Here is a 123,784-nt window from a genome sequence, read left to right on the forward strand (position 1 = left end):
GGATTTTTCCGTGCGCCATCTATATTTCAGGAGTGAAGTGTAATGATTGAATTACATTTTTACTGTTTGTAGGTCTTGTTGCTCTCTGTGGCGAGACTTTTTAAAGGGGAGATCGGCTTGCATTCACTCCTCGAAGGTGGGAACCACAGAAAATCACCTCCGGCCGGCCACCACTGTGGCGACGGTGGGGTTGGAACCCAAGACCTCGCGATGCGAGTCCGTCACTATGACCACTCAACCGCCTCAGCGGCAGGTCCTGGGTTCGATTCCCGGTGGAGAGAAATGACACGAAACGCCCGAATGACGTGGTGGTAAGATGCCGGTCTGCTACCGTGAAGGTTGCTGTCACGGTCCCAGGTTCTAACCCGAGGGAGGATATAGATAAGATATTTTCCCTAATGGCTTGAGGCGACCATAGATAGACAGCGCCTTCGTTTCTAACCCATCTCATTAAAGGCAGCAAATTTTAATATCGCGATATGGCCATTGTGATTATTTTATCTATCCTATCTGTTGTCTTCTTTGATTGTATTGAAAGAAAATTACTTTTTTCCTGTTTCCAAGATTTTTAAACGTGGTTTTACAAACTTATGAACTATCTTGAAATACAAAAATCACTTTCTACTTGAGCTAAACGTCACTGCTTCCTTAAAGCCTTAATACACTTTCCGAAAAAAATCCCCCGAATATATTTTGTTTCAGAGTTACATTATGTGTTCTGCATAATCTTACTATAAATTCATATTAAATAATAATCAATAACTTCCATATTTGATTAAACTATATTTGTGAAAACACTTTCGATTCTTCCAAAAACAAAATTTAGAAAATAAAACTAACTGCAAACAAAAAAAAATTCAGTTACAGTTGTCGATGAGTATCTTCCTTCTGTTTTACATATGTCAAGGTCAATGCAATGCATGCAAATGATTTGGCACTACAAACATTACTGCATTTATCAAAAGACTTGTGAGCGCTACTGTAGTCACCTAAATCTGATAAATTCGCAAAATTCATCAAACTTACAAAATGGTCGGTGGTTATGCAAAAATCTCTCACCGGATTTAACACATTTGCCGTAACATGTACGAGGTACATGTATATTACTATTATAAAGCAGAGTTGAAAGAATAATAATACGTAATTAGAATTCATACCGGGTCTTCGAGCTGGAGACCTGTCAGCCTCTCTATTGAGGACCATGAATTGTACTTCCACATAAAAATTAATATGTACATTTTTACTTCCATTTTGAACAAACTGTGACTTGAAGACTGTGTGGGAAACCACTTTAACTGTGTTATAATGCTGTATTCTACATAATCTGTGTAAAGCTTCAAAAGTATTTTATTACTCCGTACAATATTAATATAATTCCCTCTCATTTACGCGTAATAAGACTGCTTATTTGGAAATAAGCATTCTTATCTAGAAAAAAACCAAACTTTATATTAGTGAATTAGTGACAGTTACATACATATAGATCGATATTTTGGTAATAATTTAATTTCTACAGCTATTTACAATTATATATTAAAACCTACACTATGTTTCCAAAAGTCTGTCCTTTTTGAAGTTAAGACATTTTTTTTTCCAATTTCTAGAAAAATACTGGGCAAATCGTTCTGAAATTTCAGTCACGTTAACCCTGTGCTTGTACTCACAATTTTAAGTGAAAATTTAGTCACGAGTGCATTTATAGGTAACCGTAAGAAAAAAGAGTGTTTTGATCAACCCTTGCGTGATGAAAAACAGCAAATGAATTGTAACTTTCGCAAAATATTGCACCAACTTTGTGCAATACTTGTGTGCATTTTCGTTAGAATAGCATTTATATTCACGAAGATATAAATACCTTCTATAAAAACTCTAATTTTCACCGCATGTTTTTGCTTATAACATCCGGAGTTTTCAACCAATTTTTATGAAATTTACGGAGAAATTGGCACACTGCACGGCACCTTGTGTAGGAATTTAGAAAGTGTGACAATTTATTATTCAAGAGATGGGATTTTTTTAGTAAATTATTTTTAATCGCGCATGCGCAGAAAATATCAATTTTATTTTTTCATAATTTGGTTTCCAGGTACATAATGCAACTTACAAAAATTGCAGTTGAGTGTCGTAAAAATTCAGACAGATATACGCGATATTGTGAGCCGTAATTTAAGTTACTGGCTGAGAGTACCTGGATGATGAGTGATTTTTCACAAATAGGTATTTAGATTATTTTCTGTCATTTGATTATTTCATTCAGTTTCTTCATTTTGATATCACATACACATGCGTTATGTTCAAGCATTTCTCTTATATAGCATCAGATACATGTCGTCACTCATTCGAATAAAGCTGTGAGCTTATTTTTGAAATAATCAAATAATATAAAATGATCGAAACACCAATTTATGGAAAATCCCTTATATGGGCACTGTCACCCAGTAACTTAAATTACAGCTCACAATATCGCGTATATGTTTCTGCATTTTTCGACATTCAACTGGAATTTTTATATAAGTTGCACTGTTTGGCAATCAAATTATGAAAAAGTAAAATATATATTTTCGGCTCATGCGCAATTAAAAACTGTTTACTAAAAATACTCTTACCTCATTGAATAAAGAATTATTAAACTTCAAATTTCTATAGATTGGTATCTCATGTATAGTGCCAGATTTTCTGTGAATTTCATAAAAAATTGATTGAAAACTCAGCATGTTATAAGCAAAAAAACATGCGATGAAAATTGGAGTTTTTATAGAAAACATCTTGGTGAATATAAATGCTATTCTCACGAAAATGCACACAGGTATTGCAAAAAGTTAGTGCAAAATTTTGTGAGAGTTGCAAATCATTTACAGCTTTTTATAACACAAGGGTTGATTGAAAACCTTTTTTTTCTTATTAATTTTTCTGTCCGTTCCCTAAATACACTCGTAACTAATCTTCATTGAAAATTGTGAGTACAAGCATAGGGTTCACGTGACCGAAATTGCAGAACGATTTGCCCAGTATTTTTCTAGAAATTCGAGAAAAAATGTATAAAATCTAAAAAAGACTAACTTTTGGAAACATAGTGTAGATTTTAATGCATAATTATAAATAGCTGTAGGAATTAAATTACTGCCAATTTTATGAAAAATATCGATCTATATGTAACTCTCACTAATATAAAGCTTGGCTTTTTTTATTCCAGTTAAGAATGTTTATTTCGAAATGAGCAGTCTTATTGCGTGTAAATTGAAAGGAAATTATATAAATATTGACCATAAATAGCTGACCATGGAGTAATAAAATACTTTTGAAAATTAGTTTTTAAGCTTCAGACTTTTGGAAACATATTGTATTTATAAAGCACACATATGCACTTGAAATAATTGTGAGGCTCTTAGATCCAACCTATTACTTAAATATTTCGATAAAAGCTCTCATTATACAAAACGCGATACTCCCTCATTTACCTCATTTATTTGAGTAAGATATTCGTATTTTATTTAGATAGATTTTTAAATACACTTTTCTCCTTACTGGCAACACATATGTGGTTGCCATGGATATGAAGACAACGTATAAAAGTTGAATGATATTCCCCCTCAAAACAGCATCATATGAATGGCGCTCTGAATCTCTAACGTGAGTTCAAAATTTGGTCTGAAACTCGGTATATTCATTACAAAAGAAGAAGAAACAACTCGTATACCGTAAATATGCTCTTTATGTTTTACATTTGTATAAAGGCTTTAAAATTCCTTTTCTAGAGATTATCTTGTACATCAATGCGGTTTATTTCTTGCCATTATTGATATTTCGTGTTGTGTCAGAATTATGTTATTATGGCCCCGATTTTTTTCAAATTGTATTTCAACACATTCGTACGAGTGTCCGCTGAATAACTCGAATCACGATTGAGTGAAATCAAGCTAATTCTGTGTTAGATGATTTTATGTGTGCTATAAGAAAAATTATTGGATATATTTACCTAGGAATGTGTGAAACAATGCTCCTTCCTCGATTTTATAATATTTATATTAGCTTTCTGTAGCCAATAATATCACCGGAAACAAGGATTTCACTCGAAGATTACATTAAGATCCTTGAATAGTGACCGCTAATTGGCGTGAGTAGGATTGACCTTTGGAGGGAGCAAACTGGGTTTGGGGAGGGGTACAATGAATTTCTTCCGGAGAAATCTCGGTTACCAACCTTCAAAAAGCATTTTAAATAACAGAAATTGTTTAAGTAAATGCATTTTCTTTCGATGTTTTAAAATTTAAAAATATTTTTAATTTTTGATCATTTCGGTGCCCCTTCCTGCCTACACCTCTGCCTATAGGCAAGGTCAAAGGTGTTCCTGTTGATTAGAAAACTAGATTATGTTTTAATATACAGTCGAATCCCGTTTTAACGAATACCGTTATAGCGAAAATCTCGTTTTAACGAACACTTTTCAAATATTCCAGATAAGTTTTTATGGGAACAATGCAAAAACCTAGAATTCTTTTACAACAAAATTTCGTTATAACGAAGTGATTTCTCGGTCTATTGGAGTTCGTTATAACGGGATTCGACTGTAATATTAATTATTATGCAGGGTGATGCAGAAAAGATGGGGAAAACTTTAGAGGTGGTAGTACACAAAAACAAACAAAAAATACATATATAAAATAAAAATAAATAATAATATTCTTTTTTTATTTTATTTATTTATTTATTTTTTTGTTTGTTTTTGTGTGTACTTCCACCTCTTAAAGTTTTCCCCCATATTTTCTTTCTGAATCACTTTGTACAATTATTCAACTCGACGTTTTGCAAAATGATCCATTCCGGAAACGGAATAATCCGTGAATTTATGTGTTCCTCTTCCCTCGGCGCAGAATAACCCAACTTGTATGGCTTGTAAAAATCCGTTTTCTATGCGTTGTGATTCGGTGCTAGGAAGTAAATTTAGAGTGAAGTTACTCAAAAAAAAAAGGGTTGATCATCGTTTCAGAACCATAGACGTATATGAGAGCGACATTGACGTAAAACGCTATCTTTTCTGTGTTCAGAACCAAGACATGTTGCCAAACCATTGTCATTAGCGGTGATTTCGCCCTATCTAAAGAACGATATTTCGAGAACGGGAATTCAGTGGCGTCTTTGGCGCCTGAGTCGAATATAAACCAGAAATCATTGAATCCATACTGAATTTCTTAAGATTTTTATTTCGGCAACATTTAGTCTTTTTTTGTTATTCGCAAAGCGATGCAATGTTTCACTGCTAAAGGACACACTTTATAGACGTTGAAACGGGCCCCAAATGCCCAGAAGTCTCGAACTCGTCAAGACAACCAAGATGGCAAATATTCTTATTTTAAAATACCCGGGCCGGGATGCTGATCTTGAAAAATCTGATAGAGACTTCCTGTCAATTTTACCATATCCTGATCTGTTAGAACAACTGAGATTACTAATACGATTACTAATTTCGACTAGTACTGTTCTCAGGGCCGCAACTAGGGGGAGCAGGCGGGTCTCGTGCCCGGGCGCTGGACCAGAGGGGGCGCAAATTTTATTCTCAAACCTCCCCTTCAACATTACAGGGGGGCGCCAAAATGCGCACTTGCCCCGGATGACCAAGCATCTAGTTGCGGCCCTGACGTTCTCATTCGGTAGACTTCAAAACTGAAATCACGGACCGAAATACACGCACTTGGCTCAATGTAGTGATATCAGAGTTTTGTAAGGTTTAGCATGAATTTCATTGCTTGTTTTATTGAATCACAAGAGATTATAGTATGTTAATTTTGTTTATTAATTCTTTTTTTTTTTTTTTTAATTCTTTAATTGAAGACGTGTCTGAAGAATGGCTTTGAACCTTCCTGTGGATGAACATTTGGCGGCAATCGCTAACCGACGCCGCATCGCCGAAGAACAGCGGAAATCGAGGATATTCAACCCAAGGGAAAGACTAATTGGCGTAAGTAGTGTCTGTGAAATGCTTCTTCTCGCCATTCCATAATCAAAATTCTGACCTGCTCAGAAAACGGCCGTAGTACAACCTGCAATAACTTCATTCATTCGTGTGGTTCTTGTGACGTTTTACTCGTTTTTTTTAGGTCGATGTCAATGCCCTGAGTTACCAGGTCCATCGTGCCAAGTTGGCGAAAGAGGAAGAGCAAGAGAATGAAAGGGCCTTAGGTAAGCATTATCCCCATTAACAGCTCTTAGAAAATAATTCCAAGCTCTTGAAGCCGACTTTGCCGATATCCCGAGGTTCGAACATGTACATCAAAGATGAAAAATATCGGCGTCCCGTTAGAGTGTTTGCTCGTAATTCAACGCTATTTCCAAGAAAATCAGTCGAATTATTTTTCTTAGTCTCAATGTATGATATCTTTTCTAGATGAGCAGTTGAGAAGAAACGATCGAGTGGCGCTATTGGCACAGAAGCAGCAGTCCGAGCAAAACGCCAAAAGGGACAAGGAAGTCGAGTACTTTTGGAAGACGGAGCAGCGTAAGGAACAGAGGAGAGAATTCGATCTGTCCGATCCAGACAAACTCAAGAAAGAAGTGCCCACCAGAGTCTCGGATGAAGATCCTCGTCTTGGTATTTCCAGCCTGCAGATGTAATTTCTTTTCTTTTTCGTTTTGATTAATTTGCTTTCCGTGTTTCCGTGAACTTCTTCAGTCAAATATCCGAACCAATTTCGTTTATTTAGTTTTTCCCCTTATTATTTTGCACCGTAAAGTCTTGAAGGAGAAGATCTCGAGCGCGAGGAACGAATCAAAGCTCAACAAATGCAGAACAAGGACTGGCTACAGAGACAGATGTTGGAAAAGCGGCTCGAAATGGACCGACAAAGCACTGAACTTCGAAATCTAGAGCTGAGGCTGCAACAACTCGACAGGAGTGGGTGGCTCATGGGTGAAAAAGAGTTCAACGCTCGGAGGATTACGGCCCAGAATATCAGCGAGTACAACATGCATCTCGTGAGTATCTTTCGAACATTCTGAATGCCAACGCACACACACCATGAACTCTTCTATCAAAGGTGAAATGGAAAATTTCCTATCAGCACTACATGTCTCTATCATATGCGAATATATTGATGTTCCGCAGGCGATCCAGAGAAGAGAGCAGGAGAAGCAGCAACGTTTAGCGGAAGACCTTCAGAAGATGCAGGACATTTACAATACTTACTTCAGTGACCTGCTGAGTGAGGACACATCCGTAGCCAGGAGTTCCTTCGGACCCCACAGGGTCGTTCCGGACAGATACAAAGGCATGAGCCAGCGAGAAATCGAAGTCATCTTCCAGAAGCAGAAGGAACAGATCCAAGAGCACAAGGTAAATGGGCAAAGATTAAGCAACAAATTTCTATTCCTTCTGTGCATTTCTATCAATACTCAGGGTCATCTGAAGAGCATCATTTGTCTTTCGGACAAGTGATGCGCAGAGGGAACCCATCAATCTGGCTTGAATCACTAGCCTGCCAGTTTACATGCTTACTCAAGAAAAATCACAGCACCAGATCTCATAATCACGAATCTCTCCTGTGCATCTGAGGTCCATGTTGTCGATTCACGAAAATGAATATTGAATTAACAATGTCTTTAAAAGTTCTTAGGGTGGAGCGCCTTCCCACATATGGGGAAATATACACCAATAAGATACAGCACTTATTACGGCGACCCTCCTGCTTATAGTAATGAGCAAGCCCGGTCATTGAGGTATATTTCAAAAATAATCAGCTGTGACGGAAAAAAACGCGTAAACGATAAAAAGTGCAAAAAATTAATTTCGACACTATATAAGGGGGGTTTGCTACCCTTTTATGCATTTTGGGAGTACAGAAAACTCATGCTTTTTACCACGGGGAATGAACTGCTCATTTCTAATAGTGCGTCTCGTGCTTTTTTTTTAAGATACAAACACCTCTTGTACATTTCTAGGAGTAGCCTACATAGTTTTAGGGTGTATACAAGCCCCCCCCCCCACCTCACACAAACATATGTCCACAGGGGGTGTTCACTTCAGCGTGAAAAATTTTGAAAAGCCCCATTATATATATATAGGCTAATATTTAGGAGCTTTTCATTTATTTTTTGAACCGAAATTAGCCGACACATTTGAAGTTAACGCCCTTGACAACTGCACATGTAGTTTAGAGCGCATAAAGCTAAAATTCCAATTTCATGTCGATAAAATTATTTTTTCAAAGCATGGGCCCAATTATCTTTACGTTTATAGATGTTTCTATTATGGAGAACGTTATTTTAACTCTATTTCAAACAATACGAATTCACTCGTTAATCTTTGAAAATGTCTCTCCGCGGAGAGCAGGCAGACCTTCAACACGGTATTTATGTAATACAAAAATTCAGGTACCGCCGTTTTCACTTCAAAATATGAAAGACAAATGGCATAACCATTAACATCTCTGCCAACGTAAATACGTCAGGGTTGCTCATACACTTGGAATACGCGTACCGGTATATACTAGTAGTTAGTTAAATTTCTCCAGGAATCAAGAAAACAGATATTTTCTGGATATTAAACTGAGGTGAACTCATAAAGAAAAGTCATCTGTTCTCCAGGACTCTAACCCAGGCCCTCTTGCAAACCAGGCAAGCATGCTAGCATCTACACCACTGGACATACGACCCCGCTTTCCTTATTTCACACACACTGCAGCATGAGACACTGAAGTAGAGGCATTAGTAGCCTCTCTAGACTTCATCGAATAGCCTCCAGGTAGGACGGAAGTTTGACGTCTTTTTCTAGCCCAAGATATCAAGGAAACACACTACCGTCCCACCTGGGGGCCATTTTCTGAAAGTTAAGAGAGGCTACTAATGCCTCTACTTTAGCGCTTCACGCCACAGGGCGTGAAATTAGGAAGATCGGGTCGTGTCTCCAGTGATGTTGTAGATGGTAGCATGCTTGCGCGGGCAACAAGGGGGCTTGGGTTAAAGGCGGAGACCAGATGGCTTTTCTTTCCAAATTCACCTCGGCATAATATCCAAAAATTACTGATATCTTGAGCTGAGAAAAAAGCCGTCTAACTCTCTGAAGAGGAATGTTTACTCATTTTGGCAGCCGTGTTAGTACAGAAGGATCAGTTGAGGGATGAATTCGATGCCCCCCACCCTATTCCAGCGCCCGGAGCACTGGAAACGCCTGTTCCCTCCTAGTTGCGGCTTTGGTTGTATGTACGATTAAGTCAGTAACTGTCCAACTTTTACCACTCGTGGCTCCCTGTTCTTAGGGAGCCATTCAAATATTACGTAAGCAGATTTTCAGCCATTTTTGACCCCCCCCCCCCCCCCGTCAGCAGCTTAGAATATTTCATATCTTCAAAAAGGGGTGGTTGATGGCGTAAGCAACCTTCAAACCCTCCTTGTCATCAAAAGTCAGCAAATCCGAAACCCCTCCCCCCCCCCCTCAATGCTGACGTAATACTTGAATGACCCCTAGTCATTTATTATCCGCGGCACCCCAGAATAGTTTCGAAAAGGATAATTTCATGGCATTGAATAGGCACATATCAATATGGACTCCTCACCTCGACGTTTCTGGCGAACGTTGGCGACGCACACTTTTAGAAACATTTTATTAATCACTTCACGTACAAGCGTTGGGCAAGAAATTTGGATTATCTCTGTTTGACGAATCGGCGATAAATCTAGTAACTTTGTGATAACCGTACGTTAGAAAAAGAAGGAAGGGGAAAATAAAAAATAATGAAATGAAATAGTATAGTAGAGATGAGATAGATAATAGAGTTTTTTTAGAGTCCTCTTTTCACCCTCACCCTAATTAAGTGATTTGTCTCGCTTTTATATGTGTAGTAGAAAGATACATTATATGTGAGGGGGGAAATCATTAATAACCAGTATAGAAAAGGAGGGAAAGGAAGAGCAACTTCCATAGAGGTAGAGTTACTGTAAAGCTTCGCGATAGTGAAGAAAGAGGAACGGAAACAAAGAGAACGTGTTTGAATTTATTCCACTGATGTTTGGACGCAATATTACGCCTGTGATCGTAAAGAGGTTAAGCAGTAATAGTTGTCTGTGCATCCTGCTGATGATGATTTTGTATACTTTCTTTGCCTTCATAATGACGTTTTCTCTCGTCACTTTCCAGTTGAAACAAGATTTGGAACAAGAAGAATCCAAGAGGTGGGACCAACTACAGCTCGAGCAAGCCCGCCTGGCCGCACTGAACGAGCGCGAGGAGAAGAGGAAGCAAACCCGCATCAACAGGGAGCGTCTCGTCCAGAACCACGACCTCGCGAGGGAACAGAAGACGCTCAAGGACTACCTCGAGAACGTGGTCTACACGAATCCGCCCACTGAGGATTACTTCACGCAGTTCAACACCACGACCAGGTGATTTTCTTCTAGGACTCAGATGACCGTCACCGCAACATCTTTTTTTACTCATAAAAAAAAGTAAGAAAATATTTTCACTATACTTTATGCACAAGAAGAAAAAAAATCATTTCGTTCTTTGCATCAAATTATGATCTCGATTTTCTTATTTTTGATTTCAACCACTTTTTTTTTTTAAAGAAATAAATTATGACTTTGCACTGTTTTATATAAACATAACACATTTGACCAATTTATTGAGAGATATTGCTTTCGGAATAGTGCGTGTACTACAAAAATGAATTCTAAGAAATTTTTCAGGATTTTTTTAGATAGTGACGATAGTTTTATTGAAATCACGAGGCTACACAAAAACACTAAAAAAAGTACAAAAAAAAAATATTACTGATAAAAATATATACACAAACGAACTCCATGAAAAAATTTCAAGTTTCAAGATTGAAAATACTGAGGTTACCAGGTTTTTAACTCGCAAAGTACGGACACCCATGACTGACTATATTTATTTGGAACGAAAGTGGGACATCTAGCCATACCTTTTGAATTTGACCTTAATGAATCCGTCAGATTACCTAGTCCAAGGGTCTTCAACGCATGGCCCGCTGGCCACGTCAGGGCATTTTTCTGTAGCCCGTCCACGAAAAGGCGCACATAAAATTAAGGAAATGCTGAAAATCGCACACACTTAATGGAAAAAATTGTAATTATTGAAAGGAAATATTTTGATATAGTTGATGAAAATCCCCAATTAACGAGAGAGAAATCTCTAGAAAATTGGTGGAAGAAATAATTTCATTATGAACTTAAGTAAGATAAAGTAGCATAAGTCGCATAATTAGCATATGTAATTTCATAACTATGAAAAGAGAAATAATTTCAGAATTGATGAAAATTCAGAATTTTTGTGAAAATAAAATTTTTGAAAGAAAACAGTTTTTGAATGATTGAGAGTGAATAATTTCAACAATTAGCGATAGATTATCAAGTTTTATATTTAGTAAAAAAAATTTCATAGTTCATAAAAAAAAATAATTCCAGAATTGAGGAAAGAAATAATTTTTACACTTTTACTTTTTGGAAGCATTTCAGAGTTGATGAAAAAAATAATTTCACAATATATATGAAAATTTATAATTAATAAACAAAATATTTCCAGATTTATTGGATCTGATTAATTCTAATTTAATAATTCATAATTGTCTGCGTTAAGACACAGACTGTAGATTACATCGTTCTTGTATAAATTTAGATACCATGTTACAATCCTATATACCGCAGTATAACTTGTTGGCCCGCGGGATTTTTCAATTCGATCCGTGAAGTCTGTAAAGTTGAAGACCCCTGGTCTAGTCTTTGCCAGAATCAAAATAAAATCTCACCAAGAACTTAGGACCAAAAATGTGCGACCTATGTCCAAATAGCTATAGAAAACGTGATCTTTTTGTTTTGCTTTCCTGCTATACAATGTTATGTGGATTGCGGCAGGAGTTAAAATTAAAATACGGACAAGACCTTTGAGACCCCGGACGACTGGTAACCATAAACATACATACACTAACATTGCTTTCAGTTCTAAAAATTATACACAAAAAATACAAACATAAACGTAATGCATTTTCACAACAAATATTCAGGACGGAAATTTAAGGGTTTTTATTATTATTATTATTAAAACAATATAAAAAAATATATCTAAAGCTATATCAGGGAAATCTTTGGAATGAAAAATGATCCTACTGGGATCACTGACAACTAAATAAAGCTCGTGCTTTTTCTGGGATACAATGTAGTGGACTGAAACTAAGGGAGTGCGCATTTCAATCCGAGCCATTTTTGCATACAAACATCGCACGCAATAATATCCTTTTTCTTTCGATGATTCATTAAAAATTATACAAAAATAAGTTTTTGCGTACGAATATTTCTCAACGTAGAAAAAAAAAATGGGATCCTATATTCACATATTTTTTTATTTTAGAGAAGCTAAAGAAATCTTAATTGATTTCTACATGGGAAGGTGGGGGCATTTGACCCTAGTGTTGATAATATTTGATTGATCACCGAATAATTTTTCTTTCATTCCACTCATCGGAGCTCCCCAATGCCTATTTTGCTCAAATCAAAGTCAAATTTTGGCTACTGGAATGTCTGAAGTGTAAATTTGGATTTTCTTGGGAAAAGAATATTTCAGAGTATGTAATTAAAGAATTTTGATCCTGATGGAAAGATTTTTCATTTTTTTATGGAGATTTAAAATAAGGAATGACTTGATCATAAGTGGATACAGGCTCCTCGTACGAGTGGGGGGGGGGGGTTGAATATACACTCACGCCCATGCCAATAATTCAGTTTATTACTAAACAGAAGGGTGTGAAAACCTTTTTCGCCGTCCCCCGTATCCGCCTATGGACTCGATATGAATACGAAAAGTCTCTAATTCTCAATACCGTAGTGTAAAAGAAAAGCCCCAAAGTGGGTAAGTGGAATGAAATCTGCAAATCGTGTTATAACGATGGGCGGCTCGAGAGGGAATTATCATCAACATATTGCTTGAGCTACTGTTATACGCGACTTCATTATAGCCTGGTGTCGATCACATCGGGCTCGACGGCGTCTTCAGCGTTAGTGTTGGTGGAACTGACATCGTCGATGTAAATCCAGCAACGATCTTCCAGATTCTGTATCCGATTGCCGTTGATGATCGGAGGTTTGTCTTGCCGAGCCTCCGATGCGAGGATCACTTCCGCAGCGTTCAGGTCTCCGAACTCGAGCGATTGGTGGTGGTATATCTCGTCTCGTAGATGAGTCTGTGGAACAAGAAATGAATTTGGTCAGTGATGTCAAGTTATGTCTAGAATCCACTGAACTGTTAGGAAATTATTGTACTTATTACCGTATCGGATATTGAATTGGACCCGGGGCGGTCATTACGCCGGTTATAAATGAGCAAAACGCAGACACTTGCGACGACTAGCGATAACAGCAGGCACAGTGCTATGATGACGACTCCATATCGGCTGAGGATTTTTAACGTGGCGTTTTTGTTTTCGGGATAGATGAGGTTGTGGGCTATGCCATCAATGAATTCGCTATCACTTATATTCATCTGGAAATGGAAGAAACACGAAGGAAAATAAATAGTGAATTAAATTTACAAATTAAAACGAATATAAAATGTGAATATATGCTAAGGTTTGGTTTTTTAATAATGGCAACGCCCCTGTAGAGACAGAAGAGAAAACCGAAGCTAGTCGAATTTGACATAATAATCTTTGTGACGGTTCCTTTTTTCCATTTTATATACCCCCCCCCCCCCCTGAACAGTATCAATAAAATGAAGGTCACGGACATTTTCTCAGAATAATATTCAGTGTATATGAAAAAAATGACTTCATTATTTTCTTGTCCAAGCTCATGTACTCTCGAAGGATCCCCACGGTTAATAATCCCTGACTCAACCCATGTTTGACTGACGTTGCATTTTCTCGCAATGCTTTCTTTAAAAAAATTTTCAATTAATTTTTTCACACACACATATTTTTGTATTTTAAAAGGTCTAATGAAAGTTTGCCATATAGTATTTTTAAAAATTTCTTTCCAAAGAAATTAATTTTTTTTGATTTTCCAAAAATGAAAAATTGCTCCTGATTTCCGATTTGGAAATTTTTTTTCCATGAGCAGAAATAATTTTTTTTCAAAAATAGAAAAAAAAATTTTTTTCTTAAATTTCTTTTCTCACGTGAGAAACGAGCTTTCCCAAAATCATAATTCCCAATTATTTCAATTAAATTAAGTTAATCAGTTTATAATAATTTAAAATTAATTGGAAATTTAAGTGTTTTTTCCCCAAAGAGAAAAACGTACCAAATTAAAATCCCATTTTTTGAAACTTCTCAAGCATGTTTTTTGAGTAACCAGTTATCATATATAAACAAATTGTGCAATTTGGTCATGAATTGGAAGAGCGGTCAAAAATGGATTAAGGGGAAGGAACACTTTTTTTTAGAGTGGAAATCGCTTTAGAACAGTTGCACATATTATCCGAGCAGTAAACCAGTCGCCTCGCATAATATAAACAGATTCGTGCCACCACATTATTTATTGGCTATTTATCTGATGCCGGTCTCTCACATTTGCAGAGCGCAGGCAGACCTTCAACACGATATTTACAAACATTAAAATTCAGGAACTTACTATTTTCTCTTCGAAATGTGGAAGACAGATGACAGTACCACTCGAACACTAAACACACATACACTCATAACACACGTTCTGGCATGAAGCAATTAATTAGAAATTCCCGAAATCAAAAATTGGAAGAGTGTTCACGAGGTGCGTGTGTACGGTTAACCCTCTAGCCGCGGGCAACGCTAATATATCGCGGATAAAATTCCTTGCTGTTTTGTACTGAAAAATCCCAAAACCGCCCGCGACTGGAGGGTTAAATAGTAGTAGAAGTGCCCCTCTGATGGCTTTTGTATTTCTTCACGACTGCATAGAAAACTCCAGTAAATAAACAGTTGCCAGTATTAAAATAGCCAATCCATTTTTTTAAATGCACTGTCTATTTACACGATTGTATGAATATATATTGAGTATTACTTACACTACGCGACAGCTTTTCCTCGTTGGACAAGAGTAGAGGCATCAGCAAGTCGGAGCAAATTGTGCCTATAATTACAAATTTCATTCTCAGTACTGCATAATTGAGAAAAATGCTAATTTAAAATGAACCGGATAGAGGACAAACTGTGAATGTCTTATACCTTTTTCACTTACCGTTAATATATTTGACGTAGAAAGCTATGATCATTTCTTTTGACTTGAGGAGTGGTGTTGGGCGAATGAACACAATTTTCGGGATCCTCCTGAATTTTCGGTCCGTGGTGGACGTCTGATTCTAAAATATTAGAAGAAATTCACGCATTCATGTTGAAGCAGGCGAACTGACTATGAGAAAAGCGTAAACTGATTAATAAACGGAGTATTATATTTTAATATTATACTCTTTATTATATAATATACCATCGTCGTCGTAATGTTGCTGAATCCGTTGACCACAGTCTGCACTAACCACATGTGGAAGAGCGCCGCATCAGAACTCAGCCATTTCTTACTCTAGGAATAGGAAACATCGTTAATTGGAACATTCTTCAACTCACTGCATATTAATTACACATGATACAGTAAGGGCTCGGTATGTAACGTCGATCATTTTGAGCCGCATCCCGCTTATAACAACAGTTTTTGAAAGTACCTTTCAGTATTTCAAATATGGGACTCGGTATTAAAGTCAACCCGCTTATGAAGTTATTTATATTTCGCCCCCAGTGTTGACGTTACACCGATCACAGTGATTCTTCCATTTATTGTATCACTGTCACGCCAGTTTTATATTGGACGTACAACATTAACATTGTTCATGTAGAGAAGTAGCTTCGTTTCATCGAAAAATTCATTTTAGAGAAATAATTTTCATTGTAGAGTGAATTTTATACAGAAATCTGGATGTTCTAGCACAAATTTCGTGTTTTCTACAAAATATTTATAATTTTTGAACGTTCACTATATGGATATTTTACTGCAGACTACTACTACTTAGCCATACACGCACCTCGTATATTTTTATATAAACATTTCTCTGGGACTCTGGGAATTACTAACGAATTGGTTACATGCAGGAACGTGTCGTGTGAGTATGTGTAGGTATATGCGTGGCCTTAACGTATACTTGTTCCGTTTCACACTGATGCTGCCATCTGTGTTCAATATTTTCAAGTGAAATTGAAAATTTTTTGAACTTTAATGTTATGTAAGTACAGCAAAACCTATCTTTCGCGGACACCGGCGGGACAAAAAAAATCGTCCGTAAAAGAGGGGTGACCGTTCAACAGGAGTTTGAAATGCATACTTTTATTATGCTTAGGTAAATTATTATTTGGCTGTAAAAGAGGGATGACCTCATCTGGGGAGGGGGGGGGGTGTCCGTTAAGAGCATAGGCGGAGACAGACTTGAAAGTCTGGGGAGGGGCACGCAAATGATTACTTAGGGGTGGGCATGATTACGATGTCAATTCATATATACGCATATATATACGACCAGCCTGCGCAGAGAGAGGCATTGGGGGGGGGCGTATCTCCGCTCATAGCAGGGCTCGGCACGGGTCACTTTTTTCACTAAAAGTCACTTTTTTAGAAACTGGTCACTTTTATTACGTATTTTTAGGCCCAGGTCACTTTTTCCACTTTTTTAGCAAAAAAACCTCGGTCTCGCGCGCTTTTCTGCTGTCAGTGTTTTTCTTTTCTTCAAGGAGGAACTTTACCTGTTCAATATCGCTAATTTTCTCCCTCCCTTCATTGAACTACAATCGAAGGCATCTTATCTTCCCGGGAGCATACCGTGTAACGTCAGTATAACTTGATTTCAAGGCGCTTGGAAAAAGAAAGCTCCTTGGTTAAGGGCCCTTTCACACGGAGCGGATGCGGATGCGGGTCCGGAAGAAGTTTTAACAATTGGAATATACTGCGCCTTTCAGACGAGCCGAAAAATCTCCGCACCTAGGAAATGTTCATGCGGATCCGGACGTCGTCCGCATGTGTCAAAACCTAAGTGCGGGCTCCGCATCCGCACATAGAAGTTTTGACAATAGGTTTATTCGGGGCTATTCACACGATGCGGATGCGGAGCGAATTCGTCCGCATCTTTGGCTACTTTTTGAAGGTGATTTTTCACGGAATTTTTTTAATTATTTGCCATAAATACCCTTAAAAACACCATATGATGGTCCCTGCTCATTAATATAATGTACCTACATACGTCTATCCCTTTGTTTCCTTCTGAGATGGAGATATAGAAACTTTAACTGCCTTTTGTCCATATTTCACAATTTTATACAATAAAACCTGCCAACAAGGGCCACTGACGGGACCAAAATTATAAGCCGTTCAGTTCATTACGAATATTTAATTGACTACATACTTTAATAACTTTAAAATTTAATTTAAAAATTTTAATTTTTTTCTTTTTAAATTTTTAAAATTATTTAAAAATATGAATATCTGAAATATTATTTTAAATATTTGTTATTTTTTTAAATTTTTAATCTGTTAATTTTTTTAAACTTTAAAAAAAATACTTTTATTAAACAACGTTATCCCCGTACGACGTTCACTCAGGGCCAGATTAAGTCGTTTGAAGACCCTAGCACTTGAATATTTTTGGTGGTTCCCCAGATACCTACAAGTATATTTTACTCAATATTCAGTCTATAAACTTAAAAAATGAAATTTTATATTTCAGAAATGACTAATCTAAGGATGGGATTTCACTATAAAAGGTTTATGAAAGTTATTTTATAAAACTTGAAAAAAGCAACTAATAAATTTATTGGTTGCATTTGCTCTAATGCAACCGATAAATTTATTAGTTGCTTTTTTTTAAATAATTGTTATAAAATTTTTATAGTGTAATCCGGCCGGGATTATACTATAAAGTTTTATAAAAGAACTTTTATGAAAGTTGAAAAATTCAACCAAAGGCGCATCGGTTGCATTCCAGAAAATGCAACCGGTGCACACACGCACACACATTTTGCATTCAAAAAATTCAACCAATAAGATAATATTGGTTGAATTTTTCACGTTTTATCAAAGAGCTTTTACAAAACTTTTATAGTGTAATCCCGGCCTAAGGCTGGTATTACACTATAAAACTTGAAAAATGTAATCAATAAACACATCTGTTACATTCGAGCGAACTTAACTGATCGGCCTATCGGTTGCATTTTTCAAGTTTTATAAACTAACTTTTATAAAACTTTTATACTGTAATCCCGGCCTAAGACAGAATTGTGATGTGAATATTTCTAAGCACAGACATTTTGAACGTCCCCACCCCTCCCCTTTTTTTCTACTTGCAAATTCTTTGATATCTCCTGAATTTTTTTTTTAGGAACATATTAGTTTCGGATGTTTTTGGATTGGATTTTTCGAACATTGGATGTTTTTGGAATTTTTCTTTCATATTTTTCCGGAAAGACGGATTTTTTTTTCAAAATGCTTTGAAAATATTTGAAGACATTTTCTCCCATCGACTACTTGTGAGGATCGGAATTAAGACATATTTATTCCCATATTCTATGTGGCTCTAGACTAAACCACCAAAGAATACCTCTAGGCTGCATATGGGCACTGAATCAGGGGTGAAGGAGAAAAACAGTTACAAAAATTGCGAAAAAATAGTTTTTATGCACGAATTTCAACCTAAAGATGCGGGCGAAACACCCGCATCTTCAGTGCTCGTGTGAAAGGGTATGCGGACCCGCTTCCGCATCCGCATCCGCTCCGTGTGAAAGGGGCCTAAAGAATCGTCATTTTATGGAAAAGCCGGTCGGAAAAAAAACTAGCATAAAAGGCGTACTTACAACAAAGAATTTTTTCCCCCCTATACTACCATTCTTTCTTATTTCCCCACGCGTGCTCACTCGTTCTTTCATTTTCATCTTATTTTAAAATCGATCCTGTATTTTATTTGTTTTAAAAAATTATAGTCCTAAGGGCCGAATTCCTTTCTTGGAGCATCGAGAAAGTTACATTTGTTGTTTGTTCTATCGTTACTTTTGTTAATTTTTTTAAATGTTATTTGAAATGACGATTAGAGAGCCCGTGCAGAAACTAACTTACGCGCAGCGGGAGAATACCAAAGCGCGTATTAAAGACGCGTATTATTAATACGTATTAAGCGTATTAATACGCTTTGGAGAATACTCTTGTAGCTGGCCAAGGTTAAAGAAGCTCGCATGTATTTTGAATTTACTTACAATAAAAAAAAAATCATCCGATTGAAAATCGCGATCTATCGACAAATAAAATTCGTACTATTTTTCTAACTGGATTTAAATCTCAGCAAGAAACCGTACCCCCAAATTTGATCGAAAGGAGAACTATTTATGAAAAGATCACAGAATCCTGCAATTCAACGTTTAGTTTAACACAAGGGTTTCCAAATCAGATGAAAATTTGTCATCAGGCTGATAAAAAACTCAGTTAACGTGCATGCGAGCCGTAACTATAGAGGCGGATTTATCGATGGGCACACCGAGCGCGCCTCTGGCCCCTACTTCACATTTTTTTCCTAATTTAAAGGGCTTAATATTAATTTTTTTTATGCCCGGGCCATAACTTAATTTAGAGCATCTTCACGATACTGATTGTTGACTTAATATTGTTGGATTGTTTTCCTTTTTTTTTCTCTCCATGCACGTGCGGGAACCGGTTGTTCCGACGCTGTATGCAAATCGGCGGTGGCGTACCCTCACGGGAGCACGGATATATAGACTGGTTTTTTCTCTATAGGTGAGATGTCTGTTTTTTCCGCATGGATGTATGTCGGGATTCGATTTGTTTCTCCCTTTTGATTGCCGGCCGTATTTTTGATGAACGAAAATGATCTTGTTTTTTGTTTTTGCAACTTTTATGGAAAAAGAGTTCAAAATGAACTTCTGATCATTGTTTTTCTTCAGCTCAGTCGGTACGCTCTGCCCCCCCCCCCCAACAAATATCGACATCTTGCGCGCCATTCTTGATGTGTAAAAAAATCTTATGTTTAGACCTCGGAAGTTATTAAAACGTTTGTCTCGAGTCTGTTATGACCGCAATAGGAGAGGGCGGGGGTCTGGTTCCACGGGTGTTGAACGAGGAAAGGTGCCGAGTTTACTCATTTTCTGTTAAAAAGAGTGGATACCGGCCCCGAGCGATAGTAAATTTTCGTTCGTACTTGCGACCCGGATTGCTACATACCGTGATCAGATCCAAAAGCGTGGGGGGGGGGGGGCAATGCCTTGGACGGCGTTTTTGATGGAATGGTATATTTAAGAAAAGGCAATAAAAATTCCTTTGCAAAATTATCGAATTTCACAGTCAAGGGGCAGTAAAATTACGTTTCCCCTCCATAAAAAACAATTGTATTACGGCCATGGTAAATCGGGTGTCCCGGATGGGGGCGAATTCACTATTTTTGTTCGTTGAAAGTTACGGGAGGAGTCAGCGCTAACGTGGCGACTTGTTTTCGCGCTAAAATAGGTAGCCCTGACAGCAGCATCCATAAACTCTGTATCAACCGCATTTATAAACCCCGTATGTTGTTGATTGGATTTTTCTGTTCATTTCATCCTAATTTTCCGTATTTCCCGATATATTTCTATCGATTTTCGCATATTAGGTTAATTCATGTTATAAATTATATATTTTTTTGTAATTTTTTATGTGCCCTTTGTCAGCCATCTTGAATTGACTACCGCAAAACGGCGATTCCTTGGCTTGAAAAAAAGTCGCCACGTTGGTGCTTACAAGGTTCATGGGAAATTTACCGGGGAAGGCCGCTGAGTCTTTTTTTCTGTTAAAAATTACGGGGGGGGGGGGGGGAGAGGCCAAAATTATACTGTTTCCAGGGGTAGGAACACCGCGCCAAAATTAACATCTTGCGCCATCCTGCTCCAATAGTGTTTTCGTATTTTTCTGCGCCAAATAGCTAATTTTGCTTCGTATGTCCAGAATTTCTTAAAGGACGCCAAAAATTTTTTGTTCCTGCTTACCGTGAAACGATTCTTTCTAAGAGCGTGTTTTATATATATTCCACTGTACGCCTTATTTAAACTATCGGCTTTTCCATCGTGAAACCCTGATAATATCCGTGATTGTGCAACTGAAGATAGTTTGCAATGGTCTTTCAGCTTCAAAGTGCGCCGCTGTGGTGGTCGAGTGGTCATAATGACGGACTCGCATCGCGGGGACCCGGGTTCGAGCCCCATCGTCACCACAGTGGTGGTCGGCTGAAGTTGGTTTTCTGTGGTTCCCAACTTCAAGGCGCAAATGCGAGCCGATCTCCCCGTTAAAAAGTCTCGCCACAGAGAGCGACAGTCCTACAAACAGTATAAATATTCAGTCATTACACTACACTCACTTCACTTCTGAGATATAGATGGCAGCACTAAAAAAAATCATACATAACACTAAATACGCACTCAGACTGTTAGGTACACATACTTACACTTCCGGCACAACTCACTAGGTAGTAAATTGCCCATGGCGATAGACCTGAGTTGTGCTCGGCTTCAAAAAAAAAAAAAAAGCGCTTTAAAGTGCAAATGCGAGTCAGTTGCCGTTTAAAAAAAAGTCGCCACTGGAAGCAGCAGAAATTACTGTAGTCGATCGTCAAATCCAGATGTTTCGTGAAAAAAATTTCCATTCCGGAAGTAAAAAGTGTGTTTTCGCCGAATTACGAATGTTAATTTAGAGACTTTGCCGAATAACGAGTGTCAGATCGCTAATCTCGCCAAATAATGCGTACTTAATCGCCAAACGTCGTGTTGATTCTTCCGAAATTCTCCCCATTTTGCAACAATTTCTTTCCGAGTATAAAAAACTTATAGGAAATTTTTTGCTCATTTGAAGTGCTGCTGTTCAAGACAGCAAATAGTGCCCTCAGTAAGCAAAAATCATCTTAAATAGACTGGTGTGAAAAAATTTATGACAGCCTCTCTTTCAAACAAGGTGTCAAAAGCCTGAAATACCAAAAACAAAAAACAAGCTGATGAAAAGATTTTTGTTAACAAAAGACACTGCAGTTATTCTATTTTGAAAAGGGGGTGAGGGTTAACGAAAATATTCTTGTTAATTTCCCTGCTCCAATTTATAAATATGTGCTCCAAATCCTATATTTTGCTGTTCCAAATCCTGAATTTGCTGCTCCAAAACTGCTCAGAATCCTGAATTTTGCTGCTTCAAAGCTGCTCCGAAATGGACTTTGTCACTTCCCACCCCTGTGTTTCTGGGTAAAGGAGTAAATGTGGTTTTTTTTTTTGCAGGGGTGTATGTTGTGTTTAAAAAAAGGAAAAATATATATTTTTACAAATTTCAAAACTGGTTTATTTTTTCCCTCAACCAAGGACAGTATTATTTTGGTGCCCCCGCCTGATACTTTAAGGTCTTAACGGTGTGGCACGATGACAATTGATATACATCATATATATGTATACATCAGTAGGCTCTGCCATTGACGCTGGGGGGAGGGTGGATTGCCCCTCCCTCAACATATAATAATTAAAATAATTTAGTTAATTTAATAATTTGAATACTTTATTCAATTTAATAATTTAAATATTTTATTCAATTTAATAATTTAAATATTTTATTCAATTTAATAATTTAAATATTTTATTCAATTTAATAATTTAAATATTTTATTCAATTTAATAATTTAAATATTTTATTCAATTTAATAATTTAAATAATTTATAATTCAGTAATTTAAGTAATTTTTTAATTTAATAATTTAAAATGTTAAAAATTTAATTTTATGGTTTTTAATCATTAAGTAAATTTCTTAAAATTTGTTGGAACATATTATACAAACCTAGGTATGTAAATCAAATTTGTACTAGTTAAAAAAAGTTTGAGTACATTTTGTATACTGCCATTCATAGCATAACATGAATGAAAAATCCACTGGAATGTAGATGGGACAAATTCTCTCATCAAATTTTGTGTTATTTCATTTTTCTCCCTTCTTTGAATGGGAAAAATTTTTCCCGCTTTGAAGTTTTTCCTGCTTAAATTGATTTTAAGATGGGTTGTGGAAAGCAACATGGGGGAAGGCATTGCTGCTGTTACTTAAAAAGGATGTAATGTAGTTATTCTCTCACACATAGTTGTTGATAAATTTGATAAGTTATTCAAAACTTTTCTGGTTAGCAGAATGCGTTTGAGTTTGATTTAATTATTTCTATCTATTATGTAAAAAAAGCAATTTCAATGAGTTCTATTGAAATGAAAAGGTAAAACTAAATTCAATTTCAATTCATTCAATTTGGTAATAAAAATTCATTGTCCATTTGGTCTCTCTCTCTAAAAATATTTCTGTTACTATTTGGTCACTTTTAAACATTTTGGTCACTATTTGGTCACTTTTTCAAACATTTTGGTCACTATTTTCACTAATTTTGAGGCCATGATCCGTGCTGACCCCTGTCATAGTTAAGAGGGGTTTTACTGTATCGTGTTAAAGGCATGTCTGCTCCTCAATTTTGTTTACCAAAATGAACTAAATATATTACAGTAGACTATATTCGTACTGTTCCAGGCTTGGTTTTTGACTTGAGGGGAAGGGGATACTACTAAACCAGACATGCACCTCGTCCATATTCCTCTGCGGAACTTCTACCGAACTGGTATATGTTGGAATGTGTTTATATTAACTAATGCCCCTATATATTACCTAATTCTTTAGTAACTTTTAAAGTGTAAAAATAAGAAAAAATTATAAGGTCAGAATTGAAGGCGCTTGCAGCAAGAGGGTTCCGTTGTTGGCGGTCTTGGTTCATTTTCTTGTTTTGAAAAACTTTCCATCGTACCGAAAGTAACTTTAGCAGTTGGTTCCTTTGTTTTTCAATAGATGAAACTACTATAAAGTAACAGCATCGTAGCACTGGGGCACTAAAAGGATAATTCCTCAGAGGTTTTTTTAATTTCCCAGAAGTGTCAAAAATGGAGTTTAAACCCGTTCTTACTGCAAGCCCTTCGATTCCCAGACCCGAAGACATTTTCATGGGGATATTCTAAAACTCAGGGTATGACTATTTTTATATGTCCTGTGCACATAGTATTTTTTTTTACTAATAATGCAAACCGTTGTTACGAGCAATGATTACGTACAAATCTTTTCTTCAGTCGGACCAGGACAGCTGTAACGACACCACAACGGGAATCATCTCTAATATCTTCCTCTCTTATCAGAACATAACTATGCTGAAAATTAAAAAAAAAATAAGTATAGAAAAAAAAATTCAAAACCGTATTGCATGAGGAAAAAAACGGATTCAACACAAACATGAAATTGTTTTGTATACACAATGTCACGTGCCGAAAACATGCCGCACTTTGGAATACGTGGGGAAACACAAAATTTCAGCATTATATGACGATGAGTTCGTATGAGAACAAAAATATGCAATGTGTTTTGGTAAGTAAAATTCATTTTTTCAGTAGGAGGGGGAATTAATTTACGTGTCAATTTAAATTCACAGGCACGAGAGAATCGTAAGAGATTTTTTTTTTCTGCAAAATTTCTGTTTTGACGCAAGCTTCATGTTTTTGCTTAAATTATGTGATGATGTTTCTGTTACAGTCATGTCCAGTGCGTGTGTATCACTTGCATAGAAATCTCCATAGGCACGTTGAAAAATATAAAAACAGCAGTCCGTGTTACGTCATTCGACAAGTCAATCATGATGAAAATTTATTCCTTTCCCTCTACGCTGGTGTTTTAATGTTGAACCCCCCCCCCCCCCGAATGAAAAAAAAAAGGAATACCAGACGCACATTCATAGAAGCATCTGGAGAGTGCTCAGACAGCTATACGAGCTTGATGACAAACCCGTAGTTGCCACAGAAGATACTGCGGTTGTTTTTGCTAGACATTCCAAGCCTGTAATGACGTACGTGCCTGAGTCACCCAGAGATGGTACCAGGTGCAACTTCAACATCAAATATAAACACAAAGCAGGAAACGGCGTGACCGGTGATTAAATGCATCAACATCGAATACTGTACTTTGTGTTGGTGTTGGGCAATAGTAAAAGAAAAAAAAACGAATAACTAGATCAGTGGTTGGCAACGTTTTCCGTAGTTGATATTAAGACCACCAATTTTACGGGTGTCACTTCTTTAACAAGAAAACTTTTATAAGTTGTGTACACTCATTTTTTATCATTACTGTCATCGAGGGTAGGGCATTTATTTTTAGAGGCGTATTTACAGGGGAGGCTAAGCGAGCTACAGCAACACCTATTACAGTCGACGCCGCTTATTCAAATCATGGATTATGTTATCATTCGGGTATTGTTTTGACTTTTCTAAAGAAAGGTCCATGGTGGAAAAATTCATTTATACTTATCGGGACTTAAAATGATAATGTTATCATTTTTTTCGTCAAAACTTTAGCTTTTGCGCATTTTGAAGCTAAGGTTTAACCAAACTTATTTTTTCCCTGTAAGTTATCGTTATTAAGCTGCAAGTTTGTGTAGGAGGCTAGGTGCCCTTTCCTCTCTCTCTTGTTGACAAACATTTACGTACTCCACAATCGGTCCGTTTATTCATTGTGATCTATGTACGTGTAGAGTTGCTTTTACAATGGTCTTCCTAAAAGGAAGGCAAATGTTATACAAATACAAATACAAATACAAATACAACGCCACAACAGGCAAAATGCCCAACGAGGTGGCTGATAAAAAGATGCCCATAAAAATATGGTTGTCATATGTTTCAAAAATACAGCAACCCAATTAAAAATGCAATTAACACAAATTACAAACACTATATACACATGAAAAAATATTATACAATGCCCATAAAGAATACTTATGGTTGTCTTATTCTAAGAATGGATAGCTTCTCGATTTACCCCAACATGTTTATCGTATTTCTTTTTAAACGTGTCAATTGTGTTACAATTTACTACCTCCGGGGGTAAGCTATTCCATTTATTAACAACCCTATTGGAGAAAAATTCCCTGCGACACCATAACCTTGCATTGTCCCTCACCAATCGATACTGGTGTCCCCTTGTAAAAGCAGTCGATTGGCGGTGTACTAAAAGTTCATGGTCCATCCTATCCATCCCATTGAAAATTTTGAACACTTCGATCATATCTCCTCGACACCTGCGTTCATCCAATGTAAACATATTCAAAAAATGAAGTCTTTCTTCATAACTCAAGCCCTGTGTGCCAATAAGGACACGCGTAGCTCTTCTCTGCACCCCTTCAACCAAGTCTATGTCCCTCTGTAGGTATGGTCTCCAAAACCTTACAGCATACTCCAGTCCAGGACGAACTAAGCCTCGAAAAAGAGGAAGAATGACTTTAGGAGAACGCGAAGAGACCTTTTTGAAAATGAGACCAAGCATTCTATTCGATTTTTTGACAACCGCTGAACAATGTTCAGAAAACTTAAGTCGCTCGTCAATGAGAATTCCCAAATCGGTGACTCTAGTTGCATCCGGGATAGTGACACCATTCAACTGTTATGAGGAAAAACTCCCTTTCCTTCAGTTCTTGATCAGTTTCTTTCAGTTAACTAGATTCAAATTTCTTTTTTCCAGAGGCTTTCTCAAGGAAGGCTACTATGAAGCGTATTGTATATTTAAAAAAAATTAAGTCATGATTATAACAGGAGATAGTTTCATTCTAACGTCTCTCGCAATGGCTGAATAAAAAAAAATGTATTATTTTTCAGCTGAAAGGAAAAAGAAATCCCGTTTCTTTTGGGAAAATGGAACGATTGAACATTTTACAACCAACTATTAAGGAAAGAAAAACAGTTGTCGCGTTTTCCCAATAGTCGTTTGTGCCATTTGACCAAACGTGATGTATGGTCATCGTACTTACAAACAGGACTTTTTCTGATTTAGTTATCATTTGGCTATTGTTATCAGAAACCCCGAGTCCTGATGTGATCACAATAAGCGGCTGGATTGTATATAACATTTTCTAGTAGGTGTTGGCTATAGCCCAGGGTCGTTCAAGTTCCATTCAAGAATTCATATTATGCTATATTCCCAGCAATACCTGCACATGATAGTTTCCCACACAAACACTCAAAAATTCCTGAAGAAAGAAATACAATTCAAAATCTTGAATCAGAAACGCTTCACATATTTTTTTTCCACAAATATTCTTGTCAAATATCTGCATATTTCACTGACTTTTGCAAAAAACGAATTTTACGTTTTCCCTAACTTTTCGGAAATCTTGAATTTTTTGTTTCCATGTCAGTGCTGCTCTCAAACCGTCCTTACGACTCGAAAAATGTTTAAGAACCTTGCTGTATGTCAGGCATCTTCAACCCATTGCTCGACAAATTGCATTCAAAGATTGAAATCATCCTGATTTCATGCATTCGCATGTCAAACTTGCAGTAAGAGTGTTCTTTTGATGATGGGTACAGGCAGCGCTCACGACTAGAAAAAGGTTCTTTCTTGAGGGGTTCAAAAAGGTTCAAACTTTGCTGTAGGTCTTTGTAATCAACATTACAAATTAGTCTATCTTATGCAGTAGAACCTACCTTAACGGTCACTCCCCGTTAGCGGACAGTAAAATTAGACGAACTAATTTTTTTCAAACTCTAATTTATTAATTTTTGTTCATAAATCAAGAATTTATCATATTCAACGGTGATTATGTATAAGCCCAAGTTCATATTGGTAAATATGAGTATCCGGTAATCAATTACTCGATTAACTGAACCAGGAACTATGGTCCAAGGCGGTGATTCCGAATGGTAATGTTAGTTTTGTTTGCACATGTTGGTACGTGTGGAGAAAGCCAACATAACTAACTGATAATGTTGTTATGAACGTTTATTTATTCTTCACACTTATTGCTTAACTTAATTTTTGTTGCAAAATATGTATACTGCACGTACCATGTACGGGTAGTTTGTATACGAGGTTGTTGTATCTACAACAACATATTGTATATCATACCTCTCCAATAGCGGACACTCCCCGTTAGCGGATAAAAGTTTTGCCCCCCCCCCATGAGTCCGTTATCGAGAGGTTCTACTGTACTAAACTTTTGACGAGCATGACTTAATTGATAATAACTAACGTAATTTACTGTTAGCGTTAGAAAAAATTCTATAAAATTTTAATTGAAGTCCGTTACATACTTTCGGAATAGGATCTAACGATGCACCTCCTCTGGTTTCACTCGGTAACTCGTCGAAGATCTCCGTGAATGGCTCCAACTGCTTGGTGGTATCAGGAAGGGTAGATTCTTGAGGCTGAATGGAAGTTGTGCTCTCCACTTCCTTTTCTTCACTAAAGATAGAAGTTCGCAGGTGACCAGATGTAGAAGTTGATTCTGTTGAATTCGGGACCTTTACTTCCTCCTTGACGGTTGACGTTGGCGTGATGACCCTCGATACGGGTAGTCTTGTAATATTCTCCAAGTGAATCTGAGTCGTAGAGGCTCTTACATCATATTTTAAAGACTCGCTTTGGGCTTCCATTGGCTCTGTGATGCCATCATTAGATTTTATTTCTTGGGCTGTCGTCCAGTGGTGTGAATGAGTATGAGATGGACTTGCAGTGACAGTCACTTCATCACTAGGTTCTGTTACGTGGAATGTTGTATCATGATATAAATCCGTAACTGTGGGCTTATCTTCTTGGGGAGTGAATATCTTGGATGATTCGGTCTTCCCTTCGATTGTGCTTTCCGAATATTGCGGAGTAGGGGAAGTGGATGCTTCGTTATCATGTTCTTCAGAGATTCCATTTGATGTACCACGGGTCGACTGAGTCCACCGTCTTTCTGGCATTCGAAGCGAGTCGTCATCACCTACGGATAATGTGCTCGTTTCTCGTCGGGTAACGTCTTCGTGGCGGGATTGGTGATGAAGATCGAAATCACTAGAGGAAGACTCCACCTCTACCGTTGTTGACGAAGCAAGAGGTGTTGTGGTTCCAGATTCATGCCTAAAAGGTTCCGTTGACATCACAGTTTCAATCACAGACGTCGAGACTTCGTTGATGAATAACGCGGTCGATTGCGAGAAGCTGTTATCGTACCTGAAATCCTCCACCTTTGAGATAAACTTGACGGTAGACGAAGGTGAATCCACATAAGGTTCCGTGGTAGCCTCTGGTGATTCGTAGAAGTATGTGTTCGAATTTGTTGTAGGAGGGTATAGAGTTTCGGGCGTGGTTTCAGAGCTGCTCGGTGCGTTCGTGGTATTTCGTTGATATTGTTTCGGGCCGTGAAAATATTGGACTGAGACCAAGGGTCCGTGGTCGTTTTCTGTAGAAGCGTGCGTCGGTTCGAACGTCAGGCCGTCCGAAACGGTCATATGAGTCGGAATCGCGTGCGCAGCGTTGTACGTCGGAGGCAGTCGTGAATATACGTCGCTTTCTGTCGTCAAAGAATCACGATATTCCGACTGTTGAGTCGGCTCGGTTGTGTGCCAGGAATGAAAGTGACTCGGAGGGGTCACGATATGCGAAGCCTCGACCTGGATAATTTTGTCTGAGATGACGGACTCGAATTCACTCTCGTTAGACCTCATTCGTTGTTCTCCTCCATCAACAGCAGGGACGAGGACAGAACGGTTCAAAGTAGTGTTACTGTTGAACTCAAATTTATCTTCTAAATCCATGACGATACCGATGTCAGTGGCGTTACTTACTACGCCTGTGTGTGGCGGCGGTGGTCCGGTGGCGTTTTCCCAGTCATCTGGGTTTGTAGTATTAAAAATGCTCAACTCCTTGGGACTCATGGTAACGTATTCTCTGAAGAATTGTGGTTCTGGTTGGACCAAGGCGACATGGGTCTGGTACGGGGATTTGATGTCGACGACAGTTTGTGATTCGACAGAATCGATCACGGTCATCGGTGATGCATCTTGTTCAGGCGAGCTTGGGGTGGTCGTTCCTTCTGTGTCATCGACATCAATGAAAAAACTCGATTTCGACGTTGTTGTCACATCGGTTTCGCCGTTCGGATGTCCTATTCCTTGAGACAGAGAGGCGGGCCACGGACTCGTTAGGAAGAAGTTCGGATAGGTGTGAGAACCGCGGTCCGACTGTAAGGGCGTCGTTGCAGTTGCCGATGACAGAGGTGCCGATGTGCCGCTGCCCCTCTCTTCGTCCTTCATATATTTTTTGTATTCGTCGACTTTCTCAAAGAGAATGTTAACAGTCGGCCCGGTGTAATCACTTGTTTGTTCCTCGTAATCCCACGCCGTCGTTGTCGAGATGCCGACGTCACCGACCGTATTCTTAGTTGCATGCGTACTGGTGCCCGTCTCGGTCACTCCAATAGGATCATCAAAGTTCAGATTGATTTCATGGAATCGAGGTCGGACAGTACTCGTTGGCGACTCGCTACTCTTCGCAGTTTGTGCAATGTCTCCAGTAGCGAAAAGGTTCCACGGATAGGCGCTATTGGTGCTCAGGGTCAGAGCGGAGCAAACTAAAATGAAAAGGGGGGGGGGCAGAAAGAAATATTATATCGAAGGATTCATATAGGTAAAAAATTGTATGCATAACTAATTATTTTGTACACATAGAAACGTGAGAAACTCGTGTCTGATGCCATATAAGAGTAATGCTCGAACATATCACATTGTATGATGTCAAAATAAAAAAATTGAAAAAATCAGATGACAGAAAATAATTGAAATATCAATTTGTGGAAAATCCCTTATCATTCAGCTACTTTTAGCAAGTAACTTAAATTACAGCTCACTGTATTGTCGACATCTTTCTGCATTTTCGCGACATTCATTTGAAATTTTTATATAAGTTGCACTAGGGAGCGGTAACCCAGGTCGATAAGCTACTCGCCTAAAGTACCAAAGGATGTTTAGAGGTGTCGCGAGTTCGATACCCAGCCCGTCCTTGTCAGAAACCTTCCTGACTCAGGGGCGGCTGACTCCAGAAACGGCGATACGACCACAGAAAAAGATTGCTACCGAAGGGAATCCCACAACGAGGGGTTAGAGCACCAAACTCTCGATGAGTATAGAAATAAGGAAAAAAAGGCTGCCTTTCGGATTAGCTCTCGTGTACAGAAAATAACCATGGTACGACAAAAATGATCAAATAAGTTGTTCTACATAAGAAATAAAATTGATATTTCCTGCGCATGCGTAATTAAAAATAATTTGCTTAAAATGCTCATATCGAATATATATACTAAATTGTTACATTTAACTTCTTCACAATGTGTCTCATATACGGTCTCAAATTTTCTGCGACTTTTTGTGAATATGCATGCTATTTTTACGAAAATGCACCCAAGTATTGCACAAAAGGAAGTAAAATATATTGTGAAAGTTATGAATAATTTGCATATTTCTTACGGGGTACAGGGTTGATCAAAAACAATTTTTTCCTTTTTTAATTTTTTGCTGGTCCCTTAGAAACATTCGTAACCAAATCTGCAACGGAAAGTGCGAGTTCAAGTGTTGTTTCGGGCAAGTAATGTTTACATGCCTGAAATTATACAGAACAGTGCGATGCCATAGCTAATTTTCTTAACACTGTCAGGTGGTCATAATAAAATGGCTACTCAGTACAGCTGTAGAACAGCTTAAAAGGGTCTGTCGATTAGAGATGGGACGAATATTCTGCTACTATTCAGCATTCAGCCCTTTTGCCGAATATCCGGTTTGCCCTAATGTTTTGATATTCATTCTGTAATTTATTGAAATGGGACTTGGTGTTTTATACCTATGTGTAGTGCATTGAAAATAGGCTTACAGCAAATAAATAGCGTTATCCCAATTGTGAAAAAAAAAATAGACATGGTGCTCTTTACCTCCAGTATACAGATTTTCTTATGATACATTTGTATTTCTTCTCAGGTTATTTTATACGTATATTTATTTATTTTGAATGGCAGGGTGGCGCTTACATCACAAAGAGGGGTGAAAAAAAAAACCAAATAAACACACAATTATTGCATTATTCTACAACTTTAGTTTGTTAATAGTGACATGCAGTTTTTAAAATCCCAGTTTAACTGCATTCATTGTAATTTCAATCTGTAATAATTCTGTCTGTCATGTAGGTTTCTTTAAAATATTTGACCGGGCAGGTTTTAGGCCAGGTATGCTGCATTCACTGCGCATGTGCGAGTATCAAATTTTTTTGTCAGAAATTTCGTGTTACCAGGTAGACCCATTTATATTCACTAAGAAGGAGGAAAGAATTATCTGTCCGAAATGTGTGTGATTCTTAATTCCCTTAAAAAATTTACAATTTTTTTGATTCATTATTTTATATATAATTCAATTGAAACCTTAAGAAATTTATTTTCTGGACGAAGTATAAGCGTGTTTATTTTTGTATTTGATTTTCAATTAAAAATTTACTTAGTTGAATAACTTTTTTAAATCAATAAGTTCTCGTGAAAATGCTTGTTAATTTGTTGAGATATATAAATTGAGGGCTTCATTGGCCACATTACCTTCACCTGTTGGGAATATGACCAAGAGGTAGACTCTTTAAAAAAAACCTTAAAAACTTCCGATGAGAAGATACCATTTTGATCATTATTTTTTTTCTTTTAACAACGTTTCAAAGTATTTTTTAACATTACATATCTGTTTTTCAGAATTTATCACACAGGCTGGCCTCAGCAAAAATCACTGAAGCTCAGCATGGGCATATTACTTTTACTTACCTTATTTACATCCACAGATTTTCAAGATACTATGGTAATATTTTTCGGTTATCGTTAAATTTTTTTCTACCACCTTATTTTGAGTCAAGTCATGTTTGGTTATACGTATGCGAGATAAGCTTAATATTTGATTTGTACGAGCAATTTACCCACAAACAACGCAAGAAACAAAATGCTATAATCTTTTTTTTTTTTTTAAATTTCCAGCGAAAAAACTTTTGTAGATTCTTAACATGGATTCACTAACCGATAAAATCAGTTATAAACCCAATTTCAAAAAAAAAAAAGTTTTAAACACAGGAGAACGAGGTGTTCACGCATATTCAATATATTTTTCGAAAATTATTATTTTTATTACTATTCTACAATCGAAGCGGCAGCTTATGCATTTCTCTTCCAACAGCCGCCACGCTTTTGGGCATAATATTAGGGGGGGGGGGTGACATCTACTGAAGTGTTTGTTTGGCTTTTTTTTTATTTCTACTTTGGGAATTTGGGGGGCGATGTTTGGGAGAGTTTTCGGGAAGTTTTCAAGAGAGGCGAGAAATTGTACCTAAACGATTGATAAAGAACAGTTGTCTGAAAAGGGAGTTCCGTCCCAAAAGGGGGAGGGGTGTATATAGAAGAGATAGAATCATCATCAAACCAGAAAGAAGAAGCCACTTCAGTGAATGGGACATTCGGTGTTTGCAAGTAAATATCGGTTCGGTATGCGGGTAGTTCACTGTGTCGATATGCTGTTGCAGGGCCATCTGGTTTTCCATGGGATAAGAAAGATACACAGAAACCGAGCACTGCTTTCAATAATAACAATAATAAACTTAGCGCGATAAACATTCCTCTTTTTATTTTTTATCGCTTACTCATTTAGTATCCTCATGGAACAGAACAAACCTAGCCAAGTCTATTGCCCGACATGGCTGGGGCCAGGGCTGGACAAATCCCCAAAAATTTACCTGCTCTGTCGGGCATGTGACTTTTAAAATAACACGTACCCGTATCAATATTACACATGCCTGGAAATATATTACTAAATATTATTACTGTTTTTTTTTACTTATTTTATTTTAAAAATCATTTCTCATCGTTAAAAATTAGTTTAATTAGTTATTTAGCCAAATTTACTCAAAAAATCGGTTCAATATGTGGAAAGGGGGGGGGGGGGGCTCTCGCTCATGCAGAGGCATATTTATAGGGGGAAAGCGTCGTTAAACGGACTATAGCCCAGGACGGAAAATTTTGGGAAATAGGTGGTTAAAAAAAGTAGACCAGAACAGGAAAATGGAAAAACTATTAATCCCACTCTGCTCCTACATGAGGGTGGAGGAAGGGATACTGGACAAAACAGGGTAGTCAGGAAAAGTAAATGTGGACCAAAGGGGGTCATGGGCAAAAAAAAAAAAAAGATTAAGAAACACTGCTCTATGAACTCCTCCTCTCCCCGAAAATTCCAGCAGCTACAATATACGACGGCAAGAAGCTTTTATATAGAGGAAGTAAGTCTCTCCCTGTGGTATGCGTGCACACCCACAGAAATTCGATACCAAAAAAGTATTCTGCACCTCCTAGAAGACACACGAGTAACTAAAAGTGTTGTTTTGCCACCCTCCCAACCTCCAGGTCGTATAAATCGTCCAGTGCAATGGAATATAGTGTTACTGGCTTACAGAAAGCACGGTTAAGATAGTGACCTGCAGTTCATATTGCTGCGTTCAGAAATAAAAAAAATGGCCACGTGCTTTTCTCATAGCAACTGTACACACTGGATAGAGAAACTATAATATTTCTGAAATGTTGCAATTAAAAAATTTGTATTGAGAGTCAGTTTTGAATGTTTGGATTGTCAATGTCATTGCAGTCTTCCCTACGGAGTAGGATTCAGGTTTGTGTGCAAGTGGGCAGACCTGAACGCATGTTCACCTTATTCAATTAATCAATTATGGCGTGTGACCGAATGTCGACGTGCCGTATCTTGAGCTGTGAGGGGACCCCTTCCCCTAAGTAGATTAAGATCCGATGTCAATCTTTCTACATCTAATTAGTCAATCTCGAGGCCCTGTGGCATTGCACCGCGTGGCCTATAGCCTCTGCCAGATTCCCTACGTGAGCAGGGCCGTCTTAACAGCATCACGGTCCTCTTCCCGGGCGAAGTGATATTCTGGGGCCTTCTACTCTGCCAGAAGTACCTTCAAGCAATTTACATATTTACTCTGGGGCAGTGTTTCCCTACATTTTTGAAGTCATGTACCCCCCCCCCCCTCCTCCCCATAGTGAAGGCCAATGCTCCGCGGACCCCTTGTAACGTTGGAAAGTTGATTTCAAGTCCCCTCCCATAAAATCCAAAAATTACAATTTGCCAACGCAAAATGTGTCATTTATGCAATAACAGTAAATGAAAATGATCCAACGGACCACAGATAGAAAAACCACTACTCTGGAAAATTATAGACAGCCCTGCAAGAGTGGGCCATTCGTCCAAAACTCATTATTCAGGAGACCACAAATTTAAACCCACGAAGTATAGTCGAATCCCGTTATAGGGAAAATCTCGTTTAAACGAAGACTTTTCTAATCCTCCCAGATTAGTTTACATAGGCACAACCCAAAAACCTGGAATTCCTTTATAACGAAGGCATTTCTCCGGTCTCTTGGAGTTTGTTACAACGGGATTCGACTGTATTTGTAACTAACCGAACACTTTTTGGCCCCTTAGCTCTTAACCGAGGGTTGGGCAACTTCTTTCCAAGCCGTGCCAGTCTACGAATTTTCACATGCAGACCTACGTCCCGTTCTATAGAGCACGAGTATTCTCTCCGTTCCTGCAAAATATTTTCTGGCTCTTCTCGTATTTTCGTAAAAATGTTCAGTTTGTCATTCTTTGAGAATTGTTTTCATTTTTGTCATGAATTCGATTATTCCAATGCAGATTGTGTATGTCCGTATATCGGTAAAAGTTCATTTTACCTACACCATGTTGGACACCAGAATCTGAGGATTTAGGGTGTTTAAGCAACCAACCCCCCCCCCCCCCACAAAAAAAAAAAAACTTCGTAAGAAGGCTTAGCCCTCCCTCAAGAATTCTTGGGTATGCAATGTAATTGACATGTGACAAAGCCGTTAAGTAAAATTTATAGGTCGCTCATGTGTGAGAATAGCTTAACTTCCATGCTTAAAGTTGTTGCCCTGTCTCTCCTAAGACCAACAAAAAAGTTCCACGTTTCTAAGTGCAATATTCGCTGTGATATTTGAATGCAAAAACCTGAAAAAAATTGGGGAAAGGACAGCATAAACTAACGGACAACGCTTCTTTTCTTCGTTTATGCTGCTATTTCCCCCCCCCCATGTTTTCTCCCCGATTTTTGAATTCAAATATCTCAGTAAATAGTACAACACTTGGAAACAATGAATTTTTTGTTTGCCTTAGGAGAGACAGGGCAATTGACTCTCCTGTATTATTTATCTACTATTATTTTATCAAACAACAAGAGACAAGCAATATTCCTTTTGAACGTAGTAAGATTTGTACTGAGCTGAATTAAAAGCATAAGATGATGTAAAAAAACTACTTTAAGATCACTTTACACCATTTACATTTCCAGGTCATTTAAATCAACGGAGCTTAACCTTTAGGAGAGCGTGGGGAGGCCACTTCATTGGTTTTAAAACGTGTCGAGGGCTCCACAGATCACTTGTGATCAGGAAATGTGCCGTGGCCGCTTAAGTGATCTAGAACATCACCGCAGGTAACTAGTGATGTGGACCTGCACCGCGGGCAGCTTAAGTGCTCTGTGAATATGTATCGGGTCACTTGAGTAATTTGGAACTGTGCCGTGGGTTACTCACGTGATTTTTTAAATGGTCACTTAACCAATCTGTAAATGTGCTACGGGCCACTTTAATGATCCGAAACTGAGCCGCGAGTCACTCCTGTAAATATGCTTGGGTCACATAAGTGATGTGTAAATGTGTCTCTTAGTCTTGGTTCAGTTTTACAAAATTAAGTTTGAGGTCACGGACAGCATCAGATGACTCCGAGGGTCAAATCTATCCCGTGGTTAAGTATGTCTGCTTTATGTTTTACATAACGTTTTAGGTGTTGTAAAGTAGCCCCAGTTTTGCTCAGAACATTACCATCAAATACTATCGAACATAATGACAAATAATCACTAAATTGGAAATTTCAGGTATGATTTAAAAGACGATTAGTTCCTACATACAAATAAGCAGCATTTACTTTCTAATTACGTCTTTTTTTCGACAGAAAATGCAACCTTTTTCTTGACAAAAGTTCCAATTGAAATCAACTAGCACAGACATATTTACCAAACGATAATCGCAAATAGCGGGATGCATCACCAACTCAAATATACGTGAGTTGACAGATAATGTCTCCTGTCGGGCAAAATCAAAACTGTTTGGCCGCTGGGAAACAATGAATCTTTTTTTCAGGATTGGTGCAAAGTAACCCCCCGATTACGGTAAAGGTATAATAGAGTAGTTCCCCTCTAACTATGGAATTGAGTGAAAATTTCGCATGCAAAAAAAAAAAAAATGTGTAATTTTTTATATGATTATGAATGAGTGAAACTAATTAATTGCCATATAATTAATAATCAACAGTAGATCTTTGATGACAATTTAAATATACTTATTATATAACGTGTACAAAGTAATATAATACACATGGTTTAATAATAATATCAACGAGTTTGGCGTACACAGGAGGGGGCAGAGAGGCCCCGTGCCCTCTCCTAAAAGAGAAAAAATTTAGAAAGAAAATATCTTGACGTGTTGCTTCACACACAGACAATCAATTTCTTTTAATTAAAACTTCTACTGATTTCAAATGTTAGTAACTGTTTTCCCCTAATTATTTCTGAAATTATCTTTCACCAATTCCACATTATATATAATTTTGAAATTATTTCTTTTTTTTTACCAATTCTTAAATTATTTCTTTTACTATAATTCTGAAATAGTTTTTTCCTTCATAAATGATAAAATTTATTCTTCAACTGATTCCTCCGAAATTATTTTTTTCACCACTTCTGAAAGTTTATTTCAATACCCCTGGAAAATTAAATTCCAGTATTAATGTTTTTCTTGTCCAGAGAACAATGTAACAACATCAATTCTTGAACTATTTCTTTTATAAATTGTTAAATGACTTCTTTCACCAAATTTAAAAATTGTTTGCATAAATTCTGAAATTATTTCTCTCACTAATTCCTTAAGTTTTTTACATAGATTTTGATATTTTTTTTATATTAGTTTTTTTTTACATCAATACTGAAAAATTTTTTATACAGCGTTTCTGAAATTTATTTTACACCAATTCTGAAGTTATTTCTTTAAGCAATTCCCAAATTTTTTTACATTAATGCTAAAATTACTTCTTTTACTCTAATTTTAAAATTAGTCCTTCTTTTTTACTAATTCTGAAATTGTTTCCACTACTGAGCCTGAAACAGTTTTTTTCTCTCACAGGGGCAATACCTTCTGGAGCAGAAGGTATTGACAGGGGCCATTCAAGTATTACGTCAGCATCGATGGGGGGGGGGCAATTAATTTTGAATTGCCACTAATTCTAAAATCATTTCCTTCACTGAGATTCGGATATTTTATTACTTTTTAAATTATTCCTTTTCCGTTAAAATTCAGAAATTATTTTATACATATATTAAAAAAAAATCCAACATATATTATCACGTTCTTTATAATTCCAAAACTTTCATTTAGTTTTTTATGTAACTGCGTGCGTATATTTTTGTGTCAGAGTTCTCCACGCGTTTCTTCTGTACATTCTTACCCTCTTTGCTCCAATTTTACACGTTTTGTGGAGAGGGGGATCAGTATCCGTTATTTCCAGAATACATAAGAAATACTGAGAAACATCCTTACAAAAAAATTTTTAACACACAACTGAATGTAAATTAATACAAAAATTGACGAAAACTCAGCAGTGAAGGTAATTTTATACTAATGAGAAGAAACATTTTCATGAAAGTAATGAAAATTTTAGAATTGATGTATTAAAAAGTAATTGAAAGAAATAATTCCAGTTCCAATGAAAATTTAAAATTAACGTGGAAAAAAGAATTTCAGAATTGATGAAAATTCAAAATTAACGTGGAAAAAAGAATTTCAGAATTGAAGAAAATTCAGAATTAACGGGGGGAAAAAAAAATTCAAAATTGATGAAAATTCAGAATTAACAGGAAAAAAGAATTTCAAAATTAATGAAAATTCAGAATTAATGAAAGATATAATTCAAGAATTGACGAGAGAGATAAATAATTCCAGCATTAATGAAATTTATAATCCCAGAATTGATGAAAATTCAGAATTAACAAGAAAAAAAAATTTCAAAACTGATGAAATTCAGAATTAATGAAAGAAATTATCTGAGAATTGGCCTCCAATAATGTACCATGAGTGCGGGCCCGATGCTACCGCACATCCCTAAGGGCGACTCTGATTCCCAAGACATCAAGCGTACACTTAGGATATACAAAAATGCTGAAAAACACACAGGTACGCATACAGAAATTATACATAAAAGTCTTCACAGGGCCGCCCTTACCAGATGCACCGCCCCGGTGAAAAAATAATAGCAGTGCCATATGCGTCCTGATAATTTCGAACCCCTTAGCCCCGATTTTATATACAGTCAAACCTCGTTAGTGCGTCACCCGGTTAACAAGTCACTCCGCTTACCGGATCACTTTTTGGAAGTCCCTATTATCTACAGGCAGGAAATGGCACAGCTATGGCCTACTCCGTTTAATGAGTCACTCCGCATATCAAATCATATTTTTGCTCTCCCAAGAGTGACTCATTAACGAGGTTTGACTGTATTCTGTGGGAGGGGAATGGGCATTCAAAAAAATTCATACATTATTACAAAATATATAGGAATACTGAAAAATATCTACTCACAAAAAAGTATATATATATATATATATAGAATATAGACACAATAGAATTTTTTTAAATTAACAATAAAAATTGCTAAAAATTCGAATTGAAGAAAATTCCCCCAAAAAAAAGTAAAAAAGTAATTTTAAGGCCAAATAGAATTACGACTTAATGAAAGAAACTCTGTAAAGTAATGAAAATTCAAAATCCATGCATTTAAAATAAGAAAAATAATTGGCAGTGATAATTCCCCCTAGCACCCGTGAAAATTCAGAATAAATGAAATACTTCTAAAGAAAGGATGTGAATACAGAATAAATGAAAAAATAATAATTTCAGAATTCACAAAAGTTCAGAATTTATGAAAATTTCATAATTTAGAGAAGAAACAATTCCACAGAATTCCTTTTTTGTGGATGAAAATGCAGAGAGAGAGAGAGAGTTCAAAAAATTTTATTTTTATATATACAGCCTATATTTTTTAAGATGAAAATACTGAATTTCTGAAAGAAATAAAATCCAGAATTGATGAAAATGCAGAATTTAGAAAGAAACAGAATTATTTTTTTCTATATTTCAGATGAAAAATCGAGTTAATTTTTTTTTCACACGAAAATTCAGAATTTATGAAAGATATTATTATTACCGAAAGTGTAGGGCCCGGTGCGACCGCACCTGTCGCACACTCTTTCAAAGCTGCCAGGGACGCAACTGGGGGCGGGGGGTCAACTGCCCCAGGCGGAAAAAATTTAGATGGGGGTGGCAATTTCAGGTGGGAACAAAGAACACCGTTATAAGGTTATCGAATTTTAAAGTTGTAGGGGCTGGCAAAATAATGTTTACCCCAGACAACCGAACCATGTTTGCCCTGAGCGGCAAAAATCCTAGTTGCGGCTCTGAGTCTTCAGTAATTTGAGGACCCCTATTCGATTCGAGAGCCCCCTATATTGAGACAGCGCTCGAAATATATATATAATATAACACATCACGCTTACCTAATACACACTGGAGAAATATGAAGAACATCGCTGATTTTTCTACCGGAACCTTACCGAGAGTGATCACGTGTTGAAGAACCTCACCACAGACTATACCACAAATATAAATCACGTTTCGATCACCATCGAAATATCACCATACGGAATCTCCTTAGACTTTCTCAAGTTGCAATAATAATGAAATATCCTTGAAAGTGACTTGGCTTCTCGGAAGTTCTGGAGCACTTCTGGATGGTGTGGGTCGAGTTCTCTTACCCAGAGAGAAAGGGGGCTTTTGAACGTGAAATATCGGAATGAGAAGAGGAGGAGGTTAAGTTAAGCACCACAGCAGCGCTCGCTCTCTCTCTCTCTCGACCCGTAGACTGACTACCAGCGAAGGTGTCGTATTGCACACCAGCAACAGTGTGTATACATCGGCGTTGTAGATGCACCATTCTACACAACAAAACGGGGCTGGTGAAAGAAGCGTATGCGCGCGTGGAGAAAAGACGGGGGCGGATGGTTACCGTTCGTACCAAGCATCCGACAAATCCCAGAGGTGGGGATTGCCGATAAATTGCCGACTGTCTCGCGTCTAGGCTGCAAAAAAAGGAGAAAAAAGAATGCGCTTTTTTTCCCCTTTTTTGTCAATGTGGGAAATTTTTAAGATGCCACTACCAAAACGCGTGACGTGAACGAAATTGTTTAAGGCATATATGCTCAACCCAAGCCCTGTGGGCCAAATGTAGCCCTCGGATTCATCTGATGTGGCCCACGGCAAAATTCCAGAGCTCTTAAGCGGCACATTTACAGTTAACTTGTAGCCCGCGGTGCAGTTTCACATCACTTAAGTGGCCCGCGGCACATTCCCAGATCATTCAAGTTGCTCGCGGCACTCTTCTAGATCACTTAAGCGGCTGGCAACACAGTTATAGATCATTTAAGTGCCCGCGATACATTTAAAAATCACTTGAGTGACCCGCGGTAAAATTCCAGATCACTTATGCTGTCCGCTGCACATTCCCAGATGACGCAAGTGATTCGTGGCACAGTTCCAGATCACCCAAGTGACCTATGGCACAGTTTCAGAACATTTAAATCAAAGGTGCTCAACATTTAGGAGGAAGTGTGCCACTTCATTGGTTGGAAAACGTGGCGCGGGCTGCGTAATCGATCTACAACTGTGCTACGAGTCACCTAAATGATCTGCAAATTCGTCGCGGGCAGCTTAAGTGATCTGACACAGCGCCTCAGGTCAGTTAAGTAATTTGTAAATGTGCCCCAGGTCACTGAAGTGTTCTGGAACTGTATCGTGGATTACTTTAGTGATCTGTAAACGTGCCATGGACGACTTGAATAAAATGAGAATGTGCCTCGGGCCACCTAGAACAGCTTCCCCAGGCCACTTGAATGAGCTGTATACATGTCGCAAGTCTCTCAAGTGATCTGGGAATGTGCCGCTTAATTCATTTTTACAAAATTAGATTTGAAGTGTCGGGCCACATGTTGAGTGTATGATTTAAACGATCCGCGACAGATTTGCAGATCACGTGATCCGCGGTGCTGTTTCAGATCACTAAAGAGGCCCGCGACACGTTGTCAATGAAGTGGCCCACTCTCCTATCCGTTGAACACCCTTGATATAGGGCCTATGAGCTCGGGCTTCCTCCCCCCCCCCCGAAATATCCAAATATTTGATATCCTTTTCGGGGCTCGAACCCTACACAGTAGAACCTCTCGATAACGAACACCTATGTAGGACTGCAACTGTAAATGAAAATGTACTCAGTCCAGCAACCGAGGCAACAGACCCTCTCCTCGCTGCGGCCCTGCATTCATGGGACCAAAAATGCTGCCGATAACGAGGGGTGTCCGTTAGAGAAGGCCCGTCGCGATAATTAAAAAATGTATTCGTTTAGGAGAGGTGGCTCCTGGCCACTCGAAGAGGAACGCCAAATCCGAGTTGAAAGAGAGGAAAAAAAAGCTTTGCCGACCAAAAAACACGATCAGGTAGCGAAAAAAATTGGTCCCGCACGGGTAGATTCTTTACTCGATCCGCCCGTTTCTATAGGTATTAAACAATACCTATGTAGGTGTTAAACAATACCCCCTCTTAACGGCCACCCCGCAGATGCGATCGCTATCCTCTTTTACGGTCAAATGGCAGTCAAGTTTTATTTTAAGGACTCCAGTATGAACCCCCCCCCCCCCATTCTTTACGCACCCTTCTTCTTAGCCCCCACAAGCGGTAGTCCACACTCAATTTTACAAAATTCCAATTTACAAACCGCATGATTTTACGAACCAGTTTTCCTGTTCTCAAACAATATGCCATTCTTTTGAAGGTCTTTCCTATTAATGAACTTCGATTTTACAAACTTTTTATTCAAGCCTGTACGGGTTCATAAAAATGAGTGTCAACTGTAATAACTTTGGAGCCCCTATTTGACTTTGAGTCCAATTGGCTATCCGTTAAAACACAACTGAATCAAGCTGAACACTTTTACATACTAATCAAGGCAGAAATTATACCTATATTTTGGAGCCCTCTGAACAAAAGAAAATTTTGTATCACAATAAAAACAAGCCCACCCGGCTCGACCCTTCATGAACACCCCCTCCCATCCTGTTTCCTCTACTATAAATTGTTTTCTTACTCTGCAGAGCAGGGGCAGCTCAACCTCACCTGCTGGCTGGGTGAAAAACTTCAAGTGCTGCCCCTGATGGGAGGCTGAAAGCGCTGGTTCTGTATGAACCCGATTTTTTACCTGTCCAAAATTGCACACCACAGTTTAGCCTACTAAATGTACTTGACCACATGTCCCACTTTTAAAGAAATCATCTTCCTTTTAATTATGCCAGAACTTTTTCCCCATTACAGTTCTTATTGATGAGCCTACAGCCAAGTGCAGCGTGTTCGGTGGGGCAGCAACTTTGAGGAATGTATGGGTTAAGAAAATTAGTAGAATGGGAGAAGGGCAGAAAAATTTATACAGTATACAGGTTGTGAAACTACAAATCAGCCTCTGCCTAGAGATTGAAGGACTAGGTCATGAGTGACCTAGAGAGTCTGAGCATGGGAGTGACCTAGAGTGGGTGTTGTGTGAATGACCTAGAGTGGGTGTTGTGTGAATGACCAAGAGCATGTGTGAGCATTGGAGTGACCAAAACAATACCCAAGCATGTGAATGGCCAAAAAGGATAACTAAGAGGCATGGGTCTATTTACAGGGGTGGGGGCTAATGGGGTTATACCGCTGGGCGATGAATTAGAGGAATGAGTGGACAAGAAAATTAGACTAGAATATTATAGACTGGAAAGGTGACAAAACCATAAATCCACCTCTGAGTGGAGGTACTAAAATGTGCTGCACTTGCCCTGTGTGATAGTCCATTCTTGTTTCTGGTATTACAGCCCCCAGGCCCTGCCTGTTCCTCTCAAGTTCTCTCAACATTTTCATTGTCAAGTTATGGCTCAAAAGAGTGACAGCATGTGTGTTGTGACTTCATTATTCTAAAATTTTACAAATTTATATGTCTAAACAAGAGCTTAGGCTGATGCCCAGGTGCACCGCACCCCTTTGTTTAAGCCACCCCTGCTGCAGAATATTGTAAAATCTGATTTTCCCCAAAGCCCTAGCCAGAAATTTATTTTGGGGGGGGGGGGGAGATCTAGTATTTCAGGAAGGAGGAGAGCCAAACTGACAGTATACTATGTACTTGACCTTGTGATTTGATATTCATTAATATAATCATTTTCTGACATTTGCAAGTATGCTTTACATTTCCAATGGCAGTTAAGCATAAAAGGTTAAGTCGCTGCTTTACACAATCGAAAAATGAATGCTTATGACTCTAATTATGTACAGACATCATTTACAATGAAATTGTGACTTTTATTCATGTTCAAAAAGTCCTTATCATACATATTAAAATTTCCAAACTAATGCTACATGACAGCAGATGCGCATATTTACAAAAGCACACATTACTTTGAGAGAAACATGTATTACCACATAAAATACAAAATGAATATGAAAAGTTTTGCTTGACTGCACGTCTTCAAATCAATCTCTTCAAGTGCATATTCACCTGCGTGATTTCTGCAAAATGGGCTTTGTTTCAAGTGTGTTTTTTAAATAAGGCAGTGGAACACCAAAAATACTCTGAAAAATGGAAATGAAAAATTATTACTAATATACCGAGAACTCTTATTATTGTTGACATCACACACTGCAGGGACATATACAGTGTCAGGCTAAGAAATTTTAGAACTGAGCTCATAGAAAAAAAAAAACGAACGGTAAATAAATTTTTGTTAATGATCATTCTACATGTGACCCTTGTGAAGCTATAAATCAGTTGGTGGGATCCGTGAGTCTTTGAGAGAAAGCTGGAAGTCCTTTGTTGGAATGCCTCGTAGTTCCCTCATAACATTATCTTGGATAGTCTTGATGTCTTTAAATTACTTCACCTTCAGCTTTGGAAACAAAAAGTAATCCACTGATGCCAAGTCTGATGAGCACGGGTGTGGCACAGTCACATTAACATGCAGCAAGACCCAATTTTGTTTATATGCAAGTCTGGTCTAACATGTAACATGTGATGAATCATTATCAATCCATTACACCAGTGGTTTTCAAACTTTTTTTCCCACAGGGAAGGAGGAGAGGGACATAGACCAAACAGGGACAAATCAATAGAAACAGCTTCCCACAACACCTCTGATGAAGGTTGGTGATGCTTCTAGGAGCTAAAAGAGCACACTTTGAGAAGCACTGCACTGCACCCATGTAGGGAGCTGCATTCACTGTTTGTTTTTCAGGAACAAATTCCAAGTGAATTAGTCTCCTGCAGTTAATGCGGCTAGGTAAGCTTTAATGTTCAATCCAATTCAACTAGTGTGAGGATGCCCGGTTCATTTATCATTGTCAGCATCATCTCTTTACCAACTCAAAATTTCACAAACCACAGAAAACACAATTTGACCGAGATAAACTCATTACTGTATGAATTCCTGCATCATTTAATAATAAGGAAAAGGGCCCAAGGTGTCATTCTCAAATTATGAAAAAAATTCAAGTGCACTCCTCTCACCCAGAAATACATAAAAAAAAAAAAAAAATGTAGCAGCAGAATGTAATTATTAGACACAAAAAATTATTACAAATGACAACAGGTGGCTACTCATCGCCTCTCATGCATCTAGTGTGTGTGTGTGTGTGTGTGTGTTGTGGGATTTTTGAATTCAATCTTGGCCTCTATTAGTGTTCACAATATTAATATTTACAATATTTTTATATGTGGCCCATGATAATTACGCCAGATTTTTTAAAATACTTTTGTACATTTTTAAATGAGTAGAAATCAGTGGTAATTTTTTCAAACCTTTTCGAAGACGTCACCTTGGGACCCTTTCCTTATTTATAGGTTTTGCTCACTTTTTTAAAGCAAAACTTTATCCCACACCTCTAGATATGGTTTCATTGCAACAGTAAACAATAGACGACAAGCAAAATGATTTATCTAGGTAAGGACTGGGCAATGAGAAAAATTTGTATTATACATTTCTGTTTGTCACAAAGTTTTTATTGAATCTGAGAATACCACAAGAATGCCCAAGTTTACAAAATCGATAACAGATGGAAGTAGGGTACCTTCTTTTGAGTAGAAAAAGAAAGAAAAAACAAATCATTCCTATTGATTTGTTCTCTTCATCAGTTGTACAACCGATGCTGTCACGATGCATTTTCACGAAATATTTTTCTTACTTGTAGTTGATTTTGTTGTGATTTGTTATCATTATATTAAATTGTTAATTATGTTCACCAGTTTATATCCCTCACTTCAAGCAACATCTTAACATCAGTGAAATGTGAATCGAAGCAGCGACTGGCCATCCTCATCGATGACGCTACATTGATTTCTCTACTGTCCCCCACTATCTCAAGTGGAGTAATAACCAAATATTCTGATGGGGATCTGAAACTGCATCTAAAGAAATATTTAAAAACTAGATGCAAAAAATTAGCACCAAATGGGATAAAAAGATGAACTAAATGAACTAAAACTACTAGTGATTGGCAAAAGAAGTTGACATTCATTAAAAAGAAATACGGCACATTGTGGCAGCCATTGCCTGCCAATTATTGCCCAACAGCTGGTTAAATTATGTGGGAAGTATGTATTTGAAGTACTACAATCAAAACTCTCACTGTGAATCAAAAGTGAAAGTGACATGGTCATCGCAACCAAGGTCATCCCCTGATAAATCATTGCCAATAAATGTTAAGTGAGCAGTCTTGTGAATCAAAAGTGAAAGTGATGTGTGTGAAGTTACAACGATTACAAATATATTTTGTGTTTGCAGGTTAGAAAACTCTCTCTGACCCACCTAATTTAGACCCAGGGACTGTTAGTATAACATTTTCGACACGTTTCAGCGAGTCATGCTACAATTATAGTTTTTGACATTGATCCATGTTTTAAATCATGGGTCTCTGAATGAATGAATGCCAGAACTTTGCCACAAGACTTATCCCATTGCCAAGATCTCTTCCAGCCTAATCATGGGTCTCTAAGTTACATATCTCAGGAAAAATATAACATGTATGAATGTTTTTGGTGTCTGAGGGTAAAATCTTGATAACAAAAATACAGTGAAATCTTGATATAACGGTATTCTGGGAACCTGAAAAAATTATCATTGTAGAGAAGATTATTATATCAAGACGCTGTAGTTGAAAACACTAGACTATAGTTATTTCCAAACAGACTTGAAAAAATATTGCCAGAGGGATTTATCACTAAATGAAGTATCGTTATAGCAAGGTTTCATTATACATAATGTTAATATTAATATTTTCCTATATGGGTGTCAGGCTTGCTGCCTTTTTTCTGTAAAGAAATATTTTTACACTATATCTTAGGAAGTGGGAAAAACAAACAGAATCCAATGGTATCGTCTGATATAATATTACTGAGACAAATTAAACAATATCTTACTGGTTTTGATATATGTTTTGGTTTATTATGCGGTACACTTTCTTAATGGAATAATTTTACATCATACATTAGGAAGTGTGTTCAAGATGAGATTTCATTGAGAGAAATTTTTCACAGCACCATACTTTAGGGCTCGACAAATCCTAGGCACCAGGTTGCCATGGCAACTAAAAATTGGTATTGGCGCCTAAAGTTTTCTTTGTGCAGTTAAATTGCAAGCTGACAACAGCACAAAATGTTTGGAATTTATCTGCCAACATAAAAGTCAAAAAGGAAGCATTATTTTGGACCTATTTCTTCAGGTAAAATTTTTTTTGACTAAAAAACTGTTCTGGTGCCTAGATTTGTCCAGCCCTGCCATACTTATATGAAGTCTTCCGTATTAGTTATAAGACCAAACAGGTGTGCTAAGGCGAAAGATGTATTTACACGTATGTTTGCACCTGCAGCCATGTGAAAATGGCACAGCCCCTTCATGTATTTTTTCTTGCCTTCCAATGGTTTGAAGATTGTTGAAATGACACTAAAACTAATTTCACAAGTTACTTCAGATATGACAAATGTCACTACGTTGGCAACTCAAACTGGTCTCAGATTTACAAGTGATAAAAAGATGTGGATGTACGTGGAACAAGGTCACCTTATTATGGGGACAACAACATGCTCCATGTGTGATCAGTCAAACTAAGAGAATAATAGAAACAAAACAGAACCTGATTCTTCATTAACTTTTCCGGAGTAGTCACATCCCCTTTCACAAATGCATTGACCCGACAAAGCTTCTCTGGAGGCTCAGGCGACACAAAGTACAGAATGCCATTTGTTTCATCGATGGCTCGAACAAATCCTGATAAATAAATTAGAAGTTGTTTCAACATAAAGGTGTTTGCATTGTTCTTTTTCTCCAAAGAAAAAAAAGAAAAGTGAAATTTACAAAAACTAGATAAAGTAAAAGTAGTCTTCTAATTTCGTACATCGAGAGATTTTTTTAATCGACAAAATAACTCAAATTATTTCCCATGAGTCTCGGGCATCTGACAATGATTATGTACATAACATATTCACTGTCTCATTGTTGATGTTTTAAAGGATTATGCTTCTTTGCATAAATATACAGTGATATATGACCACACTCTAACTCTAGTTACATATTGCAATACTGCAATTTCCAATCAGTGGAGTTGGGTGGGAAATGAAGACTCCATCAATCCGTGGCCAACCCAGGCTCGGTAGATAAAGAACTTGTTTCTGAGATGTTCTTTGCCCGGATTCGAACCCGTGCACCTTGACAGTAACCTTCATAGTGGAAGACAAGCATCTTACCACTGCACCACTTGGGTGCAAAATTCAACTTTGCCTCCGTGGGGACTCGAACCTCGGTCTCTCGTTTGCCAGACAAATGCTCCATACCTAAGCTATGGAAACAGATTAAGGATTATGCTGGTCATATACTCATAATGATGCAAACAGGATCTGAGCAAAGCTTTTTACTTACCAAAACCAACACAGATGCCCATGGAATAGGGCTCCTTCAATTTTTTCGGACAGTCACAATGCTGCTCAGCGCAAACTAAGATCTGGAAGAAACAAATGAGAAGTTTTGTGACATTATTATTTTTTGCAGATGGGCCAAATGAACGAATAGAGGGAGGGGGGAATTTCTGTTGAAACATGATTTCTGCAATCATCAGACCGGTTGCGAAAATGTACCATATTTTCCTGCATACAATCATTGATCATACCTAAAAAAATACATTGGAAATTGTTTGTGCAGATTATACACTGCAGCATCTGCAAATTTTTTTCAACTAAAAGGTTGGAATAGAAATAAAAAATTATTTTTCAAACATTCAGGTGGCATATAAGAGATTTTTTTTTTCTACAAAAAATGTGACAAAGAATCCCTTCTATTCTGCAAGATTTTATTATTGATAAATGAAATTTCTATAAGCAGATTATACGGCTCACTACAGTTTTTACCAGTGTTTCCCCTTTTCCAACATTTTTGATTTTACAATTATCCTGTAGAAAATGTAAATGCACTGTGGATCCCCTCCCACCACAATTTTTTTCTAATTTGCATATCATAAAAATTGAAGTAACAAATCACCATACGTGCCAATTCCCTGCCCTGAAAAATCTGTGGTTTTTCATGTGATGAAATGTTTCCTTGCTGAAGAAAACATGCACAAATGTGCCAACTTTTGGAATCCAGAAATCCGAGATTCCCCCAAGATGGGGTCCCCCCCCCCCCCCGCAGACGTGGTCAAAAAACCATTTCTCAATTTTTTTAATCAATTAAGAAAAAATAAAAAAAAAGTCGCCCCCCCCCCCCCAGGCAGGTCCTGCATTACCCCTAAGCAGAATATAACTCAACCTCAGTCTTTCCTGCAGAATAAAAAAATCACATCTACATACTGTACATAAAGCATAGGTGTTTCCTTTCATGGATGCTATCTTGAGTAGATAGCATCCATGATTGATGAAAAGCAGTTTTATATTTTGTTTTTGATGACATATTTAATCAGAGGAAACAATTAAAAAACTTCAAAATATAAAGCTGCTGATGAAAAAACTTACTGTGTTTGCCACATAGCTGTTAATGGAATACAATGATTATACAGGGATTTCAGCAACTAAGGTCATCCCCTGATAACTGATTGCCAATTAACATTGAGTGAACAAAGTCATGTCTTGGCCAGTTACTTAAATGCGGTCACCAAGACTTTTTTACGGCTGCCCTCTATGGGTGTTGACAACGTGAACGTTCATTGGCTGCCACAACTTATTTTAAAAAGGGTGTTTTTTTTGGATATTGCATAGAATGACCATATGACCTGTTCTTCCCAGGACATTCCAGTATTTTTCCAGCCATCCCAACTTTTTTCTTATGAAAATGTCCCAGTTTTCTATAAGAAACCCATTTGAATTTTTGTTCACTGAAATCAAGGACAAAACTATTTCTCCAACTTCAATTCCCACCATCTGCAATTTTAGCGGTGATTGGCACCTTTGCTAACTTTTGGCATCATATTTGATGAGAATTGGATGTTTCCCAAATTCGAAAAATTCCAATTTCCCACATTTTTCTTGAGGAAACATGATCAGCTTGATTTTCTTTAGGGGGTTTTTCCATTTTTCGCAAAGAACGATTTCAGGATTTTTCTATGAAGATACGAAAAATTGGAAGAATGTGTTTCCACATGGAAGATTTTAATAAGGATAAAAAATCTGAAAGCTTCCAGATAAATTGAAAGCATTGGAATCTACGAATTACAATTCTAAAGCACTAAATGTGACATTTATACAATAGAATTAAATGAAAATGATCCCCACACAAATACCCCCCCCCCATAAAATACTGCCTCCCAGTACTGCCCCCCTAAAAATACTGACCATTTCAACCTGTAGGCTGAGGTTGAAATGGCAGGACTAGACAATGAAATTTTCACCTCAAAGTAGCAAAATTTTATACTTGCAAATCACAGTAAAACCCCTCGTATGGCCAAATAATAATTTCCCCTTGTATAATACAAATAAATACAAATACAACGCCACAACAGGCAAATTGCCCAACGAGGTGGCTGACTCGTACGTATTTCAAAACTAATAAATAAAAAGAAAAGTTGATAATAGCAATCTTACATTATCATCTGGTACTATGCACAGTGCCACGAAGGTTACATTCAGTGCTTTAATCAATGAAGGTGGATCAACATCATGGTGCATCAAATGTATCACTATGTCTTTAACTCTAACCCTAAATATGAAAACCAAAAAAAAAAAAAATTAACCTTAACATATGACTGATCCATCAATATGTTAAGCACTCTTTCTTCACTGATAATGACTATAAACTTTGCATTCATGCCATGGCATTCACAGAAGACAAGGAACACAAAATTTAAATTGAATAGAAAATCAAGGCTTCACATAAATACTGTACATACACATTTTTTTTTTTTTGCCATTTGATGTTTTAAAATAAGGAATATCTAAAAGATTATTTTTCTGCTTGTTTCATTGCCCCCCCCCCCATTCATACATTCTTCTAATGCAGTGGTTCTCAAAGTTTACATCATGGTGACCTGCCAATATTGATGTATGCATATTATAGCTTTGATAAAAGGGAACATTCAGAAAAAGAATACAGTGACATCTTGGCTATTGATGATGATTCTGAAATCACATTCATTAGCCAAAACAAGATTTCCTATAGGTTTCTATGGAAAATCGTTAAATTCATTCCAGGGGGGATGCAGCCTGAAATTTTAAAATGTTTTGTAAAACACAAAAGTACTGCAATAAAGATAAACAGGCCAGAGGCTGAAATGAACAGCTTGTATAAATGAGATAACAATAATTGTATAAAGGAGAATTTGCAGGAACATGAGATACTGAAGATCTTTTCATGTTACAACCATGTATACAACCTTGTCTAGTTTTTCAGGTGTCTTCTTATGTGATATGATTAGCTCATTTCTGTGTGGCATACTTATGCAGATGGAAGAGATAATCTTCTAGAATGATAGAAAATTCAATAGAACATAGATAACAAGTTCTTTATCTACCATATTTTTGTTTTGCTTAATCATTCATTTTGCATGAAATGGCTCAGAAACTGCTCTTTTATACGATCATTATGTACATTCATGTAAACCAGTGTTTCTCAAAGTGTGCATTGCGGATCCTAGGAGCATTACCAACCTTCGTCAGGGGTGTTGCAACAAGCAGGAAATATTGATGCGTGTGCTTATTTCAGCTTTGAAATGGTTCTTTTCTGAATGCACAATATCAATTGAAGTATTCTGGGGAGCCACACATGAATAATGAATAAAGCAAGGGAACCAGCTGTGAATGACCAAAGTTTGAGAACCACTGATGTAAATCAAAATTTTTGTGTTAGCCAAATCTCTATTCAAATTCAAATTTATTTCATACACATATTACACAGGGGTATATGGATATATACATGGATGTAAGGGATGAGGGAGAAAAGATCACAGTATAATCTGACGAGTTACTTCATCCCAGGTGAAAACAATGAATGGCAACAGCATAATACATTAACGGCCGTATTCACCACTCACAGTCCTGAAACGCGGATCAGTTGAAACCCGTTTCAGTTTTAGAACGAATTTGGCATTCACCAGTGAGTCTCGAGTGCGTATCAAGTGAAACTCGGTTCAGTTGGCGAGTATTTGGCGTATATTAGCTTGGCGAGAGTAGATCCGACGCTGATTGGATGAAGGGTTTTTGATCTTCTAATGAAGTAGAAAACTCAACGGTAGGATTCTTGTGTTTACGTTTTTCAACAATTTTTTTTCGATAAGCAAAATATGGTTTTATCATCCCCTTTTTAATGGAAATTCCATTTCATTCCAGCTACGGTTTTCTTTCCTACTTCCGCTATATCTATAATGGTTTTTCATTTCGCTACGGAATTGCTAATATTCTCAGATTAGATAAATTATATATCGCACGTACAATCAGCTTATATGCGCTTTTCATTTCCTTGAAAAAAAAGTAACACATTCAAATTTTATTAATCGTGAATGAAATGAAGGAAAAAAGGGTCGCAATTGTGTAAAATTTATATTTTAAAAAATACTAATAAATTTGGAAATTTTTCAAAAAATAATTTTTATCTGAATATTTTTTAAATTATGATTGTTTTGTACCTGAAATCAAATTTTTAGATACACATATTAAAATGAAAAAGTACAAAATTCAGTGAATTTGATTTCAAAAAAATTTTTTTATGCTAATAGTAATTCTTGTGATGCACATTGAATGTTAAATTACTGAACATTAATAGCTATATTTCCTATTAGCCAAATAAGTTAATATCTGAGACTGATTTTTTGTAATTTGTTGAAACTTGTATGATAGTTGCATGCAATCCTTCCTACACACAAGATGTGCCCCCTCTCAATGTATAAAATGCTAAACCCAACAGTTTTCTTTTCAACAAAAAACTGTTCCAACATGTGTACTAGTTTTTTTGATTAGCTTACATAAAAAGTTAGATTCAGTTCAAAACAGTTCATTATATTATTAAATATAAGTTGAAAGGACGTCCTTGAAGCTGAAAGATTCTTAAAAATAAAAAAATCTGTAAACAAAGTTTCAAATCTGACAGTCAATACAAGCATTAGTGTATGGACAATTTTTTTTTTTTAATGTGTAAAATGCATTGCCTTTGAATCATGTTTAACTAAAGGGTAAACTAATAGCCAAGACTAAAAATTAAAAAAAACTTGACATATATTGATAGATTCAACGTCATTATTCATCAACAAAATCATTTTCCATCCCTCTTTTTACTAGCAGGATTGGTAGTTAAATCTGGATTTTTTTTTTAAATATATACTGTATTTACGTGATAATCACAATCTAGTAATTCATTACTTTCAAAATTTACACTGTAACTTGAACATAATTAAGGCACAAATTCAAACTATGTAAAAAAAAGCTAACATTTTCCTCACTTAAGAAATAACGACATATCAATTATCAAAAATAATTTATTCGTATTTATATGGAAGTATTTGAGATTGCTAAAAAATAATAATGGTACGTATAACACACACACAAACATTGTAAATAAATATTGAGATTTTCTTCCATGATTGAGTCAGCTCGTCTTCAGTGGCCACATTTTATCATAGATGTGTTTTTACCCTACTTTTGCTCCCAAATACTTGTTTCATCTGAAAAATTAAAAACATAGTTTTCATGTTTTTACCCTACTTTTGCTCCCAAATACTTGTTTCATCTGAAAAATTAAAAACATAGTTTTCATGAAAAAAAATTTCCCTAAAGAATGAAGCAAATCATACTCATGTGTTGTGATTTCAAACACAGTGAAATCATACTGCATAATACGAATAAAGCACATGTAATCAGCAATCACGTGGTACGGGTTATGTAATGATAGATTACTTAAATATTATAAATTTCATTCAATCATTGCCCAATGCTGTCATGAACTGCACATAAATAAGGTTCTAAAAAGTAATTTCATGAATTTTTGAATTGGTGTTTTGAGCACGAAAAGTATGAACACACACTAAAATCTCAATAAAATGATATTCTGCAAATCAAGAAAAATTATCATTGTAGAGGGATTGCTGTTGTATTAAGAGTAGAGATGTAAAATTCTTGAGAATATTGTAACGAAGGACTCTGGAAGGACTACTATTGTAAATAACTTGAGAATATTCTTATTATTCTTAACAAGAATATTCTCCAGTTATTTATAATATAATTATATATAACATCCTAGAGAATATTCTTTGGAAAGACTACTTTTATGATTTACTGGGGAATATTCTTATCAAAAATAATAATTATTCTCATCTCGCATCTGTAATCGAGTGGCAGCAGTTTAACATTATACTATAGGAATTTCCAAACAAGACTTTCAAAATATTGATGTAGGGGATTTATTTTTATATCAAGCATCATTGTAGTGAGGTTTAACTGTAAATAATAAACGAATGAACTGATAATTATACGCAAAATACTGATGCACAAATAGAATGAAATGAGTTGATAATTATATGATTTTGGATAATGAGAGTGCATCACAGAAAATATTTTTTGTTGTGCACGTGTTTTCATTTGTGCAAATACTGTGGATTCTGCTTATAAAGGTTTTTTTTTCAAAAAATTACCATGAAAAATGTAAGCGGGGAAAATGCTTTAAACAGGAAATCTTAATAAAAATTAATTCGAGTACTAAGCAGGAAAATATTATACATGGGAATATCATAAGTGAGATTGACTGAATATAGAAGGAAAATGTCATGTTTACACACAGCAGCAAAGTATCAAATAAATATATTCCTGCCAAGAGGTAAAAGCTAAAAAAAGGTAATATATTTTGCTTGGCATTAATATAAATATTTTCATATTAGAGACGAAACATTTCATACACAAATCTATATTTTAGAGTGTTGTTGAATATTGTTTTGTTTAGGAATTAAAATGCACTACTGTAATGATCGCTTTTGCCTAGTACATTTTGCGAGTTCTTAATGTACGAGGCTCCTCAAGAGAAAAAAAGACCCCACAAAAATGAGATCTAGTTGAAATTTTCTAGAATTTACCAGGTAGGACCACAGAAAAATTTCTCGTCTCAGGCCCCCCCCCCCCCCCCCCCGATCATGCTCTTAAGATGGTCCTGGTTAGGGAAAAAAAAATTTTGTATACAAGTAATACAAAAAAAAATAATTTTGTATACACTGTATACAAGTGACTATTCCTGCAATTCAAGAGAGATATTCATGACTTCTTTTCAGACCAATGATACATTATTTTCAGAGGAAAAAACTTCAAAAGCGTGACACTATACCCTGCCATTTTAACCTTTAGGTCAGGACCGTAAATAAGTTGGGGCAACCGGAGCACTTCCCAAGGGCCGAGAGAATGGGGGCCCTCACAAAAATGTACACTTTATTTTACATAATAATACTTTCAGGGCCCTCACTCAAGAAAAAAGTCTGCATCGAGAGAGCCCACTACCAGTGCTGTCTTAACGGATGGACCTACCCGGGCACGGCCCGGGGGGACTCGAGAGAAGAGGGGCCTCACAAAAATGAGATTTGGTTGAAATTTTCTGTAATTTACCTGGTAGGTCCTCAGAAAGGCCACTTGGCCCGGGGCCCATGGTGTTCTTAAGACGGCCCTGCCCGCTACGACCCTGTTTCAGGTACCATAAAGACGAATTTGTCATTAATATCAATACATGAGTATATTACTCATATTATTAAATAATCATTATTTGATAATGATCATTTTGTTAGCGAATGAAGTTCAGATTTGAAGGAAATCATAGAAAAGTATCATTACTCACCTTCTTTCGTGACTTGTTGATGGCTTCAAGTAGTAGTTGAAAGCTTTCATTGATCGGGGATAATTACTTAACATATATTTAATACCTAAACGCGGTCACTCATCACCTTATAATTAATAAATTATTCTAAATTCCCTATTTCATTCTGGGTCATCGTAAAAACAATTCAGCGCGACCCCCATTACTATGTCGATGTTTGTGTTTGCAGCGATGATAATGTTCACTGCGCATGCGCTGAAACTCGATTCACCCTGCTGGATCGCCGATATCGGAGGTTCAGTTTCAGGCTCGAAAAGCTGGTCCGTGGATCTCGATTCAGGGGTGGTGAATACCAATTTTGAGGTGAAACGCGGTTTAGAACCTGGATCGCGTTCTGAACCTGGACGGTGAATACGGCCGTAAGACAAGTCATATTCTATCTAACAATGTGAAAACTTTGATATATATACACACACACAGGGCATCCATAATTAAAAGACTCTATTTTAAAGCAGCCTACAGGCGAAACCAGTCATCAGAAAATTGTGAAATTTTGTGAACGACTTCATAAAGTGATGGGAATTTGTTTTAGGAGAAAAAAAATTAGTTGCACTTGCCACCAGAGGGTGTTTTATTAAGAAATGACACACTTAGGCAAATGTTTACAATTTTAACAATTGTTAAACACTTTTACAATTGTTACTGCAACAAAACATGTTCCACATGATGGCCCATCATTTTCAGATACCATGTGAAATCACAAGATGGCATGTTCCACAACTGACTGAAGTGTGTGCAGGGAAAACTTGCCATTTCAGGCATGTGGAATGAAATGCTGCCTTTACGGTAAGGTAAAGTTCTTGGATTTTCACAACTTGCCAGACATTTCAAATGCCCCCTAAGTCAAAAATTGAATGGATTAAGGTCTGAGGATAGGGGTGGCCATAGATTAGGGAAGTGCCAGCTGATGACACATTCTTCTGTAAAATGTGTTTTAAGAATATTTTTAACACACACAATGCAATGTGTGGAAGAGCTCCATCTTGCATAAAGATTGTGTCTACAAGGCAGTGACGTGCTTGCAGAGCCGGTACAATTTCAATCTGTAATAGCAATGTATATCGCTTCCCGGTGATCGAACATGCCACTGGACCTGTAGAATGTAACTCCTTGCAGAAGTAGGGACCGAGAAGAAATGATGCAGTAAGTCCAAGCATACCGTCACTTTTGGTGAATGCAACAGAACTTCTAAGATATCGTGCAGACTTTTTGGTTCCCAAATTCTGCAGTTGTGAGTATTGACTGCACCATCCAAGTGAAAATGTGCTTTGTCTGTCCAGAGGATAATCCAAGGACATTCTGAATCAACCTCAACACGATCTAGAAACTGCAGTGAGAACCAGAGTTGAGCGTCATAATCACGTGGAAGCAACCGCAAAGTTTGTACGGATACCATCGGAGGATATTCCGCATGATCTTAAGGACAGTTAAACGTGGCCTATCCAAAGCCTGACACTAGTGACACTACCATGAGAATTTGAAAAGCTCTGTCCTCTTCCACCTGAAGCGAAACCTCCTGTACTGCATCTATAGAAACAGGTTTTCTTCCTCTTCCACGAGGAACAGCCAACGATCCTGAGATTTCAAATTTTATCATACTCCAAAGGTTTTTAACATTCATTAGACCTTTTTGAATCCTCTTCCAAGTCTGATATTTTAGTATAGAGCAGTTACTGCGGAACTGCTGTTTTGGTAAAATAATTTGACCAAAAAAACATCTTGTAACCTAATTGTCATTGTAAGTAGCAAACACTTTGAGAAACAAGATCTCTGCGAATGTTTCTTGGTTTTATAACAGCTGCTGCGTGACATCACATAAATTTACATGTTTACTACAGGTATTTAAAGTGAACCACCCTCTGTTGGCGACATATGTGCAACTAATTTTTTTTCCCCTGAAACAAATTCCCATCACTTCATGAAGTCCTCCACAAAATTTCACAATTTTCTGATGACTGGTTTTGCCTGTAGGCTACTTTAAAATAGGGTCTTTTAATTCTGGACCCCAGTACATACTCTCACACACCCATATATATATACAAGAGATTGGTGTGTCAGTAATAAATGATGTTTCAATTTCTTCTTGAACACGGGCAGAATATTTATGAATGTCAAGGATTTGTTAGCTAAGGTAAAATTATCGCAAAAAAACCCCATCATTCGCTGAAAAATTTGTAAGTTCAGGCAGTTGCCGATCAAGGTATCACTGTATACAGAAAAGTGGAATTATGTTCTCATACTGAAAATCAGCACTTTCTTGCTCACAGTTCAATTGGTTTCAAACAGTTCAATTCAACATGACTGTTTGAGTAAGCACAATACTTTATGTACCCTCTGGCCTTAAACTGAATGTATGTAAGCATGCAATTAATTATTTCATTTCTATTATAATTTTTTGCCTGATATGCATTTTAACTGCAACTGCTACAACAAAATGAACTATATACATGTTTTTATTCTGTTTAAACATGGAATTATTTTTTCCTCAAATTTTTTATCTGAAAATTTTTGAAACTGCCTGGTATAAGGTTCATTTCCCATGAAGCAATGGAGAAGGTGTTGTTGCCTGTATAGAGTAGATTCCCGATAATCTGAAGTGAACGGGACTGAGACTAACTTGGATTACTGAAAATCTGGATTATCCTGATAGAAAATGAAATTATAGGGGGGGGGGGGGGGTACCTACTCTCACATGTTTTGTCCTTAATTCAATTACTCAATTCCTTACACAACTGCCAAGAACAATCGACTATTTTTACATTTTTAAGGGAGGTTGACAGAGGATACAGTCCTGGGTACTCTATATAATTTTTTTTTTCACACTATATAATTATAAATTTACTACAGAAGAGCCTGTGAAAAATTCTGGTCTGGGGGATCTACCAAAGATTCTAGGGTAGGGATCAAGACCCCACCTCCATCTTTCAAACTGAAATTTCTCTCATTCGTAAAGAAAAATGGGATAAAATGAAACAAACTTGTTTTTGGCAAAAATGAGATACTTTGAGCAGGCATAAAAAGTTTTTTTTTAGCACTCCACGTTATCTAGATCTTCGAGTTTTGAGACTCTACCATATACTCAGTGCACACATTTTGCTGTTCCCCCCCCCCCCCTTCCGTTGCTTTAATGGAAAATATGTTTTCTGCCAGGATTGCACTATAAAAGCTTGATAATAATACTTTTATAGAACTTGAAAAATGCAACAAATAATCGTACCAGTTACATTCTCGCGAATGCAACCAATAGTCTTATTGGCTGCATTTTTTAGTTTATAAAAGAACTTTTATAGTATAATCCCGGCCTTCTTGACATATCCCACTGTACTGTAAACCTGGTAACTTTGAGACAGAAATTATTTTTGAATTTCTAGCCAATGCCATGCGTTTTATTGGTAGCACCGAACAGATAAAACAGCCATGGCATTCGCTGGAAATTTGAAATAATTTTCTGTCCAAAAGTTACCCCAGTTTGTTCTTTTAATCTACAATATATCTGAAAATTGCTTCAGATTCAAGAAAACTACGATTTCGGTTCTAAAAGTTCCTGCTTACCTGATTTCAGGCAATGAAGAAGCTTATTTCCAGAATTTCAATTACATTTGTTTTCAAGAATATAACCCAATTCTCCCAACCCCAATTTCGGTTTTGAAAAAAAAGAAAAAAAAAAAAGAATACTAATTTGTATAGCTTCCATGAATTCATGGGAAAAAATTTAATTAAACAGTATGCACCAAAATTCAAATTTACTGTTAACAAGAATAGGAAAGTTTGAATTACTTGTATGGTTTAAAGCAGTTTAGGTACTTTGGAGCATCATAATATGGCTGACAGCGGCCTAGGTATGCTAACATCATCAATTCTCTGAGAAGCGGAGAATTCTTTCTATGGCTATCGAGAAAAATATGAACAAAATTTCGCTAAATTTTCAGACACAAAATAAAATAAATAAATAAATACACAAAACAAAATAACAGATCACACACACACACATTGTTATAGATAATTTTGCTGAAAACCACAGACACAGGATGGATGAAAGCCAGAACTCTGTCGCCACACTTAACATGTTGCCAAGATCTCTTCCGGCTTTGAGTTCGGAACACTTTGTTATTGGAAGAGTAAATAATTTTACCTTTGGCTTATATAATCACAAAAGACTAATGAAAAGGCAAATGCACTGAAAAAATATGAAATTCTAAATGCATTTCGACACATGACAGTGATTCAGCGTGGTAGTGGTAATATTATGTTTGTTCTCTGAAATTGACTCCGGAAGGAAAAATTACAAATGTAAAAAATTATGACAATATATTTCCCCTGAAATGAATGGGAACTGTTGCATTTAACAGATTTTGTGGGGATAACAGATGAAATGGGGGTTAAGAGTTTTGGAGAGAAGTTCCAGGGTATCGTTAAGAAGAATGAATCCAGTATTATATTAGAAGAAATTAGAAGGCCCATGCCATCTCTTCTGTTATCTTACACATTGAAATTAAATACGTAGAATACATAAAAATTTTCATTAGTATCATGTAAAATGTTCACTTTAGCAAGTCATCTCGTTCAACACCTCGTATGAGAGTAAATGAAGTGGATTTGCGTTGTTAATATCTGAGTTCACAGTTTGCAAGCATAAGAGTGATTAAAAAAGTGTGCAAGCATGTGAGTGACCAAAAGAGTGACACAGAAAATGAGGGACTACGTAAGTGAGTGATCAATAAAATGTTCAAGCATAGGAGTGACCAAGAAAATGTGCATGTATGGGAGTGAACCAAAAGAGTGACTAAGAAAATGTGTACGCATGCGAGAGACCAAATAAGTAACTTCGATACAGAGGCATATCTACAGGAGAAAGCTTGACAGGCTATAGTCCAGGATGTTTAATTTAAAACTATACAGTCAGATCCCATTGTAACGAAAATCTCGTTATAATGAAAACTTTTCTGATCCTTCAAATCAGTTTACATAGGAACAACGTATTGTGTGAGTCCGGTATTACAAAATGAAAAATCTGTAACTCGAAAACAAGTGTCTGAAAATCATCGAAATATAGTTCAGTTCAGCAACATTTTCCCTTATAGGAAAAAAAAGGAGAAAAGAAAAAAGTTTTACACTATCTTCTTCAGAACATTTTGTGTCATGCCAATTTTCCATAACCCTTTGCATTTCTTTCCCTATAGCCGTTTCCCCCCCCCCCCCTCATGTAAATGGTGCTTGTGCTGCTACACTGTTGGGGAAAAAGTTGTTCTCAGACATGCCAACTTTTGGAATCTAGAAATCCGGAGATTCTCCCAAGCCAGCACTCATAGACTCGATCAAAGCTTTGTTTTCGAACTTTTTTTTTAATCAATTAAAAAAGTTGCATTCCTTCCCCTCCCCACCCCAAGGCAACTTCAGCATTGCCCCTGAGCAGATATAATTCCATATCAGTCTTTCCATGCAGAATAGAGAAATCACATCTATATACTTTTCATAAAATATAAGTGTTTCCTTTCGTGGATGCTATCAGTGATTGATAATCTTGGGTATATGAACTCTTAAAAGCTTTATACAAACGTGCCAACTTTTGAAATCCAGAAATCCGGAGATTCTACAGAAGGGGGGTACCACTCATACGAGAAAAAGCTTTGGAATTTGCACATGCTTTTGGATACAAAAACTTTCAAGCAAGTGCCGGCTAGCTGAAGCACTTCAAAGAACGGTATGGTGAGGTAGCAAAGCAGATTTGCAGGAAAGCAAATTCAGTTGACATGAAAAATGTGAATGAATGGAAAGCTGGTAAAATAGCAAAAGTGATAAAGTCATATGATCCTTCTGATATATTCAATGCTGACGAAGCCGGAATCTGTTTCCAACTGTTTTCCTGACAAAACTTTCACATTTAAAAAAGACAAGTGCATTGGTGGCAAAAACTCCAAGCAACACTTGACTGGTTTGTTTTGCTGTAACATGAATGGAATCGAAAAGAGAAAAGTTTTAGTGATTGACAAATCCATGGTATCTGAAGAACGTGAAATCACTGCCGTGTGATTACAAATCAAGTTGAAGGGCATGGATGACTACAGGAATTTTAATCAGTGGCTAGTTAAGTTTGATGGAGAAATGGAATGAAAAAATAGAAAGATCCTGCTCCTTATTGACAACTGCACGGCACACAATGAACCTCCAAAGTTAGAGAGAATTTGCATCAAATACATGCCTCCTAACTGCCTGTTTTGCAACCACTTGACTAATGCATAATTAAGGCCGTAAAAGGAAAGTATCATACATAACTGCTGAGACATATTCTTCACCAGATTGATAATAAAGAAATCATAGATAAGCCTGATGTCAAGCAAAACTATTGATAGGTGGAACCTGGAAAGGTATCACTTAAAAAGTTATTTGTAATGGGTGGAAAAAAGCAAATTTAATAGCAACAGAATTCTGTGAAACACTGAATAACGCCGATGAAAGTGCATCCACCAATTTGCAGGCTTTGTGGGAACACGTCACAAAAGAAACGTCCGTTCCAAATGGAGAATGATAATTAAAGATTTTTTTTCCTCCAAGGTTGCCGTTGTCACTTCGGAACCGTTAACGGACAATGATATCATTTATATGATACAAGAAAAAAAAGAACAATTCATTGCAGATAGCAGTGATGAAGAAGAGCTTTCACAAGGATGTGTATCGGTACTTACAGCATCTGAAGCTTTAGCTAATTTGGAAGATAAATAATCCAGCTACAAAGAACCTTCCAGACCATTCGTTTGAGCATGCGTATGCTTTAGAGAAATTCTTCGTTTCCTCGGCTTCTGCAATACTTGTGCAAAAGGAAATTAAGGATTATTTGCTTCTAACATGTTAAGTAAAACTCATGGGAAAAACTTTGATGCCTAATTGATTTAAGTTGCTTTGAGTTATTTTTAAAATTCAACTTCATTCTTTTCATTATCTAGAAAGCAAATAAGTAATATTTTCCTTAAAATCAAATTCTGCTATAAACATTTTTTTAGTGAATGTTGAAAATAGAAATTCTGTTCTAACGGAAATTTGTTACAGTGAAGTAATTTCTTTGGTTTCTTGGAGTTTGTTATAATGGGATTCGACTGTACTAGAATGGGCAAAGATCGCAAAATCATAAATCTGCCTCTCTGTTAGGGACCATCCATTCCCTAACAGAGGCAACAAAATAGCTATTCCCTATATAACCAATCATAAAATAGCCTCTCCACATGAATGTTCAGTTCCCTTTCAAACTTGCATCATTTTAAAAAGTTGACCCATAGAAATCAATTTAATGAAGTTTGTACTTAAATCACAAATTATAAAATGCATTTTAAAACGCTTAACAAGAGTAAGGTGTTACAATGTCATAATTCTGTTCTTTTTAAAATGCATTTTAGCCATGAAACACTGAACTGAATTTCTAGTAATACAATAAAATAAAATGAAAAATGAGTTAGATCTCTCTCAGATGTATCATTAGCATTCAAGTGGTGTGGTAAGTTAAGCCAAAATATATTTAAACTATCACAGTATAAAATATTAACTCTTAATCATTAATCTCACTAAGATCCAAAATTTACCATGATTAACTGTATTTTTATCAATCCAATTTGGTTTCTTCTGTCAATTAAATAGATTAATAGATTATCAACTGTCTTTAGCTTAATCCCCCTACATCGGAGTCTTCAAGCCCATGAGCTACCAAGCTCTTTGGCAGCACACGTACGTAGTATAGTTTAATGACCACTGTGCTGTCATGTGGGCATCATGCTGAACTCTCATCATGAGGATCCGGGTTTGAATTCCGTTGGCAGAACAGTGTTGGCCAGCTGAAGTTGTTTTCTGCAGTCAACTTTGAGGTGTGAATGTGAGCTGGTATCCTATATGAAAACGTCTCTCCACAGAGAGAAGGCAAAGATGACAATAAAATTCAAGTATTTATTGTTCACATCAAAATATGAGACAGATGCAGCTCCAGCAAGAACACAAAACAAGCACAACTCTGACAATGTTAGGAGCTACACATATATACCCAGAATACGCATTCTGACATTTACTATGGACTTCCATCCATTCGTTAGAAAGTTTGCAGAGGGATGGTTTGCAGGCACACATACAGTTTAGTAAAGCAGTGAAATCTGGACATAATACTCTGCGGACCAAGAAAAACCAGCATTGTAGAGCAATTATCTGTAGTTTAACATTAAACTATAGGCATTTCCAAACAAGACTTGAAAGAATATCATTGCAGAGAATTTAAAGTTACATTGAGTATACTGGCCATGGTTTTACTGTAATAATTTAGTGGCCTGCAAACCTCATTAAATGTCAAATGTGTTGGAAGTGAAATGAAGTGATGTATAATAATCGGATGGGCGGAAAAGGCCACGGGGCAGAGGAGAGACAGGTTGTTGACTGTTGGAGGAGAGAGTATGTAGAATGCTCGGGTTCAGGTATCTATGTAAATAAATGTGATTATGAATTATTTTCGTTGGGTCTAGTGTATATACTTAAGTCGTAATATGTCTAGGAGGCCAAGCGAAACATGGTGGCACGCACTGGGTCAACAGTTGTAGGCGCCAGGCCTACATGATGGGATACCAGGCCTAATGGATATACACGCCTGAGTGGCGGGGTGGCAAGATGCTCATCTATCACCGTGAAGGTTACTGTCACGGTCCTGGGTTTGAACCCGAAGTAGGATGTAAATAAGATATTTTCCCTAACAAACTTGAGGCAACCACCAATAGACAGTGCCTTGATTTCCAACCCATCTCATTAATGGCAGTAAATTGCGATATAGCGATATGGTCAGAGTTGGTGTTTGGTGAAGTAGGCCTACATGATGTATTGAAGGGTTAAAAAAACTGCATATCTCTTGTTTACATTTTTAATTCTTTGCCAATGATTTAGTGTTTTTCCAAGATGAAAATCAACCAGTTATTTCAGAAATACACTGCACTTACTATCACTATCTGACAATTCAACTGAAGGATCAGTGACTAAAATTAATAATGAAATATTTCTAAAATAATATTATTAATAATAATTGAAGCTGGTGGTTCCCCATCTCAATAAATAAAACTTACCTCTTGCTAATAGCACTTTTGAGAAGGATCTTAGTTTTTTCTGGTTCAGATAGATCAGGAACTGGGGACATACAGGATGAATCTTCACCAGTATTCTCTTTCAGCATCACTTCAAAAGTTGGATTGACAATTCCCTTGGTGAAGTCTAATAATTCCTTTCCAAAATCTAAAAAAGTATTATCAAACAACTTATTTGTATAAACCTTGTCACATACCAATTTTCAAAATCATATATTTAACTGTACAATACATAAATGTAATGCAGAGACCCCAAAGCAGAATGTGCCAAAATCTGTGACGTACGTCACAGAACAATCAGTGCTGCTGTAGAATAATCTCTAAGAACTTAAAGATAAGAACTCTTCTCTACAGAAAACACTTTAAAGGAATTTTTACTACAGAACATTTTCAGTTAACTGAGGGTTCATTGCAGAAAAATGCAAAACGTTTTGCTTTGGGGGCAGAGAATCACGCATTCAGATATTTTGTTTTTATCAGTTCATGGGAAAAAAACCAGTTAATATAGATTTAAAGTTTTTTTACCACCATCTCAAAAGTTTGGATAGTGTATTTTCTGCTGAATTAAAATAAAACTGCCATAAACTTGGTGCTACTTCATATAAATACAGAGTAGCACCTTTAACGAAAACTCAAGTCTGTTCCCCTCAGATAACTCATAAATCGTTAGCTATAGAAACATACAGTAAACTCAACTATTCGGGCTAGTTTAAAAATAATAATACATTAACGAATTACAATATTATCTTTTTACATTTGTGTAATCATTTATCAATGAATAGTAAAATAAGTTTGTAACAAAAATAATTTTAATGTGAAATAATTTTTGTAAGAACTTAGCCTGCATTTTACATTTATGCTTTGTTCATTTTGACAAAGCAAAAAATAAAATAAATAATATATAAATAAATAATAATTTTTTTTATATAGAGATTACAAGTGATTTAGTGATTTTGTTTCCTGCGATTAAGTTAGACATTACAAAGTTAATCTTGAAATATGTACAATGTTTTTATTCTCGGACTTTCTTTTCTGTAGTAAATTTTTAAAACAATATAGTTAAGAGAATACATAAAAAACATTTATTAGGTATTCGTCTGTACTTAAAGGTCACAAAATATGAGTAAGAGCAGAATTTTGTTTTAGAAGGATGGTTTTGATGGTATGGGGGGTTAGGAAGTAAGTATGTATAGAATTTTGGCCTAACTGGCTTCTCTGTAATCAGGCCCGCTATTCTGCTACATTAGGCTGGATAGTCTGGAGTCATAATACTATGCACACTTTCGATAATATTCAATTATTTATTTATTCAAAAATATTTAAACACTGTGCCAATCTCAGTGTAATGTCATTTATTTTACAAAGGGCTATATATGTATCAAGAACAATACAAAATTTACATACAAACCGAACAAAGTTTAATTTTTTTGATGATCCCCCTTATCCCCACTAACTTCTGGTTAGAAAGTTGTCTTCTCTTCTGTGAGCATTAAAAAAGAAACTATGTTTCTAAGTGCAAAATGATGAAAAGAACAGCAAATGAAGAATAGAATGAGTTTGTCCATTAGTTTATGTGGTTATTTCCATAATTTAAGCAATTTTTGAATTCAAATATCTCAGCGAATATATATATATATATTTATATTTATTTATTTATTTAACTAAGGGCTGTATATGTATCGAGATACAAAATTTAATTTTTTTATGATCCCCCCCCCCCTCCCCTGTTCTCTGACTTCCAATTAGAAACAACTTTCTAATTGGAAGTCAGAGAACAGGGGAGGGGACAGCATAAAAAAATTAAATTTTATATCTCGATACATATACAGCCCTTAGTAAAATAAATGACATTACTAAGATGCACAATGTTTAAATACTTTTTCTAATTCAAAGTATGTTTCTATAGCTAATGATTTATGAGTTATTCGAGATGAAACAGACAAGTTTTCACCCTGTACATCAAAACATTTTACAAAGTAAATATTAATGACATTTAAAATACAAAAATGGGTGTCTTAAAAAAAATTAGAGAAAAATTTTAGTTATTTAACATTACTAGCCTTGTCAGCTATCTTGTGTATTCTGAGTTACTGTTCAGAACAGTTTTCCCCCTCTCTGAATGCAGCCCTGAACTGTTTTTTATTCTTCCAATATTGCTCGAAAGATTGAATATTTTTGCAGTAGAGTCTCTATACAACGGACTGTCATGCATATTTTTTTTATATAATAGAAATTTTACCAGAACGCTCATATTTTCAATATGCTGTGCATTAAAAAGTATTTCTTTACAGCAAATTTTCTCATGGTGAAATCATTATATGGAGACTCTCTTATAATCATTATATTTTCATTTTGTTAAGTGTTTTAAATGCAAGAAAGATAATTTAACATTAAATAGTACTCTACTGCTTGCCAAATGTCATCCACTTTGTTTTCAGATCAATCAAGGTCAATATAGAAAATATTATCTACACAAAGATATGAACAGGATATCAGTTGAGAACATTCATAAAATTAGTAAAGCATTTAGAGCTATGAAACACACATTTAAAATTATTATTAAATATAAGCCTAAAAGAAATGGCTAAATAAGTTTTATACCGATCTAATAATAATTTAGCCTTTAAATTTTATGGCTAACAGACTTTTTTTTCATGCCATTTTCACCTCAACTACAGACAATTTAGTTGACATGGATGCACACGATAATATAACGCTGCTATGTTATGAGCTGAATTTTTACACCATCATTATAATTATTGTCACTTGAATCCGATTAGTTTATGCCCATCTCAGAATCACTTTTCAGATAAAGTTCGATATCTCTTCCAGTAAGCTTCTGAGTCACTTCATGCAAAATGGAAGATAAAACTAAGAGAACACTTTCTTAAACTACATAAAAAAAAGCTTCAACTTTTAATGCTTTCACTATACACTGAAAACAACTCATAGACCCGACTGAGTTGTGTACATAGCGTGAAATAAAAAGATCTTCAGTATTCCTCATCTTTTAAATTCTCCTTTATTCAATTGTGAAACTTTTAGCTCAGATTTTCTTTAGTTTGTCTTTAGACTCACACCTGAAAACACATAAAACGACTTTCTATGGGAACCTATAGGGAAATGGCGTTTTGGCAAATGAATGTGATTTTATCGAATCATCTTCGTTAGCTGAGGCATCACTGTTATTAGAAATGAAAAAAATTGTAACAAATACAATGATAGCAGAAATACTAATTATAATGAAACAAATAGAAAAAAAATTCTGCCCAAAAGAAAAATGAACCTCCAAATTCTTAGTTCTTGTTTATGCACAACACATGGTCTTTTGAAAAATATCTTCAACTGATCACTAGAGAAAGAAAGTGTCGAATAACACAGAGGAAAAAACAGACTGCACCAGCCATGAAACCGTTTAGTTCAAAGCACTAATTCAAAACAAAGCTTATGACTTGGTAGTTAATTCACTCAATCTAAATAGTTAAAGGGGCATGTTGGAACAGTTCCAATTGAAACACCCAGTAATCATAGTAGAACATGTCATGAGAAGAAAAAAAAACTGATAAGTATTTCTATCATTAACATATCCCTTCAGTTACTATCATAAACTGCATCCTATTTACAAGTGATTCATGTAGACCATAAAAAAATATAAAGTTAAAATGATTAAATATGATTACCAAAACCTGGAATGATTTAATTACAGGGTTTAAAAAAAAAAGGGAGATTATTTTATGTACTCCATTTTATATGACCACAACTAATTTTAACCACTGTTATACCAAAAAAAATGTTAATTCAAAGTTTAACACAATTACATTTTTTTAAAACAAGTAAATTTTTATGCATTGCACAGACCATATTTATAGATGAAGAAAAATAGAACTCTTACCTTCCATCCACCCAAACATATTTACAAACAAAGGGACATGTTTGTAGCTCTGTCTGTAGAAAGAATAAAGATTCTGTACACAGACATTGAAATATCCAGAAGGTAAAATGGCTACACTTCCGTAGAAAGCTTGCCTATAGGATAAAAGAAATCTCTTGCATTACAAAACAAAAGAGAAACATAACAAAAATTACAAATGAAACACTAGCGGTACATTGAAAATCTGGTAAAACTTGTATTTTTTTAAACTTTGATTCGGTAAAAAATCATATTTTTAGAAGCAAAAGCGTATTAATTTACTACATACGACAAAATCGTAACAGTTGGCAGGTATGCACAGCCATTGGATGTTCCAATCCCATCCCCTGCTTTCACATTTCCTATTACAAAGGGAGAGAGCGTTTTTTTTCTCTCTTTTCTTCCTCTTTATATTCCGGGGAAGCTTCCTCTTATTTTTCTAGGCAATGCTATTCATCACCATGGGGAATGCCTATTCTAAGAAAGATCATCTCTTCAGAGGGAAAAAAAAGACTTTTGCAGGCATGGCTGCAAAAAAGTAAGGAGTTATAAGGGCCCTTCCAGAGGGAAATGAAAAGTTAGGAGTTTCTAAGGAGTTTGTAAGGATGTGCGAACCCCGCTATTGAGTAAAGATTGATAGTTATTTGCCTTGTTTACCGGCAACCCCCTCCCCACAAAGTTTTACACTCTCTTTCAGCTAGGAGATCAATCATATAGCATTAGCCTGTGTCATCCTATTTACAAATGTTTCCTACCTGATAGTGTGACACATAAATAGAAAGTCTGATTGATCCAAAAAGGTATTTATACAAAGAGAACTAATTACCAGGTCTTAATGTATTTTAAAAAAATTCACAAAAACTTTTTTTTCCCAACTTGTAAGAAGTGGTTGTGGATAGTGGCAGCAAACCACGTGCAGATGTAGCCACAGAATGACGGTAGTTTTCGTATAATGTCTATGGAGCCTATTGTCTGTTCCAGGAGCAAACAAAAAAGGGAAGGGAAATTCGCCACAGAATAGATGTGGCCACCCATGGAAGTTTTACTGTAACTATTTCTGCATTATAAACAGCTACACGGATAGAAAAAAAAGATGTGTATTAAAATAAAATATACTAAGCAAATAAATTGAAACTTAATTTTCTACTAGTATCTACCTGAGGGCAAAAATTATAACTTTAAAAAAAAACACTGATTATACTATCAGGGTGGTCAGATGAAAAAGTGAAAAATCTCTGATGTGTATGATTAAAGATAATTACTTGTCAATTCGAAGTATGCATGCCTTTTGATTGTGGAAAGCAAAGAGCTCATGTTTTCTCATTGTTTTGTGAGCGGATCTATTTCCTTCTGAAAGAAAGCCTTGGCATGTGACAGCAACAATTCTTCACCTCAGAATTTGAGGCTGTGAATGGTGATATTTGTTGTTTGAAAAGCTACATTTTTTTGGGGGGGAGGGGGGAAGGGGCATAAATGTGAAAACCACAGTCATAGGTTAACAGGTTCAGATTGTATGGTTAATATTATGTTTTCCCAACAAAGTATAGCAAGATAATTATTTGCTGAGACAGGTAGGCATATATTAAAAAGCAACAACAAACACCAGTGCTCAAAATCCCATGATAGTTCATTACGGTAAGATGCAGATGTTGCAAGCTTTCACAGTATTTCTGACTGTTGGTGGTGGCTCGTAGTTCAAGAGCTCAATCAACATGGATATAAAAATAAATTACAATAAAAACAAATAAGGCAAAACTTTTCAATTCAAATAGAGATTTACTCACATTACTGGGCTCTTTTCATGGGTAAAAGGTGGACCTGCAATCAAAAATAAATTGTTGTGTTTGCTATAAAAATAAAAGTTCAATCACTGAAAAAAAAAACAGTTTTGGCCAAGATAACATTAATTTTCATCTTCAATACATTTTTGGATCAGCTGAATCAGATGCCAAATTTGACAGATCATATAGAATTGTTGCCTTGTTTTTAAAATCCCCTTCTTTTTTTCATGAAGTTTTCCATCGGAAAAAATTAATAAACATGATTGTTAGGGCTAGGATTTTTATGACCTAAAAACTGACAGAATATGCTCCATAAAAAATGCATTTGTGACCTAAAAAACTAACAATATGTCGTAAAAATCGAAAAATAAACTTTTATAAAATAGGCTGACCATATTTCTTCACAAAAAAATACCAGAAATTACAGGAAATCATCAAAAATGATAATGATTACCAAAGGTAGGCAAATAAAATTGCCAATAGTTGCTAATACCGCCAAAAAACTTCAATCATTGCCAAAAACAATGTCAAAAGTAATTAAAATTGTCAATTATTGCTAAATCATCAATTGCGAGAAATGAAGCTAGAGAAGAAAGAGCTTGGAGGTATTTAATTCCTGTCATTGTTATGCTGAAATATGCAAAACAATGCTCCAAAATATGAAAATATACCTTAAATTCAGATCATGAAAAATACCCTAAAATTACTGAAAATCATGAAAAATGCTCTATCGTGTAAAAATTTCATATTTTATATACATTATGCATATTTTGCTGTCAAAGAAATCCTAGCCCTGATGATTGTAATTTTAATCAAAGTAAGGTTAATGATTTTATAAAGGTAACTTCTTAAAAATTAAAAAAAAAATTGTCACACTGGATAGTTTCAGAACTAATATTTCCGAAACTATTTTCAAATTCTTTATGTGAATTACTTTCCATTAAAAAGTAAACAATCAGAATAAGCACTGTCACTGTAAAAACAGAAATATTTTTGTGTGCAGAAATATATTATACTACAGATAAAGTAGATTTCATCTGAAAATTTTCTATTTGAATCCAAAAATTATTGTGAAGTTGTGCAGTAGCAAGTGATACTAATAGCACCTTTCGACCCAAATTGATGCTTTTGACTCAAACTAACAAAAATAATGTATATTTACCTAAGAGAGGCTCTGTCACTTCATTCAAGCTCAGACATGCTGGAGGTGTGAATTCAGTTTGACCAGGATCCAGATCCAAATACATAACCTTAGGATACCTGTGTGATTATATAATGAAGCATAAATAATAATCAATATATTATTAATAATCAATATATTTCACCGACACAAGCAATACTAAGTAATAGCTGATTCAGTTACATAAAATATACTAGGTATAGAATTTTTTTGTCATTTTCTACTTATAGTCCTGCCTCTGACATGAGGGAGTTCTATTTATAATTTTTCATCAATACATTTATTAGTTTATAATTTAAAATATTATTTATATCAAGACTTTCTGGCCAAAGAAGGAAAAAAACCTGGCTTTTTTTTTTTTCATTTTTATAACATTTCAAACATATCGGCTACCACAGGTAGGTCCTAAAATAATGCATTTTTCTATGGGAAAAATAGGGAAAAAAGCAGAAATTTGATTGTATTACCTTAAGTAGCAACAAGAATGGATAAATATTTAACAAATTGAACTTGGCATTAACATAAAAAAGGAGGCGAGTGTTTTTATTAAATGTCTTTCTCCTGTCAACTTTTTTAGGTTTCGATCCCACATACATGCACCTAATAAATATTCCTAGCCTGCATATACTGCTCAATTTAAAAAAAAGAAACGTACAGTGAAACCTATCTAAGATGGACATTGTATGAAACTTGTCTTAAACGAAACAGAAAAATAGTCTAGTGGGTAATGCTTTTTCAATTAATGGAAAATCTTTTAGGACATAAACTGACTAATGTAGAAACGGAAGGCATATTTAGTCAATTTTTAAATAAAAAAACATCTGCTAAAATGGAAAGAATTTTTGGCCAAGTGCAAGTTTTTGTCCTTTGGATAGGAGGAAGTTGTACTGCTTTTGTTAGTTCCACTTCTTGGATGAATGATGAATAGCCTACTTATTATGTATCTGAACTGGTTCTGGAATTAAGGAACTGGACTTGAGTTGAAACAGATTAACTATTCAAAATTTAGTGAAAGCCTGTTTAGCATTTGATCTACAATGGAAATGGTGGCTTTAGTTAGAAAACACTCCTGTTTCTTGGAAAAATAAGTACGTTTTAGCATTTCATTCAGGTAGGCATTGCGACTAGCCGTAAGAAACATGTCTTGGACACAAAAACAGTGGTCATAGAAGCAAAAGAAAAGCAAAATTTAAATGTTACAGTGATGTAGAATGCTTCTTTCATGAAGCTTTATTGGTTGTTGATCTCATTGTCATTATTAAAAAAAGAAAAGGTATACAATTTTCTCAATTTTTTATTTTAAATATCAAAAATTTTAATTTTTGACAAAAAAGTTCATTCTATTGCTATTCTGGAAGACATTTTATATTGAGGTTTAACTATTAGCACATTAAATATGAAATTTAAAATATATAGTAATTTATATATATAGTAATTTATATATATAGTAATTTGAAACAGAAAAATGAAAAATTTAAAAATAATATGCATGCCTCTGTTAAATACTCATTGGTTTATACGTAGTAGTTAAGGTGATATTCTCAAATTTTTAGTTTCACAACAAGACAAATAAATCACACACTGCATATATTTTTGTATGCACCTTTACTAAACAAAAACCTGTCTGGAACAGAAAATAATATCAGTATCTTGATATTTCATTTTACAAAGGTTGCATTGTATTAACTTGTAAATTTACAACAAAAATGAAAAATTGGATGACACAATTTACTCACACGGACAAAACTCTATTTATCAGGTAGCGCAGTAATGATGATTTTCCAACACTTTGAGGTCCATAAACCATGATGCATGATGCTGATTCTGATGGATTTAATTTCAAATTTACTTCTGAAAAGAAATTATAGGAATGTGTTGAACATTGTAATGATGAATAAATTCTATTTCAGTCAAGTTAGTTCATAATCCTCCCAGAGTTTCTTGATCCATTTCTAGCGTAAGCCATCTGTTACACATTGCTGGTTGTCATCATTGACATGTAAAACCAAACTTGGCTTACTAACTCTATTCTAATAGGGAAAATACTGCACATGTTACATTTTCAGTATTACATTAGGAGTATCTAAAAGTTTCCACCATTCTACGGAGAAACTCATTATACTTGAATATCTGTCAAAAGCACTGAGATAAAAATTTGTTTTTTTGCCATAATAATCTTTTTTTTCTTTTTTTAAATTTTCCAGGACTTAATGCCCCTTTTTCCTGTTTGTAAGCCTATGTCAGGAAAGCAGTAATCATGATGATAATAATGAAGGGGATAACTAACCATTTTCAGAGCACGAATGCTACATACGACTGATCATTTGGCCAATTTCTGCCCATGAAAGCTAATAACACGGACTCACATCTTACTGTCGAATCTGAGCAGCAGTGTTTAACATTTTCTTTTTCCAATCTCCCAAAGGGGTGGATGCACTAACCCCTCTATGGGTGAGTCTTTCTGCATTATTGTTGTTTCTGTTATACCTCTGCTTCGAGAAAAATTCTGACAAGGATGAATCAGAGGTGCCAAATTCGCAAAATCTCTGAACACCCTTCAGTAGGCGAGAATTTTATTGACTTTGGCTACTGCAATCACCAACTGAAAGCATTGTTAGTCTCAAAAGTTTGAGGTTCCACATAATCAGAAGAGCTGAAATTTTCTGAAATTCCTCCTCAAAAGTCTGTTATATTTCATGAAATAAGAATAAGCTCAATTTTCAATTTCAATAGAAGAGAATGGTGCATGGCCTCCAAAAACAAAGGCCACAACACAGGTGGCAAATTTGTCTTACTCCAGCCTGGTATATGCAGTAGCGTACAAAGGATTACTTTTTAATTTAAAAAAAAAGTGTTATCTCAGCTTAGAAGAAGGGGGTGCCTCCCACAAGGCACAAAATATATATATAGATTTCCTCTAGAAGAAATAATAATTTTTTTAAATAAAAAAAACGTCGAGAGACTTCTTCATATTTATATTTTAACATTCTCTACAATATCAACAAATGAGAGGCTAACATACATTATTTCAGATTTCAAAAATAATTTGAAAATGAGTGTTTTTAGATTTAGCTTGTAGACTTGGTAACTACTAATTAAAAAAAATCACTAAAGGAGAGGCTTGAAACACTCATTAGAAAAGTAATTATTTTCCTTGTTTTTGCTGCTGATGCAAGTAGTGCTTTTGTTCTCATCAGTTTCAAGCATTTTTGAACGTTTGATCTTGCTTCTTCTACAAACCCTGTCTGTATCATAAAATACAAGATCACCTAACAAACCTATGAAATAAATTGTCCTGTATAGTAAAACGTGTATAAATTGACCATCTATAGTGCAACAATTTTCTAGTCAACTTACAGGTTTTACTGTAGATGTAGTTACATGGATGTCCAAAGGAAACATTAAAGTTTTACAAATAGGATGCAAATATATCTTAAGGAAGAAATTACCTCTGCCTTCGATTTCTTTAATGATTGCTTCCCCAAGTGACATGTAAGTATGAGGCTCTTTAAAGAAGGGTGCTGTTCCATCAACAGCAAAATGAAATTTTCTGAATTTTTGCATTAATTTCTCTTCCTTAGCCTTAATTGAAGTAGGATTGAAAATTTTTGGCCAATAAAGACTCACAAAGTCAACAGCCTGGGTGTAACGAAACTGTTTCAGAATCACTACAGCAGATGAATATTTACAATAATCCAGGATCTCTGATATCTTGTGTTGATTGAAAAACTTCTCGAGATAGTTTTTTAATTCTTCTTGATGCTGGCTTGACATCAGCTGGTAACTTTTAGCCTTGATCTGAAAACTGAATATACTTCTTGCAGAAAATATGGGATAGAACCTATGCTTTGCAGCAGAAACCTCAAAGCCACAGATATTCACGCTACCACTTAGAGCTTTTATCTGTGCTTGACCATAAAATGTGATTTCTGATGGAACTGGCATGACAAGTAACATCACACCTTCAGTCGGCTCCAAGAAGAACCTGTAACAATTATAAGTATAGTTGCAATAGTTATTTTTGCATGTCCTCCTATTTAACATTATATGACACATAATAAACTATGTCATTATTTGAAAGATAGTTTGTTTAGGTAATTGGTAAAGCTGTCACAAATTTGAGTTTATTCTCCACACTAGTAACTTAAACCTCCAAGGAATTCAAAAAATTCTGAGAGTGCAGCAGATGAGTCATATATTTATTGCTTGGCAGGAACTGTCACGATTTGATCAGTTGTTCACTGCTGTGTGCATTGACCTATATAAGTTATCTGTGGTAGTGAGTGTCACTTAAATGTAATTTTTTATTCACAGGCAAGAGCATGCTTTGTTTCTGCTGACTTTTGATTGGATAATTCTACAATCTAGCCATATCTTTTTGTTTTGACCTCTGGCCAGAAGTGCAAGCTATCATGTAGACCTCAGCCATTGATAAGAGATTGTAGTGAATCAAAATAATTAAAAATCATGTTTCCAAATAAATTTGAGCATTCTGTCACTACAAAAAATTTTGTTTCCTGTCATATACCTTTTGACTTTGAACCATTTGAGCCAAAGGGCACTTTTTATTACAAGTCACAGAGTTTGAACAGGGACAAATGAGCTTTTTTTCTTTCATTTTCAAATCGAGCATAACTACACATCATCTACACATATCGTCATGGACAATTTACTACCGAATGAGATGTACCTAACAGTCTGAGTGTTATGTGTGATTTTTTTTTAATGCTGTCATCTATACTTCAAATTGTGAGTGAAGCGCAATGATTGAATATTTGTACCATTGTAGGCCTGCTACTCTCTGTGGTGAAACTTTTAAATGAGGAGATCGACTCACATTCATGCTTTAAAGTTGGGAACCACAGAAAACTAACTCCAGTCAACCACCACTGTGTCAACGGGGTGGGTTCAAACCTGGGTCCTTACGATACGAGTCTATCACTAATGACCACATGACCACTGCAACGGTGGACACATGAACTAACCAATGGACATTAATCTTCATACTTTGAAATTTTGGCGACAAACTAACTCCAGTAATAGTGACAAACTAACTCCAGTAACCTTACAGGGCAACTTTAAAATGCTGAAATTATACGCAGTACAATTCCAGAGTTACATTTGAATGTTGAAACATGCATAAAGTTCAAACATACATAACAAAAAATGTTCAGGGCTTATTCAAAGCATGACAAATATCATTTTATTCTCTTGTCTGCATTATTTCCACATATGAAGCTTTTGGATATATCTGGGGGTATGGTTTATCATGGAGCTCGATAAGGTCACTATAGTGGCTAAAAAATTCACCAGATTTGCATCATCAACAAAAATGGGGAGAAATCTCCCAGATTTTCCCATTTCATGTATGATGAACTGGATTTAATCAATAATGTTAACCCTGCAATGCATGAATTTTTTTTTTGAGCTGATAATTTTTGCTATAGTTAACAAAACACATAGAGAAAGCGGGAAAAATATTTAAAAAAATCTATTTTGAATTGTAGGCTTATACAGGGTTGTAAAGAGGACGTAAAATCACATATAAAATAAATGTATTGAAGTAATATTACTTTCCGAACATATAACTACCTTTGATTCAAACTATGGAAAGAAAAAATATGTGTATTACAAACTACAATGTAAAAAAAAAGAAATACAAACACATTTCAATCCTACAATGCATGACTTTTTTTTTGACAGGTTACAGAAGATTTGCTTTTCTTTTTTTAATTGAGGAGTTTTACTGCCATCTGTGAATGGTTTTTGAACAAAAATGGGGAAAAAATAGAATAATGAATGTCTCAAACATGAAGTTACCAATTGGCAACAGAAAAGAAACATATTAAAAGTAGATGTTGCTAGTTGGCAAAAGCATTCACTATAGGGTTAAGTCCTTATTTATGCTAATCCCTCAAGTCCCTGTTGATAGCGGATATTTCTCTGGTCCTATGAAAACTATTATTTTGAAGAGATATATTCAATTAGTTATGTAAAACATGAAACAAGAAAAAATGGGGAGAAAACCAACAGAAAACATTTTAAAACAAGAGCTTAATTTAAAAATAATTTAAACATAGAGCTTTTCTGGTCTGAAAATAATTTTAGTTTCGTAAATTATAATTATTAACTTACCTTATATCACTGGCCTTTCTTTCAACTGAACCAGAACTTTCCCTTTCTTTCCTCAAGCTCTATTCAAAGACAAGGACACATTTCAATTGAAGGAGCATGGCAGCAATTGTTTAAAAAATTATTGAATTTTTTATCATCATAAAATAAGTTCCTTAATACCATAGCTGCCAAACCTTAGAGACTGAGAATTACAAAGGTTTTCGCACGGATTCAAATTCCTTACAGAAAGTGTACACAAATATTAAAGGGATTTTTAAAAAGTAGGGCGGATTTTTCATGACAAAATAAAATCTTCAGAATCTTTTCCCCTTTGGAAAAATGTGACATTGTGATAGCCATCACCAATCAGCACAAAGTAGCCAATTGTCATTGAATGGTCTGTCATTATTAGACTCAAATCAAAATCTTACGAACAAAAAATCCCCATCAAAACAGAAAAGGGACAGACTTGTTCAAAAGGAGTGTATGCTCAAAGCTATTCTATCAGTTGACCAAACTAATGCTGGCTGTTTGGAAATTTCTCTCATTTCCTTGCCAAAACTGTGTTTCAGCAAAAAATATCACAACATGGATAATTTGCAAGTCAATAAACTTGTTGAATGAGGCAACACAGTAACAGATATTATTGTAAATAACATCTTAACACACTGGGCTTGAGAAGAGAGACTTCATTTTTTGAATATGTTTACATTGGATGAACGCAGGTGTCGGGGAGATATGATAGAAGTGTTCAAAATTTTCAACGGGATGGATAGGATGGCCCATGAATTATTAGTACACTGTCAATCGACTGCTTTGTCAAGGGGGGCACCAGTATCGATTGGTAAACGACAATTCTAGGTTATGGTGTCACAGAGAATTTTTCTCTACAAGGATTGTTAATAAATGGAATAGCTAACCCCTGGGGGGTAGTAAATTCTAACACAATTGGCACGTTTAAAAAGAAATATAATAAACATGGGGTAAATTGAGAAGCTATTCATACTAAGAAAAAGAAACCATAAATAAATCTTATGAACATTGTATATTTTATTTTATTTGTTTGTTTGTTTGTTTGTTTGTTTGTGTGTGTGTGTGTGTGTGTGTGTGTGTGTGTGTGTGTGTGTGTGTGTGTGTGTGTGTGTGTGTGTGTGTGTGTGTGTGTGTGTGTGTGTGTGTGTGTGTGTGTGTGTGTTTATTGTTTACAATTTTTTGATTGTATTTTTAATTGGTGTTGTATTTTAGTAATATATGACATCTATACTTGTTATGGGCATCTTTTTTTCACCCACCTCATTGGGCATTTTGCCTGTTGTGGCTTTGTATTTGTATTAATATGCATGAGAAGTTTACCCTTTTTTCAATCGCATCGTGCAAAATTGCTCTGTCAAAAGGTTTTGGAGTGCTTTGCTTGAAGGACCTTGAAATGGATTTGCCATCTGAATAAGTGGTCTGATCATCTTCATCGTTTTCATCAGAAACTCCAGGAAAGCTTTCTTCTTCATCCTCACTAGACAAAGCTTCAGGCTCTGAACCTACATCTGAAACATTCATATTTTCATCTGAAGAATCATGATCAGTGTGAGTGATTACAGAGTTTCTATCTTCGCATGCCGTTTTCCAGAGATCTGTGTCTTTGGAAACATTGGAATCTTCTTCATTTGAGAGATCGAAAACACTGGTAAATGAGCAGTCATATGAAGTATGAGACATGCTGCAATCAACAGAACTTCCTGTGTTGTTTGCTTCATTCTGAGATCTCGATCTCAACTTACGTGACATGGTGGAGCTTGGACCACGGCCTGGCATGTCTATAATTATAGTGAGACAAAAATCAATTGCCAAACGAATATTAAAAACTGATTCAATTCGAAATGGTTAGACATAAAACTAAATTTTTAAACACACTAAGCTTATCATGATATTTGGGCTCAAAACTATAAGTGCTTGTATAACTTTTATAATCCAATTTTAAAAAATCTTGATTTAGTTACATAATGGCAGCTCAAAAATTAAATTTTTACAAAACTAATAAGGATTTATTTAAAGTTCCCAATCTAAACAAAACAAATATATAAAATCTTTAGATAACGAGTGTTCTGCAATTACAAGCAAGAATTTTTTAAACAAAGTTTGACTTGATGCACTAGTGATATTTTGCAATGGGAATAATAGGCATACTATATCAGAGTTTGACAAATGGAAAAGAAAATTTGGCATCAGCCAACCTTTCTAGGAACCAAAGGTATTCCTTTTATTTCAAAAAGAAAAAAAACAATAATTTTTTACACTTTTCCAGAACTTGGTGACCACTTCGCATGTTTAGGGGAAAAGAACACAAAAATTCCGAAAATGCTGTGTTGTCTTCAGACTCCCATTTAGTCATCACCTTGGGAAAATTTCAGGCAGCAATGCCAATTTTTTAGTTGATATGACGCTTTGGATTTATCAAACCCTGACATTTAACTAGAGCCAAGAAGTGTGCCATAAAAGTATGCAAAATGCTATAAATTTTCCATTTAAAAAAATTCCATTTCCTAATCCATTTTTAAATTTTTTCAGTAAAATGCCTTTTTTGAATTTTTCAAGAGATAAATGCTAATTTCAACATTGTTATATGTTTGTCTGTGAGTTTTAGTTTTTTAACAGCCAGTTTGTTTTACTTGGATATTTTAAGCATTTTCAGCTCCTTCTATTATTTTAATTTGTGAAAGTACAAATTACGGAAAAAACATTGTATGAGTATGAACAGAGGTTGACGAATCAAAAATATATTTAGGCACCAGCTGAATTTCTCTCGAGCAAAGCATGATTTTCGTTTTGAAAAAAGTCCTAAATAATGTTTTCCCTACCTTTTTGGGAATTTATATAACTCCTTCCCATGTTAAAAAATGAATAAAGTTGTAATGAAATCAGAAAATGTTATATCATTCCTGTAATCCAGCAAGCACATTCAGAAAATTTTGGATGTCGATATTAATTTTCTATTTACCATGGCGACCTGAGATTTGTCAAGTCCTGCATATGTATATTATTAGAATGCATATTAATAGTTTGAATGACTGAGGCCACTTCCCTAGCCTCAAACGCCCAAAATTACAGTAAAATCCCTCTTAATGGACACCAATCAGATGCGGTCACACCCCCCCCCCCCCTTTAAGGACAAATTGGCCATATTGCTATATTGCAATTTACTGCCATTGATGAGATGGGTAGGGCCCATAAGCTGGGATCTTTGGTGGGCCTTGAGCCAGACTTTTCATGGGCCCTTCGATAGTGAAATTATAACATGAAAAAAGATAGATATATATCGCAATCGCCCCACGTCCTATCAGCCCAACCTTTGTTGTGAGGGGGGGGGGGGGGAAGCACATGTTCTGAGTGTATACGTGCCACTATCTCTTCCATATTTTGGAATGAAAAAATGGCAGATACCCGAATTTTTATGATATGTCTGTATTGTATTGAAGATCTACTTGCTCTCTGCGGAGAGACTTTTTCAAATAAAATATCAGCTCACATTTATGTCCCCAAGTTGAAAAACTATTTTTGAAACAACTACAGTGCAATTCTTTTTTTTCTTTTTTAGCCTGTTGGCACTTTTCTTCTTGATCAAACATTTTCTTCTGTTGGCTTTTTCCCGTCAGATATTATTATTATCATTCCCTTTGGGCTGTAAATTTGCCATTGGGTGAAGTCATCCCTAGATTGGTAGTAATAATAGTGAAGAAATTTCAGACGATCAGAAATTAAAGATCAATAGATGGGGTTGTGAGTGCAGTATTTCATTGGGAACAGAAAAAAAAGAATTAGCACATTTTTGCGTGATGGTTGTCGTTTGTGATATATGCACGTGATTGCATTCATCTGTGAATTAAAGATTAAAATTTGATTTGGTGACTTGTCGTTGTCATGCTTTCGAACGTTTTTCTTGCGGAAGAACAAAATCTCCAACACATTGCCAAAAGGAATTACACTATAGCTGTTTTAAATTTGCTAAATGGGAGTGAATGTATAAATGGTAGTCTGGGGGGACACACACAAAATTTCTGATTTCATAACACTGTCTTTTAACATAGGAAAAGTAAAATAAAACATTATTTAGGACCATTTATCTTGTGCAAAATACCATGCTTGGCTCCTAAGCCTGAAAACAGTCAGGCGGAGAGCAAAGCAATGAGGGAAGAAGAGGTCCAAGCAGCAAAATCAAACACGTGGGTTCCAATACGCCTGCATATAGTGGTGTGCACCGCAACGGGCCGGGAACTCTATGACAAATGATAATAGTGAAGGAATCAAGATATTTTGCTTTCGCGGCTTTGCTCGCTTGTATGTGGTTTCAAGATGGTCATCAAAGGGCTTTGCCATTAAAAAGCAGTAGTGGGGTCAAAAATGTTACTAGAATCATGGACACTAAGTTCTCTGCATACTTCAAATGTTGTGGACGATCAAATGGAAACAGCAAGTACCGAATAATTTTCATAAATTTCCCGTCAAACTTTTTTTGTGCGCACGTGCTCAACCAAACCAAAAATGATTTATATTTTGAGTTTTAAGCTAATTTATTATGCACAGCATGTGGGGAAATGTATATGAGAGTGTGAATTAAAAAAAAATTGAGTTTGTTTCAGTAGAAAAATTAGCAAGTTTTATCTGTTTGTTTCTTTTCTATGTATGTCAATATTATAAAGCTATTCGAACGGTGTAAAGGGGCAGATTTTACACTTCTGCCATCCCGCCAATGCTAATAATACAAATTTAAACAGCAGGGGCTCATTGATAAACTTGATATTTTTCTCAATTTTTTACTCATAAATTTAGTAGAAAATATTATTGATTTTTTGGGAAGTGATCACACTCAAGTGCCACAGGAAAACATGTAGAGGAACAGCTTCGGTATAAGGGACAGGTTGGCGATTTTCGGTGCCAAACATGTCCAACGACCCCATCACAAGTCGCCGTTACACACATTACGGGTGCCGAAAAAAAAAGCACAAGCATAGAAAATAATGAAAACAATATGAAAAATATCATGAAACAAAAGAGAAATGAAACAAATAAGATCTGGATTATACATACGATTTCTGGGTTAATAAATATGATTTCTGGGTTAATAAATATGATACGAGGCTGCGAGACACTATTGACGTGCAAGCAAGCATAAACATGCTAAAACCAACAACCATAATTATAATATTAAAAATAATTATAAATTAAAACCTGGACTCTCTTTCCAGGAATTCAGATTCTTTTAAATGAACAAGGGTTCCTGCATGTTGTATAAATAAATATATTCTGTGTATCATTAATTAAAACCCGGACTCCCTTTCCGGAAATCCAGATTCTTTTAAATAAACACCGGTCCTGTGTGTTGTATAAATAAATATATTTTATGTATTATAAATTAAAACCCAGACTCTTTCAGGAATCCAGATTCATTTAAATAAGAAAAATAAATAAAAATGACACAGGGGCATCCTGTATGTAGAAAATAAATATTGGAAAATATTAAAGGTACAACCTGAAGGAAGAGATATCCAATAGTTAATCAGACCCACACACTACATTATATATATGGAAGGAAGAGAAAATGAACTAATCTCCAACGATTTTTCAAATCATTCAAAAAGCTGCGGCTATAAGGTGGCGTCATTTGGAAGAAAAAAGAGAGAGAATAAAGACACGTTTGAAAATGGCAGTTGGAAGTTTCAAAAGATGCGCTAGAAACAATAGAAAACCACCAGTGCCACCTCGCTGTATTTTTTAAACAAAGAACATTCTAGAACAATGACAACCCAGCAGGCAACGGCAATGCAGAACACCACAGTGTGCTGGCGCTGGTGACTTATCATCGGAAAAAAAGTTGCCGTGTCCCTTACACAGAAGCGGTTCCCTTTCATTAAAAAAAACCAAGCTGTGAGAGAGATTGCGAGTTTCTATTCAATATACTCTCTGCTATATCAAACGCACCCACTATATGTGCTACGTTCCTTGCTCGCTGCTATATTCTCATCTCTCTTTCCTTTTCATTTGTCGATTTGCTCACCGACGCATTGTCTCAATAGACGAATTACCTTTTCTCACCAATTTCGACAAGTCACCAAATCATCCGTGGTGTACCCAAAAAAACTATAATTTCACTAGCATTGTTTCTCCGGTGATTTACTGGTACTCCAAGCGATAACATTCATTTCTTTCATCATTTCTTTTGTTTCTGCTGTCACATTGTTTCGTCTCGTGTCCTTTTATGGCATTTTTTTCTTTCTTATTATTATTGCTATGGCGAGTGAGTTGATTTTTATATTTTTCATCAGTTGCAGCTGGTTGGGCCAAAATCCGATGTGGATTCTTATATGCAGCAGGGTTTAATAGCCTCAAGTTATGATTGCCCAACCTGCAATGCTCCAATGAAGTTGCCCCTCCCCCTATAATGGTATAAGTGACGGCGTTCCCTGGTGCTGCCAAAAAATTAACGAGCATTCAGTAAGCTGATCCATCAGGGGGTATCTCGTTTGAGGAGTGCCGGTTACTCTCCTGAAACTCACGTATCTGTGGGGTGAAGAAAACGAGCCATGACTAGATTAGCAATAAACTGAGTGTGTCTTAAAACACTGTGACGGACTGGATAAGTTTCTGACAAGGAGTTGGGAGATAAAAAAAAAAAAAAATTGCCAAAACACGGTAATTCGAATACTAAGAATTTACCCTAAGAAACTGGGCTGGCACCTAAATATTCTTTTCAGCACGTATCACAAGATAAACGTGTACAGGTTACCTAGCTCTACTATTAACAAATGCGTCGAAATTAATAGCAAATACGCAATAATGCGCATATGTTCAGGCAATCCATGCCATTGATGGAAATGACAATTAAGGTTTATCATTCAATGGCACGCATATCTTTTTTATTTGCGGTAATGAATAGTAATTCGAGATCCTCGCTAATCCAATGGCGAATTAATAAATCTGGATTCGATCTCTACTGGATTCTATATCAATGTGTGAGATAGATTTCCCATATAAATAAATCAATACTTAATTCTATCTAGAGATAATAATTGAATCCAAATAATTAATTACACAGTCATTTTATATAAAAACATTTAACTTACCGGCATGCAACTAACTGAAATATAAACAAGTTGACGCAAAACGTGTTTTTTTTTTCGGCTTCCTTCTCAATCACTATTAAATATTATACAGTTTCATGCGCTAAATGGCTTACAGCCTGATTGACACTGATCTGTCTCTGTCAGCCCATCATAGAGAAATTAGGCACATCGTTGTGGCAACACCGGCTATTTCATTGAATGTAAACAAAAAAAATTACGGCATGGCTTCCTACCGAACATTCAAGGTGAGAAAGTTATTAATTACAATTATCCTGTAATTTTTTTTTAATATGATATTTTCTATTGCTTCTAATGAAGTTTTTCCTACCGAATCTTGTTACTACTTTGTATTTATGAATGTATGTATTTTTGTGTTTACCATGTATTTCCCAGCCATGTATGCTGGTTGAATTAAATAGCTAATTTCAAGCACTGGCGTAGGCTAGGAGAGGTTGAACTTTCTCTTCCCCCCCCACCCCCCGAGTACGCCAATAACACGTTACTGATTTCAAGTAAGATATAATGATAGTAATGTTAATTGAAAACTCTGCGGCTAGTTTATTAGGTGAAAAAAAGGCGTTTTATATAAACATATTTATTTATCCAACGTTTATTGCCCTTGTTATTATTCATTGAACGATTGTGGCATGATAAAATAAACATGTGAAGGCACATTGTGACATTACATGTGGCTGCAACTAGATATTTTGTCAGCAGGAGGCAAGCATGCATTTTGGCGCCCTGTGTAATGTAGAAGGGGAGGAGCAGTTATAGAGGGTGAATATGGCACCCCTCTGATGTAGTGCCTGAGGACCATACTCGCTTGCTCTCCCCCACCCCCAGTTGCTGCCTAGCAATGAGCTATAACATTAGGCGGAGGATACGTAGCCTATATAGAGCTTGGTGTTTATTCGGTGTATGGCAGAAGAGTTACAATGATGCCACTCTCCTTGCCGGATCTTTTGAAGTCACGCCATACTGCACGTTTGTTTGATGTATAGCAGATTTCATTGAATCCCGTTTCAGAATTCCCATGAATCCGAATTCACAATGTCAGTATTTTAGCCTGTAGTTTATGCACACTGGCTTGCCATACCTTTTGAAAATAAATGAAACACTTGTCTCACATCTATATTATAATTATGATCGATGCAATTTCGCTTTTATTTTGCCATGACGCTTGGGCTTGAAACATGTGACAGGACAACTCAACAGGTTGGCATGGGAATTTTAAAGCAGTCTTTTAATTTTAATTTTTTTATGTTTTGAACGGGAATTCTCAATGAGAATTAATGAGAGTTGAGATCATGAAAATGTGTACAAAGCGGGAAAATGTTACAAGTGGGATCGACTGTACTATCATTTGTTTATGCCATAAAGTTTATAGGATTTTTTTTGCTTAAAAGAGTCTTGCACCTGATAGGCTATATGTGGGGTTATTTTTTCTTTTGTTGGGTCCATTGAGCATAAATACAGACTCATTTATGAGTCGCAAAATACATTTTATTTACATAATGATTGATGAAAATGTTAGGAAGTATTGTATAATATGTATTGAACTGTGCATATGATTCTGAATTAGCTCAATCAAAGTGATTTTATCTATTGTTTTTGCTTACATGTATAATAAGTTCTTATAAAATACCTTTATTTTTTTCCTAGAATCTTGTAGCCCTCATTACTGGAGGTGCTTCAGGTCTTGGTAGAGCCACAGCTGACAGATTTTTACAGCATGGTGCCAAAGTTGTAATATGTGATTTAAAGACTTCAAAGGGTGAAGAAGTTGCTCAGGAATTGGGAAAAGATTGTGTTTATGTTCCCGCAGATGTAAATTCCTTATTGTTTAATTTTTTTAATTTCCCGTGCAAAGTGTACTTCAATTGCTACTAAGTAATTTAGAATCAATTAATAAGTGACACCTTTTTGATCAGGGGTTCCTAAACTTTTCTCATTGAATGTACCCTAGGAAATTTTAAATATCTTGTATTATTAGTCGATCTCAGACAACCCTTAAATGCTGTAACACCCTAACTGGTTGATAATCACATGCGTATTGCAAAAATGTTCCTCATAATTTTACCCCAAAATATCTCGTGGAGGATGCTTGTAGACATGTTAAAAAATCACTGCTTTAGATGCTTTTGCAAACAAAATCAAGCTTCAAAGCATACCATACAAAAACTGTGATAAGTTGTAGAACAATCTGGGAAAGAGATTTAAGAAATTATGAGAAAACTAACACTTAATGTTTTTTCTATAATTATAGGAAATTTTACCTCGGAACACTTTCAGTCAACTGAAGGCTCATTTCAGGGCAATGCAGAACATTCGGTTTTGGGACAGTCAAGTCTCTATACCAGTGATTACAGAAGAATATGTTACAACACCCTGTATGGTGCCCTGACATCAGTCGGGGCTTTACTTATTTTTATTGGGGGGGGGTTGAAACTGCCTTATGCAAGTAGATTGGAATTATTACATTGCATTTTAGTAGAGTGAATACCTCTTAACAGACATGCCTCAGATACTTTCACTGCTCTTTTACGGCCAAATAATAATTTCCCCCGTGTATAATAAAAGTATGCATTTCAAACCCGTAATTAAAGGTCTACCCTCTGTTACGGAAGAATTTTTTTGTCCCAACCATATCTGCAAAAAAGAGGTTTTACTATAATTGAAAGCAGTACGTTGTATGGAAAACAGCATCCATCTCGAAACCTTTCTGAGATGGATACTGTGTGAGAAGGAAACCTGTCTTGAATGGAATCAAATTATAGTCCTATGAATGTTTAGTGCTTGGATGAGCACCTTTATAAAACTGAAACGTGTCAAAAACAGAATATTGTTTGTCTCTTGACATTCCATTTCATACTGGTTCCAGTGTAGCAGGGTTGGAATTCCAAATCAGTTATGCCATGACAATTTGTGCTACCACTGAATCGTCTGAAGATAGATGAGGCTTGAGCAATGTAAAAAGTTGAGCTAAAGTAAAATTGTACAAGAATCCCTGCTGTTATACAGCGATGGTTTTCACATAGAGGATGTAGCTTAGTGGTAGAACGTTCACTTTGCTGTAACACAAAACTTTTATCAAATTCTCCCATTTTTGTTCATTTACTTTGCATTTGAAACATTTTTTTATAATGAATTTTTGTGATGGAGTGAAGCAAATTCATTATATAGTCTTGCATTATTGTTATTACTTGCCAGTATAATGATTTGTTCAATTCTCGAAAATCCTTATTGTGCAATTCAAAATGATGTTACTACAGGCAAAAGGTTACAATGGAAATACAGTTGAATCCCAATATAACGAACTCCAAGTGACTGGAGAAATCACTTCTTAATCTCACAAAATTTCGTTATAATGGAATTTCAGATTTTTACATTGTTTCTATGTAAACTTATATGGGGGAAGAAAAGTTTTCATTAAAATGAGAGATTTTTGCTATAATGGTGTTCATTAAAATGAGAATCAACTGTATTTACACTTTTATGTCCCAAACTAATCATTTTGCTTTGGTTCAAGTATTCTGCATAGCATTGAACATTAAGAAAATAAAAGGAACAGAAATATGAGTAAACTTGATTCTATTTTAAAGCTTTTCCCCTTTTCAATTAATCAGATTGATATTTGTTTTTCATTCTTATTCAAGGTTATTACTTAAATAAAATTCACAATTTTCTTGAAATTTTCTGTAGTAAGATTAGGGAATATATCCCCCTTGAGAGATCTATTTAGTGCTACTGAGCTAGAAAATCTTTAAAATGCTTTCAATTAAATACACAACATTAAAATGATGGCTTGAGATATAGTTAACAAATACTCAATTCACAACATATTACATTTAAGACATTCTCATTGAAAACTTCTGTATTTCAAGTTGCAAATGTTTCATGAGTTTTATATTCGTTAAGTGTTTTTTTTCCTTTCATGAAGATTGCTGAAGAGGATGACGTAAAGAGAGTCCTTGAGGTGACAGAATCAAAGTTTCAGAGGTTAAATGTTGCTGTCAATTGTGCTGGCATAAGTGTGGCATTCAAGCTGTACAATTTTTTAAAGGAGCGTCCTCACTTATTGAGTGATATGGAAAAATTAGTCAGAGTAATATGTGTTTTGAATTCACTTTCTCACTGTTTTGCTTATTAGCTAAGCTTTATTAACTTAAGAGCTGTTCAGCTCTTTATTATTAAATTTTAAGCACACATTTGTTGCCCATTTGTTTGTTGTTTTTTTTCTTCTATTCAGTTGCAAAATTTTACCTTCTAATTTGAGCAATATGTATAATCTTTACCCTAAAAAAAGTGTAAGTGACTGAACGACAATTTTTTCCATTGTCTCGTAATTCATTGTTCCCAGGGACCTGGAAAGTCAGGGAGAATTTGGGGAAAATATAAAATATTTGGCAAAAGTCAGGGAAATATGCAGGCAACACAGTAAAACCTGTCTTTAACGGAACCTGTTGTAAGTGGGAACCTGTCTTTAATGAAAAAAGTCTTTGTCCTCGGATTTCAATTCCAAAATATACATTAAAAAAACTTTGATTAAATGAAACCTGTCTGACATAGAAACGGAAAGGAAAATTGTATCGTCATAATGAAAAATTTCAAATAAACACTATACAAATGTTTCACAACTAATAGACCAGGGAGTAACACAAGATGTTAAAGTGCTATACCAAAATTTTTATGCAATCTCTCTGCTTGCCAATATTGAGTTCTACATCATCCATTCATACATTAGCAAAAACCGTTTCTGTACTTGATTCTGTCATTTTGATAAGCCATGTTGCAAAGCAGTTGCTTCCTGAATTTATGACAGTATTTTTTGGAAGAGCAGGATTTTCTATGGGAGAAATCAGTGTAAGGGTTGGATTTCCAGAACAAAGTAAAGACATGAAGTAAATGTCGTCATTTCGAAAAAATACAGTGTAGGGTGAATCTTACAAATGTTTTTAACAGCTGGCTGATACGAAGATATAAAGGAAAAAGCGAAAATTTATTGAATTTTCTCCCTCATTGGAAAGAATGAATGAATTTTCTCCCTTTCCAAAATATATCTTTCATCAGCCAGCTGTTAAAAACCTTTGTATGGATAGCGGAAAGTGACATCTTCAGATAGTGTGAATCTTTATACAGATGTTGACAAAACCTGGAAATAACAACAGCATTTTGCATTACAGCATAATGACTGGCATATTTAGTATGATTTTTAAGCAAAATTGTTTACTGAAATTGAATCGACAATGGATGGGAACTACATGTAGAAAATTCTTAGGGATCATTCAAGTATATTACGTCAGTATCGATGGGATGGGGGACCGATTTGCTGACAAGGGGGTTTGGATGATGCTTACATCATCAACCATCCTTCATAAAAATATGAAATATTCTTAATGGCATCTTACTTGGTGTACCAAAAACGAGAAAAACCTTTTCGCTAGTTTGTGGGTACCAGAACTAACAATCTCCCTATTCATAAGTCCTCTATAGAGCCATTTTAGTGCTCTCTAAACGTTTCACTGATCCAAGTGATCTGGAAATGTGTCTTGGCTGCTTAAGTGGTTTGGAACTGTGCCACACATCACTCAAGTGATGCGTAATTATGCCGTGGATCGCTTAAGTAATCTGGGAATATGCTGCAGGTAACTTGAGGGATGCAGAGCCACACTGAGGCTGCTTAAGTGCTCTAAAAGTGTGCCACGGATCGCTTAAGTTTTCTAGAACTGTGTCCCCCAACTCAACTGAACCCACAGGATGCTATGTTGTACCTGTGGCTTCTATTCCCCCCCCCCCGACCATTCCATCACCCACAGGGGGTGATATTGTTCACTTCAGGAGACACAGGATTAATGGAAAAAAATTAACCCTAGAATGCCAACTCTACGTCTCGGAGACGTAGAGGTATAGGCAGTTAACATGCAGTTTTGATCAGTTTTTTTTTGAGTTAGTATTCCAGGGTTAAAACACTAGTTTTTAATTTTTTTTATTCACTATTCCGCAATGAAAATACTCTTTGCGTCAAATAGTACAGATACATTCAAATCCCATTATAAATGAACTTCAAGAGACCAGAGAAATCATTTTGTTACAATGCAATTTCATTATAAAAGAATTCCGGGTTTTTGCAATGTTCCTATGTAAACTTATCTGGGGGATTAGAAAAGTGTTCGTTAAAACTGTTTGCTCTATCAGTATTTGTTAAAATGGGATTCAACTGTATACAGTGGGTCTCGTTTATAATGTTCCCACTTAGAGCGTTTTCTCTCCTAGTATGACTTTTTCATGGTCTCAACTCTAATTCTCATATTAGGATTTCCCATTTGAAGTGTTTTCCCGCTTCCAACGTTTTCCATGGTAATTTTTGAATAAAATGTTAAAAGCGGGATCTACGGCATACTGTAAAGTAAATACGTATGTATTTTAAAAGAATAATGTATATCAAGAATAATGATATCAAGTGATAAATATTTAGTAATTATAGAGTAACTAATGCATATATTACTTTATTTTATTTCAATTACATTCAAAATCGTTACATAATTTCACACATTATGTAAATTGAACTTTTATTAAGCGGAAACCTGTGTTTAACCTGTGTTCAGTGGGAAAAAAAATCATGGTCTCTCACGATTTCATTGAAGAAAAGTTTTACTATATTTAACCCATTGAGGCTGGTTGGCAAGAAAATTGGCCATTCAAAATTTTAATTTTTTCTGTTGCCAATAAATGGTGCAAGTGGTTCCAAGTGTTTTTTTTTTAAATCAAAGTCGTCTTTGATGGGTTAATAAAAGTCGGGGAAATTTTTGAGTTTCAGTCGGAGAATGATGAAGCAGATTTTGTTGAGAACCTTGTGATGCTCTGAAAATATAAATGTATATAAAATTTAACATACTTTAAACTTGTATAATGAAGCATATTTCTTTCATAGACAAATGTAACTGGAACATTCAACGTTATAAGATTGGCATCGGCATTGATGGCGAAAAATAATCCAGATGAAGATGGACAAAAAGGCATAATAGTGAACACATCGGCGATTGCTGCTTATGATGGTCTGATTGGCCAATCAGCTTATGCTGCTACGTCTCATAGCATTGTATCACTCACCCTCAATGCAGCGAGAGATCTGGACTCACAAGGAATTCGTTGCTGCTCAATAGCATCAGGTAATACAGGGGTGGGAACTCTGCGCCAATTGCGCCGCACTGCGCCAAAACTAATATCTTGCGCCATCCTGCTCCAATAGCGTATTTTCGCATTTTTCTGCGCCAAATAGCGAATTTTGCTTCAGTATGCCCGAAATTTCGGAAAGGACGCCAAAAACATTTTGTTCCTGCTAGCCACGAAACGTTTCTTTACGAAAGAGAAGAGCGTGTTTTATTCCACTATACTTAAACTATCGGCCCCTGATCGGGCTTTCCATCGCGAAACCCCGATATTGTCCGTGATCGTGGAACTGAAGATGGCTTGCAATGCCTTTCAGCTTTAAAGTGCAAATTCGAGTGTTTCCGTTTAAAAAAAAAAGTCGTCACTGGAAGCAGCAAAAATTACTGTAGTCGATTGTCATTGTGTTAAATCCCGATGTTTCGTGAAAAAAATTTTCATTCCGGGAGTAAAAAGCGCATGTCCGCCGAATTACGGATGTTAGTTTAGAAACTTTGCCGAATAACGAGCGTTAAATCGCTAATTTTGCCGAATAACGAGCGTTAAATCGCTAGTTTTGCCGAATAACGAGCGTTAAATCGCTAATGTTGCCGAATAACGAGCGTTAAATCGTCAATATTGCCAAATAACGAGCGTTAAATCATCAATCTCGCCAAATAGCGAGCGTTAAATCGTCAACCTCGCCAAATAGCGAGTGTCAGATCACCAATCTCGCCAGATAATGAGTGCTGAATCGCCAAACATCGAGAAGATTGTTACGAAATTCTCTCCCATTTTGAAACAATTTCTTTCCAAGTATAAAAAAATTAAAAACTTATAAATTTTTTTTAGCTCATTTGAAGTGCTGCTGTTCAAGGCAGCAAATAGTGCCCACAGTAAGCAAAAATCATCTTAAATAGACGGGTGCAAAAAATTTTATGATAGCCGCTCTTTCAAACAAGGTGTCAAAAGCCTAAAACACAATCAAGCTGACGAAAAGATGTTTGATAACAAAATACAGTGCAGTTTATTTTGAAAAGGGTTGAGGGTTAACGAAAATATTCTTGTTAATTTCACTGTTCCAATTTATAAATATCTGCTCCGAATCTCATATTTTGCTGCTCCAAATCCCGAATTTGCTGCTCCAAAACTGCTCCAAATCCTGAATTTTGCTGCTCCAAAGCTGCTCCAAAGCTGCTCCGAAATGGACTCAGTCACTTCCCACCCCTAGGTAATATTTTATGCATTGTAAAAGAAAAGTTACATTAGGATGCCTTTTTATAAACTCAAATTCTTCCAGTAAAGAGAAAAAACAGAATTTTTTTTTAATGTTTTTCAGATCACAGTTGATTTCTCACTCCTCATTCCCAGTTGGTTGAAAGGCAGTTTTTTAATATGTAGCTTTAATCAACCGGTATCCGAAATATTTCCATAGATTAATGTCATATACAGAATGCTTCAAAATTTATGGTACAATGTCAGGCCCAACTGCGAGGCGCGAATGCAAGCTGATTTCTCTGTGAAAAAGTTTCACCCCAGAGAGCAACAGGCCTACAATGGTACAGATATTCAATCATTACACTTCTCTCTCAATTTTAAATATAAATAACAACAATAAATATTCATACACAACACTAGATACATACTCAGATTGTTAGGTACACGCTGTCACACTTATAGCGTAAAACTCACTCGTATTAAATTGCCCGCCCATGGCAATAGATCAGAGTTGTGCTCGATTGAAGGAAAGATGCAATGATGAGGTTGATAAAACAGTTGGACAAGCATAAATCACCTTTACATTATGTGCTCTGAACTCAAGCAATTCCCTTCTGAAGAGTGGTACTTGCTGTCATGAAATAATGATTATCACAGCAACTGCTCAAAAGTTTGGCTATCAACAGAGGCTTCACACTGTCGCTGTAGTGATAGCCATACAATAGCCCTACCATTGAATGGACAATGATTTTTTCTGAAGCAATAATGAACGAATTTCCTTTTATTACATGTCAAATAATAAGAGAATCTTTTAAAAGTACTGTATTTATTGATTTCACTTTAACGAATCATTAACATCAGTTTTGATATGTTTGAATATTATGGAATTTAATAAAAACAGTAGATTACTGTGTATACATATTTGTTCATCGAGAGATTTCTGACAAACGTTTTTCTCTGGTAACACCTTTTCCTAGTTCTATGAAATTCTTTTGGCTTTACCGCAGTAATTCCCAAACGGTCTGCTCCAGCACCTTAGGCAGCACAAACAATTCACACGCGACACTATATATACGCACTCAGACTGTGTTAGGCAAACATACTTATATACACTTCCAACACAACTCGATTGGTAATAAATTACTTATGGAGATTAACCAGAGTTATGCTCAGTTTGAAAGAAAAACTAAAGAACCTTAGGCTTCCGCCAATGTAGTTCATGACATGATTGAAACTCACCCTATTTTTAATGGTATGGTAAGAGTTAAAGGATGTTTTTTCATTGCAAAAAATTTTCATTGTGAAAATTTAATGCTTTCAAACAATGAATAAAAACTTGTAAAAAACATCTTATAATTGCTCCTCCATGTCTCCTAGGCTCCTCATTTTCCTGACTCTCAACTCAAGGACCTAAAACTCTCTTACCAACATCTGATTTTCTCTAAAATCAGTTTATATTTTAATCATAATTTTAACTCTGTCTTTTTGCGCTATTTAAAAACTTTCCATTCGCCCATCTTATTATCTTCTTTACCCTCTGTGTTACTTTTTGCCATCAAACTTGATTTCATTGGCTCTTCTTCTCTGGTAAAATCTCACGCACCCATAATTTTTGACCCAACCATTTAATTCAGATCCGTTTCACATCCCTAGAAATAGTCTAGATCATGGTTTCCCAAACTTTCCATTCCATCACCCCCTTCTTAAGAAATTTTTTACCTTTCATCGCCCCCCAACTCAAGTGAACCCATAGGATCCCATGTTAAATCTGTAGCATCTATCCCCCCCTGGATCATTTCATCGCCCACCAGGGGGGCCCACTTTGGGAAACACTGGTCTAGATGCACATTCCTTAATAAATCCAGCGACAAAGATTAGCCTTATCTTATTTTACATAAGATTTCCAGTGCTGCGGTCTGCAGCTTGACACGAACAATATTTTACCCACCTATTATTTTTAACAAGGGTCTTGTTTTATTACATTTTTTCATTTTCTCCGATTTCATATATAACGACATTCCAAAATATAGCTTTTCCCATAAATTCAACAACCTGTCTCATCGGATTAAACTTTCCCATTGAAAATTCACCACTGCCTCGCAGTGCTTCCTGGCCTACATTCTTGTACTTTCGTTTACCTTCTGTAGCCTTTTACTTTTCTTTCTTCTCCGCTACATTTCCCCATACTATTACTACTACTACTATAATATCTATATAACTATTTCACTTTTCCTAACTACCTTCAATTAACTCAGTTAACATTAACTACCTTTAATTAACTCCTCAAGTTTCATCAATCAAGTTTCCTCACAATCATTATTTGTTCCTTATATAGATAGATATACCGAGACACTTATCTGGAGTATATTATAATCTCACTGTATAATCTGTTCTCACATTTTCATTCATTAGAAAATGATGTCTAAATTTAGTGTCATAAAGTTATATTTGATTTCGTGTAGGTTATATGGACACAGAGCTGCTTAGTACATTACCACCAGATATCTGTAAGTTCATTGGCGATACAACCCCTTTCCCAAAAAGACTAGGCAAACCGCATGAATTTGCACACCTCGTACAGTGTATCGTGGAAAATACAATGTTGAATGGAGAAGTCATTAGGCTCGATGGAGGATGCCGAATGACCCTGTAATGCTTTTTGAAATTCATATTAAATCTAGAAAACTATTCTTATGCTAAAAATAGTGTACTTTGACCTCTCATTTAAAAGCCTGTTTCTCTTAGTTTTTTTTTTTTTTTGCTGATTAAATTAGAAAATGCTTACATAGTTTGTGTGAAAAATGTCAGTATATTGCGTGTGAACATTTTTTTTTTTTTTTTTTTGCATATATATATATATTTCAGTATCTTGTTTCATTTTGTTACTTGTATGTGTATCTGCATTTTAAAGTCACTAAAATAAAGTGAATTTTTTGAATATGATAGTAATAATGTAATCACAATTTTATTGGCAATTTTCAAATGGTATTCTAACCCTCCTCCTTATAGGGACCAGTCACCCGATATTATATACTTTAAACTTCAAGTCCCTAAATTGAGAAGGGGCCTGTACCAATTTCCTTTCACATAGTTCTTAATTAAACGTCTAAACATTGAGACTTCTGGTGTCATCTATCCACAAATTAAGATTAAACCTATCCGAAAATTAAACCTATTGTGGAATAGCTGCTGCCATCTGGTATTTATAAAAAGAATTAAACATGTATCTAATAAGATCTTTGAAATCTAGATGGCTGTATACCCATCATCACGGAAGTATTTTTCACACTGAAATTTCATAAGTCAACGCCATACGGAGAAAAGGAAAAATTGCGGTCACTCAAGGCCCATTACATCCGCCTGCCCTTGACAGATGTAAAGGTTTATTCAATGTCACCGACCATATTCACGACTCGTGGGTTCATGCCTACATCGATGGTAGCCTGTGTCGGCAATATCGTCGAGAAAATTTCATCGGATGTCAGAAGATAGAAGCGAGCCACCATTTTTGTTGACATTGGAAATTGGAACGGCTTTGACCAGCAGTAAAAACTATTTTCGGATCTCAGATTTGCTGCCATCTATGGTTGAGATGCTGTACTAGGTGATAGTTATCGTTTGCTTTTTAAACAGTAGATGACAGCATAGGTTCTAACTTCTCTGTTTATAATCCATAAATGAGCTTCTGAAATTTCTGAATAGATGGCAGCAAAATCTGCAGCATTTTACATGGACTCTAAAGTTTACGATTGACCATATTTATGGGGAATAAAATAAGGTAAATTTAAATTTTAAACATGAAAAAATTGTTACTAGACTGATGCAAAAGGTAAAAAAAAACACTTATTACAGAGATCTTACTAAAAATAAAATCATGAGAAGTTTTTTTTTCAAAATTAAAACATCTTCAACAATCCAATACTGCTCAGTCAAGGCCGCCCTGGTGATGTGCTTTTCAACCTCGCCGGTATCGTGAAATTAAATGTTTAACTAGCGTTTTATCAATAATTAAGAGCCTCAGTAATTTAGCGTTAATTTGTTTTTCGTTCATTATACGATGGGCATTCAATCTGTGAAGGCAAGATTTTTTCTTATCATTCTCTAAACATTGTTTTTGTACATGCCATACCTACCAACGATAAGTTATATAGTCGTTGTACATATTAAACAAGTCGTTATACTTGTTTTTAAAACTGTTGTACAAGTTAAATGCAGTTACTTTTTAACTGCACTAGCGCATAACCAAGTTAAGATTCGCGTGTACTTAAAGCTGATATTGAAACTGCTATAGCAGGAGCTCTTAACCTATGGGTTGCGGGGGTTTTCGAAATGGGTCTTTCAAATTCAATAACAGCCAGGGATTCTTGAGCTATGCGTCACAATACCCAAACCTCTGATTCGGGGAGGGGGGGGGCGCTATTGATCAATGGTCACAACCTGAACTTGATTTTCTGGGGGCTTCTGAGATAGGTCGTACAAACCCACTCACAGACAGGAATTCTTGAGCTTTGGGTCATGACACAAATCTCTGATTTGCAGAGACTACAAACCCACTGACAAACAGGGGCTCTGGAGCTATAGGTGATGATCCAAACTTGATTCACAGCGGCTATCTAGATGAGTCATACCAATCCTCTTACTGTCCAGTTATAAATGCACTGATTACATCCCTGGTTTCACCAATTTCGAAGAACAAATGGTCCAATGTGTCGCAAAGCTGATGCTGCTGATTTTGGGGTCACGGTTGTAAAAGGTTAAAAACCCGATAGCTTTAGCATGAAACCCCTCCCTTTTGCCGATGTATTGGAGATTTTTTACCTGGCAAGAAAAGTGTCCAAAAGTATGACAAGAAGTCGCCAAGAATGAAAGTCATGCTTTTGGTCGCAACATTAAGTTAAGAAAAAACGGCAAAAAGAAATTTGACATCTTGCCAAAAAAAAAAAATTGTCTATGCATCACATCCGCAAAATGAAGATAAAAAAATTAACAACGATAAGACAATAACAAACAAAACATCATAGAGGATCAAGATTGAAAATATAATATCCTAGCCCAGACACAGGATCGAGATTGAAAATGAAGGGACAGATATAAAATGAACAACAGGTTCTAAGTAAAAACATGATTCTGGAATAAAAAATCTGTGGGTAAAATAAAAACCAGAACTCTTTTTTTTTCTTTTTTTTTTAATTATAAACAGTCCCTCTTTCCTGATATATATAAATTAATATTCTCTGGGAGGGGAAAATGAGGAAGGGAGGAAGGAGGGTCTTTTCTGGTTCTGTTGAAAACAGTCTCTGAGTTCAATGAAAATAACGATTGCGGGATTTGAACTCTAGGTGCAACAGCTGAGCAAAAAAGTAAAGAAACTTAAAATAGGAAATGTACAACCAGAGAAGAACCAACATTCAGACAAGAAAAACTAAAGATAACATACAATCCAGGGCTGTGTAGACAAATCCCAAGTCGCCATGGCAAAATTCATTGGCATTGGTGAAAATTCCCATAATAGTGTGCTTTCTACGCCTTTCTTTGAATTCTTCCAGATTGTTTTGCAGTAGAACTGATTGTTCTGTGATGTACATCACAGATTTTGTGATTTTGTCATATTCTGCTTTGGAAAATGGATTGCAAAGGATTATGGGACTTTTTCTCCATGAGAACAATATGAGAACTTGATCCCTTTACTACTCCTAAAATCTACCTTTGCTTAAAAATTGTTGGAGTCTCTCCAGGCCAAGGGTGATGTTTGATCCTTATCTATATATTGTGTATTGTATCCATGGTACCCATATTCTGAAACTGGGGGCATAGGCTGAGATCATTGGTGAGGGGGCTCAAAGCCAAGATTTTTCCATGGGGGTCCCTATGTACATAGTAAATTTGTTATATAAAAAACAAAATTAGCTTCATTTCATTGGACACATAAAGTCATGAAAAGTCAAGAGATTCATCTCAAGCCCTGAGTTAAAGTCCTGTCAGCTCCCTACTATATTAGGCTGTGATGATTGTATCTGTACATTCAAAACCTGCGTAATTGCTTATTTCACTGTGTACGAAACTATTTATTAACTCTGGGGTTCTATGCTCCGGAGGGGGGGGGGGGTCCCCCCCCGAGTCTTAGTAGCTTACTGTCAGTTGTTCTGTATGTTAATATTTCTATGCCTAATCCCCAAAGCAGAATGTGCCAAAATCTGCGACGTTCGTGGCAGAACAATTACTGAAAATTACACGTTGTCTACTGCAGAACAATTTGGAAGAATTTTAAGGAAAAGTGCAAAAAACACTGTTACATGTATGGGGATTTTTACTGCAGAACATTTCCAGTCAGCCAAGGGCTCATCGCAGAACAGTAATAAACATTCTGCTTTGGGGTGCCTAATTAACTTCACTGGGGGAGGGGGGAGGGCTCTTGAAGTTTGATGCCCCAGTTGCTCCAACTAGCCTACTACTTCTGTCAAACTCGAAGAGTTTTGAACTTTCTTTTTACCTCTAACACGTTGTCTAGTTTCTCTTGCTTTCGTTGATTTTGTTGTGTTTTCTTTAACACTTTGTTAGCCGAGTGGATAACACATGGGTATTTATTTTGATGAGTATTTATTATTACGTTAGACTTAGATAGATTACATACATATAGATAGGAAGAATTTATAAAGCGGAAAGAGCAGAACATTTAGACATCTTGTCTACTTGATGTCGGAGGTGGAACTCACTAGTTCCCCTTACACAACACTAGGTGGCGTTGTATGTTCTTATCAGTTTAGTTCTTTTAGTCATTTCTTATAAGGACACCACATTCCTCCCCGCTAATTTAAAGATCCAACCGGACAGGAGCTTCCCTGGTTCGTTGGGAACGTCGCAAAGGAAAGGAAGTACTGGACGTCGCTGGTGCCTTAGCTGGTGTTGGTAGATCGCTACTGATCTCTGCCGGAGTTGTCTGTTCTTCTGGAGCAAACTGCACTTCGGAGTCAGCAGCGACAGGAGTTGATGAAAGTTTGCCTGGAACTCGGGGTATCACCAAGCTTGGCTGGACTTGATTGCCAGCTGCTCTCATCTGGTCGATGTGACGTCGGAAGAGAGTTCCATTTACATCTACAGTGTAGTGCAGAACTCCGTCTTTGTTGAGAACAGTTCCGAACTTCCACTTGTTATTGGCGGATCTGTAATCTCGCACAGCCACACGATCTCCTGGCTCGAAAGTTCGGTCATAGAAGTCTGTGACCTCATTTCTGATCCTTTCTTGCACCCTGTTCTTGATATTTGGCAAGACTAGGTCTATCCTAGTTCGGATTTCTCTTTTTAGGAATAACATTCCTGGGCTTTGCATGGTAGTCGCATTTGGCGCTTTTCTGTAATTCAACAGAAACGTGCTCACTTTTTGGTAGATGTTTCCGGGAAATCTTTGCATCGCCCGAAGGGATTGTTTTAAGGTGTGAACGTATCTCTCTGCCTGCCCGTTGCTTGATGGTTTGAAGGGAGCACACGTTTTGTGCTTTATTCCATTATTCCTCATGAATATTTCAAACTCGTGTGATGTGAACTGAGGACCATTGTCACTCACTAACACTAAAGGCAGTCCAAATCGAGAGAAACAGTCCCGTAGGCATTCAACTGTCTTGAACGTGTTTGTCGATTTCATCGGGTATACTTCCATCCATTTAGAATGAGCATCGACTACGATCAAAAACATATGCTCGAATATGGGACCTGCGAAATCTACGTGAATTCTCTCCCACGGAGCACTCGGGTATTCCCAATGGTGTACCCTTGCTTTCACCGGATCGGACTTGAATCTGGAGCAATCTGGACAGTTTTTAGCAGCTTTTTCTATGTCGCTATCAATGTCCCTCCAGTAGACGTAGGATCGAGCAATTGCTTTCATTTTAACAATGCCCAGATGGCCTTGATGGAGTTCATCAAGAATTTTATTTCTAAATATCTTCGGAATAAAAACTCTTTGGCCATGCATTATACATCCGTCCTGCAAGGTGTACTCGGCTTCCTTCCCTCCTAAAGGTTCACCGAATTTCAATTTCCTCAGCAATGGACCCAACTCTTCATCATTTTGTGTCTCTTTTGCTAAATGTTGAGCTTTCACTGGTAGTGTTTCGATTTGATTCAACTGGAAGAGTTCTACGTCATCCTTGACAACTAAGTCTTCCGACCTCAAAGGAAATCGGGAAAGACAATCTGCATTTCCATGGTTCTGTGTGTTACGATAAATGATATCGAATTGATATGCTTGTAAGATCAAGGCATAATGCAGAAGTCGAGTAGCCGTCAACACTGGTAGACCTTTCTTCGAGCTGAATATCGCTACCAAAGGCTTGTGATCTGTTATGAGAGTAAATCTTCGGCCTTTCAAGTAAAGCATAAATTTCTTTACTGCCCAGATAATTGCCAAAGCTTCTTTATCAATCTGGGAGTATCTCTGTTCCGTTTTCGTCAGCGTACGAGAAGCGAAGGCAATTGGTCTTTCTGTTCCATCTGGTAAGACATGTGATAGAACTGTTCCTATTCCCACTGGAGAAGCATCCGAAGCAAGAGTAAGAGGTAGTGTAGGATCATAGTGCATCAAGATTCGCTTTGAGCAAATTTCCTTTTTGATCTTCTTGAATGCAGTCTCACACTTTTTAGACCAACGCCACGGAACGTCCTTTTTTGTCAGCTCATTGAGAGGATAGGCAATGGTTGCCAGATTAGGACAAAATTTCCTGTAGAAATTTACCATGCCCAGAAAACTTTTTATTTCCTGAACGTTTTTCGGTGCGGGAACTTTCAAAATTGCTTCAGTTTTCTCATTTGTTTCACTTAGGCCATTTTCATCAATTTTGTGACCTAAGAAATTTATTTCTTTTTGAAAAAATGTGCTCTTTTTCAAATTTAACTTCAGCCCATGCTCCTGACATTTTTTGAAAAATTTTTCCAAAGCCCTGAGATGTGACTCGTCATTTGTTCCGGTCACTCTGGCGTCATCCATAAAAACTTTTACACCATCTATTCCTTGGAATAGCCCATCAATGTACCTCTGCCATATTGCTGGAGCTGCATTTAGGCCGTACATCAATCTTTTACAGGCGTATAACCCCTTATGAGTGTTTATGGTTAGGAGTCGTTGACTGTCAGGGTGCACTTTCATTTGCAAATATGCATGACTGAAATCCAATTTTGAAAATCGTTTACCCCCATTTAAACATGAGAATATTTCCTCAAACGTTGGTAAGGGATGCTGAGGCACCTCTAGCTTAGGATTTAATGTGACAGAATAATCTGCACATAACCTTATGGATCCGTCTGGTTTCACCACGGGAACAACTGGTGTAGCCCAATCTGAAGTTTCAACTCGCTCGATAATGCCTTCTCTTTCAAGCCGGTCTATTTCTTTTTCAACCCGGTCTTTTAATGCGAAGGGCACAGTTCTCGCTCTACGAAACTCTGGGGTAACATTTGGTTTTAGCTTTAGTTCCACTTCATGGTTATTTATCTCACCCAATTTGTTGTCGAAAATTTCTTTATAATCATCCAACAATTTTTTGAGATCCATGTCATTAGCGGTCCTCACAGCCTTAAGAGAGTTCCAGTCTAGATTGATTTTGTATAGCCATTCACGGCCAAAAATCGTGTCTAAATTTTCCCTCACCAAATATAAGTTCAAGTGCAACTTTTGTTTTCCGTACTCCACTTTCACAGTGACATATCCCGCTGGGACAATTTTTTCTCCATTGTATGTCCGGAATACTAAATTCGTAGGTTGAACTTTTTTCTTCGAGATTTTTCTGAATCTCTGTAAGCTCATTACTGATACTGTTCCACCCGTATCAACTTCCATACTCACTGGTTTATTGTCTATGTTGACAGTAACCATCATCGGAGGCTTTTTCGGCTCTTCACTCAATACTCTCTCTAACCCAAACATGGAAACGTCATTTTTGTTTTCCTCAACTGAAATCTGTTTCTGTTTGTTAGGTGTCGATTGAGTCTTCTTTGCCGCGTAGCAGGCTTTTTCTATATGCCCGATTTTTTTACAGAAGCGACATTTGCTAGCAATAAATCTGCAGGAGTCTTTATCGTGATTTGTCCCTGTGCATCGTATACACGGCGGATATTTGACAGCAGCGGCAGAGTAGTTTCTGTTTTGCGTGGGCAGTTTCGTTTTCCTCTTCCCCGCTTTCACTACCTTCAATTAACACTGTAGCATGGTTCAGCTATATATTTTAATATTTGTATAATTCTATTTCATATTGGAAATAATGGACTTTATTTTATCACAGGGTTTGGTGGCTCTGGTAACTGGAGGAGCTTCTGGTTTCGGTTATGCTACCTCACAAAGACTGCTAAATCAAGGAACCAAAGTGATCCTCTGTGATTTGCCTAATTCTAAGGGAGCAGCTATCGCTGAGAAAACTCCAGAGAATTGTATTTTTGTACCAGCTGATGTAAGTATGTGCAATACAGCTATTAATAACATTTAAGTGTTTTTAATACTATTCTGTTGGAGGATGACAAACTGTTTCCCCAACAACATCCTCCGTCTCCATTAATGAACTCAAGCGCCTACTCAATATCCAACCACTTTCCACCCATAGATATCTCTCTCTCTCTCTCCTGTCAAACTTCACCACCACATTCCTTTGTATAGGCCTCTGCCAAGCAATATTGAATAAATAAATAAATTCCAATTCACATCATTCTTTAAAAATAATAATAATAATAATAATTAAATACTTGTAACCTAAAGCACTCACACAGCAAAGGGGAAATAAGGGAACTTTGTTTGTTTCCATTTTTCAGAAAACTGTCATGAAAAAATGTTGTTAGTGGGAAACTTAACTACTGCTACTACTCCTCCCTAACCACTGGACTGCCGCGGCAGTCCAGTGGTTAGGGAGCTAGCTTCTGACTGTACAGGTCTGGGTTCGAATCCTGGGTCGGGCATGGATGTCTACTAACACTAACAAATTCCCGGGACAGATCGTAACAATCTCTTGGGAATACATGCTGATCACGTTATTATTAAAAAAAATGCTTTACACAGGAAATTTTGATGGGTAACAGTAAGGACCACGAAAATAAGTTTACTGAGTGGGAAAATGTTTCAAGTGGAAACAGTATAAGCTGGATCCACTGTAGTCATATATTTCACATCCATATTTTCATGGGTATCTTTTCTCAGCTACCTTGTTGAACGTTTTGTCTGTTGTGGCCTTTGTAATATTTGTATTATGCATGAATTCAACAATTGTGGGGAATCAACATTAAAAGAAGAGAGAAAGAAAATGTATTTAAAATAGTTTTTAAAAGCGAAAGTAGGGTTTAATTTTTGAGAATCTATTTTTCATAAATTTTTAACCTATATTTTCACGGATGCATAATCCTTCTAAGGCCAGGATTACACTATAAATGTTTTGTAAAAGTGCTTTTATAAAACTTTAAAAATACAACCAATAAACTGATCGGTTGCATTTGCTTGAATGTAACTGACCAGCTTATTGGTTGCATTTTTCAAATTTTATGAAAGAATGCTTATCAAACTTTTATAGTGTAATCCCGGCCTAAATAAAAATCAACTCAACCTACCTTTCAAGAACATCAATCTGCCATATGAGATTCTTGACTGCACTTCATTATTTTTATTAAGAAAACTTCTCAAACAATATTTGAGAGGTACTCACATAAATGATATTGAAAGCTATTTTTAGTATTGAGTTTCTTCCCCATCTCAATTAAGCTCTCGAAAAAAAAAAAATACTACCCCACACACACCACTCAATAATTTCTAAGTAATATCACCTTCCATTGTTGCCATTATTTATTTTCATACTAATTATTTCATTTATGTGAATAAAAAAATTGCTCATCTTAATTTAAATCAATGTAGCATTTTGTGTGCGTATATGTATCTGTCTTATGTTCATTTATGATTTCATGCATCTGTTTTTTGTTCACTCATTTTTATTATTATTATTAGTTTATCATTATTATATACTCTTTTTCTTTTATGTGGTATTCATGTTTTAAAAATTAACTCAACGATAATTGTGTCCACCAGTGTGGATCAACAATGATCCCTTGGATGGATTTTCTTTGTTTTGTATAATGTACCTACGTTTTGGTGATGTGATAAAATTGAATTGAAAAATGGTCATGAAGAATTTTTAAGAGCGCAATTAATTGGGTTTATATAGATCTGTTTATAGTATCAGACAATTATTGAACCATTCAACAAAAATCGTCGCAAAAAAAATCACCATTTATCAAACTGCTGATGGTTTTTGAGACAGCAGTTGTAGGTGCATTAGCATGTTCTCTCTTTCAAATGATTGCCGCTCTTCTGAAAATTTCTTAAACCATTAAAAAATTGGGAAACATATGGTACACTATCACCATATTTACACTTTCTTGATCATTTTCTGTTTCTATTGCTGTTTTACTCGAGAAAAAATTTGATTGATTTAAAATCATTTGCTTATCGTGAATATCATCTATTTTGTTTAAAGTGAAATAGGAGTAGTACACACACACATATATATATATATGCGCTCTTATTTGTGCTAGTTTTGTGCTCCAGAATGACTGCATTATTCCATCTATCGAATACAGCCACCAAAGATAGACCCATGAAACCTGTAATTCCTTTTTTTAAGTAATTTTAAGTATTCTTGACACATTATTTTGAATAGTGTGCCTTGGCAGAGTGTTTCGAATTGATGGCAGACAAAATTTAATATATGCCGGCTTATGAATATTCCAAAGAAACTAGAAACCACAGAATATTTTTCATTCATTTGAAGAATATTTTGACTCCCTTCCTTTGCATTATTTATGCAATGAATTTTTATGCATGTTATTGATATATTTTACTCAACAATCTTTCTCGCAATTCTAGATTACCTCGGAAAATGATATCAAAAGTGTCCTTGATGTAACAAAATCAAAATTTGGTAGATTGGACGCGGTTATCAATTGTGCTGGAATCAGTCTTGTATCCAGAACCTATGATTATGCTCGCCTCAAGCCTCATTCATTAGATGATTTCTGGAATATGTTAAAGGTCTGTAGAGAAATTTTTTGCCCATTAAATGCAAGCGAATATGCTTGTGACTAAAATGCAATGATTACTAACATCATTATTACATCACTACTATCTCCCCGTTAAAAAGTCTCGCCACAGGGAGCAACAGGCCTACAACGATAAATTATTTAATCATAACACTTCACTCATAGTTAGAAAAACTAGTGGCAGATGGCAGCACTACACATAACAAGCATTACAGAGAAACAACAAAGCTTCACGTCAGGTTTCACTACACGTACATGCACATTCCCGCATGTAACGATTCGTTGGGGGGTTCCGCGGGAGCGGGGTGTGTGGGCGGGGTGCATGTGTGGTGTAGTAGTAGTAGGTAGGGCCTCCAAAAAATGGCTCGGGGATCCATGATGTTCTTAAGTCAGCCACCTCGTTGGGCAATTTGCCTGTTGTGGCGTTGTATTTGTATTGTATAAAAATAGAAAAAAAAATTACACACTTGAATCATCCAATTTTTTTCATAAATTGGACATCAGCTTATTTTTTGCATGGTAAATTGATCAAAACTGTGTAGAAGGTAAAGATTTGTCATGGAAAAAGGATTTGAGCACTTTGGTCATCATAAGGAAAATATACTGACCAATATTTTCCAAAAGTGTGTGATTAAATGCAGCCAGGGGCCATCTTAGCTATGAAATTAATTTTGGATTCTAGGCCTGTAGGTTTGCTTAAGACATGAAGGAAGATGAGAAATTTTTTCTTCTGAGAAAGAGGGGGGGGGGGATAGAAAAAAAAAATTGGGAACCAATAATATGCACTGATACCTTGATTAATCAAAATAATTCGTTCCAAAATCACATGTTAGCTGAAATGCGATTTCCCATAGGCTTCTATGAAAAGTTGTTTAACTCGTTCCAAATTCTGTCTAAAATTTGAGTTTTATAAAACACCAAGAATCACTATAATATAAAAGATGACCAACCAATTGCTAAAATAAACAGCTTTACAATCAGATAAATGGGAATTTACAGGAAGTTGAGAAAAGATCTGATTCTTGAGTCTAATCTGAAGATTAGGGAAGAATTCGGAAAAATCTTTTTATGTGCATAATACAGTCGGTTTGCAGGTATTCCCCCATGTGATGTGGTCTGCTCATTTCTCTATCTCAATACATGTATATAAAAATGACGAGTTCCTAGTAAGGTCCAGACCATTCAGTTTGATGTTAAATGTCTCACATTGAGAGAACGTGTTCACTGAAAAGATTCAAGTCTGGGGTTTTTTAATACATTTTTCTCTTAGCTAAATCATTCGTTTTACAAAAAACGGTTCAAAATCTTTCTGAAAGAAAAGGTACATCCGGTAAGAACTTCCAAGGGTAACATATAAACTAATCGGCATTGAGTGACAGTAATTCGCATGATGATTGCACGAAAATTCAGCTTGCAACATTAGGCTGTGTATAACCAAGTTAGAAATCTCACACAAAAAAAAATTTTGTTAGTTGAAAAATTCATAAGATAGATCAGTACAGGATAGATCAGAAGGAGGGTCTTAATTTTAAACTGTATACAGTGGTACCTTGGTAAATGAACCACTGTATACAGTTTAAAATTAAGACCCTCCTTCTGATCTATCCTGTACCCATGGTTCCTACAATGAAGAGGCTGACAAGATAACGTGGCAGCAAGGGATTTTTTTTTTGTTATTCTTGAAAAAATTTCATACTATAAATTTACTAGTTTAAAGCATTTAATGACGTAGTTAATTTGTTAGTTTAAAATGTTTAATTGATTGACTTATTATTATTTTCATTGATCCCCCCCCCCCAAAACGGGGGGATTGACTCATACATGGGTCTTTTGGGAGAAAACTTAACTCACATTGTGGCTTCGGTGGCCCCAGAGAGGGGAAGAGTCTGCATATACACAAGTATATACTGTATATACCTGCACAAAATAATAAGTTAGTGCTGTAAAGCGGTGTTCTTCAACCTTTTTTACACCTTTAGACCTTGGAAAATAGTTGAATAATTTAACGGACCAGGCAGAAATGGAATAAATAATTTTCATGGACCTGCTTGTGCTAATTGAGACAAACAAAAAGCAATATTTGGACTTCATTTTATTTATTAAATCTAAAATCATGTTTCAGTGGTTACATGAATTGGATGAAAGTTTTTACAAAGTGGCATCCCTATGGACCGGTACTGGTCTGCAATCTTGAGGGTTGAAGAACACTGTATAGGTTTATTACATTGTGATTTACTGTATGAAATTCTTTGCTCATTGAAAGTTTCTCGTGCATAGTGGGCTTTCTGCAAAGACAAAAGTTTGACTCTACTTTTCAAGTGAAATTTCAGTTGTAAAAGTTGTTTATTGTTCTATTTTTTTTCATTGCTTCATTTTCTTTGTTTTGATTTTTGTTTTACTGCCTAATTTATCACTTTATAAGGTCAATGTTGTTGGAACATTCAATGTTATCCGATTAGCTGCTGGAATGATGTCGAAAAATCAGCCCGATGAAAACCAACAGAGAGGCATTATCATCAATACATCTAGTACTCATGGTTATGAAGGCAGCGTAGGTCATGTTGCATTTGCTGCAAGCAGCCGAAGTATCTCCTCGATGACCTTACCTCTTGCGAGGGATTTGTCTGAAGTTGGCATCCGTTGCTGTGCAATAGCGCCAGGTTAGTAATAATTAGAGCCCCGATTATATGCAAGTGCATATGCATTTGCATATTTTGGCCTTTTTCAGCAGTAATGCATATAACATCGGTTTTTTCCTCGCAGGTGGGATTGTTTTTTTTCCAAATATCAACTGTTTCGTTGTAACGTTATTTCTGGAGATAGCGTCAAAAATGTTCAATTCTTTTAGAAATAGCCTCAACATTTTTTTACTGGTATTTTGTTACTAAACACAGCCACGACTAACTGGAAATTAAAAATGCTCAAATAAAAATTTTTAGCGTTTTAGAAGTTATTTGCATATGCAGTATATGCATATGTGAGGATAGTTTTTGTGAATGAATATGCACTATAGAAAATATTAATTTTAAAATATAATTGCTTTTTTTGCATGGTGATTTTTTAACGCGTATTTTCCCATTTTTGATACATATTTTGGAATTTTTAATTTTTTAAATAATTTTTTGAATACAAACACGAAGTCCACAACAGGCTAATTGTCTAACGAGGTGGCTGAAAAAAGATACCCATAAAAAATATGGATGCATGCTTGTAAAGATAGTATATATTTTGGCATTTTTAAGTGCATATTTTAGCATTTTAAGTGCATATTTGCATATTTATAGAGCATATTTTGCCACTTTTTAAGTGCATGTAACCTGGGCTCTAATAATAATGATTAAATCCATACACTCAAGAGAGAGAATAGATTAGTTTCTGCCATGGTTCAGTAAATTTGTTTTCCGGATAGTATAGGATTTTAGTAATACAGGTGAGTCTGGATATAATGAAGTCACACACTGGAATGTGAAAAACATTCACAATATCTGATATTCATTATAACCAGTACACAACAAATACTCAATTTCAATGAGAGGAATCCACTTGTAGCAGTGTTTTTCAACCTATTTTCTTGAATAAGGAATTGAATATATGGGTCAGTCAGTAGGATTCAATCAAACCCACAGGCAAAACGAAACCCATGATCTGCAGATAAGAGGTGGTTCGCAAAGATAGGATAGATAGTCTCAGACAGACTTGAAAATTTTATTATAATGAAAATTACTCGGGTATATCACAAATATTGACGATATTCACGTACACTTGAATAACATATTACACCCATATGTTGTAAGTCAGTGGTTCTCAAAGTCAATGTCATAGCCCTCCTGCGTCACCAACCTATGTTAAAGGCGCGTTGTCGATTTTGTGTGTGCTAGCTCAGTGATTTGAAATGGTTGTTTATTAGATTATGCTGGAGAGCCGTGAATAAATGTTGACTGAGGCAGGGGAGTCATGCATGGCAAAGGTTTAAGAACCACTGCAGTAAAGGGTCCATCAAACTGTTACAAACATTTTAGTAATCTTGGGTTTTATAAAGACATAGAAACACTGATATAAACAAAGTTGTGGTTATGATGAGCCCTCTTTATTTGAACAATTCTGGGAATGAACAGAACCAGCACAATCTGTAGCTGGGAGATCACCATCTAGCTATTTATGACTCTGACAGAACACACCCCTAGACTTTCTCGCAATAGTACAGTAGCACTTTATATTCAGACTTCGTTTCTGAGAGAGAACTTTTGATTTTATGGGACTTTATCCTATTAAAAATTAAATTATTTCGAAAAAGTTCATTATATCTGATGTTCATCATAATATGGCAGTTCATTATAAGTGGTATTTTAAATTATATTTCGATATTGCAGTTTCACTGAGATTGGAAAAAACTTTGCTGTAATCGATACTTCGTAATATCCAATTTCATCATAAAATTGTATAAATCAATTGTATAAATTGTTAGGGTCTTGATTTTGCTTGTTTCTACAATCAAGAAGTGTGATTGTGAGCACTTGAATGAGAAGCTATTTAAACACCCATCCCATTTTAATTTAGGAAATAAGTCACTTTAAAATAGTTCACAGACTGGGAAATTTATGTATAAAAAACATCTGACAGAATAAATTTTGTGATAATTATGAGTGAATTGATAGTGATAAATATTTTCTAACTAATGCATCTTGTATTTTTATGATCTTGTTTCAGGTCTTTTCGACACTGCATTTTTCAGGAAACTTCCAGAGAAGTATCGAAGATACATGCCTTCAGTTGTGCCATTCCCCAAGGGATTAGGTAATCCAGACGAATATGCGCATTTGGTACAGACTGTGATTGAAAATCCTTACATGAATGGGGAAGTTATAAGAATTGATGGTTCTTTAAGGTTTGATCTATGAAGTGAAGCATATGTGTTATGTACCATCATTAGTTTACGTCATTGTGCTTTGTATTAAATAAACTTAATGCAGTCATTTTCTCATGCTCTGTGTCTTGTTGTTGCTTAAAATTATGTATAGGAATTTTTTTGTCAATAAACTGCTCCTAGTTTTCTTTATGAATTTGTATTGAATAGTTTTCGTAATGAAGTAACAGATATTTTCATTATTCTTTTATTATTTTAATGCAACTTTAAATTATCTGAAACAAAATTTTTTAGATTATTTTACAAATTTTATTTTTAGGCAAATAATAAATAATATAAAAAGTTTTTATATTATTTTTAAAATTGAGTTTTTTTATTTTAAAGTTGAGTTCTCAATTATGCGATATTTCTTTTAATGCAGAATAAAAATTATTCATTTAATCCTTAAGCAGCGCAAAAATTTCCTCTGTTTGCCTTTCGCTCTCGTTTTTTTGTCAAGGAAAGATTAGTTTAAAACATTTATTGAGAAATCATTATCTCTATATGTGAATCACAGTATGCAATTTTTTAAGAAGTTGCATCATTGTATTTTTTTAACTTTAATTTTTACAGTGCCACGTCGATCACTTGTAGATGATTGGGCAGTTAAAAGGTTAAGTAAGCTGTTATTGAATTGTGAAATATCTATTTAGTTCAACGTATAACTAAATTATACATTGCATATATTTATATAAAAACAAAGTATAAACTGATCAATGCATCATTATTTACACTGAAGGCTCATGGAATTGTGACCATCTCTAAAAATCCAAAGTGCCAAAGCATAGTGTGTGTCAAAAATCAAGACAATAGAACATGTGGATACAACCACTCTACTGTAGCGGGAAAGTACATGTATGAAATGAAAGTAAAAGTACACAAAATGACCCTTAAAAGGCAGAACTTCAAGTATTTATGGAAGGTGACAGGCACTGTGAGGGTGAGCGTGAAAATTGCAAGTCGTGAATGAAACATCGCTGTCACAATAAGGCAATGAAGCAATTAATAGGTCCAATAAGTAATGCAAGTAGAATTTTAATGTATTGAATGAAATTTAGAATCTCATTCTCTTTGAATCTCATTTAGAGGTTGAATTCGCTTGGATGGCGCAGTCAATACTCATAACTGACGAATTTGGGAACCAGAAAATAAGCACGCTATCTTGGAGGTTCCGTAGCATTCACCAAAAGTGACGGTATGCTGTGGATTTACTGCATCATTTATTTTTGGTCCCTACTTCTGCGAGGAGTTCTACAGGTCCAGTGACATGTTCGATCACCGAGAAACGATATGCATTGCTATTACAGAACGAAATTGTTCCGGCTCTGCAAGCACGTCACTGCCTTGCAGAAACAATCTTTATGCAAGACGGAGCTCCTCCACACATTGCAGTGTGTGTTAAGAAAAAATGTTCTTAAAACACATTTTACAGAAGAACGTGCCATCAGTCTGCACTTCCCTAATCTATGGCCTCGATCCCCGGATCTTAATCCATGAGATTTTTGGCTTTGGGAACATTTGAAACGTCTGGTAAGTCGTGACAATCCAAAAACTTTACCTGACCTTAAAGGCAGCATTTCACTCCACGTGCTGAACATTTCCCTACCCACACTTCAGTCAGTTGTGGAACATGCCATCTTGCGATTTCACATGGTATCTGAAAATTATGGCCGTCATATGGAACATGCTTTGTTACAGTAACAATTGTAAATGTTTGCCTAAATGTCATTTCTTAATATAACGTCCTGTGGTGGTGGCATGTGCAACTAATCCCCCCCCCCCCGAAACAAGTTCCCATCACTTTATGCAGTCCACAAAATTTCACAATTTTCTGATGACTGGTTTCGCTTGTAGGCTACTTTAAAATAGGGTCTTTTAATTATGAATGCCCTATAGCTTCAGTGGTTTCAGCTCAGCTTGATTTCTTTGTTACCTTTGAACCCCTTTTGACCCCCTTCGGGGTCGAATTTCGAAAAACCCCTTCTTGGTGAGTCTTTGCTGCATGAAATAAAACTATTGACCAAATCTTCTGATATTTATAGCTCCAGCGGTTTTAGCGTGGCGATGACGAATTAGTCAGTCAGTGAAAACATGCTATTTTATACTTGCCGTTACCCGCGACTTCGCTCGCATGGATTGGTAATCTGAAAATTACTCGGCAATTGTTCCCCCATAAACATTTGAACACCTCATGACTCCCTCGGGGATGAACTTTCAGAAATCCCGTCTTAGTGGGTATCCACATTATAAAATGCAATACTGACTAAATTTTACATTTATGGCTTCAGGATTTCGGGACAGTGATGATTGCTCCATATAACCTTTGACCCCCATCAAAAGGGTTGAATTTTGAATCAGTGAGTCTCTACGTTACAATACAAAAATACTGACCGAATTTCACATTTATAGTTTCAGTGGTTTCGGCTCCAAGTGATTTCTCCATATGTCACCTCTTCCTTATTGACTCCCCCCCCCCCCCCCAGAGATTGAATGCAAAAAAACCCTTAGTTTCTCTACGTCATGAAATAAAACTTCTGATAAATTTCATGAATTTCAGCTCGACGTAATTTCTCTATATGTTATTTTGAACCCCCTTAGGGGATGAATTTCGAAAAAAAAAACCCCTTCTTATTTTGTCTTTACGTCATGAATTAGATTCAGCCGTTCCGGCGTGGCGTAATTTCTCTGTTTCCTTGGAAGGTAAGTTGAACTTACCATCACAATCTGCATTGCAATAATTTTCATAATAATCGAATTTATGACTCAAAAATAAGAACAATTTGGAACTCAAAAGAGGCAGAGTGACAAACTGAACATTTTTACGACAATAAGCGGGCAGCCAAACTATATTTTGTAGAATGGAGAAAACCAGACCAGAATGTGAGCTTTTCTCTGTTCCTGGCTGAGCCATCACGCGGCTTAAGAAGTGGCCCTTTGGACTAAAACGGAGAAAAAATGGTTTTAAAATTTGGTTTATAAAGTTTGAAGAGTTAAAATTCGTAGAGTAGCACACGCATCGAAAATGATCTTGATAGTGGCACGGCTTGGGAATGGTTGGCCACCCCTGCAGTAAAGGCTAGTCAATTGAAAGTACAGTACTACGCTCTTATATGATCTGTTGAGCTAATTTGTGTTTCATACATACAAATGGAAAATATATATTCTAGAATATTATAATCATAGAATATTGTCAAACACTGAGAGAACGCGTGCAGTGGAAACGTTCACGTCTAGGTTATTTTTTCCCTGCATTTTTTTGTTCCGATTTCTCATGGGGCTTCTCGAAACAAAAAAGTAGTGTATAATCGTCTGAATTTGCAAGGAACAGAGTCCCACGGTAACTAAACATTTGTGGCAATAATCGGCAGACGGCTGCTTTCATACTTTTTAACTTGTTTGGACGACCGCTTTTGGACCACTTGCGTTTTTGTTCGCGAGTCAAGATAGCCATTTTCGTTCCTGTTTGCAGGCGTAGATGGTCGCTCTCGTTTCGAATCTTACAAGTAATGGGCTTGCAATTCAAGTTCAAAACGCACTTTTCTAGCGCAAGTCTAACAGTTGCTCATTTGATCATTTTTGTCGCACCGCGGTCATTTTCTCCACACCAGGGCTAATTTCAGATCGGGACCTACAATTTATTGCCGATTCCGAACGGCAAGCTTGTTTTTTATACTCATCGAGAGGTTGGTGCGCTAACCCTTCGGTGGAGGACTCCCTGGGTAGCAATTTTTTTTCTGTGGTCATGTCGCCGTTTCTGTTGTACCCGTGTCAGGAAAGTTTTCTGACAAGGACGACCCGGGTATCGAACTCGCGACACCTCTAAACATCCTCTAACAGTTGCTACTGGTTTACATCGAAAAATTCCCAGTTTTCGGATAAACTCTTCATTGACACTTCGTCCCTCAACTAGTTTTGAAGTTCGTATCATCATCCATTCTTATTCTCTGCCTCAACCCTACCCCCAGCTCTTATCTTATATCTGCTCAATAAATTTGTTTCTCATACACGCAGGTTTTTTTAAGATATTCCCCTAGAATATCATGATCATAGTATATTGTCTTACAATGAGAGAACGTTTGCAGCAGGGGCGTAGCCAGAAATTTCGTTCGGGGGGGGACCACTTTCATTTCGGGGGGGGGACCAAAGTGACAGAACAATGGATTTGTCCATCTTTTTCCCTTTTTTCGGTCATTTTCTCACATTTTGGGGGGGGGGGGGGACCAGACCCCCAAGTCCCCCCCCCCCTGGCTACGCCCTTGGTTTGCAGTGAATACTTTCATGTCTAAGCTCATATTTTTTATGCTTCTTAAAGTGAAACTTCTATAGCGACGTGAGAGTAAAATTTTGTGATGGAAAGAAAATCCACCACAGAAAGAACGCTTGATTTTTCTTCAAAACTGGTTTTGTAGAATGTCTGATTATGTGATGAAATTCCGAAAAGAGATGGGTTGTTGTGCTAATAGTGAGGGACAGGGGCAGCTTTACCGAGAGTGCAAGGGGTGCAGTGCTCCCGGGTGGTAGGTTGTAAGGGGCGGCAGCATCAAAATTTTTTTAAACCTCCAATACTAAAAATTCATATGACCAGTGGCAAATTTATTGCTTAGATGATTGTTGGTTACAAAAATTTTGCCACCCTTTTCTCATCCTTTTCTAATTTTCTTGACCATTTATTTCGTAAATTAGCCGGGCCTGTAAACGTGCCTCTGTTTCTTAGTTATTTTTCGTCATTCTTGCCCTCTTGACCTGGTCTCTTGAGTTCTAGGTCATTTTTTGGTAACTCACATGCTCTCACTTCGAGGCGCAAATGGGAGCCGACCTCCCCATTAAAAAGTCTCGGCATAGGGAGCAACAGGCCTACAACGATAAATTATTCAATCATTAGACTTCACTCATAGTTAGAAAAACTGGTGGCAGATGGCAACACTACACATAATAGGCATTACACAGAAACAAACTTCACGTCAGGTTTCACTACACGTACATGCGCATTCCCGCATGTGCCAATTCGTTAGAGGTTCCGTAGAGGAATATGGACGAGGTGCATGAGTGGTTTAGTAGTAGTGGTAACGCACATGCTGGCACACTGTTTTGGTCACTCACGGGCTTGTAAACTCTGGGTCACTCTTTTTGGCCACTCGCTGACTCAGTCCCTCTCTCTGGGCAGAGGCGTATTATAGCTTTGGAAATTTGGGTGCCCTTCTCCCATTATACTAATTTCCTTGACCACTGATTTCTTGAATTTGCCACACCTGTTCTATAGCCCGCTAAGTCCCTCTGCAAATACAGCTTTGCACATGATATGATGCTTTTGAGCCATATTCTGACCTTGTCGGCAAAGTTGTTGAGAAAACTTGAGGGGGATAGAGCTTTGGGACAGTAATACCAGAAACAAGAATGCATTCATTTAATCATAAATAGGAGGACAAGTGTGCGTTTTGATGCCCTGATCTAGTAATTTTTCCGAAACGGTCATATGAAGGCAAATTAAGAATTCAGCTTCTTACTTGTGTCCGATCTCTGCACACGGCTCTGCACACTCTGCGCAAAGAAACGGCTTCAAAAATGTTTTTTTATGTTACCTGGTTGTATTGCGTCTTTACAGGGTAAGTGCCAGTAATGGAGACTCGTCAGAGCTGAAATGTGAATTGAGTTTATCTGAGATAACCTCAGAAAGATAATAATGAAGATAATCTGAATCATGGTCAGAACTTTCTCTGGTCTAGAGCCATTTTACCGTTCTTAATTATCTCAGAAAGTTCTATATTTTTATATATAGAGAAAGTTCTATATTTTTAAAAGCGCCACATATTATATGTGGTCATGAACATCCCATTTAGTAAAAGTAAACTATTGTGCGAGTTTTCTTCTCTCAGTAGCTTTACCAGTGTTCCCAATGGTAAATCACTGTCAGCCTACCACAAGAGTCTTTTTTAGGGGATCGGCATATGAGGCTTTACACCCGGGCGAGAATTAAGCTCAAGCCGTCCTTGGTAGGGGATGCATAGCCCCACAGGGTGGGGTTGACAGGGCTGCAGCCCTGGAACCCGGGACGATTATAATTTTTTTGTTTTTTAACACTATAAATTCACTATAAAGGGGCTCTTTTTAACCTGTCCTGGGAATTCGCACAAGATCACAACCCAAGGGCCGTGCTGCTGGATGTGGAGTCCACGGAGAGATGCCATTAAAGATTTGGCCGCGTAAGAAAATAAAGTTGGATGGGAGGTTGGTTTGGACGCTTTGTGTCGGACAAAGACAGTCTATTACCTCCCCCCCCCCCCTCCGTGACGCCACTGGAATTCGTAGAACGTACCCTTCAATATGATGACGATGCACACAGTTTGGAAGGGAAGGGAAGAAAATTGGGTTAGGGTGGAGTGGGAAGGAGTACGCAGGATTAGTGTGGGAACACACTGATCCTGGAACCTAGGGGTTAAACAACCTAGAACAGACATCGTCAGCTCATTGTTTGCGAGCCCCACGGTGCTCTCTGAAGTACCCATAGTGCTCGATGCTCGTGTCCAATTTGTTCGCGAGCACTTGATCAACGCTCCAATTAAACACCTTGGAGGAATCGCATTCAAGAATTGAAATCATCGTCATTTCATCCATTCGTATGTTAAACTTGCCGTAAGGACGTTCTTTTTTTGACGATGGGTACAGGCAATGCTCGCGACTCGAAAAAAGTTGAAGATCTGTGATCTAGAAGTTTCACTTCTATGAGCGCAGATTTTTTTCATTATGTTGGGTGTAAAGAAAATTAAATTTCTGTAATTTCTCCAACACAATTTAGGGGGCTGGGGGAGGGCTTAAACAATCACAGTATTTCCTCTCTTTGGGAAACTGCTGTAGGCGTAAATATAATAAATAAGTGCACAGCGTCCCTAAGTAAGGCAAGACTATGAATGCCTGTTGGTTAACAACCTCTTTCCTTATTTCTGTGATGAAAGCAGTTTGTATTTGGCAAAACAAGCAGCAGTTCTACTTCTACATTATTTTACAAAAGGATAATTAAGTCGATTTTAGAAAAATAACATCAGGGTATTTGTAAACACGTGTGTGCATGAGAAAGGTTTTCCCTACCCTTGAACATTATCTCATTTCATGCATCATAACATTTACTTCTCTGATCCGTGAAATGTGGCGCCAGCACGAAAAAAAAAACTCCATTGTATAATGAACTTTAACGTGGTCAAATTGTGTTTTGGTGACTGTGAATATGCAAGTAGTCGCAAAAAACGAATTCAGCTGTTGCAGGTGTTGGCGATACCCTTTCTTTTCTAAGTAGTCCCTTGATGTGGTATGGTATCACAAATAAATTTTTCGAGTTCGCTAAGCTGTTTTGGACGTGTTTGTTTAGCTGAATGTTCTATTTACACGGATTACACGAGCTTAGCTGTAACGTTCTCAATTAATGGCCGAAACAAATGACATGGACGAAAAAATTTTACGTTTTCATTCTTTTCTCTCGTGGGACTGAAGTGGAACGGTAAAGAAAAACACATAAAATTGACTTTTTCGAGCTTAATTTCCATGTTCTTTGACATCACGTTTTGTACCATTGAATTTCAGTGTTTAAAAAGGTGGTAATTACTAATTTATACGTCGAGTGCCATTGACTGCCACGTCGTAAATGCTATAGACCTATGGCTGTTCGAGCACCTACAGGAGCCTATGCTCCGACGGCACTTTTCATATGCAATTATGTAATATTCGCCTCTTCCAAAGTTTAATCAAAGTCAACGGCTAATTATTAGACTCCGTATAATAATTTGAAGGCTAGATCTTCGCACCATTTAGGTTTGAAATCGGTCTATAGCAATTGGTCTGCTGATTAATTAATCTGGGCATCAATACCTTGATACGTGCTTCCTTCCAATAATTTGTTTTGGCGTAACTTTCATTTCCCGTTATCTTAAAATTCATGAAAAAAATATCATCTTAAATTTTTCTTTTGGTAATGATTTCATATAAATTGTTTCTAATGTATTGACGTCAAATTTGGATGACTATATTGTGCGCAATCATTCTCTTGAAAATATAATTCCGCCCTAACTCGGGCCAAGGACTTGCAGTGGTCATTCTATGCGTCTGCCTTTAACTGGGCCAACGTAATCAATGATTAATTGCGTAAATGGCGTTGATAGACTACGTCATGCGACCGCAATTTATCTGAGAGAGGTCGAGGAAATTTCCATATCTAGTGAAGCTATTTATTGTTTTATCCTGCGTTCAATGCTTTCTCGTATGTGAAATTTATAATAAGGAGTTATTTTGAATTTTAAATTTGATTGTACTACAGAAACGCGTAAACTTTCACGCAAATGCTTTTGTTTTTGCTTGTAACATTCATTGGCGCTTAAGCAAGAGATGCTCACAGTATTTTGTAGTACGGGGAGGGGGAGCTTCTATCTCTTCTCCGTACTAAAAGTATCATAATCAATTTTGGAGATTTGATTCAAAAATTCGAATTTCCTGCATAAAGTTTAAGCCGAACCTCCGCAAGTCTAAAACATTTTCAACGCATCCACGCATATCTCAGCATCAAAAATTAAATCTAGTTGATGGGAAGTTTCACTTTGCTTTTTTCAGTGCCTTTGAAACTTCCAGGATAAATTCTTAGAAAATCCCGACCTGCTCACTCAGATTAACTACATTTTTTTAGCAATTAGCGAACCATTATCATTTTCTCCCCGCTCCACTAATCTGTAGTTGGAACCACTCACTGACACATGATTTTCTTCGCCAAATTGGACACCCTTTAAGCCGATTAATTAATTTCATTCCTTCCAGCTCCATAACCGTAAAAAGACTTACTTAACTCCCAGAAATATGTTTTTTAATTAGTAAATATTTAATGTATTGCCCACCCCATCATTTTTTTTTATGAGCTAGAAAACGCTATCAATGAAATTTCGAAGAAAAACCCGTGTTTTATCAAAATTTTCTTTAAAAATATAAGCTTTTGCTGTCTTGAGATCAGGATTGTAACAAGAAATGAATATTTACTTTTTCGCCCAGTCCAGTATCCGTTTTGATGTCCCCCCTCCCCGTGATTTTTAACAGAAAAAGAGTAAATTCAGCGCCCTTCTTAGTCCAGCGCCCGGGGTCCCCCAGACCCTTACTGTCCTCTCCTAGTTGCGGCCCTGCTTGAGACAAAGTTTCTTCTCAGTGCGATAATTCTAATTTCAGAACTCGAAATTTCCACCCGCATTATAAGGAACATAGGCTATTAACTATTAGCTCGAAACACTTGCAATGAGCCTTGACCATTTACGGAAAAAACCTGATTCTTTTTTCTTTCTTTCTGTTATTCACAGCCGTTTCCAGTCGCGAGGGTTTAAGCAAGCACAAGAATAGTCCTTCCCACAGTTGCGTAAATCACAGCACTATCTACACAACTGGTAATAACGGCGAAATCGACGTTTCTTATCCCCTCCTACCACACACAAGCTTTTCCGTCATCAGTTTTTAGCGGATAACTGATGAAACACTGTAATTATAAGGTTCAAGTTCACGACGAGGTAGCTGTAGCTTTATTTTCTCTTCGTCATCTTCGTCAAGGCCCTGATGAAGATAAACGAGATGTTCTTTCGACGACATTGGCACGCCGCTCGTATGCACCGGGAGATAACATTTTCATCTGATAAGAAAGTGTGAATTAAGTTTGTGTGCGTGTGTGTGTATGTTTTTTTTTTCAAAGATAAAAACAACGAATAGAAAAAAAGAGGAAAAGTAACATTTTTTAATATCTAGACTTTTTTCGAAATTCTAACACAAAATAAGAGCACTGAAACACTGGAATGCAACTTTTGTCTATTACCCATGACTTCTAAAGGGTGTGCCGACAGGGCCTGTTCTTGATAAACTCGGGCCCTGAGCAAATATGAATTTTGGGGTCCATTTTTTTGGGCAAATATGAAGTATTGAGGGAAAGGAGCAAGGAGAGGAGGGAGGGGGGCATGTGGGCTGTGCCTAAAATACAAAAGGCAGCTAATTTTTGGGTCCTGAAAACTTGTGGACCGTGGGCAGAGGCAGATTTAACGGCAGGTGCACCGGACTTCTGTAGGGCCTCACAAAACATCAGTTTTTTTTACACTTTTTTCTAATTTTAGGGGGGGGGGGATATTTTCCTTCTGCGTCCAGGCCTCAACCGACCTAAGGAACCGGATCTGGGAAGGTGTACCGTTTGTGCATGCGAGAAACGGGCCCCATGGGCCGACGCACCCAAGAGTGCCACTAAATCAGTCATATGTGCCACCAGATATTCTTGAAATCAAGATATAAGATTGAGATAAGATTTAAGTTATGCTAAACGTTGTGATTCGGAGCTGTGATTTTCAACCAAAGCGTCAAGGCAACCGGAATGCTGTGGAAATGCGCCTAGAAAAAGGTGTAGCCTCTACAGGGATGCTGCCGCGAGATATTTGAATTCCTAACGGCCACAGTGGAGAGGGGGTTCACAAAATTTATTTTGGGAGCGGAGCTCAAAAAACCTGAACCCTCAGGTTCCGACGCCTATGGTCATTTAGGCATCATGTTGCACTTATATTGCGTAGCCGGTCAATTTGTCGCAATCAACTTGTCGCGCTCAACTCGTCGCGCATCAATTTGTCGCAGTGCCAATTCGTCGCGGTACAAATTCGTCGCAGAGCCAATTCGTCGCGATACAAATTCGTCGCGGTACAAATTCGTCGCGATACAAATTCGTCGCGGTACAAATTCGTCGCAGAGCCAATTCGTCGCGGTACAAATTCGTCGCAGAGCCAATTCGTCGCGGTACAAATTCGTCGCAGTGACAATTTGTCGTGTAACCAATTCGTCGGGACGTCAATTTATCGCAGAGTCAACTCGTCACGCGATCTGTATGTAGGTTTTTTTGTCTCATACGTGAAAAAATAAACATGAAGAAAAGTTTTTTTCCATCAAGAAATGCACACAGTTTACTAAATTTTTTTTTTTGTCATTTCGAAAAAAATCATCGAAATTACATCGAAATTAAAATTACAATTGATATTAATGTTTTATTATTTAATTATTGTAAATGTTAAAAAAATCATTTTTTCTATGATAAAATTTTAAAATTCTGTAAAAAAATGTCGGTGTTTATGATATTCCCCAAATTACAGTACAGCGGAGGCTGTCTTTAAGTGTAAACTTGTATCTGTCCCATGTGGAATCGAGACTCCCACCAACATTAACCACTACAGTATCTCCACAAGAACCTGAAATAATTAATAATTTAATTTAATTAATATTTCATTTTCACCGGATAAGCCACACTTGTCGCTTTCTCTCGAGATTTGCATTACTCGTAGCGAGGGGAGTTGGGGCGCACACCGAGATGATAAATTGCGATCACATACATTTTCAAAATTTAATTTGCACCGGATAAGTTGCTCAAGTTAAAAACTCAAAAAATCCAACCAATAAAGTTCATAGGTTACATTCGAGCAAATGCAACCGATAATCTTATTGGTTGAATTTTTCAAGTTTTATAAAAGGACTTTTAGAACACTTTCATAGTGTAATGCTAGCCTTAGATATATTGTCGGTAAAAAATTCCTCAAAGATGTATTCCCTACATGGCAGATACATATTCAATAGTGAATTAGGGCCATTCAAGTATTACGTGAGCAGATTTTCAGCCATTTTTGACCCCCTCCCCCTTGTCAGCAAAAATCAGCAAAACACTGACCCCCATCCCCTCCCCCGTCAGCAAAATTTCACCAGAAGCTTAGAATATTTCATATCTTCAAAAAGGGGTGGTTGATGACGTAAGCGACCTTCAACCCCCCCCCCCCCGCCATCAAAAGTCAACAAATCCGAAACTCCCTCCCCGATCCT

At 36.3% G+C, this 123,784-nt stretch overlaps 5 protein-coding genes across 6 annotated transcripts; 3 read left to right on the top strand and 2 right to left on the bottom strand.

Moving 5' to 3' along the window:
• The first annotated feature begins 6,293 nt into the window (after positions 1 to 6,293).
• Positions 6,294 to 10,604, top strand: LOC149075817 (RIB43A-like with coiled-coils protein 2). The gene is made up of 4 exons (XM_089245460.1): positions 6,294 to 6,605; positions 6,729 to 6,969; positions 7,100 to 7,327; positions 10,127 to 10,604. The coding sequence occupies exons 1-4, from the start codon at positions 6,367 to 6,369 to the stop codon at positions 10,373 to 10,375; spliced, it is 957 nt and encodes a 318-aa protein (XP_089101586.1). The 5' UTR covers positions 6,294 to 6,366; the 3' UTR covers positions 10,376 to 10,604.
• A 91-nt stretch (positions 10,605 to 10,695) lies between these two features.
• On the bottom strand, positions 10,696 to 40,969 carry LOC149075818 (uncharacterized). Of its 2 annotated transcripts, XM_089243329.1 has the most exons (8): positions 40,532 to 40,969; positions 28,099 to 30,401; positions 24,085 to 24,177; positions 15,400 to 15,492; positions 15,154 to 15,274; positions 14,981 to 15,045; positions 13,268 to 13,480; positions 10,696 to 13,181 (listed from the first exon to the last, which is right to left on the bottom strand). In XM_089243329.1, the coding sequence occupies exons 1-8, from the start codon at positions 40,560 to 40,562 to the stop codon at positions 12,951 to 12,953; spliced, it is 3,150 nt and encodes a 1,049-aa protein (XP_089099455.1). In that variant the 5' UTR covers positions 40,563 to 40,969; the 3' UTR covers positions 10,696 to 12,950. The 2 variants fall into 2 exon arrangements, with proteins under 2 accessions (XP_089099455.1, XP_089099456.1); XM_089243330.1 differs by lacking the exon at positions 24,085 to 24,177.
• A 3,418-nt stretch (positions 40,970 to 44,387) lies between these two features.
• LOC149075819 (polynucleotide 5'-hydroxyl-kinase NOL9) lies at positions 44,388 to 85,698 on the bottom strand. Its single transcript, XM_089243331.1, has 14 exons — positions 85,612 to 85,698; positions 79,853 to 80,310; positions 78,521 to 78,579; positions 75,835 to 76,370; positions 74,122 to 74,236; positions 72,368 to 72,465; positions 71,209 to 71,242; positions 69,407 to 69,540; positions 65,497 to 65,662; positions 60,194 to 60,304; positions 51,163 to 51,277; positions 49,013 to 49,094; positions 48,231 to 48,364; positions 44,388 to 44,678 (listed from the first exon to the last, which is right to left on the bottom strand). Exons 2-14 carry the CDS (start codon positions 80,306 to 80,308, stop codon positions 44,601 to 44,603), a joined length of 2,118 nt encoding a protein of 705 aa, XP_089099457.1. The 5' UTR covers positions 80,309 to 80,310; positions 85,612 to 85,698; the 3' UTR covers positions 44,388 to 44,600.
• Positions 85,699 to 85,781: 83 nt separating this feature from the next.
• LOC149075820 (3-hydroxyacyl-CoA dehydrogenase type-2-like) lies at positions 85,782 to 96,909 on the top strand. The gene is made up of 5 exons (XM_089243333.1): positions 85,782 to 85,856; positions 87,274 to 87,438; positions 89,552 to 89,716; positions 92,543 to 92,780; positions 96,438 to 96,909. Exons 1-5 carry the CDS (start codon positions 85,833 to 85,835, stop codon positions 96,626 to 96,628), a joined length of 783 nt encoding a protein of 260 aa, XP_089099459.1. The 5' UTR covers positions 85,782 to 85,832; the 3' UTR covers positions 96,629 to 96,909.
• Positions 96,910 to 97,906: 997 nt separating this feature from the next.
• On the top strand, positions 97,907 to 112,090 carry LOC149075821 (3-hydroxyacyl-CoA dehydrogenase type-2-like). The gene is made up of 5 exons (XM_089243334.1): positions 97,907 to 98,053; positions 104,247 to 104,411; positions 106,862 to 107,026; positions 109,457 to 109,694; positions 111,742 to 112,090. Exons 1-5 carry the CDS (start codon positions 98,033 to 98,035, stop codon positions 111,930 to 111,932), a joined length of 780 nt encoding a protein of 259 aa, XP_089099460.1. The 5' UTR covers positions 97,907 to 98,032; the 3' UTR covers positions 111,933 to 112,090.
• The last annotated feature ends 11,694 nt before the right edge of the window (positions 112,091 to 123,784 follow it).

The sequence above is a fragment of the Pholcus phalangioides genome, unplaced genomic scaffold (genome assembly GCF_987345545.1).
Source record: "Pholcus phalangioides strain wild (caught in Gottingen) unplaced genomic scaffold, Ppha-v1.0 ptg000015l_1, whole genome shotgun sequence".
Lineage (NCBI taxonomy): Eukaryota > Metazoa > Arthropoda > Arachnida > Araneae > Pholcidae > Pholcus > Pholcus phalangioides.

Coding starts and splice junctions, on each gene's coding strand:
- LOC149075817 (XM_089245460.1), top strand. CDS start 6,367: ATGATATCTTTTCTAGATGAGCAGTTGAGAAGAAACGATCGAGTGGCG. Junction 6,606..6,728: donor GGTATTTCCAGCCTGCAGAT/GTAATTTCTTTT, acceptor TGCACCGTAAAG/TCTTGAAGGAGAAGATCTCG. Junction 6,970..7,099: donor GCGAGTACAACATGCATCTC/GTGAGTATCTTT, acceptor GATGTTCCGCAG/GCGATCCAGAGAAGAGAGCA.
- LOC149075818 (XM_089243329.1), bottom strand. CDS start 40,562: ATGTTCTTCATATTTCTCCAGTGTGTATTAG. Junction 30,402..40,531: donor ATTTCTCCAGTGTGTATTAG/GTAAGCGTGATG, acceptor TTTTCATTTTAG/TTTGCTCCGCTCTGACCCTG. Junction 13,182..13,267: donor CCAATTCAATATCCGATACG/GTAATAAGTACA, acceptor CTTGTTCCACAG/ACTCATCTACGAGACGAGAT.
- LOC149075819 (XM_089243331.1), bottom strand. CDS start 80,308: ATGCCAGGCCGTGGTCCAAGCTCCACCATGTCACGTAAGTTGAGATCG. Junction 72,466..74,121: donor ATAAATAGAGTTTTGTCCGT/GTGAGTAAATTG, acceptor ATAATCACACAG/GTATCCTAAGGTTATGTATT. Junction 60,305..65,496: donor AAAAGTGCTATTAGCAAGAG/GTAAGTTTTATT, acceptor TTTTCTCGATAG/CCATAGAAAGAATTCTCCGC.
- LOC149075820 (XM_089243333.1), top strand. CDS start 85,833: ATGGCTTCCTACCGAACATTCAAG. Junction 87,439..89,551: donor GTGTTTATGTTCCCGCAGAT/GTAAATTCCTTA, acceptor CCTTTCATGAAG/ATTGCTGAAGAGGATGACGT. Junction 92,781..96,437: donor TTGCTGCTCAATAGCATCAG/GTAATACAGGGG, acceptor GATTTCGTGTAG/GTTATATGGACACAGAGCTG.
- LOC149075821 (XM_089243334.1), top strand. CDS start 98,033: ATGGGCATTCAATCTGTGAAG. Junction 107,027..109,456: donor ATTTCTGGAATATGTTAAAG/GTCTGTAGAGAA, acceptor TCACTTTATAAG/GTCAATGTTGTTGGAACATT. Junction 109,695..111,741: donor TTGCTGTGCAATAGCGCCAG/GTTAGTAATAAT, acceptor ATCTTGTTTCAG/GTCTTTTCGACACTGCATTT.